We start from the raw sequence: 142407 nt of genomic DNA, 5'->3' as shown, positions 1-142407 counted from the left end.
TTTGTCAAATTACTTGTTAAAACATGTTCTTAAAAAAAAATTAAGTTGGTTAACAAATCATCCTAGACTTTCAAAAAAGTTAGACTCAAATCTAAACTTTTTGGGACTAAGTCAAACTTAAATCTTACAAAACCTAATTCAACCTATCGTATTTTCTGCCCTTATTGTGAGTTTGGTCTTGGATGGATGTAGGGCTTGGTCCCATTTTTCGTATCAGATCATTGAATCTACACCTGCAATGCTTAATTCTGTTAAAAAATGTAATTAATTCAATCGAGTAAATGATTATTAGTACTCATTCAACTGACAAAAATTAACAATATAAAATGATTTTATCATATGTGTGATTTTCCAATGACTCTTATCATTTTATCTATCAACAATATAAAATGATTAATCCAATTCATAATAAAAATTGTTGTTAATTCAACTTCGTAATTATTTTCAACATGTTCTAAACTAATCATGTATTTAACTGAATTAAACATAATTTTAGATTTAATTAACCACAAGTTAAATGTATAAAGAAAGGAAATTGGGTATCCATTAAAAACATTTATTGTGGATGATTTAAATATATAATATTTTTTGGTAGATGTATGATTTAAATTTAAACCTTTGACTAAAGAGAAATGATATTTTGATAACCACTTTTTGACAACTTTTGGACAACTTTCTCTCTCATACTCACATGATGTTGTTATCCTCTCTCTTCCTTTTTCTCTCTCCATTGTTTTTGACCAATAAGAAGTGAGAAAAACAAGGTTGTCAACAAAGTTGTATGTCAAAATATCATTACTCTTGACTAAAATACAAATTCAGTGTACACAAAAGATTAACAGAATATACCAATTCTGTGCCGCTCAAATATAGTGTCTGAAAACTGAAATTCACACCATTTTTTCACAACAGTAATCTCCTTAACTTCAACAACCAACCAACCAACCATGTCTTCATCTTCTCTAACAGCATTTTCTTACTCCTTCCCATTCACAGCATCCCTCAAATCTTCTCACCCAATTCCATTCTCTTGTTCTTTTCCTCTCAAACACCATACCCTTCATCTCAAATCATCACCATCACTGTTTGTTTCACCTTCAGGAGCTGCAACACCCACAACCTCAATTGAAATCGACAAATCCCCAATCTCAGCTACTCCTTCAAAGGTTCTTCCTTTTCGGGTTGGCCATGGTTTTGACCTTCATCGATTGGAACCTGGTTATCCTTTAATTATTGGTGGAATTAATATACCTCATGATAGAGGTTGCGAGGCTCATTCTGATGGTATTCATTCTATCTAACCATGCCCCTTTTCATTTTTATAATCTTTTTTACATTTCTCCGAGTTAATAGTCATTTTGATTCTTAAATGTGTGAGACACTGTCACAATTGTTCTTCAATGTATAAAGATTTCAACAACATACATAAATTTGTCTTTTTTGTTAGTTAGTTAGTTAGTTAGTGAATATTTTCTGGTCGTCAATTTAGTCCATAAAATTATTAACGAAAGATACACTCTATGCTCTTTTTGTAATTTCGAAATATATAGGGACTATGACTCTGTTTGGTAGCAAGTAGTGGATAGTGGATAAGTTAGTTGATAGTGGATGGACTTATAGCAGATAAGCTAGCTGATAGTGGATAAACTAGTGAATTAAATTTGTAGTGTTTTGAAAATTATACGGTATAAGCTATCCATTGTAAGTTTGTGATTAGGGGCCATTTGTTTGGATTGGCTTATTTACTATGAAACACGGACACTCCACAAATTAGGTGTGTTCCGGTGTCGGACACGCTTCGCTTCCTACACTGGCACATATGATTACACTAAATTATGTCATTTTCTCAAAATTATTATCGACATCGGTGTCATGTCCCGTGTCCGTGTCTATGTTTGTGCTTCATAGCTTATTTTTTAGCTTATGAAAAATAGTTTATGCAAATAAATAAGTTGTTATGTTAATTCATAAGTTCTCACTAACGAAAATTGTATTTTCATAAGCCGTTTTCTCATAAACTATCTTGACGAGCTTATGAATAATACATAAAAGCTTATTTATTTTCATAAGCTGTTCTGGATAAGCTAAAAAATAAGCCAATCCAAATGGGCCCAAGATCTTGCCAACAACTCTATACCAAATTGAGTATTTACTCAATTTTTTCATTTTTTTTCTGAGTTTGAACATGATGATGAAATATGAACAGGGGATGTTCTGCTTCACTGCGTGGTTGATGCAATTTTAGGGGCTTTAGGTCTTCCTGATATAGGACAGATTTTTCCTGATTCTGATCCTAAGTGGAAGGGTTGTGATTCTTCGGTGTTTGTCCATGAATCTGTGAGTATATTCTACATAAATATCTTCCTTCTACTTTATTTTCTCAATTGAAATACAGTATGATTTAGGCCTTAGTGTAATTGTGTTTTCAGTTTTTCTAATGTTGTTTGAATTTAGGGAATATATTAATAGGTTACCAAATGTTCACCGTAATGATTTGTTTGTTCTGTCACAAATTGTAATTCCATTTCAATGAATTATTCATGGACACATTGCATATTGCTTTCAAGTTATTATTATGCAGTGTTAGAACTTAAATGGTTGCTAAAGTATAAGCATGATAGGAAGGTATGCCTTGCAATCAGGGACAGTGGAATGGAAAGACATTGTCATTGTTCGGATTGTTAGAATAAGATGGAATGAAATGAGATATCAAATGCATTCCATCTGCTACATCTATTTTTCATTCTTCTAATTTAGGGTGCATGGATGAAATGACATGACTTTATTATTGAACGAGTTTGGTACGTACGAGTTTAAGAAATCATGAAATTATTACTGAGTTAAAAGGGTAAGGACTTAGAAGAGATTAGCGCTTTGGTTAACAGTGGAAATAATGACATGAGTTAACAGGCTACTGATTAGCTTGATGAGCAGAAAAGCAGACTGTTCATGTACCAATCATATACCTTGTATGTATATAAGGGAATCAGCTGTGTTCAGTTTTTTTAAAGGGGACGGGAGAAGAGAGGAAGGAGAGCAAAATCTCGCATAATACTATAACATTATAAATAGACTAAATTAACCTTAAATACCACACGAAATGTTAAAATGGTGTAAAATCTAAATTTGTATGTTCTTTTCATTAAAATTACTCATATCTCCGTATTATACCAAACAAAAAAGAGAGATGTTTTTATTCCCCTCAGTTAGAACCGAATAGACCTGTAGAGGCGGGTATGCATGCCAGCTCGCACCAGTCAGCATAGGCCCATATTTAAACTGATTGGTTTGCATAATCCCTTATTTAAACAGGCATATATTTAAGAAGTTCGCATACATATGTGAGTTCAAAAGGCCGGTCTGCCTACTAATGTGCATGTTTTACTTTTCCTTGTAAAAAAATTTTTCGGTAATTTTCACTTGAAAAGTAACTTAAAAATTGTTTTTCTTTTTTATGTAGATATATGGGTTGATTTGCAAAGTTGTTCATCAAACCCATTTAATCCGGTGTCACAAACTAACATACATAGGATCACAAGGTCAGCTATTTAACTGGGCACAAATTTACATCTCCCAAACAACCGTTAGCCCTTGTACTCACCTCAACATACACACATGATACACCTCAAATATGTCATTTCCGAAGAAAAAGCTTTTATTCACTCTACAGACAGTTAGCATGTGAAGTGTGACTTCCTATTTTAAACAATTCAGATACAATTCACATCTGAAAAATGAGTAATTATTCTAACAAGCTCTATCAATTTAAGCTGATACAGACCAAAAAGTAGAGAATGAGTTCAAGGATATTACAGTAAGAAAAAATTACCTAACAGTATTCAGAAGTGAGATTGTGCTCTATCAGTCAAGTGTGTAACAGGGTAATTGATAATGTCTCTTAACCAAACAAAACTTTGCTATTTTTTTTTTTTTAGTTAAATTTTTTGCTAGTTATTGAATAAGTAAACTGTGACCTAACAGTGACTCCTCTTTTATTGTATTAATTTTGGACCCTGCATTTACCATGTGTTTAGCAGTTATTAAACAACATTTTCTGTGATTTTCTTTTGACGTATGATGGTTGTACAAATTATATTTGGTTACTGAAAGTGTTTTCTTAGGATTATGATTAAAGATAACGCTGTATCTATACTTGATATTTTTAGGGTATTTTATAATATGTTATGATTTTATTACAGGTCAGACTTATGCATGAGGCAGGTTATGATATTGGAAATTTAGATGCAACATTGATACTTCAGAGGCCGAAACTAAGCCCACACAAGGATGCTATCAAGGCCAACTTATCTGCACTGCTTGGAGTTGACGCTTCTGTGGTAAATATAAAGGCAAAAACTCATGAAAAGGTTGATAGCCTTGGAGAAAATAGAAGTATAGCAGCTCACACAGTTGTTCTTCTAATGAAGAAATGACAGTGGAATCTGGAAATATTATGAGGTGCATGAAAGAATAATAATAATTAATGAAATTACTGTAAATTTGAGTAGATCATGTTATATTGGCTGCTAGTATACTGCATTGTGTCTATACAAAATCTTATAGATTGTCCGGGCTGCTAATCATTGTTTTAATGCTTATGTCAAATTTTGTAACCATTTTGGTTGTTGTGATCATTGCTTTAATGCTTATGCCAGAATTTTCTACCATTCTAGTTGCAGTATATTTTGGTGTTAAAAGGGATCACTGTGTTGGTTTAAACGGTGGATAAAGTAATTTTATTTTTAAAGTAAGTGTTCATGATAGGGAGAAAAATATTATTATATTAGGGAGATGAGTGAATCATTCATGTGACCCAATCCTAAACCTTGCCCTTCAACCTGACCCACATACTTGGGTGGTTCACTAAACCATTAGGGAAAATGATCTCTGGCATATTTTAGTGGAAGAGAGAAAAATATTCACTGAACGGAAGAAATTTGAGCGTAAGAGTAAGGGGATATGTGAAAATATAAATGAAGGTTCTGGTAAGCTGAGAGATTATGTAGTGAAGGCAAGACACCAATGTAGAGGAATAACACAAGCATGGAAGAGAAATCATAGAAGAATGCAGAAAGTGGAGAAACCAGGAAACATGGCCCGAAGAATAGCACCTCTCAGTTTCTTGCTTCGCAAAAATCACAGTTGAGTTGCCTAGGAACAAAAATGATTAGTATTACGTGTTACCAAACTTGTGCAGAATGCTCCATGGGCATATGGCTCCGCTCAATGAACTAAGTAGCGGCCTAGAGCTCGCGAAGTCTAAGTAGCCTAACTTGAGGGCCTGTGAAAGCACATATGTCCACATGACTTAGATATAAGATCCACTGGAATAACATCTAGAAGTCAGTTATGATCGTAATTCAGCTCCATGTGTCCGAATGAGCAGCTGGCTTGGTGGAAACTGTTTCGAAACAATATCAAGCATGTCCTGACACATTACCAAACATCAATTAGTCGATCCAATCACAGTCTCAAACTGGCTATTCCAATTCATCATATTGTGAAGAAGTATATGCTAAGTGGATGCCTTCAAATTTTCAACTAAATGATGGTTAGGTCGTTAACTCGTTGTACGCTGTTATGGGGACTCATTATGTAAGTTATGTTTGCCACTTGTTTAAGGTACCCAGTTACTCTATACTATACTTTACCCATTTCTCTAACGTTACTGAAATGAGCTTTAAAATGTTTTCAGATATACCATTACCACTCTGTCATTGACGCCATTAATTTCGATCATCCACGATCTTATTTACCTTTTCAACTAAAAGCTTCTCCTTTTTGTAGAGTTCCTATACATGTGCGAAGGTTCGTGGCCAACAATGTTTATGTCAACTTACATTTTGAAGGAATACATTCAGTATTGAAAGTTTTCTTTCAAACTTTAAATTTGAGTAAATGATCAATCACCCCTGAAATTGTAACTTCATACAATTACCCCTTGTAATATGTGAAACCTCAAAACCCCCTTGATTTTGTTAAACGTCTGTCAAAATTGGCCCCTCCGTTCATTTTCGCCATTTGACCCTATGACGTGGCCGTTAAATGCACACATGGAGGGAGGAAATGGCTAATATATATATATATATTTAAATGCTTTTTTTGTTCTTCCTAAAATTTATGTGTTATTGAAATTGGCGAATACCTCCCTCAAATTTAACACTTATATACAAATACTTCCCCTAAGTTTACAAGAAAAAGACAAATTGGTCCCCTACGTGAAGGACACTTAAATGTGTTGATGCAACTTCAGTTCAACAATAAAATAAGTCTGAATCATAATTTAGCAAATTAACTAAATACATCAATATCATAATTGGAAACATTATCGTCCAATTTAGCAAGATATACATCCAGTACTTATTTTATTTTGCTTGTATATATCCTTCACCCCTTCATTCAAGAGAGCAGGTTCAAGAACTAGTTGATCATATGAAGAGAATGCTTGTGTGGATGGTTGTGACAGTGAAAATCAATAAGTAGATCAATAATTTAATTACGATTCGTATGCTTTGTTGCTTCTTCATTTTCAGTTTGTGCCTTTGTGGTAATACATTCTCCAGAAATGCAGAGTATTTCTCACCTCTGAGATGGTCTCAATAAGTGAAAGGTTTATTGATTATTGGGTTAAATAAGTTTTTCATCCTTATAAATATAGTGAATTTTTGATTTTAGTCCCTACAAAATAAAATTGAATATTTTCATCCTCACAAAATTTATTATTTTGTTTTTGGTCCTTAATGGCCAATTTATGTTCATATGAATGTCAAAATTATAACTCTTTTATGATCAAGATGTATCCATGTTATGTCCGTTTATTATGTGCAACTTTCATATATTCATATTATGTTTAAAAAATGTCAAAAAGCTGTCTAAATTATATCCTTTAGGAACCAAAACTAACACAAAAGAATTTGTGAAGATGAAAACATCTCATTTTATTTTTTAGGGACTAAAATTAAAATTTGCTATATTTATAAGGACAAAAAACTTATTTAACCCTTGATTATTTTAGTCAGAAACTTCGATAATTATGACTGAATCAAGTTACTATAATGGTCTCACTCACATTTGCATACATGTCACTTAACATTTTTTTATAATGTCGTCATTTTTGTTACAACTTCCACTTTGTTCCATGAGCTATGCTTTGAATTTCTCCCATTACACAAATGTGAGATGATGTGCTTTGTGTTAATATGCACTTGAACATCTTAGAACCAGACATAAGATCATATGGAGTAATAAGAAATGTGAGATCATGGAAAAAAACAAAAGTATAGCTGTCATGTGTGCACTTAATGGTCACGCCATAAGATCAAACAACAAAAATAGATAGAGGGACAAATTTGACTGACATTTAACAAAATCAAAGGTTTTTGAGGTTTCGCAAATTTCAGGGAAATAATTGCACGAAGTTATAATTTCAACGGGTGATTGATCATTTACTCCCATAAATTGTGTTATTTTAGACAAAAAAAAAAATCAACGTGTCAGGAAAAAAGGGAGCAAGATATATGTATTAAATTAGAACATTCTTAATTTAATTTCTATTTTTTTTACTAAATTGAATTGAATTTAATTTAAGGGTTATTGCCTCAAATTGACCTATACAATTTAGACGAGGTCTGAAAATAACTCATGTAAAAAACATGCACCCGTGTAATTTTGAATCATTTATCATTCATATCTTACTCTTATCTCGTTGTAAAAGGTTAAAGAGACCGAAAATAACTCCCATATAAAGAGTTTAAATATGAAGAATTCAAAATTGCATGTGTGAAAATTTGTAATTTTTTTACATAGACTATTTTCATATCTTGTTATTTAAGGTATTAACCTTTAATTTAATGTTCTAATTAAAAAATTTCTTGTAAAAGATAAATAAGAAAATTTTTAGTTGAACAACAACCATATACTCGTTCGTATCTTTTTATAAGAATATGTAACAAAAATTCCAATATTAAGAAAAAAGTAGTTTAATAGCACTTTTGATCCCACAACTTTATCCATAATGACAAATGATCATAACATTGATATAAATATGAACAAAAACTTGTCATTATGGACCAAAAGTTAAACAAAAAAATTTGAAAAGAAGAAACACATGCCATTTTTATTTTTAGAGACTAAAATAAAAAATTCACCAATATTTTTTTAGAGGAAACAATTATTTAACCCTTGAAAGCACACACTCAGTACTAGAGCAAAAAGCAAATACTCATCAACAAAAAAAGAGGTAAATACTCTCAAATAGAAGAGTACACAATGCTAGAGGCAAAACCAAAACATCTTCGTGTAGCTTTCACACCATTTCCATCATACGATTGCATGATGATCCAATTTCTCCTCATTTTTCTAGAGGACCACTTAACCTTCACTTAATTTCATCTCACACGCTAGCACATTTTTCATGTATCATTAAAATATACTTTTGTTTTTGACTTTTTCGACCTTATGTTGCTTCCAGTAAACAAACAGGGAATAGAGGGCTTTCCTTTGAAGGAAAGAGGGCTATGTTAACTAGTCCTAAAATGAAATGCTTTCCACTAGGAGAATAAAATGTCAATAAAATAATTGGCTAATAAAAATGCATTAAACATTCATCAATTTGTATCTAGCTAGATACATTGGAGGTAGACATTGTATATTGATTGATATTGTATAGACTTTGGAAATTTTTGACAAAATATTATATTGTATAGATGAATATAATATGTATATGATTTAAAAAGAATTGGGGGAGGAACATGCGGATCACACTGTATTGAAAGAACCAAATGGTGGAGACATTTCATCCATGACTTAATAACTTAACCAACCATGCTTATAATGGCAATGTCCTTAGAGTTTTTTTTTCTCCTCACTGATCACTGGTTAAAAATCAAACTAGAAGGCCCACATATCTCTTCCTTGCTCCTCCTTAAAGCTAAGTACAATCATTTTCTCTTTTCACAATTCCCTTAAAAAATGTCTTTTTTAAATATCAATTTGTATATATTACTTTCAAAGTTTTAGCTTGCGATTCATACAAGCAAATGTCCATTTTTTTTCTTTCTTGCACATCAACTTGGTGGTTAACTCGCATCAATCAACTTTCTCTTTCAGTATCTCATAACTATATATTGCATATACGTATTAATACAAACGTTTAAAATCATGAAATGTCATATTAAACAAATACTTTAAGTTAATGTGATTTAACTAATCAAAACAACTGGACCCAGTTACCCAAACCAAGGCATCTTTCTTCAACAAGCAATCAAGCACGCTATTTCTTCAAATGATATGATTTCTTCAAGCATGATATTTATGTGTTTTAACTGAATAATTGTATAATATATAAGTAAATGACTAATAGTTTATAGGGTTAATTATGTTTCTAGTCCCTATAAAATAACGACCTTGTAAGTTTAGTCCCTACTTAATTTTAATAGCATTTTTAGTCCCTATAAAAAAAATTTACTTATAATTTTAGTCCCTGCTAAAACAAAGTTTGATTAATTATCCTTAAACTCTTAAATTTTTGAACGATTTTTTTGAGACAAGATTAGAACACTATGAAAGGTTCATTTACTAAAATTTAGAATTTTCTGACATGAAATGAATTAAATATGAATTTTTTAAAACGACAAAAGTTAAAGATAAAAAGTAATAAAATCTGGATGTAGAAATCAAATTTTGCAATAATTTTTTGCGGACGAACTTTTAGTAATGTTCTAAACATGTCTGCAAAAAATTGTTCAAAAATTTAAGAGTTTAAGCATAAATTAAACAAATTTGAATTGAGTAGGGACTAATACTCAGTGCAGAAAAACAAAATTAGGGACTAAAAATGCTATTAAAATTAAGTAGGGACTAAACTTACAAGGTCGCTATTTTATAGGGACTAGAAACATAATTAACCCTAGTTTATATATTGCTTTAAAGTTAAATAGTATATTTTATTTTGAGACTAAATAATTCGTACACAATTGGATTATAAGGTGAAATATATTAGTGTCTATTCAACATGAGACTTGGTAGTGGGAACCTAATACACAAATGTGTGTTGGGTTCAAGTGTAAGTGATTAGTCTCGCATCGATTATGAATGAGTTAGATATTTGACATATAAGAGAGATGACTAAATATACGATGCTTAATATTTTGGATGTAGATATATGGTGTGTCAAAGTCTCTAGTTGGTTCTAGATCATGGGCCATTTGTTGCTCACGTCACTCCTTCGGATTTCCCAACAAGTGGAATTAGAGTCATGTTTCGGCTTAGTGGGGGAGTGAGAGTGAACCATGGTTAATTGGATCCTTAGATTGAAAACCCTAATTTGGCTAGTCTTCGTAGCAGTTTTCTCATGATGTGTGTTCCATCAGTCACAGTTGAGGGGAAGATTGTTAGGCTCAAATTTGCATGAGTGGTTAGTTTCACATTGATCTCGTTGACTTCTTGTTCTTGGTGCTCCCTTGGACTCCCCAACACACCATTGAGCTTGATGCGTGAATATACATGATGGAGAACTTGATTGATTGACTCTGATTTATATTATGTTTTATATTGAGGCTACATGTCCTTAAAAATCTAACTTGAGAAGTAGGAGGTGCCACTTAATTTTTATACGAAATTAAGACTTTGTCTCTCTTCAACATGAAACTTGAGTTTTTCCAATATTAAATTTATGACCAATCTATATATACACAAGTAAGATAGTGTTGTATCTTGTACGGATATTTTACCATTAGATTAGATTATATAATCGAGCCACATCATATATCTTATTTGATCAATTGGTAATGCTTATTAATCCAATTATAGTGTATAAACAAACTTGTGCATAATACAATAATTAATGACCTCACTTCTCCACCATAGAATCAACTTAATTATTTGTATCAAAATATTAAAGTTTCATGTAAATCAAAATAAAAATTTAATCACGTCTTAAGGAATAAAAGTTGCTGGAATTTCAAATAAAAAAAAACTAATTAATAAACTTCATTAACTGTTACTGATTCAAAAAAAAAAAAACCTTCATTAACTGTTGTTGGTGGAAATAAAAATGAAATAAAGTAATCAACTTCATGTACACTTGCGACATGTCGTCTTTATCAAATGATTATCTAGAAAAAGAATCATCTTCAAGTTCACTAATGAATATTTACAAAATCTTGATGACGATACTAAGATTCAGGAGATAAATGAAGTTCATGCATGGTTACTTTAAGAGGCAATGTCATTGTGTAAAAGCCGACAATAATATGCCATCGGCTTAACCTAAAGGGGCTTAACCTAAAGGGGCTTTTCGATGGATGCATCATTGAAACAATAATATGCCATCTTCTGATTCAAAAAAAACCTTCATTAACCTAAAGGGGCTTTTCGATGGATGCATCATTGAAACACACACAATAATATGCCACTTTAGGTTAAGCCGACAGTACATCTTTCCTGAATGTACTGCTTATGTGACCCCATCACCTTCAGGAGATTGTCAACTAACATGTCCTTACCTTTACCACATAATCTTCCTTATAACAAGGCCGACGCAATAATCTTTAAAAGTGAGTTCTAAAGGAAATTTTAACATACGAAGTCTTTTTCGTCTGTATATGAGACCTTCTTATTTATAAGTTGATGAAATTTTTTTTTTTTGTTGATAGGCCTAAAGCAATGGTTTTAATGGCCTTACCCTTGAGAGGCTTCTTATAACGATAAATAAAAAATTGAACTTGTTTCTGTTGTATTTTGAGGGATATTTCAAAATCCCCAGTCTCATTGGAGGGGAAGAATTTGAAGAGTTAAATTTATATTTTGGTGTACACTTGAAATTCTTAAAAAAAAAATATATAAAGAATATAAGATATGATCAAGTAAAACTTCAATCATATTTAATTCATTTCTAAACATATTTTATATTTTTTTTTTAAATCTAGAAAAGAAAAATCAATTTATCATTCTCTTTCCCTCAAAAATCTTCCACCAAAACATATCAATAGAGATTGTACGGGAGTTAGTTTGATTAAGTTGTAGTTTTCGACCCTCTATTTATATAAGAAAAAAGTTTTTTAATAGGATAAAATAAGATAAGATGTGATATGGGTCCGTACACAAGTTGGTGAGATAAAAAATCTCAATGCATACAAAGAATGAGCCAAAAAGTATAGTTTTAGTGTAAAAATATCTTATTAGCACCAATATGTAAAAACCTCTTATTTTCAAACATGTTTCACTTCATGGTAAAAATCTCTTATTTTCAAGATTTTACATATGTTTTCCTTCAAAAAAAGATTTTACATATGTTTCACTTCATGGTTTTCTATTATGTAGGTTCACTCTCGTCTGTTAAATATATTTATTAATAATTAATCCAAAAAAATAAGCAAGAGGAAACGAAAATCACTTATCACCTTAGACATATATCTAATTCGAGTTCTCCATATGATCAATAATCATATATAGACATTGATATGGTTTGTACTTCAGTAACATAACATAATATTATATGATATTGGTTAATTCAACTGTGACACGTGACAATTAACATTCCCGCCTTAATGTCAATGAGTGCTACCACATTGATATATCTAAGCATCATACATGCCCATTTCCTCTCTATGTCACCATTCACCCGTCGATCTTCTGTGTTAGTGGTCCACACGGGTCCGGAAAAATAAGTGCAGGTCTTATTTGTGTTGAAATTATTGAAAAGTTATAAGATCAAGCTCAACAATGATTATAAGTTATAATAACTTTTATTATTATTCAAAGGGTTGTGTTAACAGTGCCCACGGGGCACTAGTTAAGAAAGTTAAAAATATTTTTTTTTTATTAAAGACAACAACTTTTTGACTTTTCTAAAATAGAACATTCCACTTTTCATCATTTCTCAATGTAAAGTTTCTATATTAATCACCTTGACGTGCCCCGGGGCACTAATTAACATTTCCCTTATTCAAAAGAGAAAATAAAATGATTATAACATTTACTGGGTATATAATAATTAATTTGAGTCCCCGTGAGCATACCTCAGTTGGCAGGGACATGCATTATTATATGTAGGGGTCTGGGCTCCACTTATTCACTTTGAAAAAAAAATGTGAATTCTAACCACTTGACTACTTGACAAAAAAAAATTAATTTGAGCTCATAAACAATGTAATCAACCAATCAAACTGAAATTTACATGTCATATATACGGCATCTTTATTATAAACATTTCCCCTATTTTATTTTGATAGTACATGTGGCAACCTTATATTGAAAGGTGCATTTAATGTTTTCTTATCATCCAATGAAATTGAATTATGACTCATTTATTTTTTATTAGCCAATCAAATTGATTCATGACACATTTAGTTTTCATCAGCCAATCAAAATTGATCATGTCATGATTTTTTTCCCTATATATTGACAATTTGTTTTTCATTGTTTTCATATGTCTCTTCCCCATCTCTTCCTCCATAAACAAATTCATAAAAAGTTTTTCATTGTTTTCATATGTCTCTTCCCCATCTCTTCCTCCATAAACAAATTCATAAAAAAAAAAAAAAAAGTATTTTTCGTGTTTTAAAAGCATGGAAGTTTTTTGTAAACAAAAAAAACATGGAAGTTTAATCACTTTGTTGTAGATTATGGGGCTGATTTTATTTTTTGTGTATCTTATTGTTAATCGTTAATTCTACTTTCTCTGGATCCCATTGAAGAGCATTTCTCTATATTATTCGACTTCAAGGTGTTCAAAATCAACAATACAATTTTTAGTCGAGGCAATGTTTTGTATTTGATATAGAATCAAGGTGTTAGAGTTTATATACATTATGTTGATTGAATATTACTTAATGAATTGATAGCATTTGTCTATATTATTCGACTTCAAGGTGTTCAAAATCAACAATACAATTTTTAGTCGAGGCAATGTTTTGTATTTGATATAGAATCAAGGTGTTAGAGTTTATATACATTATGTTGAATGAATATTACTTAATGAATTGATATGTCGAAAAACTAATATCAATAAATTTATTTAGCTTTTATCTATAAATTTTCTCATTTATTCCAATTGATATGTCGACTTAATGAATATTACTATAGATGTTAGAGTTTATCCTTCCTTTATTCCAATTTTTTCTCATTAACTTATTATCAATCATGTGTTCTCTTCCTGATATTGCTCTCTTGCAAGTCAGAAGTTTTAATTTTGTTCCCGTTTAAACCAAAATTACAGCCACTCACAACGAAGCAATGGTTTTTAGCTTCAAATTGCATTTTCTGTGAATTCTCTATTACTAATTTTCAAGACATGAATGAATCAGAATTCAATTTAATTATAACCAATTAGGGAATTACACAAAGCCAACAACGAGATAACCAAAGTCATATATAACATAAAAATTTTGCCCAAAAAAAATATATTTAACTTTAACCCGATTATTTGTTACATGAAATTCACATCTAGAATCATGGAATCATCATAGAAAATAGAAGAAATATAAGGGGAGTATTAATTTCCATGCATTGTTTGCATTCATATAAGGAAATGCGAAAACAAATTCTTTAAATAAAAACGATGTAAACAAAAAAAATTAATAACAAAAACATTTAGAGTATAATATTTATTACATATTCAAATTTTGCTTCATGGATATTAATTGTCATTTACTTGAGTCAAGAATGTTGACACTGTTTTCGTTCTTTGATAAGGAAACAATCGTTTACTTCAGAATTAAAAATATTACATTTTTTTTACAGAATATTTTTGTCTTTGTGTATTCCCTTCGTTTCAAAATATAAGTAGGAGACAATCACTTTATACATGTCAATATATATCACAGACCATCACTTTATACATGTCAATATATAACTTTGTCTCAGTTGGCAGGGACATGCATTATTATATGCAGGGGTCAGGATTCGAACCCCAAACACCCCACTTATTCACCTTGAAAAAGGTGAATTCTAGCCACTAAACTACTTGATAAAAAAAAACTAAATTTGCTATGCCCCGTATAATTGCTTACTATAATGATTTTTATGCAACCATGATTAAAACATCATCCTCTCGGAAATAAAATATTTAGAACATTATATAAATTTCAGGGTTTAACAATACTTTAGTTCATGCAATGACAAGGTTTTTCGGCTATAGTCCCAATAAGTCTTTTTTTTTTTTTTTTTGATGTTTGGTCCCCCAAATTCAAAAATTGGTGATGATAGTCCTAATAACTACGATACAATATGTAGCTTAATATAATCATGCCATGTCACCCAATAACATGTCGTTATCCACTAAAATAAAAAAAACGTATTAATTTTGGAGACTAAAATTTAGTGTTTTTTTTAATATGGGATTAACTAAATATTAATTTTTTAAACTTCAAAAGTTAGACCTAAAACTCAGAATATGATGACATTTTTGGCGGATGGATTTTTTTTATATTGTTCTAATTTCTAAACACAATTTTGAAAGAAAAAAAAAGATTCAAAATATATGTTGACTTTTTTGAAGAAAAAATACATGTTCACTTAACAGCCAAGACAAAAATGGCATGGATGATAATTATGTTGGACTAAAAAACATTAAAAAATAAAAAATAAGTAAAGACTAAATTTATAAATTCCTTATTTTGTAGAGACGAAACCTTTTCAAAAAAAATACTCCCTCCGGTCCTTAATATAAGAAAATTTTCAAAAAAAGTTTTGGTCCTATTTATAAGCAACTGTCACAACTTTTAAGGATAGTAATTGCTTAAAAGACTTTTTTATCCCTCATTTTAGTAACTCACTTAAATTTGCTTCAAGTGCCATACACGAAAAAAGGTACACACCTAATATTGTGCATTAAACGTGTGCATTAAAACACGTTTAACCACATTAATTTATATGCATTAAATGTAGTTTTTTTTGTCAAGAAAAAAGATTGAAAATGTGGCTTTTAAGTTACTCACTCCTGTTCTTAATATAAGAAAATTTTCAAAAAAAGTTTTGGTCCAATTTATAAGAGAATGTCACAACTTTTAAGGTGTAGTTATTGCTTAAAAGACATTTGTATCCCTCATTTAATGACTGTAGTTTTAATATTAGTGGATGTATTTAATATTTCACAACATTCTATAAGGTTATATTTGTAAAAATGTTTAAAAAGTTACAACAATTAATGATAGCATTGGTTTTGATGTTTTTTGGTTTTTCTTCTTATAATAAGGACCGGAGGGAGTATAAGTGTCCCATGGCTTATAGCTCAACTGGATGGGATATTGCATAATATATGTAGGGGTCGGAGTTCGAATCCCGGAAACCCCACTTATTATCCTTGAAAAGGAGAATTTTTTAGGTACTAAACTACTTGACCAAACAAATATAACCACTTTCTACTCCCTTCTATTTTATATTACTGGGTTCAAATATAACCCTTCTATTTTATTTTAATACCTTAATACTCGCTGCTTTTTCTATCTGTGATGTTGCTATTTTACTTTTTAATATTTTACTCTTTTATATTTTCTTTTGGTGCTTAGATTTGGTTTTTCTTTATTTATCTTATTTATATTTGAGAAGGAAACAAATCTTTTTTCTTTATTTATCTTTCTTTATTCACAAAACGTTTGAATCGAGATCAAACTCAAAGTGGTTTTTTACTTTGGAGTGGTAATAATGAAAAGAATAATGATATCTGTACAACCATTTTTGTGATAATTTTAAGACAATCTTCTTATTCACTCTTCTTATTGGTCAACCAAAATCATTAATGCTCTTTAGATTGGAGACTTTTTTTTTTCCTTTCTCATATCCAATTTCAAATGCTATTAGCATCTTATATAGAGGAGGTAGCTCAGATGGTAGATAAAAATAAAAAAAAAAGATAGCATTTTATATAAGCATATTTTCTCTAGCAAGCTCCCCCGATATTTGAGTTCTCTTTAACTTACTAGAACGTAAATAAACTGCTTTAATGAATTGTTTTAATACATATTCGTATTTTTTTAATAGTTTGTTATCAGCAAAAAAGAAGAAGAATTGTTTTACTAGCAAATAAAGAAATTAATATATAGTTTAAACAACGACACTGCTGTATATTCCGAGTGGTTGGGAAATTATTATCGCGATATTAAACATTATCCTTTAAAGCATAAAAAATAAAGTACATTTGATAAGAAGCATTGGTAAACATAACTAATAGGGTTAAATATGTTTTTGGTCCCTATATTTTGCCCCGCTTTGAAGAATAGTCCTTACATTTCAATAAATGTTTTTAAAATCCCCACATTTTTATTCCGTTAGTACAAATAGTCCCTGCTGTCAAATTATTAACGAGGAGCTGACGTGGCAGCTAGTGGGCCCCTAATTTTTAATGATATGGCCAAAAATCAGATTTATTGAAATGATTAGTGTTAATGTGTAGTTAAATTAATTGATTAACAACAAAATACAATTAAATAAGAATTTTTCAATAGCTTTTTTTTATTAATTAATATTATTTAAGAAAAACAAATTCATTTTATAATCAAGAACAAGAACAATAGCACAACACAGCAACAAGAACAGCAAAACAACCAGTTCTTCATCTTCTTCATATATTTCTCTCTCATGTTCATCTTGATAATCGACACAAGAACAACAACACACCAGCAACAACACAACAACAACAATTCATAAAGCAACTTCATAGGCTGTTTATAAAGCAAATATGGGTTATCCAGATTCAACATCCTCTTCATATCATAAAAAAAAAATCAGAAATAAAAAATTGGGTTAACCCAGATTAAATATCATCATCATGGTTTTGTCTCCCTCACTTTCTTTCTCTCTTCTAATATACCCGTTCCCTTCCTTCCTCCATGATTATGAATTAAATGAAACAAAAACAAACATTGATAAATGTTTGATTGTAGTGGTGTAGGGTTAATGAATTTGTCTTTGTTGTTGTTGTTAGAAAGAACAAAGAGAGAAGAGAGGGAGGAAGAGAGTAGAAGGATTAAAGAGAAGAGAGAAGAGAGAAGAGAAGGGTGAAAGTAGAGGAGGGAGGAAGAGAAGGGAAGGGGTTTAGAAGAGAGAAGAGTAAGTTTTTGGGGAAAGAGATGCAAAAGGAGGACGGAGAGGAAATTTGGATCCATGGGTCGGGTATTATTTGACCCATTTTGTTAGCCCAACCCATTAAAAAAGTTATAAAAAAAAAACAGAAATTGCCACGTCACCATTTCGTTTGGTGATTGGGTAAAAATTGACGGCAGGGGCCATTTGTACTAACGGAATAAAAATATGGGGATTTTAAAAACATTTATTGAAATATAAGGACTATTTTTTATAGGGGGGTAAAATGTAGGGACCAAAAACATATTTAACCCTAACTAATATGTTAATACACCTCAATATGATTAATACATGAACCAAATAATTGAATTCAAATGGTTAATAAGCTCTCTAAGGACATATTGTATGAAAACACGCACACTCTTCATCATCTAAATAAAGCTTGCTTATTGGGTATTGCTTAGTCACTCATTCATGTTAGCACTTTTTTTTCAATAAGTTTCAAAACATATTGAATTACATGCATTATACATATTTAAATTTGTCATTTATTTTGATTGATTTATGGTGAAAAATAGCCAAAAACATTTAACCTGTAAGGTGCAAATTAGCCAAATTTTCTTCTTATTTTTAAATACTAATAATTGTAATAGTTTTCCTAATAAATGCATTACTAACTATTTAACCATTAATAAGTAACTAATTAACCATTAAATTTAGCATATTTCCTCACTTTTTATATTTTACGATCCGTAAATTATGCAATTGCTTATGTGATTTTTATGAAGTCATGTGGTTTTTTTAATAAGACCATAATCATTTAAATTTACTGAATTCCATTGATTACGTCTTTTCCTCTGTGTCTTTATTAACCTTATTTACTACTCCATATGCTCCCTTCTATTTTATTTTAATCCCGTTTTTTTTTTGTCAGCATTTACTATGTTAGTCCAAATTTTACAATGTCATATTTCTAATCAAACATTTTTAAAAAATATATAATACTACAAATTAACGGATAATTATTGTATTTATAGCAATATCATTGACAATCAAATGATTTCAATGTATTTCAAAGTAAATAAGGATGCGGATTTTTTCTTGCCTTTTAAATTTGAAACATTGACGATTATTTCCTTTATCTGCATTCCCACATATTACATCTATTGAAGATCAAAATTTGTACATTTTTTTTGTTGCGTACGTATGTAACTCATTAACCAAAGATCAAAAGTGAAGGAATTTAAAATAATATAAGTATGCATCTTATCAACTCATCATAAGACATTGACGTTTTTCCATGGTTTGTTCCCTACCAAAGACCAAAAATGAAGGAATTTAAAATAAAGTACAAATTTAAATAATTTTTCTATTTGATATAATTTTTTGGGTTAATATGTGTTTACCCCCCTGTAATTTGGGCGAGTTCCGGTTTTCCCTCCTGTAATAAATTTTGTTAAAATTCAGCCCCTGTAATTTGAAGATTCCGTCGAAAACCCCCCTGGTCAAACCTGGCACACGCCAGGTGCTGATGTGGCGTGCCACGTCACCTTTTTCTGATGACGTGGCACGCTGACTGTATAATTATTTTATTTTTTATTTTTTTATATTGTACACGTGGCATTTTTTATTTTTTTATTAAAAATATTTTTTTAATTAAAAAAATAATATTTTTTAAAAAAATTTTAATTTTTTTTTAAAAAAAACGAAAAAAATTCTTAAAAAATAAAAAAAATGAAAAAAATTCTGAAAAAAATAAAAAAAATACCGAAAAAATTAATAAAAATGAATACAAAAATCTGGTAAATTTTAAAAATAAAAAATAAAATCTGGAAAAATTAAAAAAAAATGAAAACATTCGGGAAAAAAATAATAAATTTCGAAAAATTCATATTTCCAGATTTTTTTCAATACCGGAAAAATGAAAAAAATTCTTTTTTTTACGGAAAGTATTTGTCTTTCAACCGTATAACATGATTTATATACCGGAGTCAATCAATATACATTGTATCCTGTTATTAGGACATGATTTTTATAAATATGATTAATCTTGAAAATTTTGAAAATGATCAATCTTGAAATTTTTGAAAAAAGATTAATTAGCTCTTTGGGACTGGTTGTTTCTTTTCAAAAATGTCCTCAATTTTCAATACAAATAAAACATGTAACACATCGTAAATATTAAAAAAAATTCCAGATTGTTTTTATTTTTCGAAAAAGAAGTATTTCAAATTTTCTCAACAAAAAAATCTTGAAAATATTTTTATTTTTAAAAATCTGTGTACAAATTTATTTAAAAATTTAGGAAAATTCAGATTTTTTTTTCAATTTTTTTTTACGATGTCTTACAAATTTGAGAATATTTTCTAATATTTAAAAATTGAGGATAAAAACAATCTGGAAATTATTTGTATTGAAAATTGAGGACATTTTTGAAAAGTACTTTCTAAAAAAAAGAATTTATTTCATTTTTCCAGTATTGAAAAAAATATGGAAATATGAATTTTTCGAAATTTATTAATTTTTTCCCTAATGTTTTCATTTTTTTTTAATTTTTCCAGATTTTATTTTTTATTTTTAAAATTTACCAGATTTTTGTATTCATTTTTATTAATTTTTTCGGTATTTTTTTATTTTTTACAGAATTTTTTTCATTTTTTTTATTTTTTAAGAATTTTTTTCTTTTTTTTAAAAAAAAATTTAAATTTTTTTAAAAAAAATAATATTTTTTTAATTAAAAATAATATTTTTTTAATTAAAAATAATATTTTTTTAATTAAAAATAATATTTTTAATAAAAAAATATAAAAATGCCACGTGTACAATATAAAAAAATAAAAAATAAAATAATTATACAGTCAGCGTGCCACGTCATCAGAAAAAGGTGACGTGGCACGCCACATCAGCACCTGGCGTGTGCCAGGTTTGACCAGGGGGTTTTTGACGGAATCTTCAAATTACAGGGGCTGAATTTTAACAAAATTTATTACAGGGGGGAAAACCGGAACTCGCCCAAATTACAGGGGGGTAAACACATATTAACCCAAATTTTTTTAGGCAAATGACATTAAAAAGCTAAGAAAGCAATTCATCGTAATGTTCATAGTTCTGCAAGAGTATACAATGAGTTGAATCATCATATTCGGCTAAGAGAATCCCCACAAATGAGATTGACACCATATTTTGACCCAAAACCTTAAGACATTAGGTATATGGGTCATCTCACTAATATGTTGTTTAACAACCACTCTTGCATCCAATGTAGAAGGTTAACTCACATATGACACATTAACATCTCTCTTTTAACTGTGAGACTCTTTGTATTTGTGACTTGGTGAGATACCTAATAAGGTTAGAGGCATACCATGGTAAAAAAGGTGGGTTGATGACGGTTTCAAAGAGGGATTTTTTATTTATTTATTTTTTACTTCTTTTATGAGAAGAGATAAAGTAAATTAGAAAAAGAAAGAAGATGAAAAAGAAATTTTAACATAGAGAACTAATAAGCGAAAATAATAAGTTGTTGTTAATTTTATGGGTTTGTTGAAGGAGTTTGAGATTATGGCTAACTATACTACAAAAATAATATACTAATAAAAAAAATCCATATCAATTTTAAATGTCTAATAAATATGTATTTTGTTAACTTAGTATAACAGCACATATATCGTTTTCCTTTTGTGAGATCTTACAAAAGACCAAAGGTGAAGAATTTCTTTATTTTTTTTAATAAAGGAATAGAATGCAAAAACTTCAAGAGAAAGATATGACGTCTTAATTTGGTTGGCACCTCATAACTACTTTTCTCCTTTTCCGGCCCATACTCTAATAATGGGGAAGAACTTTGAAATAATAGAGGTTGACAAAAAAAATATTGTCTTGCCAAAAAAAAATTGCATGAATGTGAATGACATAAAAAATATAAAATTTATGATGAAAAAAAGTTAAACAAATGACACACAAAAACCAACAAAACAAATCATAATAATATTGATACATCTCATGGAGCTTACATTGGATTGTATCAATGTATTAGACTATATGACAAACCACACAAGTGAGATTAATATTACATTTTTATTCCAAATATCTAGGCATACATATATGAGTCATCTTACGTATATGTTATTCAACATCTACTATTACATCAAGTGTGAGACTCTCTATGTCCATAATTATATGACATAGTCAAATATGGTGAAACAGATGCACAACAAGATAAAAAAGGTTGGTTGGTTGTGATTTAATGGAGGGAGATTTCAGTTCCTTTATTTCATTAGAAGAGAGAAAGAAAATTAGAAAATAAAATAAGATGAAAAATAAAATCGAGATTGTGATAAATGATACCGGTAAAAAAAAAAAAATTGTTCTTTGTCCATAAGGTTATAAAGAATAAAGTGAGTCGAATGAGTCAGAGATTTTTGAGTAATTAATTTTCCAAAAATTAGACTTAATTAAAAAAACACAATAACATTTAAGAAGTTCTAATAAACATGTATTTTGTTAATTCAGCATAACACATTAGAACTTTTCTATGGTTAAATCTAACCAAAGACACAACATGAAAAAATTTAAAATAATACGGAATGATTAAAAAAATTGCAGGAAAACGAACAACAACTAAAAATTTAAATTTAATATAAAAATTAAACATCTACTCTTATATTGATCATCTCATTTACATGTGTTTCGACATCTACAGTTGTATCTAATATGGAACTTTAAATCACAATTGACACATTAACATATCTTTCTTAAGTGTGAGACTTTTTGTGTCTGTGATTGGAGAAGGGTTTATGATTCTAACTTTCACGAAAAGAGAGAAATGAAATTAGAAAATGAAAGAATATAAGTAATTTGAAAATGAGAGAAATGATAGAAAAAAGTAGTGAGTGTTTTGTCCGTGGAAACATTGAAAATAGAGCGAGTTATTGGTAATTTTATGGTTTACAGGAGTTGGAGTATTCATTCCACCCAAAAAATAAATAAACTCAATAAAAAAAATGACACGTGATTTTAAAGTCTCGCTTTGTCAACTTAGCAAAAACATGCATTTTTTCATTCTTAGATTCCACAAAAAATCAAAAGTGAAGGTATTTTAAATAATAGAGGTTAGATAAAAACATTTGCATGAAAGTAAATGACATCAAAAAAATGTATATTTAATATAAAAAAAATTAAGCAAACAAATTTCAAAACTTAACAAAACAATTAATCATGATGTTCAGAGTTCTTAGAGTGCCTATAATAGGTTTGATCATCACATTTGACAAAGAAAAACCCCACATGTGAAATTCACACCACATCTAAATTCAAAACCTTAAGATATTGGATATATTAGTCATCTCACTTATATGTTGCTCAATATATACTTTTATATATAATGTATAAGTTCTTTCAAAAAAAAAAATAATATATAATGTATAAGTTTAAATGACACATGACACATTAACGTCTTTCCCTCAAGTGTTAGACTATCTGTATTTGTGATATGATGAGATAATCAAATAAGCTCAAAGGCACAACAAGGTAAAAAATGTGGTTGGTGCCAGTTTCATAGATGGATGTCTTTGTTCCTTTCTTTCAGAAGAAAAGAGAAAGTAAATTAGAAAAAGAAATAAGGTGAAAAGGGAATTTGTACACGAGACAAATCATAATGGAAAAACTAAGGAGTGTGTGCTTTATTTGTGAGAGTATAGGGAATAGAATGAGTTGCTGGTAATTTTATGAATTTGTTGAAGGAGTTGAAAATTACTTGGTAATTATGTTACCAAAATAACATATTCATTAAAAAAAATGTCACATCAATTTAAAACGTCTAATAAACATATATTTTGTCAACGTAGGAGAACACATCTATATTTTTTCATTGTCAAATTGGTCTAAAGATCAAAAGTGAAGGAATTTAAAGTAACAGAGGTTGAATAAAAAATTGAAAGCGAATGACATCCCAAAACTAAAATTTAGATACAAAATTAAACAAATGACACCATAAGACTAACAAAACAAATCGTCATATTGTTGGAACTTTTCGTGGGAACCTTTATTAGGTTGTATCATAACATTGGTCTAAAAACAAGCACACAAGTGAGATTAATTAACAACTTCACCCAAAATCTTAAGACATTAGATACATGAATCATCTCACTTATTCGATGAGTTATTTTAACTCACACTTGACACATTAACATCTCTCTATTAATCATGAGACTCTCTGTATCTGCTATCCACCACCACAGACCACTTCCGCTCCCCAAAAATATTGAAGCAGATTTGTACAACCGATGTGAAATCCTATCTTTTCACACTATTGCATCTCATATCAAATCAGTGACTGTCCGCCCGATGTGGTTTACGACATATCACAACGGTTCTAGAACCGATGTGACAAGTGAATGACGTACAACATCAGCTTTAGTTACATCGGTCGCAACCCGATGTGAAATGTCGATTTCAACCGATGTGAAATGTCATTTATGTAGGAGTGGGACTTATGGGGGAGCCAACGCTTGTGTGAATTGACACATTGCAGAAAGAGCAATCACACGAGTGATAATGATGTTACATCTTCATCCAAAATTTTAAGTCTTAACTATATGAGTTTATTTTCACTTATTTACTCTTCAACCTCCAATATTTTATCCAATGTTGAGATTTAACATACATTTAGTACTTTACAATATTCTCTTCCTTTAAGGATGACGAAATTCTAGCCCGTGCTTGGCACGGGTGTCTATACTAGTTAACTATAATACACGTTATTACAACAACATTAATGAAATTATTCCTTCTTAATTAAATGAAGACACAATCAAGTCAAAATAATTAGTAGTTTGAGCTTGCTTAAATCACAAAACAACGAACTGATTTTTCCGTCCTTCTCACATTGTCATTCATATTATGCTTTAGAGGATTCTCCTATAAGCTATTATAAAATAAAGAATTAATTAAAATATTAAATCCATTTTTCTAGACCACACTGTCAATCGTTCACATTGTCAATCGTGAAATTAAAAATTCTTATTTAGTAGATAGACTCTACATTTTTTTTTAATTTTTATTATTTTATTCTTTGAAAAAACTAAGAATAATACTCCTATTCTGTTTTTTTTTTCTCATTAAATTTGCAAAGATGTTTGGAGTTTATGCATGCTAATTGGGCAAGCATAATGAAGGATTATCTAGCATTTTATTTGTTTTCTTTTCTTTATATGATCAACTTATTTACTTCAAAACTTTCATAGCTCTTTTTTCCTTGGCAAATACTGCTTGAGAATTAAAGAGTTTATAACCTATGTTGAGAATTATTTAATTTCATTATTATGCTAAAAGCATGTTCTTATTTTAACTTAAAATCGTTCAAACAAGAAAAAAACTCGAAATAGATTTCTTTGTCAAGGATTTTGATATTCATGTCAAGGATGTTTGTCTTCTGCATGGGAGACTTATTACACCTTTATTTTATTAAAAAAATTATTGATTTCATCAAGCAGTGTGATACTCCCTCCGTCCCTATATCTAACCACCCATTTGACTTTATTTTTGTCCCTAAATCTAAACCCCTTTTCAAATTACTAGATGCATTTATTATTATTTTCCTAAACATACCCCTAATTAATACTACTAACTTATCTTGAAATTTAAAAAGTCAAATTTAATACATATACAAATAAAGGACAATGTGATAATATTAACACACAAAACAGACATAATAATTACACTGACAACTTTTCTTAAGAAATGTGAAAAAAGCAAAGGGAGGTTACATTAAGGGACGGAGGGAGTATAATCTATTTGAGAAGACCCATAGTTTGTTGCAACATTAGATATAATTTGCGTAAATTCAAGGTTTTACTCAATAGTCACAACTTATTCACATTTCTATTTTCGCCTTCACTCCGCCAATTGGTTTGCTTTGCCAGCTTCTTGCCGATTAATATTCAATCCGACAAGTTTTTGGAAATAGTCATGACACATATCTCTAAGATCAATAGAAAATGACTTTGATTGGAATAGTGTTAATTAACAACAACACTCTCTTTCTGATACTCGCTATAATAATCTCATTTATGTTGATTGATTGACATGTGTGCCGCACAAGTCAAACATTGCGGATGCACGAGTCAAACATTATTTATTGATTTCTATTACAGATGATAGGACCCAGGATCCGTGCATCGCACGGGTCGAAAGTCTATTACACAAATCTGGAAAACATTATTTATTGATCTCTATTACAGTTTTCACAACCATGACAAAGGGGCAAACACATGAAAAGCAAATTACACAAATGACCCACAAACTGAAACCCAACTCTTTAATATAGGAAGGATTATCTCAAGTGAAATTCTCTCTATTTTCTCAATTGTTTCATCTCAACCACACGCTCAATATCTTCTTTTCTTTATTATATAAAGAATAAATAATTAATAAACAAAATAGTAATCTCTCACTAACACCATAAGCAAAGCTCTTGTATCTGTATTAATTCTCTCCACGATAACAACTTGAAGGTGTCCGACAAAATATCCGCGTTAAAAACTCTCTGCGTGAATATAATAGAGTTCATCGTCTTTCAAATTGACAGTGACGGATCCAGAAATTTTAATAAGTGGGGTCAAGTTATATCATAAAAATTTATATAAAATTTTATAAACGCATAAGCGTGCGAAAGTTATACAAGTTATATTTAAAAATTTATATAAAATTTTAGGGCAATTTCATAATTGCCCTAAAATCTTGATTTTTAAAAAAAAATATTTGTTCATTTTTAGCAGAGTATAAAAAATATAACCATATTAATTATTTTTTCACCACCAACGTAACGTCATTCACAACATTTTTCAACAAATATAAGAATAATTTATATTATAATAGTAGTTGTATGGTCTTGCCAACGATACGCTCTTAGATAATTGGTTAAAGATTTCATAAAAGAAAATTTTATCTTAAAAATAAGCATTATTTGTATCGATATAATAATTATAACAACTTTTTATAAATAAAAAAAAACTACTTCTTTTGATTTATCAACTAGTGCTCTTAAAACACTCATTAGGATCCTTCTTAGTTTTGTAATTTTTTATAGTGTAATAAATAGACTATATGAAAACAATATAATACTATATAAAGAGGGAGTCAAACTAGATATATATCTAATTTTGGGTTAAAAATACAATCCACATGTGGAGGCAAGTGGGGTCGCTTGACCCCATTTCCCCCACACTAGATCCGTGGCTGCAAATTGACCAAACACAAAATAACCAAATTAAATTAAATTTAGCATGCATTTTACTTTCTTGCAAACACAAATTGCAAAATTAACGAGCATGATCAATTATTGCATTAGCTAGCTATGGCAGTCTAAAATCCCAACTAGCCCAATAAAGAATGTCAATGCTTTTTTTTTTCTTTCAGAAAGACTGCCAAACCTTGCTAAAAATTGAACATTCATAAAATAAATGTTGTGCAATTTTGTCAGCATCACATCCACTTGAACACAAATTTTCGTTCGATAAAGCAATATCATATTTCACCAAATTATCTTTAGTGGGTAACCTATTATTCCACAATCTCCATGCAAACCGTGATACTTTCAAGGGAATTAATTTGCTCCAAATTATGTCACATATTGATGTATTATTTCACGAAAAGTAGATGAAAGTATAGTAATAATCTACTTTTTTGCATAAATTCAAAATTAATCCTTGCTTCCTAGCTATCTCTTTCACGTAGCTATAGTAAATAAATATTATCCACTTATTAATTAGTACTGATGATGTATCATGACGTTGTTGAATATAGATAGTTGGCAGACAGGAAACAACCAGCAACAATACTCCTTCTTTCTTTTTTCAGCTTCCTCTCGTTATGTATACTGTGTGCACTTGTTATATATGGTTAAGTGTGAAGAATTTTGTTATGTAATACTACACATGTACGTAGAAAATTGCTAGAATAAAGTTGATGGAACGTCACTTTAGGGTTAGATGGAGATATGGGTCCTACATGCAGGTTGTACATGTCGACTTCAGTTCCCTCAGTTTTAAAAGAAGGAAAGATAGAAAGAGAAAGAGATAACTATTGCATTGCACTTGCACTTGCACACATACACTGATATATGAAAGTACAATTTACTAAAGAAAAAGAGACAGGAATAGAAGAAGAAGACGAAGTAATAACTAGAGAGAAAGATGGGTCACCATTCATGCTGCAATCAACAGAAGGTTAAGAGAGGCCTTTGGTCACCTGAAGAAGATGAGAAACTCATTAGATACATTACTACTCATGGTTATGGTTGCTGGAGTGAAGTTCCTGAGAAAGCTGGTCTGCACTTTTTTTTCTATTTTTAGAATGAAAAAACTAATTTATTCATCTTCATCTTTTCTTATGATGAATAAACAAATTGATTATTCTATATATTTTGTTTTTCAGGGCTTCAAAGGTGTGGTAAGAGTTGTAGATTGAGATGGATAAATTATTTAAGGCCTGATATTAGAAGAGGAAGGTTTACACCTGAGGAGGAGAAGTTAATTATAAGCCTTCATGGGGTTGTTGGCAACAGGTTAGTTAATTTGAACTATTTTGAATCACACTACCAATTAAGCAATTTGAATCATTCCCTTGTTGTGTAATATGGATTTTTGGAAAGTATGAAACCCTTTGATAAATCTGGAATAAATTAAAAAGCATCATATCAATATTAGGTAAAGAAATGGACTAGAAATATATTTGTGAATAGTAGCTAGGCCTAGCTACATGATATAGCTCAATATTGTAAAATTAAACATAAGAACAGATATTATTTATTAATGAAGCAATCTTGGTATCTCTGAAGGAGCAATCAACCTCCTAACTATAGTTTTGGGGAAGTTAAGATGGCAATTCTGTCAGTTCAAATTTATTCTCGTCCGTTTTCAGTGTTTGTTTAGCATACATCCTTTTTCACAACCAACAAAATTCTAGTCATGTTTTTCTCTAAATGTATGCTTATAAATCACGGTTTCATTTTTATTTAAGCATCTTAATTACAAAGATATATATGATTTATGCATATTAATTACTTTCATATATATACAATGCAGATGGGCTCACATTGCAAGCCACTTGCCTGGTAGAACAGACAATGAAATAAAAAACTATTGGAATTCATGGATCAAAAAGAAAATTAGAAAGTCTTCTTCTTCTTCTCCTAATTTATCAACACCAACTATTGATCATCATCATCATCCTCAGTTGATCAATTACAGTTCCATTAATCAACTAGATAATTACTTTACCAACCAAGAAAATGTAACAACAAAAGAAACCTTATTTTCATCAACATGTCCTTTATTTATGTTTGACACAAGTTCACTACATGAAACAACAGCAACAGACACCAATGTAATAAGACCAGAAGTACTATTCCATCATGATTCTGTGAGTTTAAGTTCTGACACATGGAACTTGAATCACCATGATCATCATCAACATCATCAAGTTCAGACACTTCCTCCTCATCCAGCTGCAATAGCTTTTACAACAATTCATGATACTAGTAATTATAATCTTCCACCATTGATAGAGAATAATGTGGAAAACAGCATGGTGCAAATTGATCAAGTGCAATCTTGTAATATGGATGAGGAAGGAGGAGAGTTATTAACATTGGAGTCATTGCAAAGACAAGAAGAGTTGAATGAATGGGTGGAAACTCAACAACAGTGTCCTAGCTTTATTTTCAGCTGGGAGAGTGTTGAAGGACAAATGGGAGGTGAAGAACAAGTACTGGTACCAAACTCATCACATATGGGAACACCTAATTCACTTTCTCCTTTTCCTTCTTCACTATTATGAGATAAGTTATTAATTAATTAAGAAGATTTTCTTCTGATTAATTATATCTACCTAACTAGGAAGAGCTTGCTACTTCTCATTTTCATTTTCCACACTTTTTTTGATTGCTGATTGGAAAGATTTGAGTGAAAATATAATGTATATGTATATGTATAACGAGGCTTGAAGTGTTTTGTTGAGTGTTTTGACAAGGAAGAGGAAAAAAGAAAGAGAAAAAAAAATAAAGGCGATTGAAACCTGTAGAAGGAAAGGTTATTTGATTTTGAAGATACTTGCATACAAAAGATGTATTCGATCATTTGGTATTTGACTGTACAAAGTGGTGGTTTTTTCTTGAATGATAATAATGGGTTTGCCTTTTCAACATTTGTGTCTCTTTTATACAACAACCACAGGTCTGTCGTACACAAAAAGCATTTTGACTCACCAGTCACCACATGCACGTCTAAAACAAATGTAAGTACAAACCTCCTAGACATTATGCTTTGCATTAATGTTTAGTGGCAAAAACCTAAATGCCGAGAAGAGAAGTATTGCAGGGAGAAGTATTGCAGGTTCGAACTCACGTCACAACGCATCCAATGATCTAGCAACCTTATAAAATCTAAGCCGCGCTTAAACATGCTTTAAATTTATCAAAAGTTCAACTGTTGATGTTTTGGCTTCAAACTCAAATCACACCAATCAATTTAGATGTGTGGAATAAATATCAAAGGCAACCAATAAAATGTCTCAAGAAGCAACAACAACAATAGATCTAGCAGCCAAGTGTAAAATAAATCCATAAACATATCAAAGACTTAAAAGGTAAGAGAGTAGAGAAAATGAGTCATACAAAAATATTATAAGAAATTAGATCCAAAAGCTCTCAAAGTACATTCTCTAATTTCTACTCATTTATCATTCCCTAGATTGTTGTTTTCTCCATCCACGGGTTACTCTTTAACAAAATTGATCAATTCAAATCAATGCTTGAACCTTGATCTAAGTAGTGATTTGGTGAACACATTTGTTGGATTGTCTTTCGAAGCATCTTTTTCAACAACAATTTCCTTGGATTCAATCAAGTCTCGGACAAAATGAATATCAATGTGTTTGGTCCTCTCATGGTACACTTGATGATTTGTCAAGTGAACGGTACTTTGGCTAGCACAATGCATCTTCAGTATCTTTGAGTGTGATTCCTAACTCATCAATCCTATTTTCTAACGATATGACTTCCTTGACCCCTTTCAACAAGGGGTCCAACACTTAAGTTATAGATATAGCCACCATGAATTGTTGTTTTGCCTTTCAACTAATAGTCGTGTCAGATACAACATACACAAAATCCGATAAGGATTTTTTATCGTCCAAATTACCTGAATAATTCGCATCCACATACCCCTCCAAGGCGTCTTCCTCTTGAGTTGTCCTTGTCTAATTCAAATCGTCATTCAATGACTTGTTCAAGTATATCAACACCCACCTCAATGCTTGCCAATGCACATGACCTGGATTTTCCATAAAGTGATTCCTTGTGATGACAAAAGTTTGAGATTCAAAGAGAAGTGAGAAGTGATGAGAGAGATAGAAGGATTTGGGATTCAAAGTGTGGAATGTGGAGGATTTGGGATTCAAAGAGAAGTGAAAATCGATGAGTGAGTGAATGTGAAGGTTATGTTTTTTTAATAATAAAGAGTGAGAGGAAGCTAAATTCTTTGGAAGAAGTGCCCTCTAATTTCAATTCGCACTATAACATATAGTCATTTTCGGTTTTAGAATCAAAATATTGTGACGGTTGACTAAACTGTCGTAGAAACCGTCGCAAAAATCAATAAAAAAAAAACATTGCCATAGTTGTGCCAAACAGTTGCAACATGAGTGTTGTGAAATGATAATTTTCTAGGTTTTTTTTATTGTTTTCTATCTAAAAAAAAATTGTTGATGAAAAAATGGGGAGTAATTAAATTATTTATGTGGTCAACTTTGATATATTTGTTTCCTTTTTGTCTTATTATTTTACCTGGCTTAGACTTAGGGGAGAAGCTTACAAACTTCACACTATAAGTTTCTTATTCACAAAATTGTTCAACAATATATATATATATATAATTAGACTCAAGCCCAATGGGTCAAGGCAATTCATCATCAGCAAATCACTAGAATAAACTAAACAAATAAGGCTTAAATATGTATTTCATCCTTGCAATTAAGGGTCGTTTAAAAATTGGTCTCTGTATTCGCTAATCCTTGCAAACTAGCCTTGCAATCATTAATCATTTAAAATTTCGTCCTTTGACCCAGTTAATGACTGCCACGTCATCAAATTAGCAAAATGGCATGGGAATGGACAAAAATACCCTCATCATCCTTCTTCTTCCTTTGAACAATGCATATGGTGCACTGTTCATCTTCTATTCTTCAATTCTTCAATTCCATAACATATAACCAATTCCAGCAACAACAAAAATTCCAGCAATATAAAACCAATTGCCGAACCATTTTCATAGCAAATTCACTTCTTGAATTTCTTTAAATCCAAAACCAAAACCAAGTGATGTCATCAAAAGCTACTAGGAACACAAAGAACAGAAGATTTCATTCTTCAACATCAACATGGAACACGAAGAACATAATAAAAATAACAACTTGCAGCTACAAAAAGACAAAAAGGTATGTTTAGTGTTCACAAACAATAACAACAACCCAGTCCTTGTTTCATGTTGCCTAACAACATCCTCCCCTACGACATTATCTTCCCATGATAAATCCAAACAAGAACACCAAACCCACAAATTCATCAAACCCCAAACCGAAAGACTAGAAGGTGAAGCAAAATTTGAACTTTCACCAAAATTTCTTATACATTTGGATCTGCTGAGCATGGATTCGAGTTTAGGGTTTCAATTTTTGAATTTGTGTTTTCGATCTGGCGGCGAGGGGATCGTCACCGATGGATTTAACGGCGTTTGTTTTTGTTGTTATTATCGACGGCAAAGGTACAACGAGTGGTATGTGTTTCTGGTTCACCGTCGCTCTCTTATGTATTTTGGTTCACCGTCGCTGCTTTGGGTTTCAGATTGAAGCTTTGGATTTAAGAAGATTTCACAGTGGTATGTGTTTGACAAAGATTTGAGATTATTTAAGAAAATTGGGGTGAAGAGATGATAAGGGAGATGATGTGGAATGAGATGCTACATTACCATCCTGAAGCTGCTAATGCCAATGCGTTCTGCGCCACATTGTTTGCCTTTAGGAGTAGTTCTATTTTTCAATAGAGAAGCTGCATAAGTACTTACATCCATGTTTGTTGGTGGTTGGGTATTGAATTTTCAATTCCTTAGAATTGTTACACTTCTTTTTATAGTTTTGTTCTTTTAGTCGACAATTTGGGCTCTAATTGGAATTCTGTTATTGAGAAGAATTTTTGTGACATTCTCAAAGAAGGGGGAATTTCATTTTCAAAAAAAAAAATGTGAAGCTTGAAACAAGGACTGAGTTTTAGAGAAGAAGAAGGGAAGGGAAGAAGAAGAAATGGGTCAGGGGTATTTTTGTCCATTCCCATGCCATTTTGCTAATTTGATGACGTGGCAGTTATTAAGTGGGTTCAAGGACGAAATTTTAAATGATTAATGATTGCAAGGCTAGTTTGCAAGGATTAGCGAATACAGGGACCAATTTTTAAACGACCCCTAATTGCAAGGATGAAATACATATTTAAGCCAACAAATAAACCACAATCGATATATTAAACTAAACAAATATCAACCATCTAAACAAATCAACTATGTAATTAAATAACCTTACTAGTCAATTAAATTGCAATGAACTATAGTAGAGTAAAAAAAGTCATTCTCAATGCGCGTATAGTACTAATCAATTAATTATTTTTTTCGAAAACTAATCAATTAAAGTCGTAAAATTAGAATATGTACCAATCCACCTTTTTACCATCAAAGCCTCGATAGTCTTCTTTTCAAAATGCTCTAGCTTCCTTCGATCTAATAATCAATAACCTTACTAAATGCAACTATGTGCTTGTTGTTTTTAGGACTCATAATCCTCTCCTGAATTTCATAAACCTCTTCATACTGGAGACAAGCAACATACATATGATGCAACTGCTTGTCACCCTCCCCTTCCGGTAACTTATCTCTGTAGATGAACTCAAGTAGTTCAAAGTCTTCGTTTTTCCTACAACAAGTGATCAAGACCACTCGAACGGCTTTGTTAGGTTTAACATCTATCATCGTCTCATTGATAAACGGTAGGCTTCATTTGAATTGGCAGCACGACCAATCAAAGTAACCATAGTCATGTAATGCTTCACGTATGGGACTACGACAAACTCAGATTCCATCTGATTAAAGAAATCATAGCCACGTGTAATGTTCCCTTTGTTACTACAAGCGGTCAGGAGGCTAAGGAAAGTGACCTCATCTAGCGATACATTTTTTTCAATAATTTTCTGAAATATAACCAAGCAGTGCTCAAATCAGCTATGAACAACCATGCAATGCAAGACGGTGTTGCAGGTCACAACATCCTTTCCATCAATACTCTTGAAAAACTTATAAGCATCATAAACAAACAAAAAAAAAATCAGATTTTAGATAGTAATCAAGCAAAATATTGTAGTCTTGGAAATTCAGCTCACCGCTACTAACTCTAATAAGGAACACATGCATTACTTGAGGTTTGAAAGGAAACGAACTTGTTGTCTTACATGCCTTCATATAAAGCTTCGTTATGTTCAAATTCGGCACAAACTATAATAAAATAGTTGTCATCATAAACTTTAGGTTTAAGTTGGATTTCAATGTCATTCTCATAAAAAATGTGTGATATCACAATACTATCACATGAATATTATGTTTAAGAAGATTTATGTTTAAGAAGATTTTTGGTATGTTTATGTATTTTGAAATTAAAAGGTATATATATATATATATATATAGAGAGAGAGAGAGAGAGAGAGAGAGAGAGAGAGAGATGGGCATTTCAAATGAAATGACTTTTTAAATGAGAGGGTGAGAGGATGAAACAGTGGCCATTGGATTAGTTAGATGGTTGTGATTAAAAGAGATGGTTAATGAGTCACATGACTCTCTTTTCACCCTTTTCACGCGCGTTCAACAAAACTGAGAGCCACTCGCGTTCAACAAAACACGGATCCTGACTTTTGCTCTCTTGAGTTATCAAAACCCAGCTCCTCGGCGATGAACAAGTTGCAACGGCCAACATCCATGGAAATCAAATACCCAACTACACGTGATTTTATGCCTCCCTTATTTTTCTTCAGTTTTTGGCATTTTTTATTTAATTTTTTGTGATTTTTACACGTGGTTTGATTTTATACCCAAATATTTTTTTTTTATATAAGCACTTGTTTATAAAAGTCCTTGTCTTGTTCGTTGAATCTAGAAAATGATTTAGATGTGTAAAATTAAAGGATTATATGACTTATGTTATTTGTCTTTGTGCTAATAAGAAGGGATTTGTGGACGTAGTGGAGGCGAGAAGCTAGGTACATAAATAGTTTTCATGAATTCTTGAAAAGAGAAGCAGAGGAAGAGTTGATCTGTGTATATGTATAGAAGAACAAGAGTGTTATTTTTTGATAGAGGAAGGAGAAGGCTTGAACGCACATGAAAAGGTGAAAAGAGAGTCATGTGACTCATTAAACATCTCTTTTAATCACAGTCATCTAACTAATCCAATGGTCACTGTTTCATCCTCTCGTTTAAAAAGTCCTCTCATTTGAAATGCTCTTATATATATATATATATATATATATATATATATATATATATATATATATATATATATATATATATATAGGGTTTTTCTATCATGTGCAAATTTGCACATGTTAAGAAGTTTAATGTGGTAACTTTGACTTGGAACTTGTACATTTTATATTAAATATGTAGTTTTTTAATAAATAATTATTGTTTTCAATGAAAAATTACTACTTTTAGATATCTTAACATGTGCAATATTGCACATGATATTGCACATGTTACACAAACCCATATATATATATATATGTCTGCTAACTTACACCCACCTAAAAACACTAAGGTGCAATTTAGCAAGCTACACCCAGTTATAATTTACTAAAACACCCTTTTTCTATATACTAATTAATTTAAATAGAAGGGCAATTTTGTAACTAGCTTAAGGAAATAAATACTCTCCTATTTTTTAGGCAGAGTTTCAGGGATTTCAGATTACTTTTTTTAATGATTCCTGATTACTTATAATGTTCTCCTATTTCTTATTTTTGCATGCATAAAGAAACCATCAGTGCATTGACTAGTAACAAAAAACAAATAGATTATAATTAATATTCACTGAAGTAATTTGTGTTTGGATTAATTAATACACTACTATTGACAAAAAAAAAATACTAGCTTGACTCCGATTAACCATTAAAGTAATATTTTCTTGGACTAATTAATGGCATTAACTCACTGTGTGAACAAATATTGGAGTTGTAGCAAAACGATATAGGGAAAGAGGAAAATAAAACGCAAGAATATTATTGTTCCGTCAAACACGCTTATTTGGTTTTTTTTTATTAAATGTTAAAGTGAAATTTACCAAACTAACCTTTTATTTTAAGTGAATTGAACAATGTAGATTGATTTATTTGTAAATAACAAGTGGGTGTAGCTTGCTAACTTGCACCTTAGTGTTTTTAGGTGGGTGTAAGTTACCAGCCCCATATATATAATTTATATATATATATATATATATATATATATATATATATATATATATCAACTCATATATTTCATGTGTAAATGAATATTATGTTTAAACTATGTTCGTTTTTTGGTAGTGTAAAAGTATGTCAAAGCTTTAAGAGAGACAATATATATATAATTTATATATATATATATATATATATATATATATATATATATATATATCAACTCATATATTTCATGTGTAAATGAACATTATGTTTAAACTATGTTCGTTTTTTAGTAGTGTAAAACTATGTCAAAGCTTTAAGAGAGACGATATATATAATTTCATATATCAACTCATATATATCATGTTTTATATACAATCTTAAAATACATAAACCTACTAAAAAGCTTCTTAAGAGCATCTCCAATGGGGGGTCCTTACTTAACAAGGACCACTCCCCGTTAAGAACCCTCCATTGGAGGAAGAAAAATTGAGTCCCCGTTAAGGAACGGGCAACTATATAAGGACTCTCTCTCCTGGGTAACTAACGGGTCCCGCATTTAAAAAAGTAATAAAACGTGTACTACTTGGTCCCACTTGCATAAAGAAGTAATAAAATGTGTACTACTTGGTCCCATTTGTAAAAATGAGTAATAGATAAATTATTTTTGTTTCATATGTAAAGATAGTGGGACATATTTAAGTACTTTTCATTGGAGTCTTTATTAGTGCATTGCCATTGGAGTCATTGAGTCCTCAATAGGTACTTTTATTAAAAAATTATAAATAAGTGATGTGTCACATGGGGTCCATTTAAGGAGTCCTTGTTAGGAAACTACCATTGTGGATGCTCTAACATTATTATTCATTTAAACTATGTTCGTTAACATTTTAAACTCATAGTTTAGCCATTATTCGTTTAAGAGGAGTAACTTTTTAAATTATATCTACACACACATAATGATTTTTTTATATATAAAGTTATACCAACATATTTTCTAGCACAATTCTTCTAATTGATTAACATTCAAATGATTTGAGTAAATTATGTACATCTCACATGAATTTATATTGTGCAAAACAATTTTAAGGTTTTCTAACATTGCAACATTACATTATATTAAAGAAAACTTGTTAATGTTATGCTTTAATTCTTTTTAATTTCATACCCAAATTTTCTACCCTAAATCATAGTTACAAAATTCGTTGTGGACCCCAGCGAACCACGAACCGGTTTGTATGAATCAATTCACCAAGAATTCGTATGTAATTCGAAAATTGGGAAGTACCAGACATACCATCACACAAAAGCTGAATTAACTAAAAAACTTTGAACTAATTAATTAATTGGATTCAGAAAACGGAATATCACTTTAATAAAAGTAATGAGCCACTGTCCTCACTATATCATTGACCCCACAACATGTATGTTGACGTGACCACTAGTATTACTACTATTTTCTGAATGAAAGTAAAGGAGCTGTAAGATTCGGTATTTATAAACTATGCTTCTTTTCGTTATGTGATAACTGCCCGATGTGGGACATTTCTTTATACTGTATTTTTTTTCTTCTTTGTAAATCACATATCATAACACCATCGTCGTTTCAACTTGCCTTCATTCACTCAAAGCACCATCATTCCCCTTGAAGCTTCAAGGTTTGGTGATGGCTCCATAAAGAGGTTCGGTAAGGGCTCCAAAAAAATTTGATTTAAGGGACTCGGGGTTTCTCACCGAGATAAGGGATCAAATGCAAGCACCTTGTTGTTATTCCTTTACAGCATGTGGTGTTGAGGAGTACTATTACAACAAGAAAACAAACAAGAAAGCAAGGGAGAGGATAAAACTCTCCCCTCATGACATTTACGACAACAATGTGAAATTTGAGGAGGAAGACAAGGCAGGGAAAAGCGTTGAAGATGCTTTTGAATGGATGAAGTTGCACGTTGCGTACTCGAAGAATCTTGCATCTTCAGAGGCTCCTTTGGTCCCCCTAATCCACAACGAGAGATCATTTTCCGAATAAAAAACCATATATGGGTTCCACGTGGAAAAATGGAAAAGCATATCAAAGTGCATGACCCGATTGTCGTGAGTATTCCTTGGCTCCCTTAGATGGGTAGATTTAGTGGGACTGGTGTTTACAAAGGACTAACTAATCTTAAGAAGGCGTTTAAGAAGACATATCATACCAATATTATATTTAATGTATGACGAACTCATAGCGTCCCGACTATATTTAATAATGATTCATACTCACAATGTGAATGACACCTGAAGCATTCAAATGTTTACATTACACGAGGCGTCAACTATGACACTGATTGAAATTCTCCAACAAACTACACTAGTTGATATTTCCAACTCAATTGTGCCACTTAGAGTATAAACATTCCCTTTATTAGCAAATACGATAATTGTCAAGTTTTATTTAATATAATCCACCGTACCTTCCATTTTATACTCACATAAATTTTAATATTATTGCTTTTAACAACTAAAATGTGGACAATAACTACCATCCAATGAATCTCACAGTCTCCAATCAACTATTTATAAGATATATATATATATATATATATATATATATATATATATATATATATATAGAAATTTCAGAACACGCAACAAGTTGTTTGCAAGAGAAAATATTGCAACATCACGGAACAAAATTTGAATCTCACATTTGATAGATGTAATATGGTTATTAATGTCACTTTTATTAATAAAGTTTATTCTTCCCTAAATTTTTATAATTTTTTAAATATAAAATCCATAGGTAGAAGTAAGAAAATAAAAATATAAAATCCATAGGTAGAAGTAAGAAAATAAAAATAAATTCGAATCTCATGGCCATTATTCGTTTAAGTCGTTTAAGAGGAGTATTTTTTTTTTTTGTAGTGGCCGAGGTTTGAACCCCGGACCTTGCATATTTTATGCATTGTCCCAACCAGCTGAGCTAAGCTCACGAGGACGTTTAAGAGGAGTATATATATATATATATATATATATATATATATATATATATATATATATATATATTTTCAAATTATACCAACATATTTCCTTACACATGAGTACTTTTTAACACACTTCTAATCGATTAACATTCAAATGATTTGACTAAACTATGTACAAAAGATTAAAATGAAAGAAAAAAAGCTTAAAAATTAAGTGTCTAATGTTGACAAATTAAGGAACCAAAAAAATGTGTAAGCTAAACAACACATAATCTGCTTTCTTTTTAACATAATTCATATTTTATAATTCAAACTGTTTATTAAAGGTTAAGTTTATACACTATAAAATTTGAACTCTTTATTAAAGATTCAGTTTATACACTATAATCTATCTCTAAAATAATCTTTTAGAATGTTTGAAACATTTCAGACTATATCTTTTGAACTATTTTGAAATGTTTCGGTTTTTATAATTCAAATTGTATATTTACAAGTTTTGAATAGATACGAGCAAAACTCTATTATTGCCTTAAATTTTAGAACAACTCGGATTATACAATCCAAACATAGTTCGGATTATATATTCTAAATCAAAAGTATTTTTGGAAGAAAAAAATAAAATGCGTGACAAACACATAAAATGCAAAAAGTAATACTCAAAAGAATTCTGCTCTTTACCCAACATATTTTGCTCGCGCTCAACTGAAATATGGAAAATACCCCTGCGTGAGTTAACTCACGCAAGTGTTAAATCTGCGCCACTTAACTCACACTGCGTGCCATTTTAAACGCAAACATAATCTCATTTTCTCATTTCTCATCTAAAATCTCCAAAATCTCTCTCAAATCACTCAAATCCAAAATTCCTTCAAGTTCAAATCAAACAACACTCCATTAACAAGTAAGTTTTCATAATTAAACACCATTAAGCTTTTTATGTTTCTATGTTATATTTTTTCTCTTAAATTATAATTTTTTTAGATTTAGGGTTTGTTTAAATTTTGTTTTTTTTGGCAAGAAATCATACAATGTTTACATGAAAATGACTTGTGTTGCTTAAATGTTTAGATGTTTGCATGTTTATGTTGTAGTTATGAGTTTTAGGGTTTATGTATAATTTGCACTCCAAGTGTTTGATGAAATGTTTGAATGAGTTTTTCATTGATTGTTTTTAATTTCTTATTGTGTAGATTTGAAGCAATGGCCGATATGTTTGACGTTCAAGCACAATTCAACGGTGGAGAACCTCAGAGGTTGAAGGTTCGGTATCTTGGTGTCACGTTAAGAGGTCTCAATGATCGACTAAATGAATTCAACCTCGGAGACACAAGGAGGGTGAAATACGTTCGGTATAACGTCCAACATTCGACGATAGGAGAATATCATTCAGTTGGGTGGAATTAAGGAACGACGACGTGACGAACATGTTTTGGGAGCACAACATGTTATCGTGGATCGATATGCGTGTAACGTTGCTGAGATCAACTGAAGATATTCTCAACAGTTTGATTCCTCCTGAAGATCGTGATTAGGTAGGGAATGCACCTTTCAACTGCAACAATTGTCTTACCTCTGAAATTGGATAAATTCAAACTTGCTAAACAACAGCTCTCAAGCATTCACCCGAAAGTTTTATTCTTCCTTTCAAAACAACATGTATTATGCATAATCAACTATATAAGTTATGATATCGAATTCCTTCATATAAGACGAGTGTCACGGAATGCACCTCATTCTTTATGTGATGACTCGTCTTATATGAGGGATTTTGATGTGATAACATATATAGTTGATTCTGCATAATACATGTTGTTTTGAAATGAACAATAAAACTTCCGGGTGAATGCTTGAAAATTGTTGTTTAGCAAGTTTGAATTTATCCAATTACAGAGGTAAGACAATTGTTGTACCACATATCTCTACCCGAATGCAATGTAATTATAGGACATATTAAAGAACTTATGCAATGTAATGTAACTTTTATTCGAATTTATTTAATACGCAACTTTATTGGAATTTATTTAATACACAATTTTTATTCGAATTCACGCTAAGATTAATTAGTATTTTTTCGAATTTATTTATTCTTTTATACACAATTTTTATTCGAATTTATTTATTCAATATGCAATTATAAAATAAATGCAAATATAAATAAAAATAAAGGAACACAAGAAATAGATATAAAATCTCATTTTATTAATATAATGATACATTTACAATGGGGTAAAACTAAATCTGAGTTAAAAAAAACCACCAAAAAATGATATAAAAAGAATCTTAGAGAGCACCCAAGATTGAACTTAGAACTTCCGGATACTCTTCTCCAAGATACTCATACAAGACAACACCAATATGACCCATCAATTGTTCCTCATGGCACTGCTTCATGACAACATCAATTCTCAAATTGTGCTTCACCTTTGCACTCTTGTTGTTTAACCTCCACTTAGGTTAAAACAATACAAAAAAAACCACAAACCCTAAACCCTAAATCCTGGCGTAAAATCAATTCAAAGAAACCTCTTGAAATTTTCAAAGAGGCCTCTTTCAATGAAAGACCAAGGATGAAAAAACAACATTGTTGTTGTAGAAGGGAGAGGAGGGAGGAGAGTGAGGAGGAGAGAATGTTAGATGGTGTGAGGGAAATGGGGAAGTTTGGAGGGGTATTTATAGGTAGGAATGGTAACATAGGTTATAACTATAATAAATGTAGTCAAAAAAATGTGTAAAACTTGTAAAAAAAAGGTGTAGAATCAAGTTTGAAAAGCTAACCACCGTCCAAAAAACGTGTGTTCTTGAGATCAGACCACCGGCTAACTTGCGTGAGTTAACTCGCGCACCAGCTAGTGGTGCGTGACTTAAGTCACGCTGAGCTATTAGGTGCGTGAGGTAAGTCACGTTGCGTGACCTAACTCACACAAGGGTATATTTGGAAAATCAGTTGGACGCGAGTGTTTTGTGTTGGGTAAAGAGCAGAATTCTAATCAAAATATCATACGAGAAAAATGAATTCTGCTATTCTCGCAACAAGTTTTGCTCGCGCCCAACTGAACTTTCAAAAATACCCCTGCGTGACTTAACTCACGCTGGTTTTGTTTTCACATATTCACAATGTTTCAAGGTTGGAGCATGAGTTTATGGTGTTGGCTTACACCTATAACAGGGTATTGCATTGTATTCAAGGTTGAATAATGTTTCATCATTACCTTCCACCGCCAATTCTGCCACTGTTAGCAGGTCCATCATGATTTGAATGCTATAATGAAGGATGTTCAATGGTGCACAAACCAATGGTTAGTTGAGTGCACATGCTGTGTTGAATTGGTAACTAACATGAATACATTTTATGATGTTGTGATAATAAACCTTTCTAACAAATTCCAACACGTAAGCAATAAACCTTTTGAATATGCAAAAACAAAACCTGCGTGAGTTAACTCATGCAGGTGTTAATGCCTGCGTGAGTTAACTCACGCAGAGATTAACACCAACTCACGCAGAGATTAACACCTGCATTAGTTAACTCACGCGGCGTTAGTTAAATAGCGCAAAATTTAACACTTGCGTTACTTAACTAACGCAGGGGTATTTTCGGCAATTCAGATGAAGATCTAACAGAAAATTGGGCCATGAGTAAGCCCAAATAGAAAGGCCCGGCTCGCATAACTATTGGCAAGTCCATCGTATATAAGAAAGAGAAAGTAAATTAGGGTTTAGAAGATTGCAGCGCGAAGGGATTAGAAAGGAGTGTTCGTTCGCCGCTGAAGTTTCTGTTGTGCTGCCTCTACATTGCAATCATGGTATATCATTTTCTCAAACAAATTGAAATTTCATTCCATTCTTTGAATCCATTTACGCGATTCCAATTTTATTAATTTTTTGTTTAATTTTATCAGATCATTACTGAGAAAAACCGTAGAGAGATCTGCAAATACCTCTTCCAAGGTATGTCTTGTGCAATAATCTAGGGTTTCATTTTGTTGTGATTTTATTGTGTTGTGTTTGAATTGGTTAAACTGTTGTTATTTTTCAGAGGGAGTTTGCTATGCAAAGAAGGATTTCAATTTGGCTAAGCACCCAGAAATCGATGTGCCAAATCTGCAAGTGATTAAGCTGATGCAGAGCTTCAAATCTAGGGAATATGTGAGGGAAACTTTTGCTTGGATGAACTATTACTGGTTCCTTACCAATGATGGAATTGAGTTTCTCAGGACTTATTTGAATCTTCCATCTGAGATTGTTCCTGCTACTTTGAAGAAGCAGGCTAAGCCAGCTGGAAGGCCCTTTGGTGGTCCTCCTGGTGATCGCCCTAGGTAATTAATTTGGAATTGTTGCTTTGAGATTTTTTTTTATGTTTTGTTATTTGGTCGGTTGATTGAATGGAATGTGTTTTGACAGGGGCCCACCAAGATTTGATGGAGAAAGGAGATTTGGTGGTGACCGTGATGGATACCGTGGAGGCCCAAGAGGACCTGCTGGTGAATTTGGAGGAGACAAAGGTGGAGCTCCAGCTGACTACAGGCCTTCTTTTGGGGTAATAATCTTATTGGATTATTGTTTCATTTCAATGAAGTTTGAATGTTGTGTTTGTTATGATTTGGTCTATTCAGTTAGATACGATGATGATTCTGTTCGGTTCATTTTGTTATGGTGTTTTATGCGGGTTAATTTTGGTAGCTTAATTTTTACCTCAATATTATCTTTGATTTGATCTCCACAGTGTGGTTCCCTTGTGTCTTGTGTATATTGCTTAGTCTAATTTTCATTGTCAAGTAGACTTGGATTCAATTTAGATAAATTTGTCATATTAAAGTTTTAATAGTTTGAGAGTACATCTCAAACTTGCTGGATTCAAGTTTTCTTGTGCTGTACAAACTGATTTGTCATGTTTATCAACTATAAGATGATGATGAACATTTATATGCAAAACAAGTGTAGTGGTACACTAGTGTAAGATTTTAATTGTTTTCTAGTTTAACTAGTTTAATAGAGTTGGTTCCAATGGTTCATTGTTCTATCCAAGTTGATAGGGTTGAGCGTCGGATGGGTTCGGGCCTGAACTTGCCATGATGGATGAAACCGATCACCGCCCAATTCTGCCCACAAAAACATTCGGTTTTGGAGGGTCTCGGCTAGGGCTGGGCGGGTGGGTTGGGTCGATTATGAGCCACATAAAAATGAGTATGCTTGGATTTGTACAGAAAAAGAAACAGGAAAAAGAAAGAGAAAGCTTTCAACATCTAGATTTTCACTTTACAGTAAGAAAGAATGGAGATAAGAGTAAGAAAGAATGGAGATAAGAGAGTAATGTGACTAAATTTAGTAGATTATGTCTTGCTGGCTGTTGCTAATATGTTTTCTCTCAGAAAATATAAATACCCAGATTGAGAGAGGAGGCGCAAAACATTGGAATGATTGTCAAATGCTTCTTCTCTCTTGGATAAAGTAGCAAAGGTTTTGTTCCATTTTAATATTATTAAAGTATAGTAATGTAATATTAGTATAAATAAATATAAAAATTGAGCGGGACATTGCTTGGATAGACAAAGGAGAATAGACTAGTACTATTAGCAGTATGTCACGGGCGGGTGTGTCCACAACTGGATTTAGCTTTTGAAATATAATGCCCCCTCGAATCACCTCATATTGACTCGATTTCCTTTGTGTTTCACCCGTTACCCGTGAAATCTGACCCGATCACCTGAACAGCAACCGGTTGTTGTTCGTGTCACGGGTTGTTGCTCGGCCCTACAAGTTGGTATACAGTATGCTGTCTCTACCTTACTTTGAGTTATGGTGCATTGTTTCAAGTTTCTTAGTATTGTTTGAATTTCAAGTGTTAGATATTACAGTAATTCACATTCTGTACCTGCTTTCCTCATGTATATAATTCTATTGGTATATTATCCTGATCAAGTTTTATTCTTCTGACTCTATTGCAGGGTCCTGGTGGTAGACCTGGCTTCGGTCGTGGTTCTGGTGGCTTTGGAGCACCAACTAGTTCAAACGATGCTTAAATGTAACGATTTCTGCTTCAGCTCATGCAGTTTTGGCTGTCATTAGATTCTATAGTATTTCCCCCTCCACTACAAGTTGTTTGATCCATCGGACATTTTATTTTAATATTTTGTTATTCATGTAATGAGAATTTTGAACCGGGTGTTTTTGCTTTAGTAGAATGATGATTTTGTTAATGTTTGGACGATAGATCAAGGACTGTTGGTTAAAATGTATGTTCAATTGATAGTTCTTGATTTTGGATTAAGAAAGTACTTTGAAGATGCTTAAGAGTGTTTTACAAAGCTAACGGCTCCCAATAACCTAAAATCATTTCTGAATTGGAGATTAGTCATGTTAAACACATTAACTTCAAAAATAATTTCTAATTAGTATGTATGTGTCTGTGTATGTTTGCGTATTTTACTGGCTACAGATGTCTTGGCTTATGTTTTTTAATGTGGAAATTCTTTTTTACTTGGTTCCTACAAGAATAAAGGATTATTGATTTTTTTTTTTCTTGTAAAAACTCCTAATTTTGTTGATCCCACCATAAAAGATGTTTATTTTTTGGCTGCTATTGAAATTTGTAAATTTTATTTGTCAAGAAACTATCGTTTAATCTTACTTTAAAAAAAAAAAAACCATCGTTTAAAACCATAGTCCCTTATTTATCATTTAAAATCTCAAGTTTAAGTAGTAAGATTAAGTTTGACACTTATTACGAAAAAATTGAGGGACTAATAGGGACTAAATTGTAGTGGGTTCAATCTGACTCTGAATTATTATAATACAATCATATCAGAAATCCTCCATCGCTTTCGGTCGTAATACAAATTTGACTCCGAAACATTATTATTCATCTCTTAGGTGTTGTGGAAATGATGGGGCACGGTAAGTATCTTGGCCTCCCATCTATGGTAGGAAGAGACAAAAAAATCATCAAAGAACGTATCTGGAAAAATATCCAAAATTGGAATGCTCGATCTCTTTCACGTGCAGGTAAGGAAGTGCTCCTAAACTCAATTGCCCAATCTATACTTACTTACTGTATGGGCGCTTTTTTGCTCCCTACCTCATTTGGGGAAGAAATAGAGCGCATGATGAATTCATTTTATTGGGGTTCAAAGAAGAATGGTGATAGAAGTATTAATTGGTTAAACTGGGATAAGATGACTACTTGTAAGGATCATGGTGGTCTTAACTTTCACAACATTGAAGGATTTAACCTTGCCATGCTAGGTAAACAAGGATGAAAGCTCCTCACAAACTCTTCCTCTCTCCTCACCAAAGTTCTCAAAGCTAAATATTTCCCTAGAAGCGGGTTTTTGGGCGCCACTATTGGTCATAGTCCAAGTTTCACGTGGATGAGTATTTGGAGCACTATTCCGATGTTATCTCTTGGTTATAGGTGGAAAATCGGTGATGGTAATGATATTAATATCTGGAAAGACCCATGGATCCGCACTCGTCAGAATTTACGGCCTACCACATTACCGGCAAGCAATCTCATCAATCTGACTGTCTCTCAACTTTTCAATCCAACAACCAACACTTGGAATCGTGACTTTATTACTTCTATAATGAACACACAAGACACATCTGATATTTGTAAGTTGCCTTTGCACTCTCGAACTCACTCTGATACAATAATATGGAATGCTTCACCTAATGGCTCATACACGGTTAAATCTGTGTATAAGATGTGCGTGTGTATTTCAGACTAGCGGTCAAACTATCATGTCTCAGGGGATTGGAAGTGGATATGGTCATTATGTGTTCCGCCAAAAATCAAACATTTTTGCTGGAGATTGCTTCGCGACTGTTTGCCTACAAGGTCTAATTTGCAAACTCGTGGAGTCCATTGCCAGTCAACTTGCGTGGTTTGCAATCGTGACCTGGAAGATGAAATGCACATGTTTATGCATTGTAAATTTGCTACAGATTGTTGGAAAGCAGCGAATCTTTGGGGTAATATAGCATCGTACATGACGTCAAACGATAGTTTTTCTTCTATTATGTTTGCCATACTTAGATCGCTTGAAGTGGAAAATCGTGCTGGATTTGTAGCTATATTATGGAGTATTTGGCGTGCGCGCAATGCTTGTTTATGGGAACAAAAACCAGTCAATGCACAAGCATCTTGTGTGCTAGCGCTGGATACTGTTCAAGATTTCATGTGGTGCAACCGTCCCAATGATACTTTGCAGCCAGCTACTCCAAGATGGTCTAAACCGCAGGCAGATTGGATAAAGTGTAATGTTGATTGTGCCCTCTTCGAAGCCGAAGGAAAATTTGGTGTTGGTATCTGCTTCCGAGACAGCCTTGGACACCTTATCCAAGCTCACTCAATGGTTTTTCCCTCTATTCCAACCACAGCTGATGGTGAAGCTACTGCTCTACAACAAGCCCTCCAAATTGCTCTCGATCTTGGTCTCAATCGCGTTGTTTTTGAAACGGATTGTCAGCTTGTTGTGAATGTTATCCTTAGTAATAGCCCATATGTTAATGAACTAGGAAGTTTACTCTCTAATTGTAGGGCATTGCTTTTTTCTAATGCTACTTATGCTCTAGCTTATGTTAGGAGACAAGCTAATAGAGTCGCTCATAATCTTGCTCGAGCGTCTATATTACATGCTAGTCCCAGTATTTTCAATCATCCTCCCTATTGTATTGACTCTATTATTTTGGATGAAATGAGCTATCTTCCCGTCAAAAAAATAAATAAATTAACTTCATCAACTAATAATGTCTGTTTTTGATTGATTGATTATTTGGAAAAATTAACTAAATAATTTTTAGCATTCTCAAGCAGCTTGAGAACGTAGAGTAGGAAACATTGCTTCTATTAATGTTCAGGATAACCCTCCATAATGTCTTAAGATGAACAATAGTCTCAAGAAGAGGTTGTTGTACTTGTGGGGATAAATATTGGGAAAAGGTCTCATGTGATGATGTGAAAATGATTTTCAAAACCACTAGCAAGTTGTATAAGCCATTGAAAGCATCGCCAGCTTCTTATTTAAAGTTTCTATAATCCTACAACTATTTTTTCGGTCAAAATTAATTGCTTCGTATTTTAAACTAATTCCATTAAAGTGGTGGTTTTCAATATAGTTATGACTTAGCTTGCCACTTGCCAAGGAATATACCTACCAAGCCTAAAATAGAAATACATAAAAACATATTCAGTCAATACATAATACATTTAGGACTCCTCAGAGGACCCGGTCTTACAAAATCCGTTGAAAATCACATTGAACAACTTGCTTAATAATTTTTTCTTCCGTGCGGAACTTGATCCTTTTACTTCAATATATATCATCATAAGCAGACAGTTGTAAACGGATGATTTCTTAATTAGAATATAAAAAAAGTCTTATAGATAAGAGGGCGATACAAACAATACTCCAGAATTGAAGTGAAGGAAATTTGGCATCACAGGAGCCAAGAGAATTGAAAGATGGGTAGCAAAAGCAAAGATAATAATGATATAGATTCGGTAAAGAAGGTTTTTACTCACAAAGGTCGATACGTGCAATACAGTTTGTATGGAAACTTGTTTGAAGTGTCCTCCAAATATGTTCCTCCCCTTCGCCCTATCGGTAGAGGCGCTTATGGAATCGTCTGGTTAGTTTCAGTTTTGCAATTTTCCTTCTTTTTCTTTCTCACTTCTATAGATTAAATTGACTTATTTGAGCTTATCTATCTACATACATATAAGACTTTTGAGAAAACTTATACCAGCAGCTTCTAACATGTCCATACACTATTTTTAGTTTATTGGCAAGTCCTCCATCATAACTTATGAAATCAAACTTATAATTTATATAGAAATGGTTCACGCATAAACACTTATTTATGATAAACACGCGCTATTAAATTCTTTATCCACGTAGTGCCTAAATGCATAAATATATTACTGTAAAAAAAGTGCATAAATATCATCATCACACACTTTTTTTACATTCTTTCCAGTGCTGCTGTTAATTCCGATACACATGAGGAAGTTGCCATCAAAAAGATTGCCAATACATTTGACAACATTATTGATGCTAAAAGGACTTTGAGGGAAATTAAGCTTCTTCGTCACATGGACCATGAAAATGTACTATCCTAACTTCAAGGTTGTTTTTTTGTTTATTATTATGCTATAATAAGGTCCCGATGATGAAATTTGTTTACAGATTATTGCTATTAAGGATATTATACGACCTCCACAAAAGGATAATTTTAATGATGTTTACATTGTTTATGAATTGATGGACACTGATCTTCATCAGATTATTCGTTCTAATCAACCTCTCAACCCGGACCATTGTCAGGTAAGCTTTCCCTGTAAGGCTGTAAATTGTAATCTTCTTATTGCTATTTGCTAAGATATTGTAAATTGACGACCATTTTGAGTGTGATGGAGATTTGAGGAAATGGATTGTCCGCAGTTACTCATTCACAGTTTTGTACATCTAGATAGTCCGATCTTTATCAAATTATCCAAATTTTGACTTTGTATTTTGAATTTTGCTCTGCAAAATTATAACTAATCAGACGGTTGAGATCGCATGACTGTCATAACTTATCAAAAAATGTATTATTGTCGACTTAATATTTCCATCCCAAGATAGTATTGAATTTTAAGGATATAGTCTCATTCTCGCAACAAGATGTTTATACTTGTATTTTTCCTTTTAAATTGAGCTTTCGTATTGATATTTCATGAATTCTGCAGTACTTTCTATATCAGCTGTTAAGGGGACTGAAATACGTGCATTCGGCGAATGTCTTGCACCGTGATCTTAAACCAAGTAATTTACTTTTGAATGGAAACTGTGACCTTAAAATTGGGGACTTTGGTTTGGCGAGGACAACATCCGAAACAGATTTTATGACGGAGTATGTCGTTACTAGATGGTACAGAGCCCCAGAATTGCTCCTTAATTGTTCAGAGTACACATCTGCAATTGATGTTTGGTCTGTTGGTTGCATATTTGCTGAAATTATGACCAGAGAACCCTTGTTTCCTGGGAAGGATTATGTTCATCAGCTAAGGCTTATAACCGAGGTATGAGCTTGGTGCTTCCATTTGAAGTATTACAATTAATGTATTAGATTCCCTATCTCTTGCATAGTTCATTTGTTTTTGTTCTGTAAAATTAACTAATACATGTCGTAACAAAACTAATGCATTTTGTTTACCTTTCGCGCAAAAGTTAATAGGTTCACCTGACGATTCGAGCCTCGGATTTCTACGAAGTGAAAATGCCAGAAAGTATCTTAGACAGCTTCCACAGTTTGGGAAGCAAAACCTTTCGGCGAAATTTCCTAGTATGTCGGCCGAGCCTCTGGACTTGCTAGAAAAAATGCTTGTATTTGATCCCGTTAAACGAATTACAGGTATAACTTGCTCTCATTGAATCATGTAGTTTCTCTTGTCTTTTCACATTTATGAAGTATTTTTACTGATTTGCAGTGGATGAGGCCCTATGTCACCCATATCTTTCATCACTTCATGACATCAATGATGAGCCAGTTACTCCTATGCCATTCAGTTTTGATTTTGAGCAGCCAGCATGTACTCAAGAGCACATTAAGGAGCTCATCTGGAGGGAATCAGTGAATTTCAATCCCGATCCGCCGTCTCAGTAATTCTTTCTTGTCTGTGTAAATGGAACAAGATGTAGTACTTCATTCCCCTTACATACAATGTATGGTAAATTGGTAATCATTACCATGACACATTGCAAAGTACAGAAAGTTCCTTTCCATGTAGTCTAGTCCTAAACAGTCTAGGTTGCCATGTAAATTGAGTAATCATTAAAAATCCAGTTAAATATTGCAAGTTACAAAAGCTTTGTGTTATGTTGAAGTTTGTTAGGAGGAAGAGTCTAGTCCTAAACTTATAGGCTTGTTAAGTGAGGGGTGTTGCACTTTGTAAACACCAGTGAGACTTATGGTGACAAAAATCGACAGACTCTGATACTATATATAAACTAAAGTCAGACTATATTAGTTTTTCCAATTAGAATTTCTTTTCCCACGCACCATACTTCACGCACGCCCTCCTTATTTCCAATTTTACCTTGTTCTGATTATATAATCCGAACCAATTCTACAACATTTCAGATAATATAATTTGAATCTTCTAAAAACTCATAAAACACCTACAAATTTCCCTAGTTCATGAAATTCTTTTTTGTTCTGTTTTCGTATTTTTCAAGTTTTTTTTTCCTTCTTCGCTTTAGTCTTAGGACTTGGGACAAAATTTTCACAACTTGTAACATCTTCATAGGCTTCTTAAATTTCATTTCATGTCTTCCAAACTTCTATGAGGTGTTTTGTTTTGCGGAATTACATGACTTTTCACTAAAAGACTTTATTTAAAAACATTACAAAATGTCCCTTAAATCACGAGCAACTTCTCTAAAACTCATCTTTATTGACTCAATTAACTATCAAAATGACTGAAACTCATCGAGCAACAAAATAGCTCAAATCTTAAATTTTTGCATAATTTTTTAGAGAACATATCTTTTCGAAGAAGTTTCTAAGATCATCCTTCATTTCATCTTCAGGTTTGACTAACTTACCACTTTCATGCAAGCGGGACAAGCTTATAGTATAGATTATAGTCTCAACCACACTCTTTTCAAAGATACATATGTGTATCTTCTAAAGCAAGTGGAACTGGTCACGATATTTGGCCACTTCAATTGTCACGTGAATGTAACTTTCATGTTCACAATTTTTTTTTTTTTTTTTTTTTTGTGGAAAAAGAAGCTTATAGGAAGGGTTGTGATTTTATGATTTGTGGAAAAGAGAAGCTTATAAGAAGAGTTATCTTTTTTAGAAAATAGTTGAGTTAATGCAAATATCTTCATGAATAAGTAAAAGAGAGATTATCTCAACAAAAAAAAGTAAAAGAGAGATTTCATGCATATTTTTTTAGAGAATAAAATGATTAAAGATCTTTTTTGAAGATTTATAATATATATTTCTATTTAGAATATTTTTAGGATTTGTTTTATTAATTTAAATACATGTTTTAGAAATATGTTTTGTATTACAAAAGTAAAAGAGATATCTCATGCTTTTGTCAAAAAAAGAAGAAGAGATTTTTTTTTTGACAAGAAAAAAGAAGAAGAGATGTCTCATGCATATTATTTTTGACTCAATTAACTACCAAAATGACTGAAACTCATCGAGCAACAAAATAGCTCAAATCTTAAATTTTTGCATAATTTTTTAGAGAACATATCTTTTCGAAGAAGTTTCTAAGATCATCCTTCATTTCATCTTTAGGTTTGACTAACTTACCACTTTCATGCAAGCGGGACAAGCTTATAGTATAGATTATAGTCTCAACCACACTATGTGTATCTTCTAAAGCAAGTGGAACCGGTCAAGATATTTGGCCACTTCAATTGTCATGTGAATGTAACTTTCTATGTACTTGAAACAATCTAAAAAAGCATTCAAGATCAATATTATACACACATTTTAGAGGTCTTTTAGGGTGCGTTTGATGGTCAGGATAGGGAGACAAGATATGATACATTAATCATATCCTGCTTAAATCTAATGTTTGATGCACCAAAGGGATAGGATAAAATAAACCATTTTCCTATCCTATCATGACTTTCCTTTGTAATTTCTATCCTGAGTATAGGCTGGGTTAGAAATTATCCTGATGGGATTAGAAGATCATTCCTTATTTATTATCCTGATATTCTGCCATTTTTAAAATATTGTCATTTTTAAAATAATGATAGCATGTATTTTCTATTATAATTAATAACATTCCATTTTTATAATTTTTAATTAATTATGAGAGCAATTTTTTCATTTAATTATAATGATATCATGTTTGTTATCATGTGCACATCAAACACATGATAAGATTAATGTTTATCATGTCATTATCATATCCTATCTCTATCTAGCTTTATATCATATCCTGCCTCTATCTTATCCTGACCATCAAACGGGCCCTTAAAGTTACAACGTGATTTATCTTATTGTGGGATATATTTAGAAAAATATGATGACAAAACAACTTGAAGTTAGACAATAACATGCGGATCCTTAAACTCTAAAGTATTACCAACCTTTATTCTTTATGCCAAAACAAAATTGGATTCTAGTAGAACTGTTTTTTTTTAGACCAATTTTTCACTCTTGATTTTCTATATTTTTTTTATGTAGACCCACTTCATTTTGGTTTTATCTACACACTTTTTTTTTTTTTGGTTTTATCTACATTTTTTTGTTATTATAATAGAAAAATTGAAAGAGCACACTCCAAAAAAAAAAAAATTGAAAGATATTTGGCTAGATTACGCCATCTGTCGTACACGTGGCGGATATATTTTGTGTTGAGAAAGTTCGGGAATTTTGTAATTTCCATTTCCGCTTCTTCTTCGGACTTCATTTTCATTGATTCTTCTTCTGAGTTCTGATCTCTCTGCTTCTGCTTCTGCTTCTGCTTCGTGGTTCACCTCTTTGTAAGTTTTCATATTTTACTCGCATTCGTATATGATCTTCAAATTCATCAAATTAGGTATAACTTATTCAAATTCATCCATTATTTTCAGTTTCTCTTATCTTCATAATCAATCAGTACTCTTATTTGTTGCTTATTTTCCTCTTTCAAAATTAAACTCTAGATGCTTTTTTCAAAAGCTTAAGTGTTGTTATGATATGCTAGCTTTATAGATCGGGGAATTAGTCACTTTAGTCCCTAAATGGCAAAGGAGTAGCCACTTTAGTTCCTGAATGCAGAGAAATTGCAAAACAGTCCCTGAATGCAAGGGCGGTTCTATGGCCCGGCGACCCCAGGCACTCGCTCGGGCTCCGGGCCACTTTGCAATTTCTTGTGTAAATCCCTATGAATTTCTTATATAAACCTTTATAAATTGGGCAATTTCTTTACATTTTTTATTATTTGCTTGCAATTTCTTATGTATGCCCCTATAAATGTGTTGCAAATTTTTTTTGCCCGGGCTTTACAATATTCCTGGCTCCGCCAGTGTCTGAATGTATACTTTGTTGGTCAATTTCAGGGACTAAAGTGACTAACGGAGTCTACATTCAGGGACTAAATTGACTAACGAAGTCTACATTCAGGGACTAAATTGACTAACAGAGTCTACATTCAAGGACTATTTTGCAATTTATCTGCATTCAGGGACTAAAGTGATGACTCCTTTCCTATTCAGGGACTAAAGTGACCAATCTCCCATTGTAGATTATTAGGTTATCATGTCTTTTTTAAAAGAAAAATTTAATTAATTAAAATATTCTCAAATTCATCCCATTGTAGATTATTAGGTTATCATGTCTTTTTTAAAAGAAAAATTTAATTAATTAAAATATTCTCAAATTCATTTGAGTGTTTCACTTCAAACACTTGAATTACCCCTTTTTTTTTTTTTACAATAAATCATGTTTGTTAGTTGATCACAGTTGTTTGTATTAATTGATGTGTAGTTTTAATCCAAAAAAAAAATAAAATTAAATAATCATATAAGTATAATTCCATTTTATAAACAACTCTTGCTGCCTTTTTCTGTGTGTTTCAGACTAAGTAGCACAGACATTTTCGATTGAAAAGTGTGTCCGGTGTCCGACATGACATGTGTCAGAGACGCCGGCACATGTGGTTACATTTGATAATTTTATTTTCTCAAATTATAATTTACGTGTCAGTATCATGTCTTGGTTTGTGTCACTGCGTCAGTTGCACCGAGTTTTCCATGCTTGTACTTCAGATCTAAGGCTTGTTTTATTCCAATTGCAGGTGAGTAACTATATACAGCTATAGATAAAGTTCATGCGTGGACTTGTTGCATTTCTACTGCTGCGTGCGAAAAACAGATTTAAGCCGGTCTACCAAGTGAATGGATCACAGGGTATGTGCAATCGCTTTGATTTCTATATAATATTGCAACGATTGTATTGATTCTGACTTTGTTAGATAATATAGTTTTTACTGTTAGATACTAGTTTGAGTGTTGAACAATGGGAACTTTAAAATATAAGAAAAATATTAAAATTTTGTACTTGAAACAACATTTTGTTTTGAAATGATATTTTGCATTACTATAGGTATATTGGCACCTAAGAAACAAGAAAAAGATGAATCTGGCGAGATGGGGCTAGCTGCTAAAGAGATGAATGACCCAATAGTCGCCTATAGCCGGCCTCCACCACTTCCTCCTGTTATAGGATCATTGGTTGCCCTCTCGTTGTTGGATACATGGTGGAACCGCAGCACTGATGAGGACAGCAAGTGATGTGAGATATCATAGCCTCTACTTAAATATAGTCTTAGAAATAAACATCGCAGCACTGAATGCATAGCTTAGCAATCGTATCATGAAGCTCCACAGCTTTATGTAGCTATCTAGTAGTGGATTAAGGAAAGGTGCTACAAATATATTGTAAATTTTCAATATCCATAATAGTATTGCATGAGGTCTTCTTAAGAACCCTGCAGGAACATGCATGTATGTTAAGGGATATTTTTGGGTTGATTTAGAGTAAATGAAAAATCTATGAACCATGTTTGACTCACATTCAGCTGCATTTGGAAAGTCATCAAACAATGAAGTCACGGTCTTCAACATAGTCTGAATTTCTCGAGAAAACACCAATTGAATCAATCCAAATGGAAACAAAAGTACAATTGGATCTACGTATAAGAATTACAACACTTGAAAGAGTTAGGTTCTGTTTTAGGAGTTACCAAAACTATGCTTCCAGGTTTGACTAGTGATTCAATAAATATCTCAGCTCTCCTGAATTCAATTATATAGTGAGTATATGTTTTACATAATAGAAACTGCTGATTAAATAATTTGTTTTGCTACGTACCTAATTGTCATGTTTTCTTCTACTTTTTCTAATTGGAAGAAGCTGCAGCCTGTTGTGAATGGGACTTGTTCCTTTTTCCATTCTACCATGCCAAAAAGATATTCGTCAGGCTTATATCATTTATACTTTAGGAAACAATAACTAACTAGCAGAAAAGCAATAAATCTAGGAAAGGAATATGACCCAAGTGCCATTTTGCCGCAACAGTTAAATCATCTCCCTCGCATATATTTCTGACTATGAATTTCACATTCTGGCCCATGCCAGCAGTAAGCTGCTGTAAGAAATGCATCACTTCCTGCAATGTTATGTTTAGATTATCTAGTCTAGCTGTTTACTCGATGCAATCAGGGTTACTTCTAGGTTATTAGAACTTAGAAGGATGGTTGAGATACAAACCTTCTTTCCTTGAAATGGATTGATGAAGGTATAGTCATAAAAGCAAGCATCTTGTGATATGTATTCATCCAATTGTTTTAGCTCTTTTTCATTGATACATGTGTAGAAGTGATCTACTATCTCTGCTGGAGAGTTTGAATTTTTCCCGAATTTGGGGCCTCTTTTTGATAATATGGCTGAAATTCTATTGTTATCCCAAGTTCTGTTTTTGACATTCTTGAAACAAATGCTTCTTTGTTGTATCTCCATCTTTTTGTGCAAGTTGCATGATGTTTTGCTAGGCGAAAAGCTGAGGGCGAGTCTCTTTTTGATGTTTGAGTTTATTCCCGGATAATGGCATGAAACTCTGGTTGGGAATTTGGCTACCACATCCATTTGTAATGTTTCTTAAGAAATATTTCTATGAGCATTTGCAACTAATATATTGCCGCCTATGTGATTTACTGGAGGGAATGAATAAAGACCTTTCTCTAGCTTTGGTCCAAAGAATCAAATGCCTAGATTGTTTAGTTTCTTCGTTTCCTTTACTTCCTCTTCCTTGACATGAAATCCAAGAATACTACCTCATTGCCTCATTTCATGGTCCTGTATAGACTTATTACAAATACTACTGCCAACATCTTGTTGCATGAATCTCATCCTCTGCTGTCATGACACACCTTAGCCTCAACCATTGTTGTCAAAATTTAGTACATATCATTGATACAACCTACACAGTTTAACTAATTATTAGAATATTAATCAATTTAACAAAATACATAGCAGCAGCATTGAATGTAAATTAAAATTTAGTCAAGATAAATTGTTATTGATTGATAGAATATTTTAATTCCGTTTAAGTATTTAGCAGATATGACTTATTTTTTGACACCCTTGGTTTTAATTAGGATAATGGAATTTGATTGATGTATCATTGGCATTGCATACACTTTATTTTAAACAGCAATGCCCCCTATACCAAACCATAGTTGTTAATTAATCTTCTATATTAATACGGCTACACAATACTATGTTGTTGTGTAAGGAGGGTTAATTACATGGTGAAACACCGGTGAGATGTTATGATACAGCTTAAGAGACAACACACGTCCATGCCTTGCCGAACAGGAGGCAGTACTGAATCTTCCTCTTAATATATAATTGAGTCAAGAAATCACAACCTAGACAAACATACATCAAATCATCAGAAACCATGAGGAAGCAAGAAAAATTGGAGAAACAAGACAAACATATATTTTTTAGTATTTAAAATTGTATATAGTGTGACATAAGTGGTTGATACTTGGGTCCCTTAATCATTTGATTCTAGGTTCAATTGTTGGTCGGTGTGTATGAAAAAATATTTGATGAGAGAGGTCAACCTCTTAAATGGATCTTAGTTACCTCGAGAGAATTAATCTTTAAAGTTGCACGTGGAGGATAAATTTGGCTTGCCAACACAATTGTATATGTGAAACAAGTTTCATGACATGTGACGCCGCATCATCATCTGTACATAATAGGGGGAGAATATTAATATTTGCTTGGCCTGCGGGCACTATATAAACAATAAACTTTTGCTTCCTGAATCCCACCCAATTAGCATGCCAAACATTAACAAAATATATCTCCTTTTATGACTAAACCCCGTTACCAGATTTAAGACAGGACAGCTTTAAGATACCACATTGACCCGCACGTGTTCATCATTAACACTGGTAGAGGCTGAAAACAACACTATTGTATCTTTGAAGCTATATAACCCTATGATTTGTTTTTGGGTCACTCAAAACAAACCTATAGATTAGAGTTCAACTTGTTCTCCGTTGTGCTGAAAGGAATCTTGTAAATTAATCAAAATTAGCTGGCATGTTTCCTAACCCCCACCACTGAGACAGAATTGTCACACCCTCTTTCCAATAATAAGCTCATTCAGGGTTCTATATAAACTATCTGTCCTTCACCATTTTCATAACAACACAAACTACCTTACCTACATTCAACATATATCAGTTTATTTCTGTTGTTAAAAGATAATAATGAACACTAGAATGGGTCGTGTTGCATCTGCTGAAGTTGCCAACAACAGGAACATGTTTAGAGGCAAAAAGTCTCTTCCAAAAAGAGGACAGATAAAATCAAAGATAGCAGCAAGTGCTTTTCATTCCATTGTCTCAGTAATTTCAAGGGCCTCATCTTCATCTGGTTTGCTTTCGCCAAGAAAAAACTAGTCTCTTCAAGCAGAGTTGATATGTATTATTATTATAGCATGAGGACATTTTTGTCTGTATATTGTATCTAGTTTTCATGTTTTCCTCTATAATAATAATAATAATAATCATTTGTCTTTGGTTTACAAAGTGTTTGATCCATGCCACCTTCCTCTTTCTCTTCCATTACTTATTTTTAGTTTTTGATAACAATCATTTGATTGATTGGAAGAAAATGGTGAGAACTGAGAAGAAAATGTTACATGAACTATTAATTAGTTAACTAATTGTTTGGATTGAAACTTGTTAAAAATTATATTTAGTCCCTCTGCTATTTAAAATTTAAACTTTATTCAGTAAATATGTTTTAATATCCTTCGATTTCTTTTTACCTAATGACTTAATTATATGATGTTAGAAGAGTTGGTAATGTAGCTCTTGTGGAGAAAGAAGATCGAATTCATGTTTGATTCCAAGAGCTGGTCATTTGAGGAAACAATCCAATTTCATGTGTAAAAAAATCGTGTATGTGAACTCGTATTTTTTTAAACAGCGAAGATTTGTTTAGTTTAGGGAGAAAATTACAAAGAACACTTAACCCACAAGTTAAAAAAAATATAAAGGATACCCGACCCACCAAAGAACCTCCCAACTAAATCACGACGAAATACAAATCAAGGATTTGAAAACCATTTGTAGTACATACAAGACCCCCTTTGTTCCTAGCTAGAAACCATCTTCAAGAAATCACTTTAATTGCTTCAATAATATCATCTGCCTCCAAATAAAAATCAAATACTGACCCTTACCAACAAAACGGCATCTACTCAAAAGATGAACCTCCTCCTCAGTGGCGGAGACCTTCGTGGCCCATCCGAAAAGATCAAAAAATTAACAACTATAGCTCTATGTTAGGAGATTTTATAATTAATTTTGCGTCGGTTTTGGTTTTTGGCGGATCCAAACCCCTGCAAAGCGATGTAGTGGCAAGTCGGGAAAAAAAATTTAAAAATATAAGTTTATTTCGCTAGATTTTAAAAAACTTTTCAACGGTTTTAGTTTTTTGCGGTTTGAAAGTGGCATACGTGATTTTTGTCACGATTATACTTGACTGGATTAGCGAAGGTTTACAGAACTTCTAATTTGTCCCCAACTGCAAATTCCTCTAGTTAATAGTTGTACTATAAAAAAAAAATAGTTCCCCAATTTATTGTAGGTAGACAAATTTCACCACTTCAACTTTGTGCTTAATGTTTATTACAGCTTACACAATATTTATGTATTATAATTTATTTTAGTGATCTATCCGATTTTTTTTCTATCTTCACCACTGCTCCTCCTCCACTATTCCCAGACACCATACACAATAAGGGCCATCCACATCCAACGACACTTATCTTCTAGACAAGTTTCTTGAGTAGGAAGCCTTCCAAGAATTAATTGCCAACTCATAAATTACTAGTTTCATAGCGGTCCAAAGTTCTAAAATTGTAGGAATAAGAGATGCCTCGTTCCCTACAAAAAAAGTTGCCCCGTGTGGAGTCAAAAAACTTAATTAAAGTAGATGTCAAATGCTCTAGTTACAGTGAATTAGAAGAAAAATATGACTCACTAATTGATTAAAAAAAATCGATCAAAATCACTTATAATTCAAACTAGAGAAACTAAAACTTATGGCAAATGCTAAATAATATCAGGTACCTATTGAAAAACAACCTACGGGTTTAACTTAAATGCACTTTTGATCTCTCTTTTTTCATTAATTTATGGTTTTAGCTTCTCAATTTTTAAATATGAAAATATGGTCCCTAGTTTTTAAAGTTTTGGAAATTATCTCCACCATAGATTTGAGGTTTGTTTTTATGATGTGTAAAGTTGAACAAAGTTGACAATTGATTAGGTGATGTGGCATCCGAACAGAGAATTGTCACCGTAGGCTACTCAAAGAAGAACCGAAGCTTTTGGACGTATTCTAGACCCAAATTAATGTGGTTTCTTACAAAATAAGATTCAAATATGTGAAAACATTGTTACAACATACGTACACAAAAATTTCATTGACAGCAACAGTCGTTGACTAAAGTAAAATTATGTTGTTTAGCATTGACATCATGGTTACCATTTGAAAACCTCAAACACTAACTTACATCATGGTAGTACGGAATAGAAATGTAATTTTTTTTCTTCTTTTTTCCTTACAAAGGTTTTGACATCTTTTTTGGGTTAAGAAACTGTCATTAATTTTAGGTGGCATTTAACATGGGGAAGGATAAAATCTTCCCACCATAGGAAAGTATTTTTTGATCATTAGATTAAATGAGGACCACAATATGGTGGCATTTCACATGGGAAAGGTGAAAACTTTTCCACCATGGGAAAGTTCATTTTAACCATTAGATTAATTAAAGAGTACCATCTTATCATACACTCTCAACATTATATTATTTCCTTTTGATTAATCCAACGGTTGCCTGGCAAGTAGAAAAAAGGGGGCAGTTCAGGTGAGAGAAACATCATCAATTTTCCTAATCCTAGTGATTCTTCACCACTGTGCAACTGCAACCTCTGATTTTAGTTTGATTTGATAATCATCATACACCCACCACCCCACATCATCATCGTTTAAACTTCATTTTTTTGCGGTATATTTTCAATCCAAACAAGATTTTTGCCCCTAAGGTCTCAAGTATCAGTTCTATGGGTCGTGTGAATATGTTTAGCCATTGAAATTTTGATTATATAAATTTAGTACGCAAATGGACAAATTTAATTTAACATAAAATTTGGTATTATCAAACTTAACAAAATCAGATCTGCATCATTTTCCTTGTCTACAAAAACATAAGAGGAATTTGGTAAGAAGAAAAATTGAAAAGGAAAATATGATATCAAAGTGAGATGGCTCCTCTGCATTTCCGGTTCAATGGGAATTAGAATTGAGATGAGATGTTGGGCAGTGAAGCAGCTAGTGGTGTGTTTGATGTTGCTGGAGGTGTGAAGGAGAGAAGGGTTGTGGAAGGTGTAAAAGAAATAATCTAATGTTGAGTGTCTATGACAATACCATTTAATCTAATGGTTAAAAACAACTTTCCTATGGTGGGAAAATTTTCCCCCTTCCCATGTGAAATGCCACTCCACAATATTATCATACTCTCTCAACACTATATCATTTTTAACACTATCTTTCACCAATTTCTCTCTCCTACGTTTCCTCTCTTCACCCATCACCACCACCAGCAGCAACCTCTCAAAATCACAATCCACCCAGTTACCACCATGGTTCCCATTCCAATAGCTTGAATTACCATTTTGCAAAACAAGAACATCTCTTGATTCACCATTTCTAGCATTTCAACATGAGTGTGGGAGGTTTAGATTTGTTTCCATTTGTTGGAATATTCTCACTTTCATAAAGCCAGGATCACAAAAATCATCTTCCTTACAACAATTTCGTTTTTCCCTTTTCTAATTTTCATGCAAATTAATTTAATGTTCATAAACATTCAACAGGTAACATTTTCAAAACCCATATGTCCTTAAAACAAATCAAACCCATGTAAAAAATCAAGACCAAATTTTTTATTCAATGATTACAAATTGATATAAATGAAGGTTGAACTCCATTTTCGAAATCCATCCATATATAAAAATTAAGATCCATTTCAGCTCATCAACATTCTACTGTTTTGATTAATATGAATTTTTTGTTGAATTCTAAATCTGAGATTTTTGATGAATGAAAGGGAAAGGATGAGGGGAAGAGAATAAATGAAGTTGTTTAAGTGGTTGGATAAGCAATTTTTGTGTTCTGGACTGAAAACTGAAAACCAAGACCAGGATAGAAGATTAATAGTGTAGTGGTGGTTGGTGGGTGCATGAGTGGGGGAATGGAGGAGAAAGAATGCTGTTGTATGATATAGTATGGACAGACCATTATAAAATCTGTGATCCTCTTTGATCAAATGGTAAAAAAAAACTTTCCCATGGTGGGAAAGTTTTACCCTTTCCCATGTTAAATGCCACCCCTCCAATAACCCCAATTGCAATTTCCAAATGACAAACATTATTGCTCTGAACTAGAAACTTGTTTTTACACCTATCACAATCATACCTCTAAAATGAATGTAACAATATAAGCCAAAGTATTTATATAAACCAACAAACATAAGCTTTTAAGTAGAGAAAACAAAATTTCAAGACATTATGATAATAAATGATAAAAATTAAAGACACATAACAAAAATGTAGAGGAATTTATATTCAATTCAGTACAATAATTTGTTGGACACCTAACAAATTTACGTCAAATAAACTTTCTTATTTATGTAGAATCGGGTCGAATGCAGGTTAGAAATCTTATTCCCGTCCCAAGTTCGAGTTCCACAGCAATACTATACAGAATAGTTAAGCAGATTATGTGTCTCCTTCATGTGAATGTTCCTCTATTTCTGGGCCAAAATTTATTGGCACCCCATTGTGATACTGTTGCATCACCAAAACTGATGCTGTTGTGGGGCAATCTTGGGATACCAACAAGCCACCAACAGGTCCTAGTTCCGGGCACACGCTTCTTTCCAGAGCACAGGCCAATTCACCGGTTGGCCTTAGACCCACAAGAAACAGATTGCAGGAATTAAACTCGCGGATAGTAGCAACTGTTTCGGCAGCATCTTTTACTATTTTCTCTTCGTAGATAACGGAGTCATCACTGGCTGTTTTCAGCTTAAATTCTGCAAGGAACTCCTCATCCTCTGAGATTGATTTACCGCTAGACGAGTCTCCAACGTCAACGCTGGTAATCTCCCCTAAGATAGTAGACTCCACTAAAAAGTGATTAACCACTAATCTTATGCCAGGGTGCTCGGCCATACGAGCTCCATAAGCAAGAGCTTCACGGTCATCACCACCACCAAAGAAAAGCACAGCCACACAGTAAGAAACATTACTTGCCGACACATGACATGTACCACCAAGTCCGCGATCAACAAAAATTCCAACTGAGCATGGTGCATGCTCGAGTACCCTTTTGTTAACAAAGCGAAAATCATTTCTTGTAATGTCTAGTGAACCGTCTAATCTTTGTTGCTTATGAAATGGGAGAATGATGACTGCGGCTCTCTTTCTTTCAGCGGTAGCACATATGTCTTCATGAATGTTAGTCATTGAGGAGATTGCTACCATTGGACGGACACAAACTTGACTTAGTTTCTGGTAAGCCTCAAATGCCACGATAACATGGTCAGAATCTGCACGCTGACCTTTATTCCAAAATGGCAACCCGTTTTTTCTTACTTTCTGTACCATTAGTATTGATGAGGACCTCTCGGAAAATTCTTTCAGGTGCATTGCATACACACAAAGTGTGTCACGCTTCTTGATTCCTCTTGAAGCCTCGATCAAGTTTATCACCGACGGAATATTCCTTGCACCATGGAAGCAGGCAAGAATCCTCAACTGGCTGTCTGCATTTTTCCTTTCAACTGTTTTGTATTTGTAATCAGATATTTTTGCTTTCCGCTTATACGCAGCCATCACAAGAGGAGTGGTCATGAAGGTAGTAACGAGAGCCATGAGAACCATAATGGCAAAGGTCTCGTCATTCAAAACCTGCAGATGCATACATCAAATATCCATCACAGTGATTCATAGGTCGTGAACATGGACCAGATTATACTATATAGGGATTAGTGAGAGCAAGAAAATTCAAAATACCTTTCGATCTTTACCGATGTTGAGGACAATTAATTCAACCAAGCCTTTACTGTTCATCAAGAATCCAAGCACTAAAGACTCATTAAAAGACACTTTACATAAAAGAGACACAACAATAGTCCCAACAATCTTCCCAAAACAAGCAGTAAATGTGACGAAAACTAGAAGACCCCAAGATTGCAGCCCCTGAATGGTAGCTATGTTGGTCTTCAATCCACTTGACACAAAATAAAGTGGGAGCAATAAGCCAGACACAAGATCCTCTATTTTCTCCACAAGAGCACCGGAAAATGGTCCATCTTTTGGAACCAAAATTCCAAAAACAAAAGCTCCAAACATAGCATGAATTCCAATAGCATCTGTGACAAACCCAGCAGCCAGAACAGAAGCTAGTGTAGCACATATGTATAACTCATCGACCGGCTCACCTTCATGGCATTGTTGGGCCATCCATTTGAAAATTGGAAGGACAATGAGGATCGAACAAACGACAAAACCACACCCAGCCAAGAAGACCCAGAGTGAAACAAGAGGAGACTGGCTATTGCCTGATAAGGCAACAGCCAGAGCAAGAAGGATCCAGGCTGCTACATCATTAACTGCCGCAGCCGACATAGCCATTCGTCCGACACTGGTGGTTAAAAGTTTTAACTCGGCCAAAATACGAGCTAATACAGGAAAAGCAGTTATAGAGAGCGCAACTCCCATATATACGAGAAATGCGGAAGTATTTACATCTTTGGCAATCGTTTCTTTCAGAACAAATGACGAACCAATTCCTAGTGCAAAGGGTAAGCTTATTCCGACCATAGCAATTGCAAGGACTCGACCTCCAGTTTTCCGCAGAGATTTAGGATCCAACTCTATGCCTGCTAAAAATAGAAAGAATATGAGGCCAAGGTTTGCTAGAGTATCTAATACTGGAAGACTCTTGGGTGGGAAAACTGCATGTAGATAGCTTTTATTCCGTCCAAATGCTGATGGCCCAAGTAGTATTCCTCCCTGTCAATAAGCAGCCAGCCATGACACACATTACAATCATAAAGTAGTTTGTAACTTGTAAGCCCTCCCTCCCTTCTAAAATAAAACATATACTGTAATAACCCCTCCTTTCCTCATTCAAGCTCTATGTAATACAAGTTGCAAAAACCTTTGCGCTTTTTTAGAGGGAAATTTGTAACACTAAGTGTCAATTAAATGAAGTGTCAAGTGTGATTAACTTCCTCTCAGAATAGAAAGTGGTTTTGCAAACAATGCAATTCTAAATTCTTACACATGTGCATGTTTCTCTTAAGATATATGTTGATTCAAGAACATTGAATTGGTTATAGTCATTGCATTCTTTATCGAAAATTTGACTAAATAATAGACTTGATTTGAGTTTGGACAAGCGGAACACAGTAAAGACTAAAAATTGTAAAATTATATAAAAATGGAACACTAAGACTCTCATTGTTGTATTGCATGGCAATGGCCTAGTGACTCTTTGCTTGTCTGAAAAGAAAAGGATGACAGATTTTATCCCTATGAGTCTTATTGCTACCTCTAAATCAGAGTTTCCCCATACATTAACTAGTTAGTTCCAAAGAAATCCTTTAGAACCAAAAAGAAAAATTAAATAAGCTTCTTACTAATATTCAATTATTTATATTAATTGATAAAAAATAACTTCATTATGACGGTTGTTGTATTTAAACGAAAATAATAAAAGAACTTACAAGAATCTCTGCAATAACTCGTGGTTGCCTTAAAGGTTTTAGAAGATAGGCCAGTCCCCTTGTGACTACAAGAACAAGGCATATCTGCAAAATAGCCAAGGGAAGTGCATAATCAAGAGGGTGATCTCCCTGAAATACACCATTAGATGTGGACTTCATTGGTGGCGGGCAAAAATTTCCAGCTGTAGTATTCGAAGTCATTTTGACAGTGCGAATTCCACTGCAAAACAGTGGATCCACCTAAATATTTTCTGCAGAAAGAAAGACATGTTTCCCAGACATTAGAAACTAATAAAATAAAAACCTGAAAATAGTTAATGACAGCATGCAATGCAAGTTCCAAAAACAAAATAATACACATTAGCAATTTAGCACACATCCAAAACTAACACATCACTCACAAAAACATGAACAACTCTGTTCCGCAACACACTTAAACCATTTTTTGAAAGGACAATTAAACCAACTTAACTTATTCTGTTACTATTGATGAATATATAGGTCTAGGACTAACTTAAACTAACTTAACCGATACTACTAACTCTTAACAAGCGAGTAAGAGAGATCAGTTTGGTTTAATTTTTGGGAGAAAATAAATCCGAACCAATAAAAAATACTTGCTTTTGTTTGGTTTGGATTTTACGATCTTTTCTCAGGGAATCTGAATCAAACCAAACTGATGAAAAAACGGTTTGGTTCAGTTCAATCAGGTTGATATTTTTAAATTTAAAAAAAAAAAAAAATTAAATCAAACATTAAAGATTTTTTATATTACTAAAAGAAATACATACGTTACAATAAAAAACACATTAATCCAACATATTTTTTACAATAAATTAACTATGAATATAGTCTGAAATAATAATAAAATAGAATGGTTTGTTTCAGTTCTAGATTGATCTGTTTTGAATGACGTGAAACTGATTGATTTGGTTCGGTTTAGTTAGACCTAAACATGAAAAAAAATCAAACCAACTTAACTGGTTTGGATTGGATCTTATAATTCATTTGTCATTGGTTTGTTTCTTATACAATACTCTTACAAGGAGAATTAGAAAATGTATGATTCTTTTTTCAACCCCTAAAATATGGTGTTAATCATGTGATTGATTAATACTACTATAAAAAAAGAATGATAAACATGGGATTACTGGTTAAACTTAACGAAGCTTGATTACCAGTGAATTACTTGATTGTTGGACATGATTGAGAATCAAATGGAATAACTTAACAGAAAAATCGAAAACTGAGTAATAGTACCTGTGAAAGAAGAGGAAGAAGATTTGGAGTAGTTTAAAGCATTGCAGTGCTGGAGAGAAATAAGAGGGAAAATGTGGAAGATTAAGGAACGGAATGAATGAATGAATCCAATAGCAAACTCGGAAATGTTTAAAAAACAAGTTTTTCTTTTGTCTTCTGCACCTCTAAAGTCAGCTTCAGGGGCCAGGCCATAAGCCGAAGTCGATTTAATCTTTTAAGTCCCGTCATCTTGATTTTAATTTTAATTTTAATTAATCCAAAAGAAGTGGCATGGACTCGTCACTCACTCATGCTTGGACTGGACAGTTGGATTGGATGGAATGAACCCAACCATTGATTTTCATAAGGGTGGAGAAGCTTCGTTGGCCACTATATAGTTTTTGACTTTCTGCAACGTCAAGCTAATGCTAAAGCTGGTTGGTAACGTCTTCTTTTCTTATTTTAATTTTTGAGATCTAAAGTTAAAGTACAAACAAATAAAGAATCTTAAAAGGACCAAACCATTCCAATATGAAAGGTTAAAGAAAGAAACCATAATTTCAAAGTGGGTTTAGATTAGTTTTAAACTTTTTCTTTTTCTGAAAAAAACAGTTTTAAACTTATATGCACTAAATGAATTTAATTTATAGATTTCTAAAATTATATAGATTGTAATAATACTCTCTGTTTAGAAAATAAATAAGAGTCTTAATTTGTATTTTTATTTTTGGTGTTAACCCGGCGATATTGTTAGGGAAATGGAGTTTAAGTAATATAGAGTTGTTAACCCAATGATTGCAAGTGAAAAGAAGTTCGAGTAATTCAGAGTTCGATTGAGAGATAAATAAGGTCTAGTTAAACATTGTTTTAACTAAAAATCAAACTCGATTTCTCCTAAATAAATAATTCTTGGAAAGCTCATTAACCATTTAAATTTAATCTCTTAGATTAAGAGTCTTGATTTTTAAAATTACTGTCAAAATCTTTTTTGAATAAAATTTCAAAATCATATATGCATTGATATATTATTTCTTGGTTAGTACTCGTGAGCTTAGCTCAGTTGGTAAGGACAATGCATAAAATATGTAAGGTCCTCCGGGGGTTCAAATCCCGACTACCACAAAAAAAAAATTATTATTTCTTGGTTTTTTATTTTTGTAATAATACTTATTATTAGTTTAACTTAACCTCTGTTGCACTATTTAATATATTTCAAATATAATAATCATTTTTTTTAAATAATCTTTTTCTTGAACAAGCCAAAAATAATAAATAATAAATCATTCTTATTTCGTAATGTTGATTGATTTCTTTTTTTTTTTTTTATCAAGCAAAGAAAGCAATAAAATTTAGGAAAGGCCTGAACCAAATACAAAAAGTTACATTATAAAGCAAATCTTGTGTAAGGTAAACCTCAATGAATTAAACTAACAAAACAACCGCTAAAAGAACAGCAACAAATAAATTCCAGAAGCTACAAACCAAACACCCTAATTCACAAAGAAGTTTTGAACACCTAATAAAGAGGTAGAATCTACGGTAGCACATAGATCTTGTTGCATGAACAGAATGCTGCAATTAGCGCTTGTTTTGACCTCTTTTGAATCTGGTTTTGATGCTTGCAATATTGTCTACTCTTTGTTGATTCAACATTTCTTTCTTCTGTCCTCCTGAGCTTAGCGCGGTTGATAAAGACAGTGCATAATATATGCAAGGTTCGAATAAAAAAAAAAAATTTTTAATCTTTTCTCTTTTATACAGGATCGAAGTAAGTAATATTATTTTTGCATCAAAAATGTAATAATTATTTAAGATATCCCATTTTTGAAAGGAAAAAATCCAACTTTTCAAATTATACATCAAAATACATCTTGGGTGGTTTCCCCTTTGTTTTTAGTCTGTTTTTTTGTTTCGGTGGTGCCGGGTTTTGGTCACCGTTTTAATCTTGTAAATACTCTTGAGTGGTTCCCCTTTGCACGCCTTGTGCTAGATAAACTACAGTTGTTTATATATTTATATCTCATTTTTGTTTGTTCAAAAAAAAATACATCAAAATACCTCCTTCGTAATAATATATATACATAAATTTATGTTTTAATAAACATTAAGTACAAAATTGACAAAAAAAAATTAAATTATATACCTTTAAAATTTAAAATAATTATCTACGCATTTCAAGTAACTTGAAGTTGTGATAGCAACAAGTGACTTGGAGCTGACCATATAGACCATAATGTAATTTTATTTAAAAGTCAAAAATACCTTTCTCTATAAAAAAATTTAACTTTTGTTTTGGTGGGATGAGTCATTATTAGAGCCGTAAAAAATGGGTCAGGCTAATGGGTCACCATTATCCTACTATTTTTGGGGTTGGGCCTCAAAATAAGTAGCTCAAATGCACTCGTTTTTTTTTTTTGTCATGACCAATTTTGCCCATAAAAAAACTGGGATGGGTCGGGCTAGTCCGTCGAGCTTCGGGGCGGCCCACTATGAACATATACATTTAATTTTTGTTAAAAAATACTACATTTTTTGAAAAAAAAATTACCAACCGATTTTAAAATTATTAAGAAAAAGATATTTAAATATGTAAACTTAATAAAAATGGGTAAAATTATCTGAATTTTTTAAAGATTATAAATTATTAATTTGATTCAATTGAAATAATAAATCTAATATTTATTTAATATTCTTTTTTGGTGGTGTCCGGGATTCGAACCCGAGACCTTGCATATATTATGCATAGCTAAGCTCACGGGGACATATTTATTTAATATTCAATGTTAATGTAAAAATTATTCACACTGAGAGAAACTAATATATAAAAAAAAAAATAGAGTGAATAAATGAAAAAGATAAATAAATGGGTTGAGTGGGGTTGACCCATGGTCTATATGGATTGGGACGAGCTCTAGAATATGTTACCCACTCATGAATGGGTTGGCATGACCCAATTATGTAGTTGGACCTTCCAGATCGATCTGTGCTGGGATGGGCCGACCCAACCCATTTGACACCTCAGCCGAGGCCTATTGAGCCTTAGAAGACCTTTGACAACAATAAATCGTAGTTACTCACTCAAATTAGGCTCTTATCATGTGGTATCATCATTTCATTATCTTGTATTCCCTCCGGTCCTTTTTACAAGAAACGTTTGACTTTTTAGATACATTGAAAAAATTATGTATTTGATTTAGATTTTAGACTAAATACATAAATTATTCAATGTATCTAAAAAGTTAATTGTTTCTTGTAAATAGGACCGGAGGGAGTATTTTGATAAAAAGGTTTTTAGCGTAGTTTATATATGTTTCGAGACAAAAATAACATATTTAAGACAAAATATAACAAAGACAAGCTAAAAACTATAAATTTTAACTCATGTATAATCAATTTTCCAAGTAAAATCAATTCTATTAACAAATGAAAAATAAAATTATTCATCTTTAAAAATCAATTTTATGGCTCCAAAATTGAAAACAAAAATACATACACTAAAAACATTATTGGGCACACCAACGAGCATAGTGTACTGGGTGTTGTAAGACCCACGTGTAATTAAGCAGAGATCAAAAACGGAAAGAAAACAATAAAAGAGAACAAAAAAAGGTAAAACCACGTTCATTGAAGAGAGAGAAAGAAAACGAAATCACAGTACAGCCATAAATAAAGATGAAAGGTGGGGAAGGGGAAGCGGAAAAGAAGGAAAAATTGGTAGAAAAGTTGAAGAGAGAGGTATTGTTAGGGAAAAGTAAAGGCCCTTCTACTCCATTACTCTCTTCTTCTAAACTTTGGCTTTTCGGTCCTAATAATAACAGTAATAGTGCCGTTATTCGGGACCACTGTTGCCAAACACTACCCTCCACCACCACCGTCTCTGCTAGGAAGCTCGCGGCGGCACTTTGGGAATTCAACCATTACTTCCCACTCTTTGAAATGCATAACGGTGGTGCCGCTGATTCTAGACTTCGCCGCCGCCATTATACACTTCATAAAGAAAAGGGTCCTGATATTTCTAATTTCTTAGCTGATGCTTCTCCAAGTTCGCCCGATCAGGTAAACATTCTTCTGAACTTTTTATAAAGTAAAGTTTCTTAGCTGATTTGGTGTATTGGCTTATGAGGGTGATACTATTCAGTATTCACTGTTTATTCTGCGTTTTATTTAAGTTATGATCCGGTGCATTTAATTTAGTTTTTTTTTTTATTTGGGGAAATTCTTGTATTTATTTTAATCTTGATTATTATTCTATGTTGAAACATTTGATAGGTCAGAGAGATTTATTTATGTTGTTTTAGGTTATGAAATTATTATAATTTTATCTGTTGAATATGTATGTTGACTTCACTTCTATGCTACTACTACTTTATATTAATTCCCTAAATGTTGCTTAGGCATCAGCAATTCATTCTTTATTTGAGGTTTTTATCATTGAATGTTTCAAAAGGACAAAGTTAGTTCGTCAATGTAGATTGATGTTGATGCTAGCTTTATCCATTTCATGAAAATGGCAATCGATGGACAATGTCCGCCAAGAGTTTCATTTTTCCTCCTTGACTCCTTGTGTAGATATATATTCTGTATCTATAAGTGATAAAATGGACTAAATGTTTCCGTTGCCGTCATCCTTCAATTTGAGTCAGTATTGCATTTAATTCAAAAAAGAGACTTTGTTGAGTACTAGGCGTGCCAATATCCATCTCAATGTCGTTTGCTTTTTCTTCCATAGTTCATGCCTCTGCCTGTATTTCTTGTAGACCTTGTTAATCAGTATTTCGTCTTATAAGCACCGAGACATGTTTAGGTGGTAATAGATATCCTTCATTGTTAGTTTGTCATTAATCTTAAGCTGGGAGTTCTCATTGACATTCTAAGAAGCATGGACTGGTAAAATTGTATCGGTGTAGGACAAGTATTCATTTCAATTGTTTTACTTCAATTTTCCAAACTTTTACCAGTGTATAGATGAAAATAGAACTAGATAAATAAATAACAGTATAGGCAAGATGACCTTTAGAGATTAATTATCTCTTTTAATTTCAGTTTTTTTTTTTTCATATTAATTTGCACTCATTTTAAGTGTTGCATTATAATGGTGTTGGTGTCATGTTAGTTTTAAATTTTGTGCTGTCCCCAGTGTATGCATACATTATATTCATGTCTCACTTCTTGTTTGCGCTTTATAGCTGACATTACGACCATTCTGATAGTCATAGAGTACACTTAATCTGATATATATCTACTCTTTCATCAGCCAGCTAGTGCAAGCAGTTTGAGGAGGCATGTTGCAACATCGCTGATGCAACATCATCGGGCAATTGAGAGAAACAACCATACACTACAACCCCTGTCTCCTGCAAGTTATGGTAGTTCCATGGAGGTAAGCATCAATCCTTCCCCCAACCCCTGCTTTTCCCCCTTTTATTTTTTTTGTGACCAACACTTACAGAACAGAAAATTTAACAAGGTAAGAGACAATTCCCATCTAAGTAAACACGGTTTTTCTTTTGGAGGGATGTACCATTTTTGCATCTTATAGTATTACGTCATGGATCCCAGACAGTCACAATTCCAAATTAAGATTGATCACGAGTTTTCTGAATCACTATTAAATAGAGTACTTTGTAAGTCATAAATTTTTATGCCTAAGCAAGTACCCTCATACTGAAAAATTCAATCTTTACCAATAGTTTTTTTCTTTCAAGATAAAAAAACAATAACAGCTGTGTTACTGTTTAGTTTGGTGCAAAAATAACAATTCAGATCTAAATATTTCAAAGTTGAAGTCACTGTGTTTGTAGATTTATTGTGTGTATAGTTGGTTTGTTCAATTTTCAATACTTCATTACATCTTGTGTCTGCCCTTTCTTGATTTGCAGATGACACCTTATAATCCTGCAGCCACTCCTAATAGTTCCTTGGACTTCAAGGGAAGGATTGGAGAGCCACATTATAGTCTCAAAACGTCTACAGAACTGTTAAAAGTGTTAAACAGAATATGGAGCTTGGAAGAACAGCATTCTTCTAACATATCATTGATTAAAGCGTTAAAAACAGAGCTAGACCGTACGCGTATCAGGGTCAAAGAGTTGCTTCGAGATCGACAGGCGGATCGGCATGAGGTTGATGACCTGATGAAACAAATTGCAGAGGATAAATTGGTCAGGAAGAGTAAGGAACAAGACCGACTCCATGCCGCTGTTCAATCTGTGCGGGATGAACTCGAGGACGAGAGGAAATTAAGAAAACGGTCAGAGAGCATACATAGGAAACTTGCTCGGGAGCTTTCTGAGATGAAGTCTTCTTTTACTAGTGCTCTAAAAGACTTGGAGCAAGAGAGAACAAGAAGGAAATTATTAGAGGACCTTTGTGATGAATTCGCTAGAGGAATAAATGAATACGAGCAGGAGGTGCATACACTGAAACAAAAGTCAGAGAAGGATTGGGTTCAGAGAGCTGACCATGATCGTTTAGTACTCCATATATCTGAATCGTGGCTGGATGAACGAATGCAAATGCAACTGGAAGCAACTCAGAATGGTTTTATGGATAAAAATTCCATAGTCGATAAATTAAGCCTTGAAATAGAGACTTTTATTAAAGCTAAACAAAACAGTAGGAGTACGGAAAATCATGTGATAAGGGATCGCCGAAATTCGTTAGAGTCTGTACCACTGAATGATGCCGTTAGTGCACCACAAGCTGTGGGTGATGATGATGATGACGATTCTGTAGGCAGTGATTCACATTGTTTTGAGTTGAACAAGCCAAGCCATATGGGAGCTAAAGTACAGAAAGAAGAGATTGTAGACAAAAATCTTGATGGGACGTTGAAATCCAATGCCAAGAAGAAAAAATCAGTTCCAGGAGAAGGGTTTAAAAATCATATCCCATCTAATTCAAATAAGAAGTCCCAGTCAATTGATGCCGAGGAGGGGTTGACCACAAATACAAGGCTAGTCGAAGGAACTAGAATATCTGAAGAGCCTGAACACTTTGAAATTAGTGAAAGTGGTGGTTTTGAAAGAAAAAACAACTTAAGTGAATTGCACAGCACCAGTAAAAATCACATTATTGATAATCTCATAAGGGGTCAACTTTTGGCATCAGAGGGTGGCAACAATAACAAACATGCCGAACATAATAATTATGGTGAAGCATCTTGCAGCAATGCTGGATGGAGGAATCAGGCTAGCCCTGTGAGGCAGTGGATGGCAAGTCTTGATATATCCGAGGCTTCCAAAGTTCATTCAGGATCAAAAGACAATACTTTGAAAGCAAAGCTTCTCGAAGCAAGATCAAAAGGGCAGCGATCGCGTTTGAGAACCCTCAAAGGGTCCTTTTAGGGGTTTAAGAAATCAGAGAATTTGGTAATAAGTTGGCCAGAACTTGAATCTTGTTGAGGGTCGTCATTATGAGTACAATTCTTCATTCTCTACTTTTGTCTCTCTTCCTTCCCTGTGGAGTTTTTGCTTTGTTCATAACTTAACCGTGCATCTGTAACATTTTTCTTGTTGGGGGTTTATTCTGTATACTATGTAGATGTAGATGTTGTCATGATATGTGCTAAAAGAATTGAATCGACTTATGAGAAGTAAAGACAATTATACGATTTTGGATGTACTTTTCTTTTTCGTTCACTCCTTGTTTCAGTTTGACATGCTAACTTGTTTCAGTTTCAGTATGACATCCTTGACATGCTAACTTGAAATTGACGCTAATTTTGGATACCAACATCACCGTACTTGAGCTGATAAAATAGAGACCTTACAAAAGAGAGGTGTAATATGAATGGGGAATTGAATAAGTGTTTGAGACAACTAATTGTGGGATTGAGTTCATAGCAATAAAAATCATTGCAAGATTCCTACAATTAGTTATTTCAATAACCCCTCATATTAGTTGTAGTAGTATATATTTCACTCTTATTTTATCTGTATGAATTATAAATGACGACAAGGAAAGAAAACTAAGAGAGCACCCACATCCATATCATCTATATGGATGCTATAAATGGGTCACATTGAATACATTATATTATTTTACACTTTTCAATTATTTAAACCATTAAACTACATTTTCTAAATATCCATACCGCTCATCCAAAACTCTAAATTGGGTCACACATAATCATACAATACACCTCAAATTTATAGTTTAAAGTCATATCTTAATTTTATATTATTTTTTACATTAAAAAAGTAGGAAAGAGAGGGTGGCAATGCAGTACCATCCAACTTGTTGGACAAATTGAAATATATGACACAATGTCATAAATCTCTGCAAATATCTGCAAGACACTCTAAAAAAAGAACCAATATTTATGCTCTAATAACAAATCCTAACAACATCTAAAGCATCAGCTTGAGAAACAAGTGTTCTAGCGGATAAAGTCTATATTACTACTCTTGGTGACGGATCTTGAGTTATAAATATCAATTTATTAAATACCACTTTAAAAAGATTTGATCCCTACTGTTAACTTAACATTACTCCCCTCCTCTCTAACAATTTATTAAATACCAATTACCTATAAAAATAATACTACATCAATCAATTCCTCTAAAAAAAATACTTTATCAATCAATTAAGCTTGTACATATTTTTTTATATCTGAATTTAAATTTTCTAGTTTATCATACGACTCTCACAAGGTAATTTTTGGGTCTCACTCGAAAAAATGATAATTGCTCTTTAGACACCTAACAATTGCACAAAAATACCTTGAATTTTAGAAAAGTTCAACATCGAACAAGAGTTAAAAAAACGTTCAATGTACAAATCATGGTTGGACATTGGCTTGCAACATTTGAAGGTTTTTACTTTTTACCAACAATCTTCTGAATGATAGTTAACTCTTGTTCAGCAGTGAATGGTAGTTAACTACCATTGGATGTACGTATTTTTAGAAATTCAAGGTGCTTGTGAGCAATTTTCAGGTGCCTAAAGAGCAATTTCCCAAAAATATGGATCCCAAATTTTGCAGGCCCAAATTTAAATAGCAACCCAATCCAATTTGAAAGCAACGAAGTGCGTGAAATCCAAACCAATGCAAAAAAAAAAATTCGAAACACGAAGAGAGTGATCGGTCGCTGATGGCAGCGTCGTTCAGGTGGTTATTACAACTACACAAGGACGTTCCTAAAGCTGCACGGTTCTATTCAGAAGGCTTAGACTTCACAGTCAACGTTTGCACTCTCCGTTGGGCTGAACTTCAATCTGGTCCTCTTAAGCTTGCTCTCATGCATTCCCCCATGTAATAATTCTGTTTATCACAATGCCCTCCACCTGTTTGATTATTTGTTACTATCATGTCATTATAATAATATGTCTAATTTTGAAAGTGTTATTACCTCCAGAGTCTCTGTAGCGCTGACACTTCTAATTAAAAATGTGTCTGGTGTCAGATAGTATTATCCAGAGTCTACCACCAATGCATGTGATCACATTTAATTAATCTATTTCCTTAAATTATTGTCGGTATTACAATTCTTGATAGAACTCGTAAAAAAATACGATAAAACTTGTATAGCCAATTAGAACAACTAACTAATTAGTCTTACTAACTAGTAAGACTGATAGTAGGGTCGATGTATCCGTGTTCGTGTATGTGTTAGTGTTTCACATGTTATTACTATTTTGTTTGGAATATTGTGTTGTATGTGGAGTGAGTGATGAGTTTGTTTGTGATTGAATTGAAATTGACAGTGACCAAAGCACGCAGAAGGGATACAGTTCACTTCTTTCATTTACAGTGACTGATATCAATACTACTGTGACTAAGCTAATGGCATTAGGAGCTGAACTTGATGGACCTATCAAATATGAAGTCCATGGCAAGGTACTTACTGTCATCAAATCATGCAATGCAATGCAATGCTACTAGTTTTGGAAAAAACTTCACAGCATTGATAATTAGTTGTACTTTGAAGAAGATAAAGTTTGATGTGATTTATCTTGTGAACAGGTTGCAGCTATGAGGTGCATTGATGGACATCTCTTAGGCCTCTATGAACCTGTTTAAGATACCTCAAGAGATTCACTATCACCAATAGTATCATTTTTTTTTGGGTAAAATATGTTTTTCGTCCCTGTAATTATAGGCCATTTGAATTTTCGTCCCTGAGCTTACTAATCCTCCCATTTCGTCCCTGTAAAAGTTAATCACTTGAAATTTCGTCCCTCGCCCCTTTTAATCACTGCCACGTCAGCAAATTACCAAAATGGCATGGGAAATGTCGAAAATACCCCTGACTTATTTTTTTTCCTTAAAAAAAATTTCAAAATTTTGAATTTTTTTTTTAAAATTAAAAAAATCTGAAAAAATAATTAAAAATCATAAAAAATTTCGGAAAAAAAATGTTAAAATTAAAACTGAAAAAACTGAAATTTTTCGGAGAAAAAATCGTAAAAAAAAATTCGGGAAAAAACTGGGAAAGAAAATTTTGTGAAAATTATTTTTTTAAATTAAAATATCTGAAAAAATAATTAAAAAACATAAAAAATTTCGGAAAAAAAATGTTAAAAATAAAACTGAAAAAACTGAAATTCTTCGGAGAAAAAATCGTAAAAAAAAATTCGGGAAAAAGCTGGGAAAAAAATTTTGAAGGAAAAAAAAACAAAAAAAAAATAAGCCAGGGGTATTTTCGTCATTTCCCATGCCATTTTGGTAATTTGCTGACGTGGCAGTGATTAAAAGGGGCGAGGGACGAAATTTCAAGTGATTAACTTTTACAGGGACGAAATGGGAGGATTAGTAAGCTCAGGGACGAAAATTCAAATGGCCTATAATTACAGGGACGAAAAGCATATTTTACCCTTTTTTTTTTAACTATTGAAATTGTAATTTGAGAGAAGCCTTAGCGCAACACTAAAATTGTTGTCACGTGACTGAAATGTTACGGGTTTAAGTTCTGGGAACAGTCTCTTGTGTAAAAAACATGGTAAGGGTGTATATAATACACTAAAAATGGTGAAACCCCTTATCGGATCCTACATATGCAAGAATTTTGTTGCATCGGGTTATCCTTTTATTGAAATTATAATATAATTTATACCGTTGTTTGTTGCTTCTTTTCCTTTTATGTGAAATGTTTTTTCTTGTGATTCCCTGTAATAATTGATAATGGTTGTTTTGTCCATACTAATAGTAACAAGAGCAGTACATTGCGTGTGAAGCAACATGCCTGAGAATAAGGCAAAATAAATCATTCAATGGGAGATTTGAAAGAGGGAATATCTTTGCAGAAGTGACAGGAAATCCCCTTTAATTTTTTGGATAGCTTTTGTAGAAAAGTTTCAACTGCAACAAGTGCATAATTAAGTCACTATATTTTGATGCTGAGAAAAGTAAAGCAAGGCAAAGAAGTGACACAAACCTACCTTCTGGGATTGGTCCTTTCCATTCCTGAACGGGAGATGTTGGAATATCCTCTATATCATTGAATATTTATTTGCATTGCTAATACCCTGTGTATATAGTTCGTGAGGACCTGGCATTTCTTTTAGCACTGTAAACTAGTAATATCTTAGAAGGAGTGCTAATTGGCAACATGCTTCTAATTAAGAATGATTTCTAGAATTTTTCAGTTACATTAGGATAACAAGACGTATGTAAACTTCTGTAAAACTCTGTATAAAAGTGTCTGCAGTTCAACAGCTTGGCATAGACGCAGACAAAGATCATCTATCTTTTTTGGAGGGAAATACTCGAGTGACTTTGAGTTTTGGTGACTTTAAAGCATCACCTTCTCATCCAAATAGGCTTAGATTTTGGAATTTTTAAAATGAAGTTTCCTCAAACAAAATATTATAAGAAAATTAGTTCATTCTCCCCGTTACAATAATTGAATCTCAGCACAGCTTAACATTGCTTGTCATAGATAGTATATACCAAGTTGGAACAAGACAAGAATACACGAGATAGAACTTAGGACAAGAATCTCAGTTCAAGCTTTCGGCACTTATCGATGATTTATAGTTATGTAGCAATCATCTCTGGCATGTTAAAAGAAACCAATTTGGTAACCATATTTGCAAGGCAAGGTCCAACTTAAAGAAATAAACCAATTTGGTAACCATATTATATTTGTATTAATTTTACTGGTATACCACTGACATTATAGAAGTCTAATCAAATCATTTAGTCTGTTATGATAGAACGCAGATTCACTGCAATCTGGCAAAGTCTGTATTTACACGATTATATACGACCTTGGAGATCGATGGATAAAGATCGGACAATGATTATTTCTAGCAGATTGATATAAATTTTTTTAAATTTTGACATTTAAAATGACATCGTTCGATCTCAATCAAACAATCTCAGATGTTGTCATTTCGTGAATGCATGCATTTATTAATACAGGGAAACAAAATTCTGTATAATATGATTTCCTAAAATACCTATATAAAACATCTAAAAGATGAAGTATATATGATGGAACATGAGTAAATCAAAATATGACTTCATCTAAATTATATTCTTTTGATATATATTATTTTAATTTCTTCATCAAATAAATCTCACATTTGTAAATCAGAATTGAAGCAAGTGCTGTTTTCCCTTTTGAAAATTGGATGGGCAAGAATCATTCCATGTTGGAGGCATCTTCAATGACATGCAAGATAACCAATGGCATGCAGTAAGCTAAAGCAGAATTTTAGCAATTAAGTACCAAATAAGGATATCATATGTATCATTAAACATTTCCTTAAGTTCTCCACTAATAAAGAGAAAAACAATGATAATGTTATTATTGTCACATCAAATAAGATAAACTCTAGTTACATTCATTATGTTGTAACTTTGCATTGAAATTTGCTAGGGCATCGTTAATTTTTTATATCGTTTATGCTTTAAGTATATTTTAGATGAGACAAAATGATAAGTAAATTATTAAAATGAATTATTTAAATTAGATAAATAATTAATTTAAAGAGAGATAAAAACAAAGACATCAAAGATGAATATTATAGTTTGTGGACGAGAAAGTTAATTAGCCACTTAAAAATTTGACTAGCTCCCACAAGCCACAGCTAACATATTAATGGCATAGGGTAGAATGTGTACAAAGATGCGCTATAGTATGGTGATTTATATATTTCTTTATGGAGATGATAATAGAGGTTTCTTATGATAAATCACATAAAAGAAGCTTTTATGATAATGACAAAACAAATCCATTCACCGACTCTTGTACCACTTTCCACATGAATTGGAAACATCTAGGCCCCAAGAATAAAGGTAAATCAAACTTTACATAAATTAAAAATTTGTTGCAAACAAACGAAATGCTAAATTCCATTGTAAAATCTCAAGCAAGATTTTTACAATAACATTTTTTGACATTAAATTTACTATAGAGAGTCTTGTGTAAAATGAAATTTCTTCAAAACAAAACTCAAACAAAATGGAAGAAGAGTTTCTTGAAAAAATAGCTTTATTTCTTACATGAAAAAAAAAAAGAGTAAGTCTATTTGATACAACATCAATTATAGGTGAATTTGACATTGAAGTCTATTCGGTAGACGGTAAAATCGAACCCCTCATATTAGTCGGTTTTTTATTAGATATCGAGTTTTTTTTAAAAAAAAAAAAAAACTCAGCATTCATAATTAACTATATATTGCCAGTTTTATTGACTTTGTGATGTTTTACATAGACAAATAATATTATGTGTTAATAGAAATCAACTATCAATTTAGTCCTTAAACTTCACTTTTCTATTCAAATTTGTCCATAAATTATATAAATAGAGTAAGTAGTCCTTAATATATATGAAACCCATGAATTCGGTTTATGTTATTAACACTAAATTGACAAGTTTTATATACAGTTTAAGGACCAAATTGATGGGGAAAAATGATAGTTTATTTATCTTTAATATATTATGTCAATCGTTAGGTTTTAATCCCGATGCTCTTCCTCAAACGTCTTCTAATGCCCCAACTCAATCACTTGAGCTATGTCTTGGAAACTTATTTTGTGCTCGTGAAAATTACATTATGTATAAATTAAAATTATAGGGATACTTTTTGTTTATTAGTAGAGGTTAATGTAAGCATTTTTATTTGACTCATCGTAAAATGTATACTCTCTTATCATTGACTAGAGATAATAAACACATGCGATGTCATGTATTTTGATGTTCAAATAATACTTAAATAGCATGTAAGTGATAGAAATTCGGATGTTTGATTGTTTTAATTTGTCTTTAATTAGCAGTTAATGACAAACAAATTTGATTCTTGTGTTGGCTAAAGATGGAGCAGTGATGAATATAATGATAGCATGAAGAAAGTGATGTTAGATTCTATATGAGTGGGAAAGAGACCACTAAATCTTGCAATAGAGACTTGATGAGTTTATGGAGTTGAAAAGCAGAACACATGCCGCTAATAGTTAGCCTCCTTTCCCATGGTGTGATGTTTGCCATGTTTCATATTCAACTTCGAAACAAATACCAAACAGTGCTGCAAATCATAGAGATTCATATTAATGCAATTAATTTTTGATTTACATCTATTCAGATCCAAAGAGACCAAACTAGTGTAAATTTTCACGCTCGCTGCATTATATTGAGAAGGAAAATTGAACTGAAATCCTTTGATAATTCATTAAATAAATTGGATAAATTAATGCCCATTTTAAGTACTAATTGTCTCTCAAACATAATCGTATGTTCAACTTCAACCAACGATGTAAGGACTTAAATAATCTATATGTAAGTATTTTTGAGTCTTGAAGTTTTTCCTAACCCAGGTAAACCTAAAGAACCCAGGTCCTGTAAACTTTTATTTCATTAAAAAAATATTCACTATCTCATGATAATCGATATATTGTTTGTTTTGAAAAGAGTGTCGGTTTTAATTATTTTTAATGTAATTTTGATTGTTTTTCTTTAATTGTGTCTTTAATACTAAAGTATTAATATCAATTTTTTTATGAAATATCAATTTATTATTCTCCACTTTATATTTATCGTAATAGAAATACACTAATAATAGCTCATAAAATAATTTAATAAAATAACAAATTTTTCTTTATTTATAATAGACTTTTTTTTATAAATTTGTCAAATGTGAAATATATACACACACAAAAGGAATGTTTTTAGTCATTTAAATATACTTTGTATTCATAAGTTACTAAAAAAAATACTGGATTTTTTCATCTTTGCAAATTCTTAAAATTCTATTATTGAGAATAAAAAATTATCTACGCCTAAAAAGGCACCTTGAGACAACTGGAAATTAAGCACGTGTATGTATGTATATTTAGAAGTAACAAATTATAATTACATATATCTGTTGTAATCAATCTTCAACTTCATATCATACAAATTAAGAAGACGCATAAAGAATACTGAAAATAACTATGTACTAAAAAAAAAATATTGAAAAAACGATTCGTGGAATAAACATTATATGAGTATATACATTGGTACTGAATCTTGACCGTCATAGATATTTGCATTCAGACACTTTTAGCTGCTACTAGTAGAACTGGAAGAGTACTGGAACAAACACAATTCATCAAGTTACTTAGCCTGCGTATAACCATAGCTGAAAAGATGAACCTAGCTGAAAAAAATGAAATACGAAACCACACTATAAAGTAATATGAGGAAATTAACAAATTAACACCTAAATTAAAGAAAAAATATATAAAAATATTATCTTATGAGTTACACTAAAAAAAAATACACTATCATGTGCCTTCTACATATATATAACCAGCCTTAGAAAAAATGTGCAATATATGATCCAGATCTTTTTTTTTTTTTTTGAGAAAACATGCTCAAAATCTTCTTAATAATCAACTTTTGGGTCAACAAGACAAGTCCAAATACAAAGAGAAAGAAGAAGAAAAAATAGTAATAGAGAGAAAGGAAGAAAAGGGAGCTCCCTTCAGTCCAAGTATAGGAAACTTAAGATTCAATTTGTCTCCCGCATCATTCACTCATTTGATGAGTATATGTTTTTATATATTCACTCAACATTTGGATGAATGAGTCAGCAGCTAATTGAAATCCTATTGTCACCCATGAGTGGACTAAAGAAAGCTCTCTTACCATTCATGTATAATTATGGAATCATGCATGCTTGTAGTGATATTCACCATATATTTTGGTCACTAATTATTTTAGAAGGATTTTGAAAGATAATGACAGTTGGAAGAGTGGAACTATATTGTCGAACAAGTAGTTCATATTAGCAAGGAAGGAACTACAAGGGCCTTTTTATAAGCTCACAATAGGAACCTAGCTCTAGGTTTATTACAAAATTTATTTTACTATAACTTTTCAAATAAATAAATTCAAATATATAAATATTTTTTAATGAAAGATAATAGTCTTCAAAGTGCACAAAATATCAACCGGGAAGCCAAAACCAAAACAATGACCAAATTAATTAATTTACGTTTTAATAATGGAAAGGAAGTTATTCACATTCTGCTTGCCCCATAATATTAGTGATTAGTCCTATACATTCTTGTACTACCAATTAGTTTTCTGCATCATGAGAAGAGTGTCGAACTTGAATTATATTTAAAACAAAAAGAAATTAAAGAAGGTTGATGCTCAGCCCAAATGAAAAAGAAAGGAATACATGACCAGTGATTTGAATAGAAATTTAATTTAATTTTGTTTGTATGTATATTTTTCTGGTTTTAAAATATAAATAAAACATTATATTTTATATAAGGCCTTGTCTTCTTTTTATAGGAGATACGTGCTTGTTTTTTACTTATATTTAAGATTGGAGTGTGGCAATATGTCGAAACTCGGGCGAAGCATGCTCGACTACTTGTACAGGAGGAGGCTTTTTGGAAGCAAAGAGCGAAAATGCACTGGTTAAAGGAAGGGGACATGAATACTAAGTTCTTTCATACATCTGCGGTAGCCCGTGGCAAAGTGAAGAAGGTTAGTAAGCTCCGAACGGATGATGGGAGGATTGCTACGTCTCAAGAGGATATGTGTATCGTGGCACAAGGTTATTTTGAGCAACTATTTGCTGCGAATGCAGGTGTGCATGAACCGGTGCTGGATTTGATGAGTCAGTGTGATGGATGACAATATAATGCTTACAGCACCTATTACAAAAGAAGAATTGCGTCAAGCCCTTTTTCAGATGCAACCGGACAAGTCCCCAGGTCCAGATGGTTTTAATCCGGCATTTTATCAAAGATTTTGGCATGTGTGTGGTGATGATATTTTTCAGGCAGTGGTTTCTTGGTTGGATCGCGGTTACTTCCCTTCAAACCTTTCAGAAACAAATATATGTTTGATTCCGAAGTGCGAAGACCCGGATAGTATGAAAGATCTTAGGCCTATATCTCTTTGTAATGTGTTGTATAAGATGGTGTCGAAGTTGCTCGCTAATCGACTGAAACGATGTTTGGATAAATGTGTGCCAAAGGAGTAGTCAGCGTTTGTTGAGGGCCGCTCTATATTGGACAACGCGTTAATTGCTACCGAGATAATCCACTCAATGAAGAGGAAGACGAAGGGATGGAGAGGGGAATTGGCTCTCAAGATTGATATTAGCAAGGCTTATGATAGAATGGAATGGGGGTTTCTTCGTGGTGTGCTTATACGAATGGGGTTCAGTGAGAAATCGATCCAATGGATGATGATGTGTGTTAGTTCTGTTACTTATTCGGTGCTTATGAACTTTGACAGGGTGGGGCCTATTGTACCCGGCCGAGGGTTGCGCCAAGGAGACCAGTTATCACCATATTTATTCATATTGGTGGCTGAGGGCCTCTCGACTCTAATACATAAGGCTATTAATAGAGGTGATATTCATGGGGTACAAGTATGTCGCGGCGCACCAGTGGTGTCCCATCTGTTGTTTGCAGACGATTGTTTCTTGTTTTGCAGGGCCAATGTGGTGGAAGCACAACGTTTACTCACTATTCTTAAAACTTATGAGGTAGCATCTGGACAAGAAATCAACTTATCAAAGTCTGAGGTGTTTTTCAGTCGCAATATGAGTGAGGCGGTGCAGAAGGATTTGTCACACATTATTGGTGTCCGACATGTGCTGGGTACCAGAAAGTATTTGGGGTTACCTTCGATGATTGGTAGAGATAAGAGGTCTGTTTTTTCTTTTATCAAGGATCGTATTTGGAAACGAATAAATGCATGGAGGGGACGAGCGTTATCGAAGGCAGGAAAGGAAGTTATGATCAAATCTGTGTTACAATCTATTCCAGCATACATAATGAGTATTTATCTTTTGCCGAATTCAATTATAGATGATATTGAAAAGATGATCAATGCGTTTTGGTGGGGAGGAAGGAGTAACAACCGAGGGATAAAATGGATGGCATGGGAACGTGTGGCATGCCCCAAAGAATTTGGTGGAATGGGGTTTCAAAATTTCAAAGCTTTTAATCTCGCTATGGTAGCTAAGCAAGGAAGGAGCCTTCTGTCTAAACCTGAATCGCTGGTTGCTAGAGTCTTTAAATCGAGATACTTTCCACCTTCCTCATTTTTGGGTGCTACACTCGGACATAACCCGAGCTTTGCTTGGCGGAGTATTTGGAATTCGCGTCAGTTACTTTTATATGGATGTAGGTGGACAATTGGAAATGGGCAGCATGTCAGCGTGATGAATGATCCATGGGTTCGAGGTGGTCATGGTAGCTGGATTCAATCCCCACAAAGTCAGGGTGTGCATAGTTTGCGTGTGTCTGATTTGATAGTTGACGAGGAACGAGTTTGGGATATTGATAAGCTTGAATCTCTGTTTCCAGATGATATGGTGCAAGCTATTCTCGACACACCACTCTTTGCAGAAGTTCATAATGATAAAATAGTGTGGATGATGGAACGTAACGGGAGGTATACTGTTAAGACTGGTTATAAACTTGCTATGATGGAGTTGTTACATACTGATCGGTTCCATGTTGAAGGAGAGTGGCATAGAATTTGGAATGTGAATTCCCCTCACAAAGCACGTAATTTGTTATGGAGGATTTGCAGAGGGTGTGTTCCGACGCGTCTCCGACTACAATCACGGCATGTACAATGTGAGGTGATATGTCCCTTGTGTGATACAGATGTTGAGGATGATTGGCATGCTTTTGTGGGTTGTATGGTGGCACGTGAGAGTTGGTATTGGGCAGGCCTTTCGACTGTGCTGCAACCGCGAGTTGGAACTGTGAGCAGTTTGGCAGATTTTGTTTTTGATATATGTCGTTCCGAAAGCAGAGACATTGCTAGTCGGGTGGCTTCACTTCTTTGGCAAATTTGGGCTGCGCGTAATGATGTCATTTGGAATGCCGCTCATTAGGGCTGGCAATGAACCGAACCAACTCAAAAATAGTTCGTGATTCGATTCGATAATTGATTCGTTGAACCTGGTTCACGAATCAAATGAGTTGAACTTGAGTTGAAAACCAAGCTCGTTAAATAAATGAGTTGAACTTGAGCTAAGTAAGGCTCGTCTCGTTTAGTTCATGAACCAGCTCGATATATATATATATATATATATATATTATCTTGCATTTTTTTATACAATATGTAATTTATATAATAATAGAGAAAGCGAAAAAAAAAAAGAAGTTAGTACCTTGTGCAGGCTTTTAAACAAACATGTACACTCAAATAGTCCCACATCGGGGAGTTTTGTAAACACTAAAGAGGAGAAGTATTATATATATAATAACATAAGTGCATTCAGATTCACAAGGTAGAACTTATACTGGCATATGCGCTACAGTAGTAACGTCCTACTACCTTTCCAGGTAGTAGCATGCCTAATAGTTTTATTTTATTTCGAGATCTTATTTTTTTGAAAAAAAAAAGGTCAAAGACATATTATTCGAGCAAACGATTGGAACCTAACGAGTCGAACCGAACTGTTTGTGAACTTTAAACGAGCCGAACTTGAGCTAAAAAAAAGGTTCGTTTTGACCTCGAGTCGAGTTTTGAGCTGAACTAATTCTTATCGAGTCGAGTCGAGCTCAGACAGGTTCGACTCGACTCATTTCCAGCCCTACCGCTCATCATACTTCAACAAGCATTGGGAGGACGGCACTAGATGCATGGCAGCAATGGCAGGAGGTTCATAAACATCCCCAACAACCGGTTGTGCAACACGGGCAGAATAAAGTGCAAGGTAACAGCTCAGTTTGGGAGAAACCACGCGAGACATGGTTGAAGTGCAATGTGGATGCCGCGTTCCATGACCGTAACCATATTACATCTTTTGTGTGTTGTGTTAGAGACTCCCGTGGGCAATTTATTCGGGCTCAAACGAAATGGCAGCGGGCAAATATGACAGTTTTGGAGGGGGAGGCAGTAGCCTTACTCGAGGCTCTTCACTTTGCTGATGCGAACAGATGGGACCGAGTTGTCTTCGAGTCCGACTCATCTACTCTAGTGCAAGCTCTATCGTCTCCGTGCCAGGGTGATTCGGAATTCTATGCTATTGTTTCTAGTATTATTTATCAGTTATCTTTACATTCCAACTTCGAGGTGAAGTTTGTTAGGAGACAAGCGAACATGGTTGCTCATAGTTTAGCTAGGGCGGCCTACTCTTGGGCTAGTCACCGTATTTTTTATTCTTATCCTTCTTGTATTGAGCATTGGATGATTAATGATAATAGTTAACTTTGTTTCGGTCAAAAAAAAAGATTGGAGTGTGGAGGGAGTATAATGAAATCAAAATCAAATACTTCTTTTGACAAAAAATAAAATACTTCTTCAATCATTTTTATTAGAAGCTAAAGGCAAAACCTTTAAGTGTGTATTTGATATTATGGTAGGTATGTCAGAATCATGATGATTCACGGTGATTTTTCAAATGCTACACTTTGTAGCTTCTGCAAAATTACGGTGGATCACAGTGATTCTGATATACTACCTCCATCCCAAATTATAAACAAAAATTGGTCAATAAAAGTTAATGTATTTGGTTCAAAATTTGTACCAAATACATTAGTTTATGTTGACCTATTTTTGCTTATATTTTGGAGCGGAGGAGTACTCAATATCAAACATAGGTCAAGTCTAATAAAAGACATGGTGGCCACCGGAAGTTAGGTCTAGAATTTTAGTGGACTGGTTAGATTTTTATGTGGTCTTAACCACGAAGGAAGCTTAATGCAATCTAGTAATAGCTAGACCGACAATTCCTTGTTAAACATATGAGTGTTGCGCTCTTTTCAAATACTTCAAACTCACGCCACCCAGATCACCTGAAGACAAAACCTTATATCCTTTCTGAACAAATGCAAGTCACCGAATTTTAAAGCATGCTCCCCACTTTCATATGGCTGAACCGTTGAAATTCCCAACAAGTTGAGAAGAAAATTCCAAATACCGTTGTAGAAATCACACCTCAGGAAAAGATGATTAATTGATTCCTCCTTCCCACACCGTCAAGAACATAATAAAGCTCCATGTAACACACCACGACGAAATAAATTATCCCTTGTTGGAATCCTTTTTTTAAAACATTCTCCAAGCGAATAACGACACTTTCAAAGGCATGACTTTGTTCAAGATTAATTCTAAATAAACGTCATTGTGAGCTGCTCAATTTGGGTGATGATCTGATAAGCATCTTTAACCGTGTACCCTTAAGAAGAACTATGATACCAAATCCATTTATCCACGACATTATCTTGCAAAAAAAATATCTAAAAAAAAGCACACTAATTCAACTGCTCTTCCTTCCAAGCAAACAAACACCTCCACCAATATTCTTCTACCCCCCACCCTTTTGGCTCCTCAATTCCGTAACTGCAATCCTACAATGAATACACAAATCAAACATACGCCTAAATTTAGACCGCAAACACCGTTGTTCATCCAAGGATCACGCCAAAAGATGTGGTCTCACCATCTCCATTAATACAAGAACAGTTGTTCTTCTATCCATCGCCCATAGTTATTAAAGCATTAAGGACGTAAATAAATTATAAGAGATGGTGGTGTTAAGATCACCTCCATTTTTCTTTCATTTTTCATTACCATTATTATTATAGTTTTGAAATGTATTAAATAATTGAACCCCCCAAAAATCACAATTCATTTTCTGTCAAAAAAGTCACATTTTTTTTTTTATTCACAAAACTTTGATAATAGAAAAACTAGATAGGGTAAAAAAATGGAGAGGATCTTGACTGCTCCGAAGTAAGTGTTCCTTTTGATGTAAGTGCTCTGGCCAGAAACATACTTAGGATTCGGAATAGTCGAATCCTAAAAAAAAAAAACGATATCTAAAAGAAAAGCACACTGATTCAAGTGCTCTTCCTTCCAAGCAAACAAACACCTCCACCGCCACCAATACTCATCTATCCCCCACCCTTGGCTCCTCATTTTTGTAACAGTTACCCTACTGTTAACACATAAATCAAATAGACAACTAAATTTAGATCGCAAACACCACCATTCATCCAAGGATCACACCAAAGAGATGTGGTCTCACCATCTCCATTAATACAAGAACGGTTGCTCTTCTATCAATCGCACATAGTTATTAAAGCACTGAGGGCGTAAATAAACTGTAAGAGATAGTAGAGTTCAGATCCTCTCCATTTTTTCTTTCCATTTTTCATTTCCATTATTATAGTTTTGAAATGTATATTAAACAATTGAACCCACCAAAAATCACAATTTATTTTCTGTCAAAAAAATATCACATTTATTTTATATTCCAAAACTTTGATCATAGAAAAACTAGATAGGGTAAAAAAATGGAGGATCTTGACTACTCCGATGTAAGCGTGCGTTCATTCATCTCCCATCGCATGGTACTCTACCTCTTAGTGCAGTTCTAAACATAGGGATAAAGGCATGAAAATATACTGCTCTGGACAGAAACATACTTAGGATTCAGAATAGTCAAAGCTCGTAGCATGAAAAAGTGAACGAAAATTCATATTGAACTGAAACCAGAAAAAGTTTTCGCTAAGTTTTCATGCACTTTATTTATTTGCACGATAAACAACATAATAATACGAGAACAGTTGCTCTTCTATCACATCGTGACAACAATGTCCAAAGATTTGCTATTTCACCACCAGATAAGCTAACAGCAGAAATAAGCTTTAACAAGCACTATTTATTTTGCTGAGAACAGTTATCGCTATCAAGTACGAAAGTTAAATGAGCGACACAAAAAATGAAGGAACTAAAGGACAATAATACAATGTTTACAAGAGCAATGGCACGACATATTTCCGCTCACAACAATCTCTGCAGTAAATTATAAATATTATAGGTGAAATGGAACAATACAACCAAGGTCTTCAAACAGCAACTTGTCCAAAGAGCTGCTTGCGGATCTGTAGCAAGAAACAAATAACAAATTTTCAATAAATTGATGTGAAACTACCTAGTATAAAAACTACGTTTTATGACTTCTAATCAAACCAAGGTTTGGAGGAAAATTTATTGAATGAAAATAACCAAATAGTTTTTTTTACTAAAAATCACATTTGAAGGGAGAAAGAATCATGTTTGACAACCTCTATTGTGAACCCAAACACACTATATAAATACCGGGTTTTAGTATTTGTGTAAGAGTACATGCACTTCGAATATTTTCAGGAACAAGACACTATAAATTAGCTGCATTGTACAGGGTTACCCCATAAATCCATGTCTTTTCCTAAACTCTCACCCACCCGAACCACTTGCACAATGCATCCATCACATATGCAGAAATTGATCAACGTTGAGACAAAATTGCCGACGATCAAAAATCATCTAGATAAAATTACACAGCTATTCACAGTTCAAAAATCCACCGCGACAGATGACGCTCTAAAAAGGTACCAGATTATGTAAATAAATAGTCTGAAAAAAATTAACAAACAAAAGAGGGAAAGGAAGTTGGGCAGTAATGCTAAGGTGGGGGAGTATCTATTTAGGAAGGAGAAATAAAGTACAAGTTATAATCAACGGCAGTAACATTTTACCTTATATTGCAAATATTGAAAGTGTGTAATATTGAGAAATGAAGCGCGGGTACTACCCAAGGGAAAAAAAAAGTTAAGAATGAAACGCAGGTCGCCAGTGCTAGAAGCAATCTGAGCAATGGTTGATAGTTAGTTAACAGAGTTTTGGTTGAAAAATTGCATCCCTTTACCCTATTCAACACAAAACCTTAATCCTTAAGTCCGTTCTGCCCCTTTATACAGTTCCTAATTCCTGTTACATGCCCAAGTTGTCCCTCACAGTGCATAATTGACCTCAACTCTCAAGTATTTCATTTCGTTTTGCAACATTGAAGATTATAGAAGAACAATGATCTTCTTGAAACTAGCTTTCTAGTTGAATCACAATGACAGACAATTAAGAAACAAATATCTAACATAAATGGAACAAAACTACCCAAAAAAAAAAAAAAACACTATGCAAAATGCTATTGAGCAAAAAGTCTATTTTATAACAAAAACTTACATGTGGGAGTTTGTTACGGAATACTACATCCAAACGAGCATCAAGTGTATTTTCAAACACAATCTTTCCATCGTGAGAAGCCAATACCACACCTCCAGAGCTGAAGAATAACAAATAATACAATATCAGGAGACGTCCTTAATCAACTATAGAAACAGTAAAAACTAGTAATGTTTAAGATTTGAAACTCAGGGTTCTCTTTTTAAACCTAAAAAATATAATATCACAACCAATCAAGTTAGACCCGAGAGAACTAGATGCAAGCCCTTGACTAACAGAGCTAGACACTTACATAACAATTCCCTACCTAGAAATCCGGTATAATGGATTGTTTTAATCAAGAACAGTTATTTAGGATTTAGTTTTAAATGTAACATTACCAGTGGAGATCATGGGGATTGTGATGGCTGGGGGCAGGTGGAAGATAGATATCCTTATCAACAACGATCTCTGGTTCATGAACATTTGCCTTTTCAGCATACTCCTGAGCAGCTGAATCCAAAACTTCCTCTACCAAGTGCAGGTCCTCTTTCCGACACCTCAATAGGACAGAAGGTTCTTTCAGCCTCAACAAACTCTGTAAAATACAATCCTTATATTTAATTCCAAGTTTCCATACACAAAGTAAGTAGCACATAAAATAACATAAATTTTTTATTTTTTTGAAGAAGCAAAATAACGTAAAATTTTGTTAGGTTTCTTTGGGGGAAGGGGGGTGGACTGTGGAGGCGGGGGGCTGTCAATTACAACCCTAAAATTATATTCCAAGTAGACTTAAGAAGGCCTTGTTGACCAGTAAAAAGGGGAAGAGAAGCAGGATGATAGGGACAGAACCCATGACATTAGACACATCAGTGGTATTGCTTCTTGAAGCAATACCATTGGTGTGTCAGTTAAGGGGTTTGTAGTTAGTGGAATAAGTAAAGATATAAATAATAAGAAAGGATGAGAAGGAGACTGTCTTGTCGTTTGAGAAAGGGCTGTGGTATAGGGCTATGAAGCACGGACACTCCTCGGATTAGGTGGTGTGTCCCGGTGTCAGACACGCGTCGGTGTCTGACACCAACACATATGATTACACTAAATTTTGTTATTTTCTCAAATTATTATCGGTGCACGTGTCTTTGCCCGTGCTTCATAGCCCTATACCTAAATACCACAGCCCTTTCTCAAAGTCCTGCAATCTATTCTGTAATCGAAGGAACTCTTTGTTGCATATTCTTATAAAATTCTAGGATCCTATTGAAAATATAATTGGAAAAATCAGGTAAACAACTACAGGCTGCCATATTAAAATTTTAACTGACCTGAATAACGAGATCTTTTAGAAGGTTTTTGTACACATGATGATCACGGCTCACATTCAAGAGTTCCTTGGCGGCAGACTCTTTCATTTTATTAACCACATCATCTTGGGCTTGAAGAACCTTCAACCGTGAAGCATTCAACTGCATAGAGTACTCACTGCAACAAACAAATGTGTGAAATTTAAATTATCTCAACTACCACCATTTTTCAAGTTAGAAAAAGAAAAATACAAAGCATTTGATTAAGAAAAAAAAACTCAACAAAAGTACAAAATTGAACTCTAAATCTCACTTATAAGAAAGAAATTTAATCAGTCATCATACTTGGAAAATACCAAATTCTATTAATCAACGATATGTGATTAGTACTGGCGGGATCTGTTCGACTTTACCAATGATCTATGAGAAAAGATCATAGTCATTATAATCTAGAGTTTAATTTTGATGTACAGTTCAGTGTAAAACTTTTTACACTGCCAATCAATTGCTACCAATTGTATCTGTGAGACTGTGACTTTTAAAATAGTTAATACTAAATTCAAATATATTCGGTGATCCAACTATTGTAATTGAAGGACAGTATACAGAATCTTTACACAGACAAAGCATCCAAAACGAGTTTACTTTGGATGCAATGTCAGTGTAAAGTATTTTACATTGTCAATCAATTGTATCTGTGAGTTTTAAATAGTTAATACCAAATCCAACTATTATAATTGAATGGCAGCGTAAGAAAAGCTTATATTCAGTGATTCAAACATACCAAATAAATCTAAAACTATATGAAAACCTTGATGATCTTATACAATTGAGAATTTAAGTGAGAATTCATAACTTATAAACCATTCACATATGTAAATAACAATCCATATAAGTTTTCTGATCAATTTATAGATGAAAAAAAAATATGTAAAAGGCATTACATCTTCTTACGAACATCAACTTGCTTCTCTTTGCGCTCATACTCTTGACGGATCTTCTTCTTATCAGCCTCAACCAACTGCAACTTCTCGATATTGAATTCCTACAACAAAACAGCGTAATTCTCATCAAATTAACGATCTAATAAACAAAACATGGATCAATAAGTAAGAAATTAACGATCTAAAGTAAAAGAGTGATGAAAAAGTGAAATTAAGAAATGGATCGGAATGAAGTGATGTACTTCTTCAGCGGAAACAGAGATCTCGTTGGCTTTCTCTTCGGCTTCTTGGCGGATGAACCGCACCATCTGCTGGATTTGCTTGGAGACATCTGCGTCGTTCATTTTGGCTGGGAGAGGGGATTGGAATCGAATCGGAGAAGATCGATCGAGAGAGAGGGAAACTGCTTCGGAGGGAGAGATACGAAAGAGGCTTTTGTCGATCGTGGTTTGTGGATGAGAAGTATATGATTGGGACAGTGACAGCCTTTTCACATATATCAATAAATGATGTATGTGACCTATATATAGACCATATACATCATTTATTGAATGAGCAAATAGTCACTTTAGTCCCTGACTCTGCCCCTCGCTGTCACATAGGTCCCTGATTCAGGATTAAATATAAACAAGTCCCTGACTCTACACTTCCGTTATCACTTTAGTCCCTGCCGTTAAAAAAATCTGTTAAGTGATGATGTGGCACGCTGACAAGGAGTATGACGTGTCACAGGGACTAAAGTGAAAGTAAAAAATGGTCACTTTGGTCCCTGAATCGAAAATCAATATCCTCAATTTACTGTTAAATCCCTGACTGAGTATACTTATTGTCAGTTAGGTCCCTGAATCGAAAATCAATATCCTCAACTTTATGTTAGGTCATTGACTGTGTATACTTACTGTCAGTTAGGTCCCTGACAGTAAACACGAAATTTCATTAAGATCCTTAGCAAGTTGTTAGTTTAACATGCTACTTACTGACAACACTAAGGTATCTGTATATATCAGAAATAGTTTTATGGTTTGTTTTCATAGTCTAATAAAAATATACACAGAGATGGTGTTCTTGTTTTTTAGCATATCATTCATAGAAATATCAAATATAAATGCCCAAATATGGTGCAATCTTTTGATTACTCTGCGGTTGTCATTAATGACTTAATAGTTATGTTATGGAAACATTTTTTATTAAACTATGGAATCATTTTTATAAGTGTTATAATAATATTTTGGTATTTAGCATAGATACCTTAGTGTTGTCAGTAAGTAGCATGTTAAACTAACAACTTGCCAAGGATCTTAGTGAAATTTCGTGCTTACTGTCAGGGACCTAACTGACAGTAAATATACACAGTCAATGACCTAACAGTAAGTTGAGGATATTGATTTTCGATTCAGGGACCTAACTGACAGTAAGTATACACAGTCAGGGATCTAACATTAAATTGAGGATATTGATTTTCGATTTAGGGACCAAAGTGACCATTTTTTACTTTCACTTTAGTCCCTGTGACACGTCATACTCCTTGTCAGCGTGCCACATCATCACTTAACATATTTTTTTAACGGCAGGGACTAAAGTGATAACGGAAGTGTAGAGTCAGGGACTTGTTTGTATTTAATCCTGAGTCAGGGACCTATGTGACAGCGAGGTGCAAAGTCAGGGACTAAAGTGACTATTTGCTCTTTATTGAATAAACTTAAAAAGTAAATTTTTGCTTATAATAGTTATCGGAAGGAGTATACAGATTAATAATTTCGTTTTTTTTTCCTAATCTTTACCTTGGCAAATAGATTAATAATTTTGTTTTTTTTCTAACTTTTACGCTGTCAAATAGATTAATAATTTCGTTTTTTTCCCTAACTTTTACCTTGGCAAATAGATTAATAATTTCGTTTTTTTTTTCTAACTTTTTTTTCTTCAAGTAGTCTAATTGTTGGAGCTCACACATTTTAAAGGTGAAGAAGTGGGATGTCCAGGGTTCGAACCCTGACCCCTGCATATATTATGCATTGTCCCTATTAACCGAGCTAAGCTCACGGGGATTCATTTGTTAATTAAATTTTAATTTTGATTAAAATATATGTATAGATTACTAAACAAAAAATAATACACACTCTTTGATCACTATTATAAACAAAAATCTATATTTTATATTCATTTATTAAATGATGTATGCGGTATATAATAAAAACTATATACATCATTAATTTGATAAATAAAAAATATAGATTTTTGCTTATAATAGTGACCGAATGGGTGTATACATGTATAGATGTTTTTAAGAGCATCTACAATGACAGAGGAAACTCTAACTTGATTAGGTAAACACTAATAAATGACTTCTACGAACAAGACAATTAAGTTTAAGCGATTAATAAGCTTTAAATTACGAACTGTATAGAATAATTTGAGTTTAATTCTTATGTGCAACAATTCATTATCAAAATTTCCTTACCTTCCAAACAAATTTCTTATTATCACGATCCATTTACCGTGGGAATCAGACCGTGATTAGTACTTACTTAGAGACACCGAAATTTTAAAAATTTCGACACCCCCATACAAATGTTTCTTTAAAAAAATGGTTTAATGATCTTGAATGACGTGACTAGTTAAATTTATCTTTTAATTTCATTTATTGTTGTGTGCATGCAAATAATTTTACTTTGTTTGCGCGTCTTTGTAAGACTGTCTCCGGTGTTGCACCACCAAATACAATCTTATTAAATTAAATGGCTTTCAAATTGCCACATCATAGTTTGTAACTCGAACATATTTCACTGATACATATATTATGCAACTTTTATAAAATTCATTTTTAATGATTTTTTTTACTTGGAACTTTTAATATGAGGAAATAAACCAACTTTGAATTTGATGATCGATAGCTTATTTAAATTGCTTCAAATTCAGTTTTTTTTTTTTCAAATAGTTTATTGATTAAAAATTCACCTCATTAGATAAATATATGAAGAATCTAAAGTTCTAACTCTGATCCTTGCATATATAACACAATGTCCCTAACGACTAAACTAAGCTCACGATATAATTCAACCATTTATTTACTACCCACGCAACCACATCACTGCTATTCTTCCAATAAAAATAAAAAAAACTAAACTCAATTAGATATCTCCACCATAAATGTTCTTAAGGCGTAAATTTTTAATCATTTTTTTATCGGCAATGTATCTTCAATTTATAATTTTAAGTAAAACAGATTCGATTTTTTTTTTTGAACAGCAAATTTTATTAAACAACCAAATCCATGTTCAAGACGAACAAGACCGGTGAATGAGAGTACAAACAAAAGGCGCCGTATATAGGCGGAACACCCGAAAAATAAACACCATAAAAAACACCCCTGAGGACCACACCCACCAAAATACGCATCACCACCTAAAATTGACTCCTACACGAGAACGACCACTGTAAAAACGATATCCAACACCACCCGTCGTCACTACTCCCCCCCAAAGAAAAACACCCACCACCAAAGCTGAGCCACATCCGAAAAGTTCCTATCCGAAAGATCATTCAGCTTCCACCACTCCTCAACCTCTGATCCACTGAAAGAAACCATAAAAAGCCCAAAACCATAATTGATCCAAAGAACTGACTCCGATCTCGAATCAAAAGTGATCGGCCCACCAGACTTTAGGACCAAAACAGATGGGCACCCCTCACCCTCAGTACACCAAAGAAATACCAAATCACGCCAAACAAAACTGCAGCTAGACACCAACTCCCGATCTCGAATCAAAATTAACCGGCCCACCGGCAACCAGCACACAAAAAGTATGGCAAACGACATGATATGAGGTAGTGCAAACAACAAAACATATCAAAAGGAAATAGCTCAACACAACCGGACCCGCTTCCTCCAAACACCCTAAACACCTAAACAACCCCAAAAACCACAAACAAGAGCTAGCGACGACGAATAGGGACCCGAGTAACAGAGACAACCTCCAAAGGAAATCACCCTCAACCAACACCCACCACACATCACCACCATGACCACAACATGACCACACAAACAGAATACATCGTCAATAGTAAACGAACACACAGTGATCTCGAGAGGGGGTCTGACACCAAACAACCAAAATCAGAAACACCACAACCACCGACGCGAAGAACCACAACCACCACGATCCTTACGACGACAAACGATCCGGGAGTTCGTTGAAGGAGGATTAATCGTGAATGAAATAGATGTCACCACACCTGCAGCCGCTGGAAACGGATCATACATATTGGTACCAAACATCACCCCCTCTACACCACACTTCCGTCACCACCGCCGACCACCCCGTCGAAACCTACACTCCCACCGAAACACCCGCCAACAACAAATACACCTTCATTCGCTACCACCTAGTAATACCAACACCAATGAACACCCACATAAACCACATAAAATAAAAATCTGCCAAAGATGCACCAAATAGTATTTTCCAGTAGCACGTGCTTAAAGACAGAACCCAATGGTTCATGATAGAATAGGTACCAACACTAGTAGGCTTATGCAATTGCAATCTTGAAGCCTTGACAGAATCTTGATGCAATTGCTAGATCTACGTGAGCCTTATGCAATTGCTAGATCTTGAAGCAATTGCAATCTTGTAGACTTACGCAATTGCTAGATCTTGATGCAAACAGTGCACAAAACACAACCCGAAAGCTCGGAACCTCCCCACAATTAAATAGCCACCACAATATCCAAATCCAGATCTAGATCCACCACCCTAACACCTCCGGCCAGCACCATAAAAACCACCACGAACCACCATGAACTACCCCAAGAACCACCACCGAAAACTAGCATCAGCACCACCACAAACCTCCACAAAAACGCAGCAAACCAACACCACCATGAACGCCGGCGATGGAGAAAACAACCACCGGAGAAAATGGTGGCCGAGTGATGCGGACGGCCAAAGCCAGTCGTCGCACCACCAACGATTATGTCTACATCACGGAGGATATAGGTTGGATTGGGAGGGCAACGGCGGAAATCTAGAGAGAGGTCAGAGAAATGTTTTTAGAGAGAGAAAATGTTGTTAGTTTTTGATTAACATCGTAAAACAGATTCGATTATATTTCATATATATACATATTTTTTGAGAAAATTTAGAGACATACATATAAAAAGGTGACATAGAAATAAGATATTATTGGATACATCTCCTAAAAAATATGATTCAATACATGTGTTATTTATTTTTTATACATTTTCTTATATGGATTAAGACAAATTATGCGGTAAACCACATTCACATTGAGAGGTTGCCCACAATAGACTCATACTTATAAACAACTCAAAACTCTAACAACTAATAACAGTGTGTGTATAAATTCACGAGGATCCTCATTTTTACAACTAATATAGTGATTTGATCAATGTAGATTTATGAAAATCAACAAAAAGTGAACGAGTTTGATTTTGTGTCACGACAAGCGAACATGGTAGCCCTTTAGTGAAAGCGGTCATTTCTTATGCTAGTTGCCATTTTTTTAGGCTTAAATGTAATTTTGATTATTCTATTTTGTAAAACTTATTTTTTTATTCAATTTAATTCTTTTTATTATTATTTTTTTATGTGGTGGCCGGGGTTTGAACCCCGAACCTTGCATATATTATGCATTGTCTCACCAACTGAGACAAACTTACGAGGACAATTTAATTCTTTTTATGATTTTGTGTGTTTGCCCAAATATATTTATTTGAGCGTGTGCCCAAGCAAGTATGTCTCTTAACCAATATCCATATTAAAAGGATAAATCACACTCACATTAAGGGTGTGTTTGGTTGTGAGAAGAAAGTGTGAAGAGCGAAAGAGGTGAGAAAGAGTATGAAAAGAGAGAAATAGATGAGAAATAGAGTAGATTTGACATATTGTTTGGTACAAGAGAGAAAGGAGAGAACTAGAGAAGAAAGAAGTGTGTTTACTTTTTGTAAAGACCATAGTATCCTTATACTAAGAAAGATAGTATATATACAATTTTATCAATTTGAATTTAATTTCAAATAAATATTAATGTCTTTTTATTCTAATTTAATTAAGAAATTAAATTATTTTTTCTAAACAGGAGTAAATTATCACTTTTTTACTTAATTATTTAAAATATTTTAAAATTTAGTCAGTTAAAATAATCCAATAGTTAACTATTTCGTGAGTTACCAATAGTTTATTTTACTATATGTAATAAATAAGCATGAGGGAGAGGCAAAGATAAGTTGTTTTTGTGGTATGTTTGTTCAGCTTTCATTTCGGCATATGCTAGAACAAAAATCTTAGAAACATAATATGTTAAATAAAAAAAAAAAAAAACACTTTGCATGCATGTATGTCATCCATAGCCCACACCAGGGAGAAATATGGAAAATAAAAAAAATATCACACTTCCACTCCCTTTCTTCGCACCTCAGAAGAGAAATGGAACAGGCGTGGGGCCCACAAGATTTTGTCTCTCTCATCAATCTCTCTTTTGAACCAAACACGAGAGATTGCATCTCTCTCCCCAACTTCTCTCTCCCCTTTTTCTCTCTTTCATATTTCTCCTCTACCAAACACAGTAAGTGCAACTTTAAGAGAAGCACACTCAATGCACAAGCCAACACCACCACATCAATTTAAATGGATTGTGTTTTGTTTTTTTGCTACATACACATTTTTAGGGGCGTGTATTATATTATATATGTTTTTTTTTTTATTGAATGATATATGCTACTCCCTCCTTCCCGGTATAATTGACCTACTTTGGTTTTTCACACAGATTAAGAAAAGTGTATAAATGAAGGGGAAAGTGGAATATATTGTATTGAGAATGATAAAAGTAGTATTATTTAGTGTTATATTGTATTGGGAATGATGAAAGTTATATTGAAAATTGAAATGGGTCAGTTATTTTGGGACACTTTTTTTTAGAAAATGGGTCAGTTATTCCGGGACGGAGGGAGTACTTGATATAGAAAATATTTTTCACACGATATATTATACCCTTTTCGTGGGGACGATCATTATACTTTTTTTTTTTTTGACAACGATCATTATACTTTTTTTTTTTTTGACAAACGATCATTATACTTATTGACTTGGTTAGTAAAAAGTTTAGGTGGGTTCGGCTCCGGTCACCACCAGGGTCAGGGCACGCTTCTGGGCCCAAAGGGCACTTATAGAGGTACTTACAGATCACCCACCAACACTGCCCTCACATCGGCAGAGGGAATCGAACACACAACCTTCTGCAAGGAAGTGGCCCGTTCCTTACCAACTGAGCCAACGTGTGTTGGTATACTTATTGACTTGATAATCAATTATTATATATATTTTTACAAAAAATCAATTATTAATTGAACCCCTAAAAAAAATTATCAATTGAATGCATAAAATATATATATATATATATATTTTTTTTGAGGGAATATATATATATATATATATATATATATATATATATATAGACCCTCATTAATTTTTATTGACCAGCCTCTTCAAAAAAAAAAAAAATTATTGACCAAATTTATGAAAAGGTAAGTACTAATTTTTTTTTGAAGGAAAATAGGTAATTACTAATATAAATTTTCTTCCTCTAAAAAACTAATACAAATATTCTTTGTTATGTCAAAAAAATAAAAAATATTACAAATATTTAATACAAATATTCTTTGTGACTTGAAACATTTTTTTACATATCCAAAACAGCAAAGGATCAATGTTTTACGGAAAGCAAATGTTGACTAAAATTATTTGATTAGAGAGATCAAAGTTCAAACTCAAATATATTTATTTATATTTGATTAGAGAAATCAAACTCAAATATTTATTTTTGTTTATATACTAATTGAAAAGGTTTAGTTAAGTTGAATGTCTATATTAATCAGAATGAAAATATATCCTCAAATCAACAACGAAAATTAACTCACAGTCTTGCATCACATGAACCAACATTTTACGAATTAAACTTAATCTTCACTGGGACACCATTACCTTTTGACAAGTTAACGACACCAGCATAACTTCGGACTATAGTGATTTTATCATTTCTGTCATTGGTCCGAAATATCTAGAGACTATACTGTGACACTTATTATATGACAGACAATGAAAATGAAAATTAACTAATCACCTCCGGTCCGGTGAATATCTCCTTCCATTTTCATCCAAAGTTTACCTCGTCCCGTTGTATTGATTATTATTTAATTTAATTTAATTCCCCTCATTCACGTCCCTCGTTATTTATTGGCCCCGTGGTTCTCCCTCTCAACTTCAATTGAAACTTCAAATCGAATCCTTGAAAAATAAGAACGGTTATAACGTCGTCTTCATAGCTCAAACTCCCAAACACAGTTTACCTTAGCTTCTCAAACATCGATTTCGTCCTATAAAACTCTGTGGATCTGAAAATCATTATTACGTATCATCATAATCGAAGAAGAAATGCGTAGCCGGGGATCACAAAACCGGCTTAATGGTAACTCATTTGGATCTCGAGTTTCTGCTCTCATTTTTTCCATGATTGCTACCATGGCCACTGTTTATGTTGCCGGCCGGTTAGTTACTTCTCTGAGTTCTTCATCATCATCATCATCATTTCCCTTGTGAACTTCACCTTCGATTATGATCGTGTGTTATGTTATGTTATGGCATTTGCAGACTATGGCAGGATGCAGAGAGTAGGGTGTATTTAATTGAACAGCTTGAAAAAAGAACTGCTCAGGTATAATGTTTGTTTTCGTCATTGGAGCCGTCGTACTCTATTAATATTAAAGGGGTGTCTGATGTCCGACACTTGTAGTTAGTTCTATTTATTCAATGTATATTTTATTGGTGTCTCCGTGTTAGTATCAATGTTGTGTCCAATGTCCGTGACTGTGTACGTGTGAGTGCTTCATAGGCCGTACTCATATGTTCATGAGTTAGCTGTTATAAGGGGAACTTTAGGGTTTCTCAGATGGAAACCCTAGTTGGACAGCTGTTGACAGATGATGATGTGATCATCATTATACGACCCTAATTGCGGTTCCGCTTGGGTGGGTGTGCCTCTAGGGGATCTTATAGCATGTTCCATAGTGACCCGTTCCTTTACTGGATTGGACTTGGCCCAGTTCTGATAAAAAATTATGATATCGAATATGGTGTCCTTTGATTTTTGTTAAAGGTGTATCATGTTTTGTAAATTTCTGCATTCCATTCTTGAGTGCAATTGCCTGTGTTTTTTTATTTCTTTTTAATTACAAGTTATCCTCATAGGATGTCAATGAAGCAGTATAGTTCATCCGATTTCAGGGTCAATCTGCCATATCTGTTGATGATACATTGAAAATCATAACCTGCAGGTAATTTTTCTTATACGTGTTGTATTGTCAATTTAACTTTGGTTACTGAATTCAAATTTGAACATAGCAGCCAAATAATTTGCCTGCTATGTTTAACATTTATCAGAGGCTATTTTAACATAACCTTATTTTCAGGGAACAACAAAAGAAGTTGTCTGCCCTAGAGATGGAGTTATCTGCAGCTAGAAAGGAAGGATTTGTTCCAAAGCAACTGTCAGTGAACAATGAGAAGCAACCTACAAAAAAGATTCTTTCGGTTATTGGAGTAATGACAACCTTTGGTAGAAAAAAGAACAGAGATGCAATCCGTAAGGCATGGATGCCAACAGGTACATTTTTAATTGGTTTGGTTTCATTTAGGAAGACCAATGCATTTTAGAATTCTCAGTTTTATTCAGTGGAAGCCTTGTTATGTGCACAAAGATTTCAGGGTAGGCTTAGGTTTTGTAGTTTAGCTACTAGTAAACAATCATAACTGTCAGGTTTGGTTTTCTTCAGTTTTATCATCCAATTTTGTACCTGAATGAAATATGACTAATAAGTTATAACTGGGTTTAGGATGCATTCCTTGCAAAGTTAGAACTCGGTAATTGACAGCTAGGTGTAGATCACTTCTCAGTTTCAAGCTATTCACTATTCTCTAACAACATTTATTACTCATTTCTGTGATTTATAGTTTATTTTGGTTTATAAGTTTCTGTGTTTTATTATTTATTTTGGGTTATAAATGTTAGCATGATTAGCCATATGTTCCAAATAAATCACACAATTTGTTATTTGAAATTCTACAAATATCAAATCTAGCTTCTGTATTTTAGTCTTTTTGTGCAAGCCTTTTCTGAACATATTGCTGTCCTATCTGCAGGTGCATCTATAAAAAATCTTGCAGAACAGAAAGGCATCATTGTGAGATTTGTAATAGGAAGAAGGTAAAGTTTTTGAGGTTCAAATTAAAATTTATTAAATGATCTGCTTCTTGCTATTTTTTATTTGACTGGCAATGTCTTCTATACAGTGCAAATCGTGGAGACAGTTTGGACAAAGAGATTGAAACAGAAAATAGTCAGACCAATGACTTCATCATTCTTGTATGTTGACTTCTATATTAATAGTTTTGATGCACTTTTTTTTATTAGTTGTAAAATAAAATATAATAACTTCTTCTATGGATGATAACTGTATTTAAGATGATTTTCATTGTAAAAAAGTCTTGGTGTAATAGAAGTATGGTTTTCAAACTTCAGTTTTTCAGAGAAGACCTGCAGGAGCAACGGTAAGGAGAGTAGACTAGATATTGAACAGCCCAATAGTTAGAGTAGAGGTGAGGGGAAAACCAGCAGGACTGTAAGTTAAACCCTTGAGTTCTGGATTTAAATTGTCAGTCATGAATCATTACATACAGTCCAAAACAAGATATCATATTGTTGTTTGATTCATTTAGTTGACCTTATGTAGCCAATAGTTGTAATTTCCCCTTGTTTCTGGACTGGTTGATATCTGGATGCATGGCATGTAGTTTCATACACATAATTTAATGAGGAGTGCTAGGAATACTCTTTTTCCAATACTTACTCTAACACTCACTCTCTTATTGGAAGAAATCAACGTGAGTCCTACTACTTTATGTGGGTCCCATTTTCAAAGTGAACCCACATAGATTTCACCCAATAAAATAATGAGTGTTTCCAAGAGTGTTCTTAGCACTCCTCTAATTTAATATACGCAACAAGCTGGTAGGTCCATCACACAAGTATATAGGATGAAAGGGAAGGAAGAAACTGAAGGAATAGGCGGGGGAGGGAGTGGTCCCGATGAGGGTGAGAAGGAAAAAAAGAGGACGGAGTGGGAAATAACTGGGATGACAGCTGGCATCATGTGAGTGGAGAGGAGGATGTGAGGATCATGCAAAATGAGGAGAGAGGGTTTTATATGGGAAGTAGTGGTAACTGAATGAGGGTTTCTTACATTTGAAGGAAGTGGGTAGACCAGATTGTGTGAAGAAAGGTTTCTTCCTCAGGAAAGGGGTAACACTAGGTCTCGGTATTTTCTATTTTTCTTCATTTCTGTAAGGAGTTCACATCATCCATAACCAACATCGGTTTATTTCACAGTTGCTGCCACTGTTTGTATATTGGAATTTATCCCTTGTTTAAATCGATCCAGTTATGATACAATTCAGTTTTTTCTTCGTTCTTGAGTTCTATCACAAGCTAATATCCTAGCATCATTATCTTTATTATTTTCTTCACAGGATGAACAAGTGGAGGCAGTCGAAGAGAGTGCAAAAAAGACAAAGTCGTTCTTCATTTATGCTGTGGACAACTGGGATGCTGAGTTTTATGCTAAGGTCAATGACGATGTCTATGTTAATCTTGGTATGTGGTTCTTGAATACTTCTTTTGATGAAAATGATAATGCATCTCTAGTTATATATGAACATAAGGTTTGTTTCTTCAGAAAAAAAGAGTTTAAGAATTAGAAGAAATCATATACAAGATTCCACAGTTTGCAGTTTAGTTTCAGGGACTGAAGAACGTACCATCAGTGAAAAATAAACAAGGGAAATTATCAGTACTGATCAACTCACGGAAGAGCTAGAATTTCTTGACAAGCCCCTCCCCTAAAATTAGATAAATTTATTGAATTCCTAGCAAACTGAAAATTCAGAAGTGATGGCATTTGATCAAAGCCAATAGGATTAATGGTCAAGAAGATTATCCGTAGTAGGGTTCATATATACAAGTCCTTTTTCAGTTCTAGTTGTTAATTCACTGGACTACTTTTGCTGTCTCACATTGTCATTATGCAATTGCAACTTCAGATAGACAATTTTCTTCCAAGGATTTTTAGGAGTGTTTCAAAATCTAGAAAGCCATACCACCTGTTGAATAAAATTATATCTGACGTTTGAGGTATTTACATGAACAAAAGGTACACGAAAAGATTGAACAATTTAAATGAACAAAATCTAGACATAGTATTTCAATCAGCAACAGTACTGCTCCAAAATCCATGTCAAGAAGGATGCTGTATCTCTTGTTCTATGGTTGCAACTGGATTGAATTTGTGAACTTAGATGTCTTGCATTTACCATTGGGTAAAAGTATACAATCCAAGGCACAATCTGTCGCTTAAGTTTATTATCTAAGGGCCACATCAAAACGTGATCTCAGCCTTTATGCCATTTATTGGATCAAGTTCTTATCAAGCTTAAAGCTATAGATTAAAGTTAGAGTGCAAACCTTTCTAAGTGTAAATTTTTCTGTCTATGGTTACCATCCCAAACTCCATATTGATCTTACTTAGATTCAACAACCTTGGTCCTTGCCAAGGCAGGATGCTTGCCCACCTGGCTAACAAGCCGACTATGAGAAGTCCACTGTTGTCACAGACAATTTATTTGTTTGATTGTTGACCCAGAGTATCTACAAGTTTCTAACAGGTTTTTAGGGAAACTGGGAAATGAAATCTGTTTGCCCGCTTGTGATCCAACTAGCTTGATAACACTTTTAGAAGGGCTAATTTATAAGTATTTTTGTTTGCTAAGAGTTATGATATAGGCTTTACTAGGACTGTTTCCAACAATGTTATTGTTTGCTGATGTCATACTGGAACCGGAAGGATGTGTCATGTGTCACTGATTGTATGACTTAATTTATTCTACAGATGCCTTTGGAGGAGTGATAACTTCTCATTTGGAAAAACCCCGTGTATATATTGGTTGTATGAAATCGGGTGAAGTTTTCTCTGACCCGTGAGTATTGTCAAAATGCTTCCATGTTTCATTTGACTAATGACAATTGTTTGTTTTGGTATTAATTTCTCCCTTTTCTCATTTTGTCTAAATCTTATAGGACACATAGATGGCATGAGCCAGACTGGTGGAAATTTGGTGATGGAAAATCGTGAGTAATACAGACTCAACTGTCATTTTCTTTTTGGAAAATACCATTAACCTTGGTTACAGGAATCAATAGTAGAAGTTTTTTAATGGAAGTAGCTACTGAATACTGTGATTTTCAAGAATTTTTTTCCAATTTTTAATTCTATAACCAGTGTCTTAACAACACCGATTACCTACACCCATTTTCTGACAACTGTTAACAAAGGGCTTGTTAAGGTTTTCAAAATTAAGTCCATGTTAGTAAGTGTAGGTTTTTTTTTTTTTTTTTTTATTTAAAATTTTAAAATAAGATTAGTTGACAGGACTTTTGCTTATGGTGGAGTGTTGATAATAAAGCTAAAACTGTCCTTTTCTATGATACCACCATAGCCATTTTTTTATTTGAGAAGAATTGCCAAATTGTTTTTAATTTAGCGCGACAGTCTATATGATACCATCTTTCAAAATTCATCTTTAGGAAAATTACTCGATCTACTGATAGTTTGAGTATAATGCCTTATCAAAAGATGTTTCATTCACATGGTATGGATTTTTTTATGAGCTTGAGCAGCAATAGAATTTTGATAATAATGATTAATAAATTTGATTTGTTTTCTGAATAAAAAGTCAGTTTTCCTACATATTTGTCCATTTTTTGCTTAACTTTTTCTTACACTCTAAAATTACTCTCCAGATCGTGGTGCTATATTGCCATATCCATAATTTTGCTTCTCTCTATCTGGCCTTTCTATGATAGCATCATATATTAGTGTTTGTCTGATATGTATAGGTACTTTCGACATGCTTCAGGCGAGGTATATGCCATTTCAAAAGCATTGGCTCAGTTTATTTCAATAAATAGGTATAGTATTGTGTCCTTTTTTTCCTGTGGTTTTTCTATTTGTTTTGAAATTGTGTTAAAAATGGTTGTGATAACTAATAAAATTATATGTTTGCTCTGCAGATTTATTCTTCGTACATATGCACATGATGATGTAAGCACCGGATCATGGTTTATTGGGCTGGACGTGATGCACATTGATGAAAATAAGTTTTGCTGCTCATCCTGGTCCACAGGTCTCTTTCTTTCCATCCCCTCACAATCACATACACGTGCTTGGAATTTACTATATGATTAGTTGTTAGGATCTTATCCGTCCAATTTAAATTTTTAAGACATGATAGTTTTTTGGTAGCAAAAGATAAACTAAGACATTTGATATGAGAAGAAAATATTTGATAGTTTGTTTTGTATTTTCATTAAATATAGAAGTGTCATATTGTTTTTAATTTTTGTTTCAAAAAAGTTTATATAGAAACTGAAAAATTGTTTTTTTTACTACAAATAAAAAAAAAATTGCATTTTATCATTTTTAATAAAATTGCAATCCTTAACATATTCTCAAATTACACACGTCCTTGTTTTTCTGGGATATCACTATTATTACAAATTTGCGATTGGACTTTTTAAATCAGATTGTTTTTAAATGAATTCAGTTTCAGTAAGCTAATGCTGACATGATCACAACAATTAAACAAATGGTGATTAGTTTTTGCCGTTTCCACAGTTCTATTGAAATTAATTAAATTGGTCGTGTTACATATGTTTTCTTCCCATCTTTCAGGGGCAATTTGTGCATCAGTATGACAACTTGTTAGTTGCCACCGACAATTTGAGTCATATATGAAGGATGTATAGGAAACAGAAACCTGTTACTTGGACCATCATCGTTTTTGCTTCAGGTGATTTTCCTCCCCCATATAACTTTTCAGCCAGACGTTTGATTCTTCGAGTTGAAGACCAGAAACTGTTGGTTATGAGCTCTGCCTTTGTGACAATAGATAGTTAGATACTCACATACATACTTTTTGTGATTGTTCAAAGATATTGAGAAATTGACACCGTGTTTGTCTGATTTTGAGAACCGATCCTTCCCCCATTGAATCATGTAATATAAATTGCTCTCGGCCATTAATCTAACATTTTCCCCATGAGATTATTAAAGTATTTGTTAGAATAACTTAAAAAAAAATTACTACTAGAGTTGAGATTTCTTTTGTGAAAGAGAAGAGTTCAGATTTTCATGTTGAATTCATTCTTCATTTTAGATTGGCCATTCTTAGGCAATCTATGTTGTAGGGTATGATGCAGCTCCCCCTTTTTTTATAGACAAATTTCTATAAACCCTTTTGTCACTGAGGTACCTTCAGGCCTCGTTTGGTTGGTTCATTTTTTTCTTCTTTGAATAGCAAAATGATATCAGCTGAAGTTGGTCTTTTCGAAGTTGTTTACATGCAGTATCAATTATAAATTTGTTCATTAGTGATTAATATCACTTAGTTTACTATCTAATGTGAGTTTAGAACTTCAAAGTGAATTGCTCATTGTATAAGAGCCCCAACACTTTATTTACTACTATAAGTATCATTTCTCAAACCGCTAGTACTTATTTTCACACTGCTGACGTGGGTTGCATATTTTGTGAATGTTCTAGTAAGTTTAGAAAACTCAAACCAACTGCATTGTGCTCCCTTCCCTTTGGTGTACTCTATTCAGAATGTTTTAAGCCGAAACATTTGAAAATTGCTCTCTCAAGTGTTGCTCTGAAGCCGGTTTCTATCGGACGATAATTTCGGATAAGCTATTTTTTACTCTTTGTTTGGAAATAGCTTATTGGAAGCGATATTGGTTATCTTCCCAGGCTTTTGCATTCGGAACAGTATTTTTGCAAAGTTTCAAATGTTTCTTCATAGAATCTCATTATCATTGCTAAAACTCACTTTTTGCCCCCTAAGTTTGCAGAAGTTGCGATTTTGGCCCCTATTAAAAAAAATGGCAAGAGTGACCCCCCATGTTTACCCCCTTTTGCAAAAGCCCAATTTTGACCCAGTCAACCTTACTTGGCATGCCACCTGTGTAAATTTTTAATTAAAAATTATTAAAATTGCCACGCGTATAATTTGAATAAAAAAATAAAAAAAAAGGAAATAAAAAAGGGAGGGGCACGTGAGGTCTCTTCTCTCTTCTTTCTTCCTTCTTTTCCTCACTATTCTTTCTTCCTCTTCATCTTCAATCCATACCAAACATTTATCTTCTTCATTCAATCTTCCATTAATTTTCCAGAAACCCTATTATCTTAAATTCATATCAAACTTAAACCAATACTCCTTTCTTCTTCTTCTTCTTCTTCTTCTTCTTACTTGTTCTGCCCACACCACACACTCCTCACTTTGTCTTCAACCTTTCTACTTTTTTTTTGTACGGTATACAAGCAACAACCAGACAAAGAAACAGGTCAACAACCTTTAAAAATTCTCTTTCGCAGACGACACCAACAGGAACAAAGGCCAAAACAATGCTTGGCACAAATTGCAACCACCAAGGCACACGAAGCTAAAAACCAAATCCAAAATAAAAACAAAAGTATGCAACATTAATTTTCAACTAAAAATTCTCTCCCACCTTGATTTTAATTCTTGAAACATTTTAAAACTGTAACATTGATTGTGTGTGGTGAATTCTATGCCACAGTATATATGCAACACAATACAAAGGAAAAATGCAGCAAGTTTTTTCTCTTAATTTGACCTCCTGCAAAAATTTCCCGTGAACTTAACCTCCGGCTACAATTCCGGCAACCTCCATAACACCGCCGTTGACGAGTGGTAGTCTGGTGGTGCGGCAACATGCTGTCGTCGGTGGTGAAAGTGGTGGCGGGTTTATGGACAGATCCATTTTTTCATGAAGATTATTGTTGTTGTAGTAGTGGAAATGGAAAAGGGTGTGGCTGCCATATAATTCTGCTGCTGCAAATTGAACATGAAGGGGAAGGAAATGCATTTGCTGGAATTCAAGAAGCTCACGTGTGCCTTTCCAAATTACCCTTTCATTTTTTCATTTTATTAATTATGAATTACACGCGTGGAATTAAAAAAAAATACAAAATAAAAATAAATACACATGTGGCGTGCCACATAAGGTTGACTGAGTCAAAATTGACGTTTTGCAAAAGGGGGTAAACATGGGGGGTCACTCTTGCCATTTTTTTTTAATAGGGAGCCAAAATCGCAACTTTTGCAAACTTAGGGGGTAAAAAGTGGGCTTTAGCCTTTAATTTTTAGTAAAATATAATAAAAATTCCACGAGAAGGATTCAACATTTGTACGCTCTGACTTTTGTATCTTTATAAGTTAAGGAAAATGTATTTCCATCCTAAATTTATGACAAAAACTGTTGGATTGGAAGCAACTTCCGGGAAGTTCCTCAAAAAGCTATTATAAGGACAGTGTTCCCTACGCTTCCGTCTGCAAATGAACACAATTACAAAAGACTCCTCCAAGTCTTAACTAACAATAACCATTTTCTTATGTGCAAATGTTATTAAATTAATTAATTATAATAATTTATAAAGTTTGAGTTGAGTCCAAACCTTCCTTGTTTTTTTACTGGTCCTAAACCTAAACTCTAGTAAAATAAATGAATTACGTTGTGTTGATATATTTCTACAAAATTAGCCAAGTAGAAAGTCACACCATAATTATTTTAACCATTTGGTATATTATTTTTTGTCTTTTCTGAAGATATATTATTCTAGACAAAATAATATTACATAATTTTGTCTAAAATGGCCGGCGCTGTCGGACTATCTGAACTCTGAAGATAAGTTTTCGTTTAAAGATTTAATAGTTCTAGTTGCATGCAATCATATTGATAAAATGATTTTTTATAATTTCTCTTATTCATTTTTTATTTTCCAGCTCTGATATAATTCACGTTTTCTTTTGTTGTTGACAATCTCATTCATGTTTTTCTTTAGAGGAATCTCATTCATGTTTTTTGACATAAACTAGTGCACCGACTATTTTGATAGATAAGGTATCCGCTCTATGCATTGCTTCTCTTCTTTCTAACTTCAAACTCACGTCATGGTTCATGAGGAGTACAAGTTTTCGACTTTCTTAATTTTTTGGCAAGTGAAACTACTACTCCCTCCGTCCCTTAATGTAACCCCGTTTGCATTTTTCACATTTCTTAAGAAAAGTTGTCAGTGTAATTAATGTGTATGTTTTGTGTATTAATATTACCAAATTGTCCTTTGTTTGTACACCCTCTGGTCACTAATATAAGCAAAAATCCACTTTTTAGATACATTCAATTAATGATGTATGTGGTCTTTATTATATGTCACATACAACATTAATTGAATGTATCTAAAAAGTGGATTTTTGCTTATATTAGTGACCGGAGGGTGTATGTGAATTAAATTTGACTATTCATATTTCAAGACAAGTTAGTAGTATTAATTAGGGGTATGTTTAGGAAAAAAGTAATAAATGCATCTAGTAATTTGAAAAGGGAGTTACATTTAGGGACAAAAATAAAATCAAATGGGTGGTTACATTAAGGGACGGAGGGAGTATTTTTTAGAGGTTAAACAACTAAAAATTAAAAACCGTATTCAAGATTGTATAAAAATACATCCTTGTTGATGTGATATAGAGAGAAAAGTAATTAAAAAATTAATTGATATATGTCTTTTTACCTACTTCGCTACCATATATTTTAAAAATTAAAAGCAATATTAATCACATGATTGACTTTAAATGGTTAATGAACTACGATGAAAGACGAATAGTTCGAGTTCAAATTCTAGTTAAAACAAATTTTGACTAGAATTTATTTATCCCTTAACCAAATTCAATTTTTTTCATGGGAATTGAATGGTTAAAAAAGAAAAATTAACAATATTTAAAAATAATAAATAAAAAGCTATATATAGAATAATCACTCAACGCATTAGGAGAATAAAATGAGAAGTCATATATGTGCAGGACAAAAGGACTCAAATAAATATAAACTTCATTTTCTTAAATATACTAATAAAAAAAATCAGTTATTTACTAAGAGTCCATTCGATTAAATTAAATTTTGTAAATCCTCAGTAAGAGTGATTTAGTGTTTTTTTTTTGTGCAACCGATGTATCTTTACGCACAACTGCAGAGATTAATTCCTTGATCCGAATACTGTAAAGGTTAGCTAAGACACACATTATCATAGTTTAATTCAATTAATTTTTTTTATATAAAAAAAGACCGTTAAATTTGTATTACATGGTTTGTCTTTGTCCCTTTTGAGTGTTGTATGACCCCTAACTAACGGTTTACAGATTATCTTATCTATCTCTCAATCCCAGCACAACAGTGGTAGCAGGCCTTGTTGACCTGAAATGAAAGGTCCATAATCCACCAAGTCTTCCTCCATTTAAAGCTTTATTAAGGTTTGAAGTATATTAGACTCATATGTCTAACTTTTAAACCGCTTTAAGGGTTTGAAAGATCATACAACTCTGAATTGTCAACTGGGTCGTTTATTCTGGTATTGCTTGCTTGCTGAGTCACATGTTCATATTTTTTTTTTTGTTGACCAAAGTAACAATTTTCATATTAAATTCCACAATAGGCGTTGAAAGTCCAAACCATTCAATTCAAATTTAACACATTTCATTAATTCTCCTTTGCCGCTTAATTATTGATCACATATTTTCTCTGTCTACGGATTAAGTTTATGATACCTTCATTGTTTTCTTTTTTGAAGAATAATGATACCTTCATTATTATGTGACTGTTTCTTTTAACTGGCCCATTTCATTAATTCTTCAAAATCCGTCCATATTAAAATAAAAAAGACATGCTCACCTCAATTACAAAAAATTGACAAGACACCATTTTATCCTCAATATTTTGTTCTTGATTCTTGAGTTGTAACTATCAACTTTATTTCTTCCCTTTTCAATAAGATTTTCATATTTGTTTCTGTTACTGTTACAGATAATAACTGAATTATTAGGCCTAACGGTGCCAAAAATATATAACTCTTTGTATCTCTTGATTTTGGCTTAGTAAATAGATAAACAGTTACAATCTTTATTTCTAGATCACATATAGTTGGAAGAAATTGGCCTTTCATTTTCAATCTTCACGAAAAAACTTTGTTTGTCACAAGAAAGTTGTCATGGGAAGCTTGTGATTTTTCATGTGCTGAACCAATTCTGTCACATCAAAGTTGGTTTTCTTAACTTCTGATAACTGATAAATCAGTTTTTGGTGTCCATTACTTAGAATTTAGAAACAGAGGAAAAAACAGAGATACTGTTTCTTGTTTTTCCTTGAATTGTTACTCTCAAAGTAGTTTTTTGAGATGAATCATTCTGGAGCTGAAAGTGATCATAAAATAACATCAGTTGAAGTTATCAAGGACAAAAATGGAATAGAACAAGTTGTTCTTCGAAACGTTCGAGGAGCTTCAGCAACGGTTACATTTTCTCAACTCTTTCAATTTCAATTTCAACTACCGCATCTACCCTTTTGAATTTGATTGGTGCTAGCGTTGTGTGTGTGACTTTTTCAGGTTAGCTTGCACGGAGGGCAAGTTCTTTCATGGAAAACAGAACGCGGTGAAGAGTTATTGTTCACTAGTACCAAGGTAAATGAGGTTTTTTTGTGCCAGTTATTTCCTATGTAGCACTGACACTTCGAATTAAAGGCATGTCCGGTCACTTCTATGATTGGTGTTTATGTGTCCAGTATCAGTGCTGTGTCTGATATATGTGATAGTGATTCGTAGGTTATTTCTCGACAATATTACCAATTAACCTTAATTTTGTTTGTAAAATGTAACAAATTTTTATGACATTTCTCTCTCTTTCCAATTAGGCCGTCTATACTCCTCCAAAACCAGTACGAGGAGGAATCCCAATCTGTTTTCCACAGGTAATTTTAGATAGTAGTACTATTTATATAACACCTGAATTACAGAAATCTATATAGATAGATAGATAATAAGGTTGGTTGGTGTGATTTATTTTAGTTTGGAAACCGTGGAACACTAGAGCAACATGGATTTGCAAGGAATAAGATATGGGTTATCGATCAAAATCCTCCACCACTGCCCACGGATTCAAATGGAAAAGCTTGCATCGACTTGCTGCTCAAACCATCTGAAGACGATATGAAGATATGGCCACATAGGTGCGACGCGCTTTATCTTCTATACTTTACTAACATCACAACCAGCATTTTACTTATGAATTTGGGGGACTGAGAAGAATAACTGAGATAAATTGAGAGGCTATATATAGAACTATTAAAGGACTATTGGCTTGAGAATCCTTACAAAGAAAAATGAATCGCATCCAAGAGAGGAGAAATCCCAAAAGCATGTAGCTAGATACCCCAGTTCCTATATAATAACAAGTATATTTCATGTATCTTGAGAATTGAGATTGTTGGATGACAATGTTTTATGTACTAAATTATTTTATTCAGCTTCGAGTTTCGCCTAAGGGTCTGTTTGGCAGCAGATGGCCGTCTGAATATGATATCTCGCATCCGGAATGTCAATGGCAAGCCTTTCAGTTTCTCCTTTGCATTTCATACATATTTCTCCATATCAGATATCAGGTCCGTATGCCATTCCAACACTTTCAAGATAAGATCAAGATCAATTATTTTATCAAGGAATCAATCTGTTCTGAAAGATTAATTTCTTTTCACAAGTCCTTTTGTTCGTTTTTAAATTTTATAAAGTTGCAAAAAGTTGCATATAAGTTTTTAAGTTAACCTTAACTTTTGCCGATTATTGACAGTGAAGTGAGGGTAGAAGGGTTGGAGACTCTTGACTACCTGGATAACCTATACCAGAAGGAACGCTTCACAGAACAAGGAGATGCTTTAACATTTGAATCTGAGGTGAGGAAATTGATGATTTTAATTCAAGTTCATCCTTATATTTATCAAGTTAAATTAATCTGCAACCCTTGAAATTTTACCAACATGCTAAGGTCTTATTTGTGTTAGGTGGATCGAGTTTATCTCGATTCTAGCAGTATGGTAGCCGTTCTAGATCATGAGAAGAAACGAACATTTGTGATACGAAAGGAAGGTCTTCCAGATGTTGGTAAGTGTCTTTCATTCTAAACAAATGACATTTCCGACTCAAAATCTAAGTACTATAATTGGAAAAACTTCTGTTATTTCATTACACAAACATGAAAGATAACTAAAACTAACCATCCATGTCAATTTACACATTGAATAGTTGTTTGGAATCCCTGGGAGAAAAAATCAAAGTCAATAGTGGATTTTGGGGATGAGGAGTACAAGCAAATGCTCTGCGTGGATGGTGCAGCAGTTGGAAATCCGATAACCTTAAAACCGGGAGAAGAATGGACCGGCCGCTTGGAGCTTTCTGTTGTACCTTCTACTTGACTTGACTTCAATGTGCAGTTTGAAAGAAAATACTAACATAAATAAACCATCAAGCATTGGTTATTGTTTTAGCAAATCTTTTGCAGCCTAAAAATCATGAGCAATATCAATAAGAAGAGCTGCATGTGTTGTTGTTCAAGATCAACCACTTTTCAAGTATATACACATATTAGTGATGTATATGAGGTTAACTTGAGAAATATTATGACTATGAAGATTTTTTTTTCTTCCTCTTTATGTATGCTTTGCATTTATTGTAAACATCCAAGTCATGTAGATGAAATTGTTGTAGTTAACTTTATAAAAGGAAAAAAAAAAGAAAGATTTGACAGGAACCCAACTCCTACAAATACTCCTTTGTCTTGTTTTCTCATTCTCCCTTCATGGATTATTGATTAACCTATATGAACCAATTATCATCAAGAGCTACTGTTGTGAATTCGGACAAAATCACACCAATGAATAACAAAGATGTGTGGAGCAAAGGAAGTGGTAATCAATAGATAAAGTGTCTCCAAGCAACAACAACAAAAACAGATCTAAATCTAAGTGTAGAGTAACACCACAAGCATAATCAAAGCAATAAAGATAAGCAATGAAAGAAAGGAACAAACACACCAAGATGGTAACCCAGTTCGGTCCAATATGACCTACTCTGGGGGAGAGAGCAGCCCTCCAATCCACTAAGATGAAAGTGATACAAATGGGTTACAAGAAATTAGCTTAAAAGCTCACAAAAGAACAAGACCTAATTTCTACCCATTTTCATGTCACCCACACTCACAATGAATCCTAAGAGAAAACACAAAAGGAAGCTTTTGATCCTTCCAATGGTGAAATCTCACTACCCAAGGTGTTTACAATGTTTCCCAACCCAAGAGATCCTCACTACAAAGACACTCAACCCTAAAGTTACCTCCTTTGTAATCCAAGTTTCTCTCTCTTCAAGCTCTCTTTCAAAATCTGCAAAGAAACACTTATATAGCAGTCTTCAGCTGTCAAAATCGTGTCACGTTTGTCCAAATCGTGACACGTTTGATACGTACGACCCAAGGTACGACCAACCTTATCCTGAAAACGTACCCAGCAAGCCGAAAATCGTGTCACGTTTTCCCAAAATCGTGCCACGATTATACACCAGCAAAACATGCTTTCGGCATAGCCAAAATCGTGACACGTTTATGAAATCGTGTCACGATTTCTCTGTTTCTCAAAACCACAAATTTGAAGCCAAAACAACATTCTCCACCTTGACTTCTAATTTGGTGATGATGTCAGTTTAACCATCAACCACCATGCTGCTCTCTCCAAAAGGGAATTACTCTTCAACAAACTTGATCAAGTCCAAGCAATGCTTGAACCTTGATCTAGGCAATGACTTGGTAAACACATCCGCCGGATTCTCTTCCGATGCCACTTTTTCCACCACAATCTCTTTTGATTCAATCATGTCTCTAACAAAGTGCAAGCGAATGTCAATGTGCTTTGTCCTCTCATGATACACTTGATGATTCGCCAAGTGAATGGCACTTTGGCTATCACAATGTATCTTCACACATTCTTGAGTAATTCCTAACTCACCAATCATCCCTTTCAACCATATGGCCTCTTTCACCCCTTCAACAAGGGCAATATACTCCGCTTGAGTGGTAGATAATGCCACCACGGATTGTTGATTTGCCTTCCAACTAATAGCCGTGCCATAAAGAGTAAACACAAAACCCGATAGAGATTTTCTTGTGTCCACATTGCCCGCATAGTCTGTTGGAACAAAATGTGTTTAACAATGAACCTTAAAGAGTTTTGATGATAACAAGGTATTAAAAATTGTAAATTGGACTAGCTAATATTTGTTCAAGTGTACAGGACCATAATTATAAAGTTACATCATCATTGGTTCTGAATGAGCAAATAAAGAGCAAAAGAATTTGAAGCTTGGACGCTCCTGAAGGCAACTTGTTACTGAAGAGGAAAAGCGCTCCTGAAGTTAAGTCGCTTCTGAAGTTGGAATAGTGCTCCTGGAGTTAAGACGCTTCTGAAGTAAGAATAGTGCTCCTGAAGACAAGAAGTTCAGAAGTCATATCATCAGAAGCTGTATCATCAGAAGCTGCATCATCTGTAGCTGCCTCATCAGAAGCCATTTCACCAGAAGCTGAATTTCAACTGGATTTGCAAAGAATCAAGAATTGAAGAATTATCAATGCAAAAGCTGTCTATTGGATTCGAAAACACAAACAAAGGATTAGTGGAGTTTGCAACGGTCATTTCAAAGGTGTTTGAAGGCGTGTGCTTGCAATTTGGACGAAAGCGTTGACATTGTACTTTGTACGAATTGTACAACCACATTCTCCACTACTCTGTTTTGTGTCCACGCTTCAAGACAAGAAAACAGCTCCAGAATACGGTCTCGCCTGCATATATGTTCCTTTGGATAAGGAATGGATTTCAGATTGGTTCTTCATAGGACAACAACCAAATCAGGCAAAAGATCATTGGTGAAAGATCAAGCTTCAACTAACGACTCTTTGGTGTGCTGGCAATTTCACAACGTCTCTTTCACACCTCTATATAAAGGAGTGAAGACCTAGAGAATTGGCAATGCAAGAACGTTGAACGAAAGACTCACAAGATTTTCAAAAATACCAAACCTCTGCTGAAATTGTTCTGCTTTCACTTAGAATTTCTGTGTCTCAAAGTCATATCTTAGAAATTCTTAAGTCCATTGAGTCTGTATCTGATTTGTATTGTGAGCACCTCTGATTGTATATCAAGTGTTCAACCTTAAACAATTTTCTGTGTAATTTTGTTTAGTTAGGAAGTCTCTTGCAATTGTGCTTGAGCAGGAAATCTCTTGATTGTGTTCTTGAGCAAAGGAAGTCTCTTGCTTGTGTGCTTGAGCATTGGAAGTCTCTTGCTTGTGTGCTTGAGCATTTGTAATCAGATATTACTCATAGTGAAATCTCCTTGGAAGTGCAAGGGGGACTGGACTACTTCCGGATTGTGGAAGGAACCAATATAATTGCTTTGTGTCGTTCTTCTTCTCTCTCTCTGTTTTATTCCGCTGCATTTAGAATCTGATTATCACTTCAGAAGCTGTCTCACCTAGCTTCTGATCAGTGTGTTCAGTTTTTAGGAGAAACGAAGAATTTTTCAAAACACAATTCAACCCCCCTTCTTGTGTTTTTTCTCACCTTCAATTGGTATCTAGAGCCTTGGTCTGTTGTGTATCACTTAACCGTGCAACAGTCAAAGATCTGAGAAAAACATGACTACTCCTCCTCCTAATGGTTCTGGTTCTAGTGATACTAGCTATAAAAATGTCTCACATGATTATAGTGATAGTAAGAAAACCAGTGTTGGAAAAGTTCCAAAGTTCAATGGAGATGCTGAAGAGTTCTCTTGGTGGAAGACCAATTTTTACAGTTACATCATGAGCCTAGATGAAGAATTATGGGATATTCTGGAAGATGGTGTTGGTGATTTAGTCCTTGATGAAGAAGGAGCTGCTGTGGATAGAAAGAAACATACTCCAGAACTGAGGAAACTCTACAAGAAGCATCATATTATCAGAGGAGCTCTTGTCACTGCCATACCCAAAGCAGAATACATGAAGATGAGTGACAAATCCACTGCCAAAGCTATGTTTGCTTCTCTCTGTTCAAATTATGAAGGGAGCAAGAAGGTCAAAGAAGCAAAGGCTCTTCTGCTTGTACATCAGTATGAGTTATTCAAGATGAAGGATGATGAAACTATTGAGGAGATGTACTCAAGGTTTCAAACCTTAGTTTCTGGGCTACAGATTCTAAAGAAGAGCTATGTTGCTTCTGATCATGTAAGCAAGATTCTCAGAAGCTTACCTGCCAGATGGAGACCAAAGGTGACTGCCATTGAGGAAGCTAAAGATTTAAACACTTTAAGTGTCGAAGATCTTGTTAGTTCTCTCAAAGTTCATGAGTTAAGTCTTAATGAACATGAGGCTACTAAGAAGAGTAAATCAATAGCTCTTCCATCCAAAGGCAAGTCATCAAAAGCTCTCAAAGTGGTTGAATCTGAAGAGGAAGAACAGTCAAGTTCAGATTCTGAACCAGATGCTGCTGAAATGGCCATGCTCTCAAACAGACTTCAATATCTGGCCAAGAAGAACAGAAAGTTTCTCGCCAAAAGGGGTAACTCCAGAAGCTCAAGGAAAGAAGATCAGAAGGGATGCTTCAACTGTAAGAAGCCTGGACACTTCATTGCTGAATGCCCTGATCTTCAAAGAGAAAAGTCAAAGGACAAATCAAAGAGGTCTACATTCAAACCAAGCAAATTCAAGAAGCAGATTAAGCAGAGTTTAATGGCAACCTGGGATGACTTGGGTAGTGAATCTGGATCTGATAAAGAGGAAGCTGATGAAGATGCAAAGGTAGCTGTTGGGTTGGTAGCAACAGCAACTTCAGAAGCTGGATCAGATTCAGACTCAGAAGATGAAAACGAGGTATATTCCAAAATTCCCAGAGATGAACTTGTTGAGTCACTTAAAGAACTTCTTACACACTTTGAAGTAAGAACCAATGAGTTGAAGGATTTAAAAGAAAAATATGCTGATTTGGTACAACAGCAAAAATCAACTCTATTGGATCTGAAAGCTTCTGAACAAGGGCTTAGGGGCTTTGACTTCATGTGTAAAACATATGAAGATCAGCTCAGGTTCTTATGTCAGAAGCTACAAGAAAAGTGTAATGAAAAACCTTTAAGTAATCATGAAATTGCTCTTGAAGATTTCATTATATCTGGCATTGACAGAAGCAGAGTAGCTTCTATGATTTATAGCATTTACAAGAAAAATGGCAGAGGAATTGGTTTTCCAGAAGTGAAACTTGATAAAACCAATCTAAAGTCTTGTTGTGAATGCATCAAGGAAGGTCTGAAAACATTCTTTGTACCAGAAGGGGCTGAGTTGGAAACTGTTGTTCAATCAGAACCTGAAGCTTCTAGTTCTAAGGCTAAGATTACTTCAAAGCCAAAGAACTCTAAGTCAAAGGCTATGATCAAATCTGATTCCAAAACTTCAAAGGTTAGGATCCTGAAAAGATCAGAACCTATTCCTCAGAGTCTGGTGAAACCAAAATCTGGGGTTCTGAAGTCTAAGTTTCAGAAGAAGACAGTTACTGCTTCTGAAGTACCAAAACCTAAGGTGATGGTTAATCAGAAGCAACCCAACTCACAGCACAAGGTACAAGAAGTGAAGAGTAAAGCCTTAAGTACTAACCTTCCAGGACCCATAGAACAATGGGTACCTAAATCTAAAAATGTCAATGATGCAGGTATGTCTAAGAGCAGTGCCAAAGCAAAGATCATGGTACCTAGACAGCGGTTGCTCAAGACACATGACAGGAGACAAGTCCATGTTCCTCAGCCTAACAATGAAAGAGGGAGGAAATGTGAAATTTGGAGGCAACCAGTCAGGCAAGATCATAGGTACAGGAACTATTGGTAATTCCTCTACCTCAATTAATAATGTATGGTTGGTAGATGGTCTTGAACATAACCTTTTGAGCATTAGTCAATTTTGTGATAATGGTTATGATGTGCTTTTTGAAAAACCCAACTGTACAGTAATCAACAAGGAAGACAAATCCATTGTGTTCAAAGGAAAGAGAGTTGACAACGTCTATAAAATCAATTTTTCTGAACTGGCTGATCAGAAGGTGATTTGCCTACTATCAGTGAATGATAAGAAATGGATGTGGCACAGAAGATTGGGACATGCTAACTGGAGGTTAATCTCTAAGCTTAGTAAGTTACAACTTGTGAAAGGGCTACCAGACATTGACTATCATTCAGATGCACTCTGTGGTGCATGTCAGAGAGGGAAAATTGTGAAATCATCTTTTAAAACCAAAGACTTTGTTTCGACTTCAAGACCTTTAGAATTACTCCATATTGATTTATTTGGACCAGTGAGTACTGCATCCTTATATGGAAGTAGATATGGATTAGTCATTGTTGATGATTACAGCAGATGGACTTGGGTGAAATTCATAAAGAGTAAAGATGTTGCGTGTGATGTATTCAGTAGCTTCTGCACTCAAATTCAATCTGAAAAAGAATCAAAAATTTTGAAAGTCAGAAGTGATCATGGTGGAGAATTTGAAAATGAGCCATTTGAAGCTTTCTGTGAAAAACATGGAATTTTCCATGAATTCTCTTCTCCTAGAACACCACAACAAAATGGGGTTGTAGAGAGAAAGAATAGAACTTTACAAGAAATGGCCAGAACCATGATTCATGAAAACAATTTACCAAAACATTTTTGGGCAGAAGCAGTGAATACAGCATGTTATGTTCAAAACATGATCTATATTAGACCTATTTTGGAGAAAACAGCATATGAACTCTTTAAAGGAAGAAAACCCAATATCTCTTACTTTCATCAATTTGGATGTACATGTTACATTCTGAACAACAAGCTCTACCTAAAGAAATTTGATGCCAAAGCCCAAAGAGGAATCTTTTTAGGTTACTCTGAAAGGTCAAAGGCATACAGAGTGTATAATTCAGAAACACTCTGTGTTGAAGAATCTATGCACGTTAAATTTGATGACAAGGAGCTTGAAGATAAAACTTCAAAGCAAGGTGAAAGTTCTGCAGAGATACAGGTTCCTGAAGCTACTCCAGAGCCTGATCAGATAGCTGAATCTGAAGATAGTCCAGAAGCTGAACCCACATCAGAAGCGCAAGATGAAATTGCTTCTGATGAAGCACAAGATGGCTCACATCAAGAAGATCCTCCCAGAAACACATTCAAACACAAGTCTTCACATCCTGAGGAGCTAATCATTGGAAACAAAGATAGTCCAAGAAGAACAAGATCACATTTCAGACAAGAAGAGTCAATGATTGGACTAATCTCAATGATTGAACCTACAACAGTTGATGAAGCACTTTCAGATGATGGATGGATCCTAGCTATGCAAGAAGAGTTGAATCAATTTCAAAGAAATGATGTGTGGGATCTGGTACCCAAACCTCAGCACAAGAACATTATTGGAACAAAATGGGTATTCAGAAACAAGCTGAATGAGCAAGGTGAAGTAACAAGAAACAAAGCCAGGCTTGTTGCACAAGGGTATAGTCAACAAGAAGGCATTGATTACACTGAAACGTTTGCTCCAGTTGCAAGATTGGAAGCAATCAGGTTACTTCTTTCCTATGCAGTTAATCATGGCATAATATTATATCAAATGGATGTCAAGAGTGCATTTCTAAATGGTGTCATAGAAGAAGAAGTGTATGTCAAGCAACCTCCTGGATTTGAGGATATTAAATATCCTGACCATGTTTTTAAACTGAAGAAATCACTATATGGCTTGAAACAAGCTCCCAGAGCTTGGTATGATAGACTAAGTAATTTCTTAATCAAAAATGATTTTAAAAGAGGACAGGTTGATACTACACTCTTTAGAAGGACCCTTGAGAAAGATATTCTTGTTGTGCAAATATATGTTGATGATATAATATTTGGTTCTACTAATGCATCTCTTTGCAAGGAATTTTCTGAGTTAATGCAGGATGAATTTGAAATGAGCATGATGGGAGAGCTGAAGTTCTTCCTTGGCATTCAAATCAATCAATGTAAAGATGGAGTCTATGTTCATCAATCAAAGTACACAAAGGAGCTTCTGAAAAAGTTCAAACTTGAAGATTGTAAAGTGATGAACACTCCAATGCATCCTACGTGCAACCTGAGCAAAGAAGATGAAGGAGCTAAAGTAGATCAGAAGCTGTATAGAGGTATGATTGGTTCTTTGTTATACCTCACTGCATCTAGGCCAGATATTTTATTCAGTGTATGCTTGTGTGCAAGATTCCAATCAGATCCTAGAGAATCTCATATGACTGCTGTCAAGAGAATCTTCAGGTATTTGAAAGGAACAACTAATCTTGGACTCCTTTATAGGAAATCCTTAGATTATAAGCTAATTGGATTCTGTGATGCTGATTATGCTGGTGATAGGATTGAAAGAAAGTCAACCAGTGGCAACTGTCAATTTCTGGGTGATAATCTTATATCCTGGGCTAGCAAAAGACAAACAACTATTGCTATGTCTACAGCAGAAGCAGAATACATTTCAGCTGCAAGTTGTTGTACACAACTACTCTGGATGAAACATCAGTTGGAAGATTATCAGATAACTGCTAACAGTATTCCCATTTATTGTGATAATACTGCTGCTATTTGTTTGTCTAAAAATCCAATTTTGCATTCAAGAGCGAAGCACATTGAAATCAAACACCATTTTATCAGAGATTATGTTCAAAAAGGAATTTTAGATATACAATTCATTGATACTGAAAATCAATGGGCTGATATATTTACTAAGCCTTTAACTGTTGAAAGATTTGATTTTATAAAGAAAAATTTGAACATGCACTTTGTATCTGATTAAATGCTTGCTTGCTCCTGAATAGGATTTTAGGTTCTGAAGTTAGTTCAGAAGCGGTAGTCCATCAGAAGCTCTTTATTGAGGTTCTGAGGAAAACTCGCTTCTGATGATGACGTCAGCATCTGAAGTCCAGAAGCTGGATTTGTTGCTTCTGAATAGTTGAATTAGTGGAAACGTTGGAAGTTACCTTTTAAAAAGTAACTTCTGGCCCACTAACTTGGTAGTTACTCTGTGAACTTCTTACGTGGCCTGTATGTGTTGGTGTATAACTAAAAGGGCAATGATGATTTAATAGCTTTGAAAGTACTTTTCACGCGCCCCCAATTTTGTCATTAATGTTATGTTTGATTGTCTCTTTTGAATTGTAATCGTTTTACTTTTAACACTTTGACAATTCACACACTACTCACTCACAACAAACACATTTGCTCTCAAACCTCTTGCGAAGTAAGCGCATTCTTTCAACCTTAGAACCCTAAAATCTTCATCTTCTTCAAATCTTCGTCAATCATCAAATGGCATCATCAAGCTCGCAACGAGAAGATTCAGTATCTACTTCACGAATGGTCCCTGAATATGACTACAGAGGAAGAAGCATGAAATTGGAAGAATGGGATTTGCAAGTTCAGATAGAGAATCCAGTGGATTTTGATTCTCTGGATTTTCATAAGTGTTGGATCAGAAGCTACTATGAAGAGCAAGGACTCATGCATTATTTCAAAATGTTGAATGGACCAACATATGAAGCTCTGGTTAGACACTTCTGGGTAAGAGCAAAATTTTACAACAAAGCGGCATCCTTAGCTGAGGAAAGTCAGATGGTGTTAATGTATCCTGAATTAGAAGGGAAAACAAGAGAAGAAATGGGTCTTACGCCATTTGTTGAAGATGAAATCAGGTCTAGCATCTGTGGTATTCCAGTAAGAATTGCACAATGGCACATAGAGTATGCTCTTAAGGCTGCAGCCTCTGGATACTACTCTGGAATTGATCTTTCAGATGCTGCTGAAAAACGCATTTGGAAAAAGCAAGCCAACTTGGTGATATACAATTCTGAGAAGGAGAAGAAATATGCTGAATTGAGCATGGAAACTAAGATGCTTCTGAAGATTCAGAATGAGAACCTGTTTCCATGTGGTGACTGTGTGAAACCAAATCTAGCTCAGAAGGTCCTTCTCCAGCACTTCATCAAGAAGGAAAAGGTGAATGTGCCCAAATACATGTTCAAGTACTTGGTAGAGTGTCTGAAACAGAGTCAGCTACTGGATAAACCCTGGGTTCCTTATGGAAGACTCCTCTCAGAGATATTCTATCAAGGAGGTGTCTTGGACAGTCTCAGTCAATCTCAAGGTTTCACAGATCAGCTACTTGACACAAAAACTGGAAAATTCATTAATGCTCATACTCTCTTGAATATGAAGCTAATCAGTGAAGTCACCAAACTTCAAACTGATTTAAGTGAATCTCTTGTTAAGTCTGATCTTATGAAGGACTTTCCACCCATCTGCAAGAAGGATCCCATTGAAGTGCAGATGTACTATATCAAGGAACATTTTGAGGCAACCAATGAGAGAATCAGATTGGAAGATATTCCAGAGGAAATGTATGGTGGTGCTCTGCCACGAGCCAGAGGCAGAAGGTCAAAAAGGAAGATGACTGCAGAGCAATATCTAGAGGTTGAACAACCTGCTAAAAAGGCAAAAGTTGCTACTGACAAGCTCAAAATTGGTAGTTCATCAGTACCTTCTATTGAAGAAGCCATTGAAGACATGGATTTCAGGATGATCATGGATGTTGGCATTTCTCTTGATCAACCTGCTATACCAAAGAGGAAGAGGAAGCCAGCCTTGAGGAGAACCAAGGATTTTCCTCATATCACCTTAACAGCTCAAGCTGCTTCTGATTTAGAGTTAAAAGAGTTACAAGAGAAGAAGGCAGCAGCTGAAAAAGTCTTGGAAATTGCTGCTGAGCTACAAGAGTCTGTAGTATTAGAAGCCAAGCAACTGTTGCAGATGTCCAGTGAGTCTGCTAAGGAGGATTCTGATCCTGAACCAGAGAAGGTAATTAATATATCATCAGATTCCGCATCCAAATCATTATCAGATTCTGATGATTCTGATGATGATATACCCTTAGCTCAACTGTTTCAAAAACCAGTAAAAAGCCAATCAACATCAACCAAAACCAACGATAAGCCCTCTCAGTCAACTACTTATGAACCAGTTGGTCACATAATTAATGAGAAGTTGGCTGAACTGGCTGAGCAGAGAGAAAGAGTCATTGATATTTTTTTTCGCCTTCACCCTCAACCTCTTAACATTCAACCTCTCAACATGATTCCTCCAGAAAATGTTGAGTTTACCTCAGAAAAGGCCTCTGAAACAACTCCAGAAGCAGCTGCTTCTGAAAACGTTGTTTCAGAAAACCCCCATCAACAAACACCTGAACCACATAAACCCACAACACCCCCACAATCACCATTAGCTACCATTGACCCCCAACTCAACAATCAAACAACAAATTCACCACAACAACCACCAACTGAAACTGAATTTCAACCTTTATCTGAACAATCCCCAGAACCAACTCCCATGGATGTTGACATCTCTCTAGTCAATGTTCAAGCCTCAACCTCTACCACACACATTGTTTCTAACCAGCCTTCATCTTCAAACACACAGACACACCTTACCATTCCAGTTCCTAACCCAGTTCAAGACTTGGAAATCAGTGATTCTGATCTTGAAACCCTTGAACAACCACCCACAAACATCCTGGAATCTGGATATATCAATTCTGAGCTTCTGACAATTCTGAGTCAGATGCATAATCTGGTGAATCAAAGAAGGACGATTGATCTCACAGGTGCATATGAAGACTCCTGGGCATCTCTTCAGAACCGGGCAGCTGAGCTTATCGAAGAAATCAAGGCTAAATGCATCAGAGTCAAGCAAGCATCAGTCAGAAGGCTAATGGAGTATGTGAATCAGAGTCTTAGAGTAAGAAGTTCTACACTGCTCCTGGCAAACCAGCCTTTCTTCTTTGAAACGGATTACTTGACCAGAGAAGCCAGGTTGTGTAAGCTTCTGAAGAAACAGATGGCAGAGCAGCAGCAAGAAGCTAAGGAAAGGGAACAAGCTCTTCTCCAGAGGCAACAACAACTTGAAGAACTGTTGCAGAAGAAGATTGAAGAAATGGAGGAGATGAAGAAACAACAACAAACCAACCCTTAGTTGCACACCCTTGTGTTTTACTTTTTGTTTGTTGTTTGTTTTATTTTCTTAGTCCTTGCTTCTGAAACCATCTTGTCTTATTTCTCTTGCTTCTGAATGCTTACTGATTCTGACTGTTTAGCTGCTTCTGACAATTGAATATACATGTTCATATATTTTGCTCTGATTTATTTAGTTAATTTCCTATTATACTCTCTCATGTTTGAGTTTTTCTCATATCTTTTTGTCTTTTATGCTTAAATTTATTTCAATTTTTTTTTGATAATGACAAAAGGGGGAGTATATGTGACAAGTATTTAAAGGCTCTGAGCCCCATTAATGGCATTTGAAATTTTTTGAAAAACTTCTATCATTTTTACCTTATTGGTATAAGCTATGAACGAACGAAGGAGTATCAAAATTCAAGTAAAATTAATTGAACCATTCTTCTTATCTATAAGTTAATTCTTTCAATGATTCAATTTTGTTTTTAAGCTCTGATAATATTATTGTGCGAAAAATAAATTTAATTAACCTGGATAGAACTTAGGGGGAGCTTACAAACCTCACCTTAAAGACTATCAGACTCAGGGGGAGTTTGAGCTTACAAACCTCAGATTCTGAGCTTACAAACCTCAGAACCCCAAAGTCAACTTGTTAATCAGATTAACAACAATTGATCAATTTTAAATACTTTTGTTTGTCATCATCAAAAAGGGGGAGATTGTTGGAACAAAATGTGTTTAACAATGAACCTTAAAGAGTTTTGATGATAACAAGGTATTAAAAATTGGAAATTGGACTAGCTAATATTTGTTCAAGTGTACAGGACCATAATTATAAAGTTACATCATCATTGGTTCTGAATGAGCAAAAGAATTTGAAGCTTGGACGCTCCTGAAGGCAACTTGTTACTGAAGAGGAAAAACGCTCCTGAAGTTAAGTCGCTTCTGAAGTTGGAATAGTGCTCCTGGAGTTAAGACGCTTCTGAAGTAAGAATAGTGCTCCTGAAGACAAGAAGTTCAGAAGTCATATCATCAGAAGCTGTATCATCAGAAGCTGCATCATCAGAAGCTGTATCATCAGAAGCTGCATCATCTGTAGCTGCCTCATCAGAAGCCATTTCACCAGAAGCTGAATTTCAACTGGATTTGCAAAGAATCAAGAATTGAAGAATTATCAATGCAAAAGCTGTCTATTGGATTCGAAAACACAAACAAAGGATTAGTGGAGTTTGCAACGGTCATTTCAAAGGTGTTTGAAGGCGTGTGCTTGCAATTTGGACGAAAGCGTTGACATTGTACTTTGTACGAATTGTACAACCACGTTCTCCACTACTCTGTTTTGTGTCCACGCTTCAAGACAAGAAAACAGCTCCAGAATACGGTCTCGCCTGCATATATGTTCCTTTGGATAAGGAATGGATTTCAAATTGGTTCTTCATAGGACAACAACCAAATCAGGCAAAAGATCATTGGTGAAAGATCAAGCTTCAACTAACGACTCTTTGGTGTGCTGGCAATTTCACAACGTCTCTTTCACACCTCTATATAAAGGAGTGAAGACCTAGAGAATTGGCAATGCAAGAACGTTGAACGAAAGACTCACAAGATTTTCAAAAATACCAAACCTCTGCTGAAATTGTTCTGCATTCACTTAGAATTTCTGTGTCTCAAAGTCATATCTTAGAAATTCTTAAGTCCATTGAGTCTGTATCTGATTTGTATTGTGAGCACCTCTGATTGTATATCAAGTGTTCAACCTTAAACAATTTTCTGTGTAATTTTGTTTAGTTAGGAAGTCTCTTGCAATTGTGCTTGAGCAGGAAGTCTCTTGATTGTGTTCTTGAGCAAAGGAAGTCTCTTGCTTGTGTGCTTGAGCATTGGAAGTCTCTTGCTTGTGTGCTTGAGCATTTGTAATCAGATATTACTCATAGTGAAATCTCCTTGGAAGTGCAAGGGGGACTGGACTACTTCCGGATTGTGGAAGGAACCAGTATAATTGCTTTGTGTCGTTCTTCTTCTCTCTCTCTGTTTTATTCCGCTGCATTTAGAATCTGATTATCACTTCAGAAGCTGTCTCACCTAGCTTCTGATCAGTGTGTTCAGTTTTTAGGAGAAACGAAGAATTTTTCAAAACACAATTCAACCCCCCTTCTTGTGTTTTTTCTCACCTTCATAGTCCACATCAACATACCCCTCTAAAGCGTCTTCATCTTGAGCTGCTCTTGTGTACTTCAAACCGCCCTTCAAAGACCCATTCAAATACCTCAACACCCACTTCAAAGCTTGCCAATGCACAATACCCGGATTTGCCATAAACCGACTCACAATGCTAACCGCATAAGCTAAGTCCGGCCTACTACAAACCATTCCATACATGATGCTTCCAACCCCACTTGCATAAGGAGTACTTTCCATCGCTTGCTTCTCATCCTCGGATTGAGGACATTGTTTTATGGACAACTTTGTGTGGTGACCCAAGGGAGTGCTCACGGTTTTAGAGTTTGTCATTCTAAAACGCTCCACCACCTTCTTCAAATAACTAAGTTGAGATAAGAAAAGTTCACCTTTGTCACGATTCCTCAAGATATCAATTCCAAGAACTCTCTTTGCCGGACCAAGATCTTTCATCTCAAATTCACCATTTAACTTTTCTTTGAGCTTCACAATCTCATCCTTGCTAGAGCTTGCCATCAAGATATCATCCACATATAAAAGGAGATAGAGAATGACTTTCTCACCCCTCTTCAACATGTACACACAAGAATCATACCCGCTTCTTACAAAGCAGGTCTTCAAAAGAAATTCATCAAACCGACGATACCATTGCCTTGGGCTTTGTTTCAACCCATACAAAGATTTCTTCAAAAGACATACCTTAGACTTGTCCTCCACAAAACCTTCCGGTTGCTCCATGTAGATTGTCTCTTCAAGGTCACCATGTAAGAACGCGGTCTTTACATCCATTTGTTCCAACTCAAGATTGAATTGATTCACAATAGCCATAAGTATCCTTATGGAACAATGTTTCACTACCGGTGAAAAGATCTCATTGTAGTCGATCCCCTCCACTTGAGTGAAACCCTTGGCCACAAGTCTTGCTTTGTACCTAGGACCTTCAACTCCCGGAATACCTTCCTTTTTCTTGAAGATCCACTTGCATCCAACTACCCTTTGGTGTTTAGGTAGCTTCACAAGTTTCCAAGTTTGGTTCTTTTCCAATGAATCCATCTCTTCATTCACCGCCTTCAACCAATACTTGCTTTCTTTGCTCTCAAATGCCTCCTTGAAGTTTCTAGGCTCTGAGTCTTGCACATCTTCAGCCGCATTTAGAGCAAAACACACCAAGTCCGCAAAACCATATCTTCTAGGTGCCGTAATGATCATCCTCTCTCTATCTCTAGCCAAAAGATAATCGGGATCCACTACCGGTTGAGTTCCACTTGTATCCGATGTTGAAGCTTCATCTTCCACATCGTCTTTCTCTTCATTTGGAAGCTCCACCTCAAACTGAGTTTCCTCCACCATTGTTTCCGGTTCTAAAGTCTCTAGGTCTTTACACTTCATCCCCATGCGGGTCTCATCAAAGGTAACATCCCTACTAATCAAGACTTTTGATCCTCCACTAGAGTCCAATTTCCACAACTTGTAACCCTTCACACCTTCCGGATAACCAATGAAGACACATTTCAAAGCTCTAGGCTCAAGCTTGTCTTGCTTGATATGCGCATATGCCAAAGCTCCGAAAACCTTCAAAGAGGAGTAATCTGCCGGTTTCCCACTCCATACTTCCATAGGTGTCTTGAAGTCTATTCCCGTTGATGGACATCTATTGATCAAATAAGCAGCAGTTGTCACTGCTTCACCCCAGAAACTCTTAGGTAACCCAGCTCCTAGAAGCATACACCTCACCCGCTCCAAAATGGTCATATTCATCCGTTCAGCAAGACCATTTTGTTGTGGTGTTCTTGGTACGGTTCTATGCCTCTTGATTCCTTTCAACCTGCAAAACTCATTAAATTGCTCTGAAACAAACTCCAGGCCATTGTCAGTTCTCAAACCTTTTAGTTTAGTTCCCATTTGATTTTCTATGAGAGTGTGCCATTCCTTAAACTTCTCAAAGGTGTCACTTTTGTTTTTCAAAACAAAGACCCACACTCTCCTAGAATAATCATCAATGATGGAAAGAAAATAGGAACCCCCTCCATGAGTAAGAGTCTTGGAAGGACCCCAAAGGTCCGAATGCACATACTCAAAAGGTCTACTAGAATGATGCATACCACTACCAAACTTCACTCTATGTTGCTTGCCTAGTATGCAATGCTCACAAAATTCTAGCTTGTCCAATTTATCTTTTCCTAGCAAACCTTGTTTAGCTAGTTCAACTAAACCTCTTTCACTAACATGCCCCAATCTCAAATGCCACAATTCGGAATTATTATGAGGTACTACACTAGCTACCGATGCATTACCAATTACTATGGAACCATCTAAAATGTATAAACCATTCATTTTAGACCCTTTAACCGTAATCAATGCACCATGCGAAATTTTACAAACCCCATGCTCAATTCTAGTGTTATAACCTAGACTATCAAACATGCTAAGGGAAATTAAATTTCGCTTAAGTTCGGGAACAAACCTCACATCCTTTAAAAGGAATTCACGGCCATCAAACATCTTTAGACGAACGGTGCCCATGCCTTGGACTTTGCACGCTTTGTTATTTCCGAGTCGAACAACTCCTCCTTCTTTTAGAGCCAAAGTCTCAAAATATTCCTTCCTAGGACACATGTGATAAGAGCATCCCGAGTCCAAAACCCAACTCTTCTCCGGTTCCCAACTTGTGACCACTAGTGCACCCGCACTCTCATAACCATCTTCATCGGACGCCACCGCAACTTGAACGGAAGAACTACCATTGCCCCCTTTATCCGGGCAATCCTTCTTGTAGTGACCTTGCTTATGACAAAGAAAGCATTTATACTTTGATTTGTCAAAGCCCTTGGACTTAGACTTGGACCTCGACTTCCCCTTGCCTTTTCCTCTTTGCTCACTTCTTCCTCTTGTAACATTCAAGCCTTCACCACCATCATCAACCTTCAAGTCCTTGAACTTGGTCAATTCCTTGGTTCTCAAAGCCGATTGGACCTCCTCCAAAGTAGTGGTGCCCTCCTTACCATAAAGGATGGTATCCTTGAAATGCTCAAAAGACTTTGGTAATGAACAAAGTAACAACAAAGCCTTATCCTCATCTTCCATATTAACTTCAATGTTGGCCAAATCATCAAGAATTTTGTTAAATTCCGCCAATTGCTCCGAGATTGTTTTAGACTCCACCATCCTAAATGAATAGAGTTGTTGTTTCAAGAGTTGCCTATGAGCCAACGATTTCGTCATGTACAATGACTCCAACTTAGCCCACATCGACGCCGCGGTAGCCTCCCTCGCGACATCCCTTAAAACCTTATCTCCGAGACATAAAACAATGGCACTCTTTGCCTTGTCTATCATCTCACGCTTCTCCGCTTGTGTCAAATGTGCCGGCATCGCCGCTTCACCCTTCAATGCTTCTACACACTTTTGTTGTGTCAAAACCGCTTGCATCTTAACCTTCCACAACCCGAAATCATTACTTCCGGTGAACTTCTCGATGTCCCACTTTGAACCCATGATACCAACTTTACCAATTCACGCCTATGCCCCACGGTGGGCGCCAATTGTTGTGAATTCGGACAAAATCACACCAATGAATAACAAAGATGTGTGGAGCAAAGGAAGTGGTAATCAATAGATAAAGTGTCTCCAAGCAACAACAACAAAAACAGATCTAAATCTAAGTGTAGAGTAACACCACAAGCATAATCAAAGCAATAAAGATAAGCAATGAAAGAAAGGAACAAACACACCAAGATGGTAACCCAGTTCGGTCCAATATGACCTACTCTGGGGGAGAGAGCAGCCCTCCAATCCACTAAGATGAAAGTGATACAAATGGGTTACAAGAAATTAGCTTAAAAGCTCACAAAAGAACAAGACCTAATTTCTACCCATTTTCATGTCACCCACACTCACAATGAATCCTAAGAGAAAACACAAAAGGAAGCTTTTGATCCTTCCAATGGTGAAATCTCACTACCCAAGGTGTTTACAATGTTTCCCAACCCAAGAGATCCTCACTACAAAGACACTCAACCCTAAAGTTACCTCCTTTGTAATCCAAGTTTCTCTCTCTTCAAGCTCTCTTTCAAAATCTGCAAAGAAACACTTATATAGCAGTCTTCAGCTGTTAAAATCGTGTCACGTTTGTCCAAATCGTGACACGTTTGATACGTACGACCCAAGGTACGACCAACCTTATCCTGAAAACGTACCCAGCAAGCCGAAAATCGTGTCACGTTTTCCCAAAATCGTGCCACGATTATACACCAGCAAAACATGCTTTCGGCATAGCCAAAATCGTGACACGTTTATGAAATCGTGTCACGATTTCTCTGTTTCTCAAAACCACAAATTTGAAGCCAAAACAACAGCTACAATGGTAGGAATTTTATTTGGTCATGGTTAACTTGTCAAATTTATTCAATCATGCACAGAACTTGTTCCGGAAGCTCCTCCTGCCTTTCACAAACTATTAAAAATGAGGCTAAAATCATAAAACGAAATAATTGAATTAAATGAGTTTTTTCTCTATTCTATGAGCTAATTAAAGAAAATGAAAATTTTAGTGACTTATAAATAAAAAGAAGTAAAAAAAGAGTTCTTTTTAATTTAGGTATGATGGGCCAACTCGCCGTCTGACCGCATTATTTTAAACGTCTAAGTGGAGGTGAACTAACAAATAACGACATATTCAAAATAGAATCAACGTCATAATATAAAATAGTTAAAATTTAAAGGGAATTGTTAACGAGTTCCCCAGGATACTTTTTAAGTTCTATGGGGCACTCTTTAAGTACCATAAATAATAAGTATTTATAAAATGTATGTAATCAATGTTTTGAAAATCAAAATATTTAATTTTTTTAAAGAATAATTGCTTATTTTAATGTTTAAAGAACCCGAAGGCACTTGTTAACTAGAGCCAAACTTAAATTAGAACATTCCTACTTCTTACACCCTTTTATTTTCAATTAGATTATATTATATTAGATATGCAAATTTACTTTGTCAAATAATAAAACACAAATAGTTTTTCTAAAATGACTTGTAATAAAATAAGAAAAAAATAGTACCACGATCATTTTGTTTTAAGTCAATTAATGATGAATGAACGGTTCTCCTATCACTGTCACAGGTAAACAGTTAAATTTGACTCTCTCATTTCACTCATCTCATCACATGCCATTGTACTGTCAGTCACTACACTCACTCAGTCACTTACATTTCAGTTACCTTCCACTTATGTATTGTACACCACCGTTCAGTTCAGGTAATGAATGAATGGTTAAAAACTCGTGTTTTCACCTCCAATAATCTCCAACCCAACCTAGCTAACACTATTATTCTATTCACTGTTACCTTAGCATTGGATCCTATTTTTTCACCTATCACCATGATTTCTCATTAATCATAATGTACGTTTTCCCCTACCTTCCTTCATTTCATTTTCATAATCATAACGCTTTTTACCATTATTAGTTGGGTTCCCCTACTTTATGTAGTAGTAGATAGATTACACTACATTCTTTGGTCAGATCTACATTAAACATTAAATAAGTTAGGAAAAACATTTATAACTTACCACCTGATAGCAACTACAGATAACACACACTTTTTTCGTTGACATTGTGTCACAACTTTCTCATTGTCAATTTCTCATACGTTTTTCATCTTTTCTTTTTCTTCATTAGGTAAAGTTTGTGTCTTTTTGTTGTTTTTAACAGTTTAAAACACTGAACTTGTTTCTTTGTGTTTGGTGTAGCTGCAGCAGAACCTGGTGAAGACAAATGGGTTATTTTGTTACAAAAAATTTTCTGTTTTCAGTTTACTTGATTAGTTTGTTAGTATATCTAGGAAATGCTGAACTTGTTGAAGACAAAAAAGCATTGTTAGAGTTTGTTGAAAAATTACCATCTTTTAAGCCTTTGAATTGGAATGTCAATTCTTCAATTTGTACTAGTTGGGATGGTGTAATTTGTAGTCAAGATAGGTCTCAAATTATCGCGATTCGATTGCCGGGGTTTGGATTTCATGGTACAATTCCTGCTAATACAATTAGTAGAATCAAAGGGTTGCAAAAATTGAGCCTTAGATCCAACAATATCATAGGTCCATTGCCAGATTTTGCTGTTTGGAAGAATTTATCTGTTGTTAATTTGTCTAATAACCGTTTCATTGGTGAAATTCCTTTATCTCTTTCCAATTTGAGTCACCTTGTTTATTTGAATCTCGCAAATAACTCGCTTTCCGGTGAAATTCCTGATATAAACTTGCCATTGTTGAAACAATTGAATTTGTCTAACAACAATTTACAAGGAGTTGTTCCTGTTTCTTTTCAGAGGTTTCCTAAGTCAGCATTTGTTGGAAACAATGTTTCTATTGGTACATTGTCTTCGGTAACTCTACCGTGTTCGAAACATTGTTCTAAATCTGAGAAACATGGAAGGATTAGTGGAACAGTAATGTTGGGAATTATTGTTGTTGGTAGTTTTCTATGCCTTGCAGCATTCATTGTTTTTATCTTTGTGTTGTGTTCTAAAAGGAAGGATGGAGATGTTTTTGTTGGCAAATTGGAGAAAGGAGGAAAAATGTCACCTGAAAAAGTGGTCTCAAGAAACCAAGATGCAAATAATAAACTTTTTTTCTTTGAGGGATGTAACTATGCTTTTGATTTGGAGGATTTATTAAGGGCTTCTGCTGAGGTACTTGGTAAGGGAACATTCGGTGCTGCGTACAAGGCGGTACTAGAGGATGCAACCACAGTTGTTGTGAAGAGGTTAAAGGAGGTAGCTGTTGGGAAGAAGGATTTTGAGCAACACATGGATATTGTTGGAAGTCTTAAACATGAGAATGTGGTTGAGCTAAAGGCATATTACTATTCCAAAGATGAGAAACTGGTTGTGTATGACTATTTCAGTCAGGGTAGCATCTCTGCTTTGTTGCATGGTATGAGGCATAAATTTGATTTTGTTTTTCCTTTCCAATAAAATTATTATTGATACTCAATTGTTTAAAATCTTTTGTTTATTTTTTGTGCATTGTCGTCGTTTGTTGCTTCTTGACTTTGACTGTTTCATCAGATATGAGGAAATTGAGTAGATAGTATAAGATTAGGATTTTGGAATTTAGTTGTTAGGCTATCTTGGAAGTTCCTATGCGAAAAATATCTTTTGTTTCTCTCCGGAGGGCTGATCATTTTCTATATTTGAATACTGTTCTGTGAAGAGTATTTGTGCACGACAAGCAAGTTGGAAACTCATGCCTATAGGATGATGAGGCAAGATCAAATTAACGAAATGATTACTTAATCGGAAACAATCTGTTTTGAATATTTTACTTTAGTATACTACACATCTTACAACTATATTATCCTTCTATGTATAAACCTTTGCTTTTTGAAAATTTCAGGTAAAAGAGGAGAGGACAGGGTGGCTTTAGATTGGAATACTCGGATCAAACTAGCTTTAGGTGCTGCACTAGGCCTTGCTCGTATCCATTCCGAAAATGGTGGAAAACTTGCACATGGCAATGTCAAATCCTCAAATATCTTTCTTAACACCAAGCAATACGGATGTGTATCTGATCTTGGCTTGGCAACCATAATGAGCTCAGTCGTCCAGCCCATCTCACGAGCATCCGGATACCGAGCACCAGAAGTTACAGACACCAGGAAAGCTACACAGCTTTCAGATGTTTACAGCTTTGGTGTTGTGTTACTAGAGCTTCTAACCGGTAAGTCACCTATTCACACAACTAGAGGGGATGAGATTGTCCACCTTGTGAGATGGGTTCATTCAGTTGTGAGAGAGGAGTGGACAGCTGAAGTATTTGACTTAGAGCTTATGCGATGTCCTAATATAGAAGAAGAGATGGTAGAGATGTTACAGATAGCCATGTCATGTGTTGCAAGGATGCCTGATCAAAGACCTACGATGTCAGAAATTGTAAAGATGATAGAAAATGTAAGGCAGCTTGATATAGAGAATCGACCATCATCTGAGAATCAAGCAGAAAGTGCAGCACAGCACCAACTCTCTCAACCTGAAAGCCCACCCCCTACCCAAGAAGCAGGTGACTTATAGAAAGCTGTTTCATTTGAGTGTATCTGAAAATGCTGTTCTCCAGATATTGAACAAAGGGCAATTTTTTTCCTTATGAAAATGCTCTTCTCCATATATTTTTGGTATCTGAAATAATGTCATAGATATCCTTAGTTTGATCAATATTATGTTTTCTGTTTCATATTTTCAGAAGCTCCCCAAATTTCTGCAATCACAATGACTTTAAAATGATTTCAAAATAACATTTTATGCTGCCTCCTGTCATGCGTTTTATAGAGGGAAAACTGAAATCGTCAATGAGTCAAAGTAGTAACAGTTCTAAGTTCACAAGGGAAAGTATGCAATTGCTAGAGTTATGCTGTTCTCTCAAATGAAACTCAGGGCTAACATGACACTTAGAAGTTAGAACAGTTTTTTGCCCTTTGAAAGTGGCAAACATTTTTACACAATTCTTGATTGCAATCTTTTTGATTTAGTGTTTCATGCATTTTGTTTTTTGAAATCCTTGTGTATGACACTTATATTCTGATATGTTTCAAAGTTGAAATTCTATTATAATTGTTTAGATTACAGATTCTGGAATTTTCCTATGTAGTTGATACCCCTTTGACTTGAAATATTACATTGTGTGTGTTCCGATTTGGAACTAGCAACATCGGCTCAAAGATCAAACACTGACCTATTCTATGAAGACACGGCACATATTCTGATCAAGAATACTCTGTTTGATCAATAGCGCCGGATGTTGTGCAGCACAAAGCGCCAAGTTGCTACCCACATAGCATTTCCCCGCCAAAATGCTCAACCGGTGTGCCAGTAAATAGAGGAACGCATTAGAGCCAAAGTGCATCTGTCATTTTTATATGCTTTATTGTCACTAAGATTGATCTCTAACTAAGACATTCCAGTACTTACAAGTAACGCCATCGTGCGCTCCACAGCGGTTGTCGGAGTTCCAACATGAATACCTGCTCAGTTCACCACTCTCTGCCATACGAACTTTACTCAGTTCAGTATATATGAGTCATTACTAATTGGCAGGCTGTTTTGAGACAAACTTGTTTCATACCAATATCAGGTGCAATTGCTGCATTTTGCGTCAAATTATTTAAGGACCACGGCAACCAGCGTTTGATTGCATTTTGCTATGTCTGACATTAAATGGCCTTATTCCAAGAAGAAAATCAACACGAAAAATGCATAAAAGAGTGTTAGGATAGGAAACTAAGACCATCTACAATAGGGTCCTTCCCCTATTTAGAGAGAAAATGATATGTTGAATTTGTTTATGAAAATTAGAGATGTCCATTTATAACTACTCGAAAATATATTTATACTTTTTGCTTTTACATCTCTAAGCTATAATATTTCTTTAACATATCATGGTATATGTTGCTGAGAGATATGGTTGAACCCAACAAAGAGAAGAATAAAATAAGAGAAATAAATATTATATTTTGTAATTAATATATCGAAATTGTTGGTTTCAAGTGTGTATATTGCACTTTATTATATAGTGATTCTAAAGTAACTAATATAACTAACTGGCAATTAATTATAACTAACTAGTAATTACCTTAATTAATATCAAACTATAACAAACCCTGCAACTTGGAAGTGCAGACTAATATTTCCAACTTTTAATGAACAATACAATTCAAAAAAAGAAAATACAATATAAGTAATTGATGAAAATTACCAGAAAAAATATAAGTTGTAATTACATCGGCTAATAAGAAAAAAAGTTGATAAAAAAGCAATAGTAGCCGAATTGTATAACTCTTAGAATTTTTTGTCATACTTTTAGTCCTCTTTGAACTTTTGTCGTCTTCACGACTCTCATTTCCTCTTTCAATAGAAATCTTAGACCATCAAATGCCAAATTTTGTTAAAAAAAAAAAATATAGTCACCATAGGGTAGAAGCACAAAGAAAATTAAAAATATTTAACTTCCATAAAATAGAAGCATGCATGTAAAGAATGAAAAATGTTTAACTTATACTCCATCCGTTTCAAAATGAGTGTCGTTTTAGCCAAAAAAAATTGTTTCAAAATGAGTGTCGCTTTCAGTTTCCAATGCAATAATAACTTTTTCTTTTCAATTGTACCCTCCAATTAATACTTTGCACACTACTTCCAAAGTATTACTTTTAAAACTAACCAATAGTTAATAAGGATAATTTGGTAAAATAATCATTCTCTTTCTCTTAATCATTGCATTTTTTAATATGTGTGTAAACACCTAAAACGACACTCATTTTGAAACGGAGGGAGTACAAGATAGGCAACAATGACCGAAGAATCTAGGAAGCATACCATAAATCTCAATTATTTCAATCTTCACATTAGGAATTGATTGTGGTGATTATTACTATTGATGGTTTATAGAAAATATATACCAATACATATATTTATACCAGTGTTAAGTCTAGTACACACTATTCCTCAAAAAAAAAAAAAAAAAAGTCTAGTACACACTAGGGCACAAATCTAACTAACACATGTGTAACTAACTACCTTCAACAACCGCTAACTAATTAAACTAACAATACTATTAACACGAATCTGAGTGGAGAATAATCTCAACAACGAACAGATTTAAGGTCACTAAAATAAAGATTACACCCCTAGCAACAACAAAGATAAACCATTTTTCTTCAAAAAAAAAAAAAAAACAAAGATAAACCATATTCACCAATAGTTGCAAGGAAAGCAAATGCAGCAGCGTAGGCTTGGTTGAAACTTGAATCATCAAGATTAATGGAAAGCAAATGCTTCCTTATTCTTATTCATGATGAAAAGATATAGGTTAACATGAAGAGAAGTTAACAAAATTGAAAGAAATTCTTTCGGGACTAAACTAATGTGATTGACTATGAAAAGATGAACAATCTCCCACTATTGAGAAAACAAAATGAAAAGTCGATAGCCATAAAATTTTCTCAAAAAATGAAACAAGGAAAATGAAAGAGGAAAAATAAATATGGAATGAGAATCATCTCTTCTTCTTCTTCATCGTGAATGTTATGACACGGATACCATGTTGAGAAGCACGGTTAGGTCAAACAAAAAATAGAAAAAACTAGAAAAATATTACATTTTGAAATTGATTATTACAAATGTGTAGAAAACACTTTATTTCTATAAAAATAAGAGATTTTGAGCTGAAATTTTCATTATTCTAATTATACCATTAAACAAATTTGCATTTAAAATGTTTTATTGTTGGTGTTATTGAAAAGAAAGGAATTTTTATTATATTTGCTATATTGTTGATAAACATGGTTTGTTATAATTTATAAGTCACAAACACTTATATTTATAATTCAAATCAAAATTAAATTTCATAAGAAATATTGTTCATAATATACACATGTTAGCGCAGTAGAAAGAAAGACAGACAGACAAACACAAGATTTTCCGTCATAACGCTTATATAATAATAATTTAAGGGAAATGATAACTTGTGTCCTTAAGGCACAAGTTAATGAGTCAAAATTAGAAATATTATGTTGTAATCAATGCATTTTAATTACAAATTTTTTACTTTTGATTAATTGGATGCATAAAATTTAAGATAATGTTTCTACTTTTGAGTTTTTATTGTACGTGATCAGAAGGTGACTGCCGATGCGGTGTTAGACGGTTGTTGTGAGCGGTTGCTTTGGTTGAAACGGCGGAGGGTGTGTACTTGCAGACACTCTGACACTCAAGTCAGTATTGAGTTTAGAAGATGGGGTTAGGAGAGTA

At 33.8% G+C, this 142407-nt stretch overlaps 14 protein-coding genes and 1 long non-coding RNA gene across 21 annotated transcripts; 11 read left to right on the top strand and 4 right to left on the bottom strand.

The window, feature by feature from the left end:
* Positions 1–814: 814 nt before the first annotated feature.
* ISPF (isoprenoid F) lies at positions 815–4667 on the top strand. Its single transcript, XM_085712460.1, has 3 exons — positions 815–1284; positions 2207–2337; positions 4200–4667. Exons 1-3 carry the CDS (start codon positions 948–950, stop codon positions 4431–4433), a joined length of 702 nt encoding a protein of 233 aa, XP_085568586.1. The 5' UTR covers positions 815–947; the 3' UTR covers positions 4434–4667.
* Positions 4668–28097: 23430 nt separating this feature from the next.
* Positions 28098–30223, top strand: LOC146919205 (uncharacterized). The gene is made up of 3 exons (XM_085712458.1): positions 28098–28347; positions 28456–28585; positions 29106–30223. Exons 1-3 carry the CDS (start codon positions 28215–28217, stop codon positions 29857–29859), a joined length of 1017 nt encoding a protein of 338 aa, XP_085568584.1. The 5' UTR covers positions 28098–28214; the 3' UTR covers positions 29860–30223.
* Positions 30224–43222: 12999 nt separating this feature from the next.
* On the top strand, positions 43223–45714 carry LOC146919204 (small ribosomal subunit protein eS10z-like). Its single transcript, XM_085712459.1, has 5 exons — positions 43223–43307; positions 43404–43452; positions 43541–43820; positions 43906–44041; positions 45450–45714. The coding sequence occupies exons 1-5, from the start codon at positions 43305–43307 to the stop codon at positions 45522–45524; spliced, it is 543 nt and encodes a 180-aa protein (XP_085568585.1). The 5' UTR covers positions 43223–43304; the 3' UTR covers positions 45525–45714.
* A 674-nt stretch (positions 45715–46388) lies between these two features.
* On the top strand, positions 46389–48266 carry LOC146919203 (uncharacterized). The gene is made up of 4 exons (XM_085710681.1): positions 46389–46746; positions 46916–46932; positions 47227–47341; positions 47449–48266. Exons 1-4 carry the CDS (start codon positions 46389–46391, stop codon positions 48264–48266), a joined length of 1308 nt encoding a protein of 435 aa, XP_085566807.1.
* A 584-nt stretch (positions 48267–48850) lies between these two features.
* On the top strand, positions 48851–51523 carry LOC146919202 (mitogen-activated protein kinase homolog MMK2-like). The gene is made up of 6 exons (XM_085712457.1): positions 48851–49134; positions 49483–49612; positions 49692–49829; positions 50234–50566; positions 50715–50898; positions 50975–51523. The coding sequence occupies exons 1-6, from the start codon at positions 48968–48970 to the stop codon at positions 51148–51150; spliced, it is 1128 nt and encodes a 375-aa protein (XP_085568583.1). The 5' UTR covers positions 48851–48967; the 3' UTR covers positions 51151–51523.
* Positions 51524–53844: 2321 nt separating this feature from the next.
* Positions 53845–56076, top strand: LOC146919201 (uncharacterized). Of its 4 annotated transcripts, none has more exons than XM_085712447.1 (4): positions 53845–54005; positions 54564–54696; positions 55301–55412; positions 55609–56076. In XM_085712447.1, exons 3-4 carry the CDS (start codon positions 55334–55336, stop codon positions 55794–55796), a joined length of 267 nt encoding a protein of 88 aa, XP_085568573.1. In that variant the 5' UTR covers positions 53845–54005; positions 54564–54696; positions 55301–55333; the 3' UTR covers positions 55797–56076. The 4 variants fall into 4 exon arrangements, with proteins under 4 accessions (XP_085568573.1, XP_085568572.1, XP_085568571.1 ...); XM_085712446.1 differs by having other exon boundaries at positions 54564–54756; XM_085712445.1 differs by lacking the exon at positions 54564–54696 and having other exon boundaries at positions 53851–54005.
* LOC146919200 (uncharacterized) lies at positions 55507–57556 on the bottom strand. Of its 2 annotated transcripts, XM_085712444.1 has the most exons (6): positions 56776–57556; positions 56560–56674; positions 56377–56458; positions 56249–56300; positions 56078–56132; positions 55507–55993 (listed from the first exon to the last, which is right to left on the bottom strand). In XM_085712444.1, the coding sequence occupies exons 1-6, from the start codon at positions 57148–57150 to the stop codon at positions 55815–55817; spliced, it is 858 nt and encodes a 285-aa protein (XP_085568570.1). In that variant the 5' UTR covers positions 57151–57556; the 3' UTR covers positions 55507–55814. The 2 variants fall into 2 exon arrangements, with proteins under 2 accessions (XP_085568570.1, XP_085568569.1); XM_085712443.1 differs by having other exon boundaries at positions 55507–56132; positions 56776–57469.
* Positions 57557–63109: 5553 nt separating this feature from the next.
* On the bottom strand, positions 63110–67753 carry LOC146919199 (cation/H(+) antiporter 18-like). Its single transcript, XM_085712442.1, has 4 exons — positions 67655–67753; positions 66395–66645; positions 64677–65678; positions 63110–64571 (listed from the first exon to the last, which is right to left on the bottom strand). The coding sequence occupies exons 2-4, from the start codon at positions 66593–66595 to the stop codon at positions 63378–63380; spliced, it is 2397 nt and encodes a 798-aa protein (XP_085568568.1). The 5' UTR covers positions 66596–66645; positions 67655–67753; the 3' UTR covers positions 63110–63377.
* Positions 67754–71250: 3497 nt separating this feature from the next.
* LOC146919198 (uncharacterized protein At5g41620-like) lies at positions 71251–75273 on the top strand. The gene is made up of 3 exons (XM_085712441.1): positions 71251–71689; positions 72888–73013; positions 73513–75273. The coding sequence occupies exons 1-3, from the start codon at positions 71306–71308 to the stop codon at positions 74977–74979; spliced, it is 1977 nt and encodes a 658-aa protein (XP_085568567.1). The 5' UTR covers positions 71251–71305; the 3' UTR covers positions 74980–75273.
* A 1400-nt stretch (positions 75274–76673) lies between these two features.
* Positions 76674–78702, top strand: LOC146919197 (uncharacterized). 2 transcript variants are annotated; one of them, XM_085712456.1, is made up of 4 exons: positions 76674–76889; positions 77342–77474; positions 77601–77701; positions 78463–78702. In XM_085712456.1, the coding sequence occupies exons 1-3, from the start codon at positions 76729–76731 to the stop codon at positions 77655–77657; spliced, it is 351 nt and encodes a 116-aa protein (XP_085568582.1). In that variant the 5' UTR covers positions 76674–76728; the 3' UTR covers positions 77658–77701; positions 78463–78702. The 2 variants fall into 2 exon arrangements, with proteins under 2 accessions (XP_085568582.1, XP_085568581.1); XM_085712455.1 differs by having other exon boundaries at positions 77601–78702.
* Positions 78703–83020: 4318 nt separating this feature from the next.
* Positions 83021–83834, bottom strand: LOC146919196 (uncharacterized). Its single transcript, XR_015010661.1, has 2 exons — positions 83710–83834; positions 83021–83218 (listed from the first exon to the last, which is right to left on the bottom strand). It is a non-coding gene; the product is annotated as an uncharacterized LOC146919196 (long non-coding RNA).
* Positions 83835–90558: 6724 nt separating this feature from the next.
* Positions 90559–94748, bottom strand: LOC146919195 (V-type proton ATPase subunit E-like). The gene is made up of 6 exons (XM_085712454.1): positions 94534–94748; positions 94292–94392; positions 93369–93525; positions 92442–92638; positions 92062–92161; positions 90559–90941 (listed from the first exon to the last, which is right to left on the bottom strand). The coding sequence occupies exons 1-6, from the start codon at positions 94633–94635 to the stop codon at positions 90906–90908; spliced, it is 693 nt and encodes a 230-aa protein (XP_085568580.1). The 5' UTR covers positions 94636–94748; the 3' UTR covers positions 90559–90905.
* A 7818-nt stretch (positions 94749–102566) lies between these two features.
* Positions 102567–109528, top strand: LOC146919194 (hydroxyproline O-galactosyltransferase HPGT1-like). The gene is made up of 12 exons (XM_085712453.1): positions 102567–102854; positions 102958–103021; positions 103591–103640; positions 103776–103969; positions 104506–104569; positions 104656–104728; positions 105892–106015; positions 107307–107394; positions 107495–107545; positions 108314–108385; positions 108488–108600; positions 109149–109528. Exons 1-12 carry the CDS (start codon positions 102742–102744, stop codon positions 109169–109171), a joined length of 1029 nt encoding a protein of 342 aa, XP_085568579.1. The 5' UTR covers positions 102567–102741; the 3' UTR covers positions 109172–109528.
* A 4136-nt stretch (positions 109529–113664) lies between these two features.
* On the top strand, positions 113665–117126 carry LOC146919193 (putative glucose-6-phosphate 1-epimerase). The gene is made up of 8 exons (XM_085712452.1): positions 113665–114836; positions 114933–115007; positions 115238–115294; positions 115392–115552; positions 115850–115984; positions 116170–116272; positions 116381–116480; positions 116622–117126. Exons 1-8 carry the CDS (start codon positions 114723–114725, stop codon positions 116789–116791), a joined length of 915 nt encoding a protein of 304 aa, XP_085568578.1. The 5' UTR covers positions 113665–114722; the 3' UTR covers positions 116792–117126.
* Positions 117127–135713: 18587 nt separating this feature from the next.
* Positions 135714–138840, top strand: LOC146919192 (putative inactive receptor kinase At4g23740). Of its 2 annotated transcripts, none has more exons than XM_085712450.1 (3): positions 135714–136011; positions 136359–137542; positions 138005–138840. In XM_085712450.1, the coding sequence occupies exons 2-3, from the start codon at positions 136384–136386 to the stop codon at positions 138676–138678; spliced, it is 1833 nt and encodes a 610-aa protein (XP_085568576.1). In that variant the 5' UTR covers positions 135714–136011; positions 136359–136383; the 3' UTR covers positions 138679–138840. The 2 variants fall into 2 exon arrangements, with proteins under 2 accessions (XP_085568576.1, XP_085568577.1); XM_085712451.1 differs by lacking the exon at positions 135714–136011 and adding an exon at positions 136173–136287.
* Positions 138841–142407: the final 3567 nt, after the last annotated feature.

Source organism: Medicago sativa, chromosome 5 (assembly GCF_051527215.1).
Source record: "Medicago sativa cultivar Bolivia chromosome 5, Bolivia_mono, whole genome shotgun sequence".
Taxonomy (NCBI): domain Eukaryota; kingdom Viridiplantae; phylum Streptophyta; class Magnoliopsida; order Fabales; family Fabaceae; genus Medicago; species Medicago sativa.
Note: the sequence above shows the minus strand (reverse complement) of the source record. Positions and strands in the feature narration are given on the sequence as shown.

What these genes read in the sequence shown, in the direction of transcription:
- ISPF (XM_085712460.1), top strand. Translation starts at nt 948, where the DNA reads ATGTCTTCATCTTCTCTAACAGCATTTTCTTACTCCTTCCCATTCACA. An exon ending in TTGCGAGGCTCATTCTGATG is followed by an intron (nt 1,285 to 2,206) that starts GTATTCATTCTA and finishes AAATATGAACAG; the next exon opens with GGGATGTTCTGCTTCACTGC. An exon ending in CGGTGTTTGTCCATGAATCT is followed by an intron (nt 2,338 to 4,199) that starts GTGAGTATATTC and finishes ATTTTATTACAG; the next exon opens with GTCAGACTTATGCATGAGGC.
- LOC146919205 (XM_085712458.1), top strand. Translation starts at nt 28,215, where the DNA reads ATGGGTCACCATTCATGCTGCAATCAACAGAAGGTTAAGAGAGGCCTT. An exon ending in TGAAGTTCCTGAGAAAGCTG is followed by an intron (nt 28,348 to 28,455) that starts GTCTGCACTTTT and finishes TTTGTTTTTCAG; the next exon opens with GGCTTCAAAGGTGTGGTAAG. An exon ending in CATGGGGTTGTTGGCAACAG is followed by an intron (nt 28,586 to 29,105) that starts GTTAGTTAATTT and finishes TATACAATGCAG; the next exon opens with ATGGGCTCACATTGCAAGCC.
- LOC146919204 (XM_085712459.1), top strand. An exon ending in CTGCAAATACCTCTTCCAAG is followed by an intron (nt 43,453 to 43,540) that starts GTATGTCTTGTG and finishes GTTATTTTTCAG; the next exon opens with AGGGAGTTTGCTATGCAAAG. An exon ending in ACTACAGGCCTTCTTTTGGG is followed by an intron (nt 44,042 to 45,449) that starts GTAATAATCTTA and finishes ACTCTATTGCAG; the next exon opens with GGTCCTGGTGGTAGACCTGG.
- LOC146919203 (XM_085710681.1), top strand. Translation starts at nt 46,389, where the DNA reads ATGGGGCACGGTAAGTATCTTGGCCTCCCATCTATGGTAGGAAGAGAC. An exon ending in CGCGACTGTTTGCCTACAAG is followed by an intron (nt 47,342 to 47,448) that starts GTCTAATTTGCA and finishes AATTTGCTACAG; the next exon opens with ATTGTTGGAAAGCAGCGAAT.
- LOC146919202 (XM_085712457.1), top strand. Translation starts at nt 48,968, where the DNA reads ATGGGTAGCAAAAGCAAAGATAATAATGATATAGATTCGGTAAAGAAG. An exon ending in GGCGCTTATGGAATCGTCTG is followed by an intron (nt 49,135 to 49,482) that starts GTTAGTTTCAGT and finishes CATTCTTTCCAG; the next exon opens with TGCTGCTGTTAATTCCGATA. An exon ending in AGCTAAGGCTTATAACCGAG is followed by an intron (nt 50,567 to 50,714) that starts GTATGAGCTTGG and finishes TTCGCGCAAAAG; the next exon opens with TTAATAGGTTCACCTGACGA.
- LOC146919201 (XM_085712447.1), top strand. Translation starts at nt 55,334, where the DNA reads ATGCGTGGACTTGTTGCATTTCTACTGCTGCGTGCGAAAAACAGATTT. An exon ending in CCAAGTGAATGGATCACAGG is followed by an intron (nt 55,413 to 55,608) that starts GTATGTGCAATC and finishes GCATTACTATAG; the next exon opens with GTATATTGGCACCTAAGAAA.
- LOC146919200 (XM_085712443.1), bottom strand. Translation starts at nt 57,150, where the DNA reads ATGGATGTGGTAGCCAAATTCCCAACCAGAGTTTCATGCCATTATCCG. An exon ending in ATCCATTTCAAGGAAAGAAG is followed by an intron (nt 56,675 to 56,775) that starts GTTTGTATCTCA and finishes ATAACATTGCAG; the next exon opens with GAAGTGATGCATTTCTTACA. An exon ending in TGCGGCAAAATGGCACTTGG is followed by an intron (nt 56,459 to 56,559) that starts GTCATATTCCTT and finishes TTGGCATGGTAG; the next exon opens with AATGGAAAAAGGAACAAGTC.
- LOC146919199 (XM_085712442.1), bottom strand. Translation starts at nt 66,595, where the DNA reads ATGACTTCGAATACTACAGCTGGAAATTTTTGCCCGCCACCAATGAAG. An exon ending in GAGTTATTGCAGAGATTCTT is followed by an intron (nt 65,679 to 66,394) that starts GTAAGTTCTTTT and finishes GCTTATTGACAG; the next exon opens with GGAGGAATACTACTTGGGCC. An exon ending in ACATCGGTAAAGATCGAAAG is followed by an intron (nt 64,572 to 64,676) that starts GTATTTTGAATT and finishes ATGCATCTGCAG; the next exon opens with GTTTTGAATGACGAGACCTT.
- LOC146919198 (XM_085712441.1), top strand. Translation starts at nt 71,306, where the DNA reads ATGAAAGGTGGGGAAGGGGAAGCGGAAAAGAAGGAAAAATTGGTAGAA. An exon ending in CTCCAAGTTCGCCCGATCAG is followed by an intron (nt 71,690 to 72,887) that starts GTAAACATTCTT and finishes CTCTTTCATCAG; the next exon opens with CCAGCTAGTGCAAGCAGTTT. An exon ending in GTTATGGTAGTTCCATGGAG is followed by an intron (nt 73,014 to 73,512) that starts GTAAGCATCAAT and finishes CTTGATTTGCAG; the next exon opens with ATGACACCTTATAATCCTGC.
- LOC146919197 (XM_085712456.1), top strand. Translation starts at nt 76,729, where the DNA reads ATGGCAGCGTCGTTCAGGTGGTTATTACAACTACACAAGGACGTTCCT. An exon ending in GCTCTCATGCATTCCCCCAT is followed by an intron (nt 76,890 to 77,341) that starts GTAATAATTCTG and finishes TGAAATTGACAG; the next exon opens with TGACCAAAGCACGCAGAAGG. An exon ending in AATATGAAGTCCATGGCAAG is followed by an intron (nt 77,475 to 77,600) that starts GTACTTACTGTC and finishes TCTTGTGAACAG; the next exon opens with GTTGCAGCTATGAGGTGCAT.
- LOC146919195 (XM_085712454.1), bottom strand. Translation starts at nt 94,635, where the DNA reads ATGAACGACGCAGATGTCTCCAAGCAAATCCAGCAGATGGTGCGGTTC. An exon ending in TCTCTGTTTCCGCTGAAGAA is followed by an intron (nt 94,393 to 94,533) that starts GTACATCACTTC and finishes GTTTTGTTGTAG; the next exon opens with GAATTCAATATCGAGAAGTT. An exon ending in AATCCCCATGATCTCCACTG is followed by an intron (nt 92,162 to 92,441) that starts GTAATGTTACAT and finishes GTTATTCTTCAG; the next exon opens with CTCTGGAGGTGTGGTATTGG.
- LOC146919194 (XM_085712453.1), top strand. Translation starts at nt 102,742, where the DNA reads ATGCGTAGCCGGGGATCACAAAACCGGCTTAATGGTAACTCATTTGGA. An exon ending in TAAGGCATGGATGCCAACAG is followed by an intron (nt 103,970 to 104,505) that starts GTACATTTTTAA and finishes TCCTATCTGCAG; the next exon opens with GTGCATCTATAAAAAATCTT. An exon ending in GGTGAAGTTTTCTCTGACCC is followed by an intron (nt 107,395 to 107,494) that starts GTGAGTATTGTC and finishes TAAATCTTATAG; the next exon opens with GACACATAGATGGCATGAGC.
- LOC146919193 (XM_085712452.1), top strand. Translation starts at nt 114,723, where the DNA reads ATGAATCATTCTGGAGCTGAAAGTGATCATAAAATAACATCAGTTGAA. An exon ending in ATGAAGATATGGCCACATAG is followed by an intron (nt 115,553 to 115,849) that starts GTGCGACGCGCT and finishes TATTTTATTCAG; the next exon opens with CTTCGAGTTTCGCCTAAGGG. An exon ending in TTCTCCATATCAGATATCAG is followed by an intron (nt 115,985 to 116,169) that starts GTCCGTATGCCA and finishes GATTATTGACAG; the next exon opens with TGAAGTGAGGGTAGAAGGGT.
- LOC146919192 (XM_085712450.1), top strand. Translation starts at nt 136,384, where the DNA reads ATGGGTTATTTTGTTACAAAAAATTTTCTGTTTTCAGTTTACTTGATT. An exon ending in CATCTCTGCTTTGTTGCATG is followed by an intron (nt 137,543 to 138,004) that starts GTATGAGGCATA and finishes TGAAAATTTCAG; the next exon opens with GTAAAAGAGGAGAGGACAGG.